This window comes from Trachinotus anak, unplaced genomic scaffold, assembly GCF_046630095.1.
Source record: "Trachinotus anak isolate AG129_WGS33_773 ecotype Australia unplaced genomic scaffold, CSIRO_AGI_Tana_v1 ptg000014l, whole genome shotgun sequence".
Taxonomy (NCBI): domain Eukaryota; kingdom Metazoa; phylum Chordata; class Actinopteri; order Carangiformes; family Carangidae; genus Trachinotus; species Trachinotus anak.
The window spans coordinates 22,050,245-22,194,423 of NW_027273865.1; the positions used below are offsets into that span (position 1 = coordinate 22,050,245).

At 41.8% G+C, this 144,179-nt stretch overlaps 3 long non-coding RNA genes across 5 annotated transcripts; 1 reads left to right on the top strand and 2 right to left on the bottom strand.

Annotated features, from left to right (window-relative positions):
- Positions 1 to 267: 267 nt before the first annotated feature.
- On the top strand, positions 268 to 78,909 carry LOC139631869 (uncharacterized). Of its 2 annotated transcripts, none has more exons than XR_011693458.1 (3): positions 268 to 849; positions 34,494 to 34,609; positions 77,474 to 78,909. It is a non-coding gene; the product is annotated as an uncharacterized lncRNA (long non-coding RNA). The 2 variants fall into 2 exon arrangements; XR_011693457.1 differs by lacking the exon at positions 268 to 849 and adding an exon at positions 33,019 to 33,159.
- Positions 25,636 to 32,805, bottom strand: LOC139631872 (uncharacterized). The gene is made up of 4 exons (XR_011693461.1): positions 32,678 to 32,805; positions 27,758 to 27,871; positions 27,375 to 27,441; positions 25,636 to 26,499 (listed from the first exon to the last, which is right to left on the bottom strand). It is a non-coding gene; the product is annotated as an uncharacterized lncRNA (long non-coding RNA).
- On the bottom strand, positions 61,965 to 77,488 carry LOC139631871 (uncharacterized). 2 transcript variants are annotated; one of them, XR_011693460.1, is made up of 5 exons: positions 75,690 to 77,488; positions 75,453 to 75,513; positions 69,523 to 74,675; positions 63,336 to 69,398; positions 61,965 to 62,931 (listed from the first exon to the last, which is right to left on the bottom strand). It is a non-coding gene; the product is annotated as an uncharacterized lncRNA (long non-coding RNA). The 2 variants fall into 2 exon arrangements; XR_011693459.1 differs by having other exon boundaries at positions 75,453 to 77,488.
- Positions 78,910 to 144,179: the final 65,270 nt, after the last annotated feature.

The window sequence follows — 144,179 nt, forward strand, 5'->3', positions numbered from 1 at the left end:
TTGATTTCCTTACAACTCTGAAACAAGCATAAATGATAAATAACAATATACATAATAAATGACATGAAGAATTTCATCAATATGTCATGTTATGCAATCCTGATATAATAAAGGACGGCATATAACTGTTCTTATTAAAGTAAGTAATCAGGGAATAAGATGCCCATCCATCCATCCATACATCCATCAATTTTCTATTCCGCTTACCCGAAACCAGGTCGCGGGGGGGGGGGGGGGGGGGGGGGGGGGCCTGGAGCCAATCCCAGCTGACGGAATAAGATGCCATTTATCAAATTAAATAAGATTATGATCAACTTCTCGGTTTTTCACTTGATGGTAAGGTCTTAGACTTACAGGGTAACTGCTGTTATCAACTTCATCTACACCTTTAATCAGGATATCTCCATGACAACCTTAATCATCAGACACGCTCTTGAAAGCCCCACTGAGATAATGTATGTGGCTCACCGAGCTCAGCCGAAGGGCAGCTGGAATTGTGCCTCCGTGAACACCCCCCCCCCCTTTCTCTACAGCCACTAGATGGCAGGGCAGGCCAGGCCATGAGCGCACACCGCAGCGTCTCGACACAGTGAGACTCAGTCCGGCGTCTGGTTCCCCAGCACTTCTGCGGTTCCCACCGGCTGTTGCTGCTGAGCTCCTTCACTTTGAAGCGTCATTTCCCGAGGATAGATCTTTATCTTCGAGGTCAAGATTTTACCTGTGGAGGCCCGACCCTCGTCAGGAGACCAGGTTTCGTCTGGAAGAGCGCTGAGCTGTTGGACACCATGCACTACTTCTGGATTTACAGCGTCTGGATCCCCGGCATCGTTTTCCTCTTCGGATTTCAAGGTAAGGATCGGTTGTTTTATATATCAGGACGATTTCAGCAGACATAAGAATGAATGTGTTGCAACGCAGCTTGGAGTCTTTGGGGGATTGTTTGGGGAGAACTGATGTCAGCGGTTCAGGTTCACGCCAGTGTCTGGCTCGCTGAGTTCTGGCTGTTGCGCATCTGTGTTTAATGCGTGTTTGAAATGTCAAAATGTCCTGAGTGCTCAGACAGGTGGAGGTGCACTCATGCGTTTGCAACTTAATATATGTGAGGCGTGGAGGAACGTGGTGCATGCACATCTGCACAGAGTGATGAAGCCTGCCTTTGTTTTGCAGCGGACTACAGGCTAAATTAAAGCACCCATTAAGTGTTAAAAGCAAAGCTGTGATGAGCAGGAAACTCTGACAGCCAGAAAATAATCAGTTGCATTTATTTGTGGGTGCCTAATGTAGAGCAGCAGGCTCTCAGGCTGTGAAGAGGAGAGTTTTGAAGGCTGATGATGGCCCTTCTGGCAACTGGCTGCTTGTCATTAGTGTAGGTGGGTATTTTAAAGTCATATACTCACATCTAGATTTAAAGAAAGCTGCTTAGTCTAATTTGTCAACCAACACAAACCCTTTAGATGCTGGTGAATAGGCCACCTCACCCACGTTGGTCAGGTGCCAGTCATCAGCTGGTCATGCCAGCATCTTAAACTGCTGCTGATGTTTTATGTTGGTGCTTTTGCTTGGAATGGTTAAGACGGTGACAAGCTGCATCAGACAACCCCTGCTCACCATATCCACCAAAATCTCATGAGACCATCGATAGGCCAGTGACCACCTTTTTATGTTTTATAGGTAAGATATAGTGTCAGGATTTACTGTTTAAAATGCTCCAGAGTCACATACCTTTATGCAGCTAAAGGGAAAATCCCAGTTTCTTTGCAAAACTAGAAATCAAGTACTTTCTACATTTTCCCTTGAGTATACCAGTTTGATTTATTCTAGATGCCTTCTTTCATGTCCATGGTCTGACCTCACAGATCTCTCCTCTCTCCAGCCATGACTGTGCTAATCGAGCTGATTTGGCTCATCTCAGGGAGCTGAGAGTTGAATCAATTAGCTTCTTTTGTCTCCCACAGGAACACACTACCTAGACCAGCGTACACTCTGACCAAGCATATTGGATTCACTTTAACACTCGACTGATGCTGGCAGGCTGCCTGCAGGGTGTGAAGTACCAGGGTGGGTGGGTGGGGGGAAGTGTGAGGGGAAAATGATGGGAAGAGAGAGAGAGAGTGACAGGGTGCAGGAAGAGAGAAATTAGGTCCATGTATGAAATATTTATTCTGTTACTTTCACGTTTGTAATTAGACATCAGCAGTAGATGATTCTCTCCAGCCTCCGTCCATTGTTCCACTTTCTGTAAGTTTCTCTGTGTTTCACTGTCTTGTGACAAATGCTCTGTGTTTCAGCTTCGTGTCCTGAATCTAAGTAAGAGCCTCAAGATGAATGAATGTTTCAGTGAAAAATTAGCTGTGATACCACTGGTCTTTCATCAAAGAGCAGATGATGATAAACCGACTGCTTAACCATAGTCTCCACTCACTATGACTTAGTGCTGTAAACTCTTTGTTCTCCTCTCTGATCTTTACTCAACCACTTGTCCTCTTTTTATTCAGCCCATGTCGAGCTTGTGTCTGTCCTGAATTTTAAGGTGCTGCTGGGATATTTCCTCTCACAGAGAGTGATGAGAAGTTTGCTTTTTAACTTACAATAATACTTTGTATTTTTTCACATGGTAGAAATGACTGCCCAGTGTCTGCACACAGCCCTGACTGAGTTCTCTGCCGTCCTGATCCTGGAAACTCCTGAGGTGGGAGATTCTTCCCAGATGCAGAGAGATGACAGCTGTAGATTTTCTGTCTGTCACTCAGAGCTTCATTACATCTGGCATTCAGCAGCTTTTTCTGCTTCCTCCTTCTATCTGTGCCTCAGTCTTCTCCATCTTCCACTGCTCAGCAGCTTGTGTGTCTGTGTGTGCGCATATGTGTGTAACAGTGAGTAACACTTCACTGCGGATCTCCACCAGTTTTCTAGTAATGACCCAGTCAGATGGAGACCGTTGTTATTTATCCGGTTGTTGTATATTTTATAGGCTGAACCCTGGCAGAGCAAAACAACCACATACAGAGAATATAAGTACTATTAGTGTGTCAGAGGTCAGATCCAACATGTATTTCTACCACAGACGTCCTCTGAGGTGAGGAGATCAGTGATTTTTACTGACTGGTTTTAGTTTTTACATCACAAGCTGGAGGATAAAAATGTCTCTGTCTTCCTTCTTCTGGCTGCAGCTGTAAACAGGTGAAGTGTTGTGTAGGTTCAGCCTCAGTGAGTCTGACGTCTTTGAGCTGTCAGAGAATCAGCCTCAGAGCTGGAGAGCCACTGACAACAACAAGATGTTAGTGAGATCAGCCTGTCGTCTTTTCTTAGACCTTTTACAGATAAACTGTGAGTTCGATCAGAATGTGAGGGTGTATCATTTAACACCACCTGTCATGTTGTTCTTACATGATCACCTCCTTTACACTGATGATGTCCTCCTATGATTTACTAGTTTTGTCAACAGAACCTTGTCTGTTCATTAAATAGTGAAGTTGGTTCATCAGAATCATCTTGGTACAAACTCCCAGATTCTTTCTGTCAGTAGGCTGACACTGTTCGCTTCACTAAGAACAGTGACTCTCCTGTTCTCTGTAAAACAGCATCTGCCCAGCACCTGAAACCAAACTAAAGATCTTTTTTATGTTATGTAACTGGAACTATACTCTTCAAAGAGCTGCCTGAATACTTTGATCCTCATATTTGCCTCTTCATCAGGGGACCAGAGACTTCCTCTCCTGATGTTTCATTTGATTAATTAGGACAAATGACAGAATGTAGTTTTCATTAGCAGCTGCTTTGCACTTCACCTTCACAGGGCGTGAGAGAGAAACAGGAACAGTGGAAGATAAAGATTATGGGACAGATGATCTTCAATTAAATCTAAATAACTTATTTCATCTTCCTTTTAGGATCCAAAATCACTAATGTGATGATTTGACTTCTGTGTTGTAGAAAAGAGGATTTGCATAGTTCAACCATTTCACACAATGAGACAATCAAACAACTCCTCCTTACTTCAGGCCTTTCTGCAGATTCCACACAGTGATTTGATCCTTTTCTTTCTCCAGCTCCAACTGTTTTATGCAGCGTAAATAGATATAAATAAACACAGTTCTGTATTGTCTCGGTTGCAGGTCAGTCGAGGCAGAGGAATCTGGAAACTGGCAGAAAATGTATTGAGGTCAGAAACACAGTGTGGTGGTAAATGGCAGCAGAGGCTGAGAAATATGGGAGGTAGAAAGCGTCATGTTCAGAGGCCGTATAGAGACCGGTTAAGAAGCTCAATAGTAGTCGAGGGCAGAGATAAAGATCAGAGGCAAAATGGGAAAATGCTGCTGTGATTTTGAATGTTTGATTCACTGAGATGATCAGAGATCCACATCTGCTCAGTCTGCTTCAGTTTGTCTTATCACACAAAACTCATTTCTTCCTGCTGTCCATATAAATCTGTGTTTTGCTGTGAGCTGACAGATAAGTAGCAGATGAAAATGTTGGTAAAATCAACAGATTTCTTTCATAGAAAAATTTTCCTGCCAGTTGTAATCACCTGATTCAGCCTTGATATCCCAATTGTTCTACAGTGTAGAAGGTTCTGCTCATAATTTAAACAATAAGGTAAAGAATGAAATATTCTTTATTGTAGTTTATCTAGTGACAAGTATTTCAGTGAGTCTTTAAACATCTTTAATACTGATGTCGAAGATCTTATTAACTGAGATTTTTTAACTTGGAATTTTTTTTGTCTGGATCATTCAAAGTTTCTGTTGAAGACACTGATCATTCTTCTTTATTCCGAAGTTGTTTCAGGGTTTTTTGTGGGTCCAGCTCAGATTAGACCTCAGTCTGATCTGAACCACTGTCAGTTATTGAGCCTCTTCTCGTTGCTGCTGATGGTAAATCTCTTCCTGTCACAGTGACTCAGTCAAAATGTTGCATAGGTTTTCAATATCACAGAAAAGCTGAACACACAGAACAATGACACTGATACTGAGACTCTGAAACAGCTGCATCCAAACAAAAGAAGACGGGTCACTTTCAGTTTGGTAGGTCAAGTATTATTAGTGTTATTCGTGTTATTAGTGTGATTAGTGTTATTAACAATATTGTTGAAGCACATTAAATGTTTTTCCTCAAGTCCCGTATCACACAGACAAAGGGCAGGGAGAACAAGCCTCAGTAACAGGAGCCATAGAACAACAACACAACTACACAAGAGATCAACACAGACTGAGAAAAACAATGATGGTAACTTTCATTATACTCACCTCCTGTGCTGATTGTTTTGGATGTCAAGTCATCATCTGAGCAGTGAAAGCCTCCACTCTCCCAGACATGAAAAGAAACAACAATTTCTTCTTTGTTTCTAACACACAAACCATCATCCCAGTGGGAGCTCTGCCCAGGAAATCAACAGAAACTGATTTTCAAACCAAAATGGAAATTAGTGAAAACTGTTTAAACTTTGTGCTGCGTCTAAGAGTGTCCTTCAGTCTCTAGCTCCACAATGTGGATCAACCACAAAACACTGCACTGACTGTTTCTCTGTTGATGGCTGTCACAGTGATGAGACCTCAGAGCAGAAGAGGATGGTGAAACCTGAAACCTGTTTTATTCGTGAGAGTCAGCAGCACAGATAACTCCATGTGTTTATACAACCACTTGAATGTCATCAGGAGACACAGAGGGTCTCACTCTCTGTATCTGGTACACAGCCTCAAACCCACAGGACAGAGTCACATCTGTACAACTGTTGACCAGACTCTCCGAACTGCACCTGAAGGCAACTCTTACTATCTACTGAGAATATTTCAATATTAAACAAAACAACTTGCACTGGCTCCATCTTGAACCATGATATTCAGCTCATGGTAAATGGACTAATGGACTTTAACTTATACAGCACATCTCTAGTCTTACTGACCACTCAAAGCACTTTACAACACTTGCCACATTCACACATTCATTCACACATTCATTCATCACACTCATACACCGACAGTTCAGCCATCAGGGGGAACGTGGGGTTCGGTATCTTGCACAAGGACACTTTGACACGATGCCTGGAGGAGCCAGGGATCGAACCACTGAGCTCATACAGCAGGGTTTTCTCTGGTAGGTCGTGATCAGAGTCTTGGACAGAAGCAGCTTCCTCAGAAACTTAGATAATAAATGTGTGGTGTCTGAGAAGAGGAGCGGCTGTGGCTTTAGTCTCTCAGTGTGTTTGCAGTTGGATCTGACTGAGCTCTCTGACTGAAGGCAGAGATAAACAGCTGTTTGTAGAGGATGTGATGATGCTCATCAGGGTTCGACCATCTTATGCTATCAGGTCAGTTGTGTGAACATGTGAGTGTATCCTGTGTTTAAAAATGTGTTGTGTGTTGTCTGTAAGAACATATTGTTACATCTCATTGTAACTTTTGTTTTTTGTTTTTATTAAAGTGCTGTTTTCATTTAACAGGTTTTTATTCCAATGACATTTTATTCTCAACACATGCAGTTAAATCTTTATCCACGTTTGTGCTTTTGTGCTTTCGCTGCCAAATGACTTAACAATAAGATGCATTTGGATAATGTTCAGTGTGTCTGAGCCAACAGTGTTCTGATGATGAAACCATCAGAAATGAATTCACAGTGAGGTTTTGAAATAGAAAGAGAAAGCTGGAGGAACATAACACAGCTGCTTGAAATTTCAAAGTCAGAAAGTGACTTTGTTTCCAGCTTGAAGGCAACATTGATGTTTGTATTTTATTAAGTTCTGCTGCTGGTGTGAGTTTTTCCTTATTTCCATTTGACAAAAAGGAAACCATCTGAGGAGAGAATAAAACAATGATTATATCTCAGAAAAAGAAAAGAGAAATTGCTTATATTTTGTTTAGATATCGACTTTTATACTAGAAACAAATGCATCAAATCAAATCAAACTGATTTGAAGTATATTTGACACAACAGCATCTCAGCACACAACAACACCGATTATACACATAAAAAATAATAATAGGCATAAAAAAATAACAATAGAAAAAAACTATTCCCTAAAACTTAAGAGAAAATATAGTTTATTTTATTTATTTATTTAATAGGGACAATGCAATTTAACATTGTTCCAATACAAAGCATGAAACTGATGTGAAACTGATCAGCTATTGCTGATTTTCAACTCTTGTTGGTCTTGTAGCTTTAAGGAGATAGAAGAAGAAGTCAGTTGTTGTAGATGCGTGCAGTGCTGAACAACATGTTTGTGGTCACATGAAAAAACTCGCCTTGTTTCTTCTGCTGTGTTTTCTCTCCGTGTCATCTGAACAAAGATATTGTCGAGTCTGAAGAAACCGACGACTGTACAGCAGCTGGTTGTAAATTTCCCCTGGAGACGAGTGTTTCTCTGTGCAGAAGCTGCAGCCGATGATCAGGAGCAGATAGTTCTACAGTGAATGCAGCATAATAGACGTCATTATGAAGTGAAGGCTCAGCGTAATAAGCTGAAACCATTTTTCAGTGCAGAATGTATATGTCTGGTAGAAGTTTACACATCGTGGCAGAACTTTGCAGAGACTCTTTCCCTGACAGACTGAGCTGGGGACAAACTCTCCAAGTGATGTAAAGCTGCAGACGTTCTCCTGAGCTACAGCAGCTGCTTCACTGTTACAGCTTGGATTATATTTCTGGGGAATCAGGCAGGTGTTTGGAATGTTTGTAATGAAGCTGGTTTCAGGTTGAACACGAGCTTCAACCAAATCCACAGTCTCCAACAGGTTGTAATACTCACAGTAAATCATAGACTTTAATGGGATGTTAGAGTGAAATCTCACAGCTTTGCCTCTGCTTTTCAATTTGCATATGTTACAGTATCTTAGTTATTCCTTCATGTCAGAGAGAAACTCAGTGAGACCTTTCAGTTTGTGAGGAGAGAGCAGAGGGAATATGGAGAAACCATCCACTTGTCTTCAGCTCATTTACATTTGTCTTTGTGGCCTCAGAGTTGACGGTTTGAGCTGTGCTTCTATATTATATTCACTGTGTCTCTTATTTATATATAATAAATAGCAGCTTTATTTGCTAATAGCACAGTGGCTGTACTCACACTAATGTGAAGCTGAACCTGTGAAGACAAATCAATGTTGTGTCAGTTCAGTCCATTGAGCCTCCACGGCTCAGTGAGCTTGTGGCTTTTAGTGAACTATTGTTGGACTAATGTGATGAGAAATAATGACGGCCATGGATGAAGTGAATAGATTTTGGTGGTCAAAGGTCAAAGGTCAAGGTCAGTGTGACCTCACAAAACACTTCTTTGCCATTTTTCAAGACTTCACACAGCAATTATGACAAAATTTCACACAAATGGTTAATATATATATGACTGGATGAACAAGGATGTAGTCTGAGTCGTGGAGGCAAACATCCAGAGGAGGTCATTCTAGTTTGTCATTTGAATCATGTTAAAGTCCTTCCAGAGTCGATCAACTGTATCTGCATTATTAAAGAGAGCCACTTGTAGTGAGCAGTGATTTCCACATGAGGCCTGTCCTGTGGACCGAGCACTAGTATGATTATAGAGAGACTCCATAGAGCCCATTCACTAATCCAGTCATCCATGAACGTTCAGTCCTCTTTCCTCTGCTCAAAATCTTTTATTCACACTCTATTTTGAAATGTAAGCCGACCAAATCAATCTCTCTTTATAAATCACATTTCACACATCAAATGCTCTGCAACACACTTCAGAAATATTCAGAGAGCGAAGAGGATGAAGAGGAATATGGAATCTCTTTTTCCCATAAACCACCTTGAGTCGGTGCTGGAGGAAGATGTGTGAGAGCTGCTGGGAGCTGCTCTTCACAATCCTCCACTCCACTGAGCTCCAGATTATACACACCGACACCAGCATCAACCTTTGGTTATTTATTGATACATTTATTTGTCACAAATATTCTGACTTTCATTGAGAATATAAAGTGTTGTCTTCCAATCCAGACAAATGTTGTTTTCATGTTGTAAATATTTTAATCTGCAATTAACGTATCACTGTTTGTAAAACGTGTTGTGTTGTCAGTGTTTGAAAAATGACAGCGAGTTGATATTCTTACTGGAGACGTTTAATATCTCTGGTAAATCTCCAGCCCTCCACCTACAGAGAAGGTCAAACTGCACTGAGGCACATGAAACACATTTCTTGAGTGTGTGTGGACAAGCAGTTTCAGACCTGAGAGATGAAAAAGAAAGACAAGAAATACAGAGAAGAAAGGTAGAAACCTCAGTTACCAGGTGCATGTTCTTCAGAGTGTTTGTGTGGAAGTGGTGACTGAGTTGAGCAGATCTGGAGGTCAGAGGAGATTTATGATTCAACTCGTCGAGGAAATTAATGTTGATCACAGAGAGAAAGGACACTTCTGTCATCAGTTCTTTGTGTTTCTCACCCTGCTCTGCCCCATCCTTCCTGTTTCTCTCTCTCTCTCTCTCTCTCTCTCTCTCTCTCTCTCTCTCTCTCTCTCTCTCTCTCTCTCTCTCTCTCTCTCTCTCTCTCTCTCTCTCTCTCTCTCTCTCTCTCTCTGGTTCATCAAGGTTGTCCAGTGTCTCAGTTTATTTCCAGTTCATGATTTACTGAAGTGACTTTCTCTTGAAATGACGTCATAGACTTGCATTTCAAGAGCAGAGGGAAGTGAGAGAGAAGGACAAAGACACAAGACAGATAAAGAAGGAGAGACTGTCTAATGAGATGGAGAGAAAGATTGTTTTGCTGCCCTCTAACAAGAGTCAGGTATTCTCTCTCTCTCTCTCTCTCTCTCTCTCTCTCTCTCTCTCTCTCTCTCTCTCTCTCTCTCTCTCTCTCTCTCTCCTCTTCTTACCACAGGCTTTTTAAAATGAACCCTGATAACAGTGGCAGTTATTTATATGGTAATTCACCAAAGAAACACAAAACACATTAGACAGCCGCAGTTTAGCAGAGTGGAAACGAGATATCCTATGTGTCTTTGGATGTATGTGTGTGTGAGAGAGAGAGACTCCAGTGTGAACTATGAGCAGAACGGATGCAGAAATCTGACTTTTTAAAGCCTGATTCTAACCAAAGGAAATAAACTGCACTGTTCTGTCGGTGAGATCTCACCTGTTGAAGATGCTGAGGGTAACACCTGCTTTCAGGCAGCTCGGTGTCCAGAGAGAGCGCTGAGAGTGGTACAACTCTCATGACTCTCATATTTTTTAGATCATGACTCTGTCCAGACTCACTTCCCCTTTGTGTCAGGACCTCAGCAGCATATTAGACATTTAGTGGGACGCTTCTGCAAACGGACTCCTTCTCTACCAGCTCGGAGTCAGACTTTTAGTCTGCGTGCAGAGAAGTTTTCTTTACCAGCAGCATATTACAGAAGTAAATAGCAATGAAAAGGTGGATCAGCAGGGATTCACCAAAACCTCTTCATATTGAGGTGAATGATGCCAGTGCTTTTATATATGGTGAACAAGTCTGATGATCTCAGCTCCTAGTTTTGGGCTACAGAGGAGCCAGGAAGAACATCAACTGTTGTTACCTTTAATGCACTCTCCATACTGCCTCTCTGTCCATAGGACTGAGATGGACCCAAAATGTAATGAACTTATCCAGGCTGTCTTCCAGGATGACCCGGACTGCACTGAACCTGCAGGTCTCTGGACTGTGAGGAGACACACACGCTGACAAGGGAGAGAATCTGCAGCTGTTAGATTTCTTTAGTGGCTGTTTGGGTTGGCAGGCTGCTCACGTTTGCAGTGTGTGTCATTACACTGCTTGTCTGCAGCTGCATCATGTACTGCCTCATTGTTCCTGGTTTCAGTGAGGATTGTTGCTCTGATGCTTTTGTGTTTCTTTGCTGCTTCCTGGCGTCTTATCGACCAGATGTTTTATTAAAGTAACCACTGGAAGTTATTTATATGGTCATTCACCACAGAAACACATCACACATTTGGTTAAAATTGTGTGTGTGTGTGTGTGTGTGTGTGTGTCTGTGTTATTATGTGATTCTCATTGTGTGGATTTGCTGCTTCTCTGTGTGTTATGTGAGGAGCTGACCGTGGTGCTGAACCTCAGTCGTTTCATCCTTTGTCCTTGTTGCTGCTCGACTGCAGTTTAGTTCTCAGACGTCTTGCTTTGACACTGACTCATGCTCATGTTATTGCTCATTATAAAAAGGAGACCTGTAACCACGGCCTCCTTATTGTACACAGCAGTACTTCAGGTCTTTGAATTTGGCTTTAAGGTGTTTTTGTTGTTGATCTGTTTTGTGTTTGCTGAGATGTTGATGCGTGTCTCCTTATTGAACAGAGGACTCACCCCCACATTAACCATGATATCAGCCTGATGAAAATAAGCAGTGTGACATAAAGACCAGATGGATTTTTGATGCTTCAGACTGCAGTCACTGACCCACAGGGCTGTTATGTATCATGGTTTTGTAAATTTAAAAGATAAGAATTCAGGGATACAGTTTTACTAAGATCTGAAAATATCCCATCACTTCACAAGTGGCTTCACCTGCACTTTCTAAGATGGTTCCCTCCTCTCTGAATCATAAAATAGATGAGATAGGGAAACCTCCCTTATACCAGTGATTGAAGTGACCAGGTGCGATTAGCTGGTAAAAGTGTAAAAGTGGATCAGAACTGGATCAGTTTTCTTCTTTCCTTCTGGCTCTGGTCCTGGTCTAGAATTGTGCTTTGGCAGCTTTCAAACATCAGTGTGAATCAAAAACACACATTTGTCACCAGTTCCACTCATTATCTCTGTGAAGATGACCATCAAATGGATCTTCCTAACAGAGATAATGTCTGGGGGGGGGGGGGGGGGGGGGGCACGGTCACTCTGTCCCTCTGTTGTCTGATGCTGATCTACAGCAGTGCACTGTGGCCTTCCCATAAGACCCACTAAAGTAATTAGCTCGGAGCTGTTTGATGAACTAAATGATGTGAAGTACAACATCATTTGCTGAGCTGTTCCTGGTTCAGTTATAGTTCCCTGGAGCTTTGTGGGTTTCAGTTGTCTGTGTTATTGTCTTAGCAAAGAGCAATGAAATGTTTCACGATAAAATGTAAAGGAGTTTATTTCTTCTGCCACCACACAAGGAGCTAAAGATTCTTCAACCTCAGCTCTGTCTGTCTGTGTTGATGTTCGATAGGGACTTTGCTCTCACTGCTTGATGCCACATTTTATTTCTTTCTACAATATGTTTCTACATCATGATTGATCCTGGTATGAAAAAGAAAACAGTGCTGTTGTTGGCTGTGTTTTTATGTGGAGGGGCTGAATATTTCCCTCTCAGTCTACTGTCAGTTGTGTTACTGCAGTGAGTTGAGACACAGTGACACAAGGTTCACTCTCCACAGGTTGTGTGACATCAGGGTCTGTTGTGTTAATGTCATGTGTCGTGCTGACAGAGTCAGGAGAAGCTCCAGGAGTGAACGTGACCCACAAAGAGGTTAAGAGAGACACAGCAGGCAGGAGGCCAGGAGAGAGCGACACAACACAATCCACTGCCAAGGTCACACACCCACACTGCTGCACACACACTGCCTCACTGCCAGAGGTTACTGAGCTGGCTGGTAGAAATATTCCCACCGCTGAAGCAGCTGACTGGCATTAACAGCCTGTGGCCATGGCCACGGACCAGGAGCAGCCAGTCACAGCAGGAGAGGGCATGATGGGAACAGGGAGGGAGCGAAGAGCCAGAATCTGTCCCAGAGGTGAGATACAAGACTGGCACAGACACTGATGCAGGTTTAAAATGACAAACTGGCTCTGCTGCCCTGACTCAGTCCCAGAGGAGAGAGACTGGCTAGATGAGGGAAAGAGAGAGAGAGCGGGCCACATGTTCAGGTGACACAGGATGTTTTATTCAGCACTTTGCAGTGGCCTTACAGAAAACTCATTTCTGTGTCCCTTTCTCTTTTGTCGCTACATGCATGAAATATATTTGAAAATGAGAGTGACTGTGAAAACCAACCTCATCATGAGGCAACTGAATGTGTCCTTGATGTTTGAATGAAAACAAAACACCTTCAGTCAGGTCTTCAACCTCTGAAGGCTCCTAAATTCTCACTGTCACTTTAGACTGGCAGCAGTCTTATGAATATTTAACAAGGTGTAAATCCCTGCAGAGTTCAGCATCTTTGTCATGTTATTTGATTCACTGTTAGTTTCTCGTGTCCTACTGTGAGACACAGACACTAACACAGGTTCATTTCTACACAGGCACATGATGTGATGGAACGAGCACAGTCTCTCTTTCTCCCTGATCCAACTGTAGAGCAAGACAAGCAGGGCTGCACACACTAAGACTGTGTGGTGAGGTGGAGGAGAACCAAGAAGCCTCCAGCAGGAGGGAGGAAGCAACAGAAAACCTGAGCAGTGTGTAAAGCCATAAATGGCACTGCAAGATCCCTGAGTCCTACAGTGGAGGTGATGAGGCTTGATACGTATCTTCAGGAGTTCCCCGTCCTCCCCTTCCATCCTCTCCTCAAAATAAAATCTGATCTGTGGAGAGATTTACAGTCTGCCATGTTGATGCTGTTCTCATTCTGAAATCACTGGTATCTTCCAGTCGTGCAGCAGCTACAACAGCAGCATCTCTCATGTTAGAGACTCATCCTGTCGTCTCAGAGTTTGTAACTTGTGAAAAGTGCTGGATCTACTTTCCTCATCGCCCAGAGCAGGAAATAAAAAGTCCAGGGGGAAGAAAACAAAACAGGAAGCAAAAACAAACAGAGCAGAGTTGGAGTGATGGATTTGAATAGATGATGAGAGACATGAAGAGAGAGGGAGAGACTGACAATAGATGCAGCTTTATTGAATTTACTGTAAACAAGTTATATATGGCCCCTCACAGCAGAATTAGTTTCCATGGGAACAAAAGTCTTGAGTAACTGGTCTGTTCATTTTGTTCAATGTTTGCTTTCCAAACTGTTTTAATGATATTAACCAGGCTGAGCTGGAGGAAAATACATTAGAGTCACATCTATTAACAGAAATCTGTGCTTAGAGGAGTTTAAACAGCTTATTATTAAAAACCTCTTAAAATATCTTCAATCAAAAATATTTTAGAACAAACGAAGCAGGAGAAGTTTTCCTCACCACGAGACTCTGCATGAGTTACATCTGTATAAAATGTGACCTTTGACCTTCAGTCTATTGCAGGTTAACACTGAACAGCCCAGCATGTTCTTATTGAACAAAGTGATGTATTTTACATTTCTCATCAAACTCACACAGAAGCAGTGTTTGCTCGACTGGGACAAAAACCTCCAGATAAACTGAACTGTTTCCTGTTCACTGCTGTAGTGAATTCAGTTTTATAGAGTTTTCTTCACACTGATCGTGCAGCAATGACACAAACCAACAAAACCTGCTGAAGAGAAAAGGACTGAACAAAGTGTTTGCTCAGGGTTTTGGTTTCATGGACACTGTGAATTCATTTCTTCTGAGTTTTATTCTCATGCAGATTCCTTGAAGGTCTCCGGCTGCCAGTTGCTCCTGTTCTGCAGACCTTGCACTTTTTGTTGACATATACAGTTTGCATAATTTCTAAAATAAAGAGAGCAGTTTGGCAGATAGTGTTATCATGGGAGAAGCCCAGATAGTGAATCATTTGAATTAGTAATGACTGGATAACGCTCAGACACACTTATCCATTAGATCCAGAGAGAGGATGGACCGTTGTGATGTGTGTATTATATAATATATATATATATATATATATATATATATATATATATATATATATATATATATATATATATATATATATATATATATATATATATATATATATATATATGGAGAAAGCTGCATGTGTGTGGTGAATTTCAGAGTCAGTATTAATATGACATGAATGAATCCCCCCAATGGCAGAAGCTTGTCCTCTCTCTGACTTCCTGTCTGTGTGTGTCAGTGACATGAGTCCAGCAGCTCTGTTTGTCCCTGATCAGCTTCATGCTGAGCTGCTGGATGTTTGAACGTGTCTGTGCAGACAACTCTCATCTTTGCTCATCAGTCGAATCCTTTCTACTGTGACTGGTGATAATTTGTAGCTTCCAGCTGTGGTTGCTGTCAGTGGGACAGATCTGCTGGTGTGACTGTGATCAGGACCCATCAGGTTGGACAATGTAGGAGTTTAGTTAGTTTCATTATAATCAAACCTCAGAGAAAATGTGAAAGGGATGAACCCTGAGCGAGAGGCACAGAAAGACAAAGATCCTGCATCTTTCTCCTTTAATGGAGGATGTTTGTTTTCAGTGGAGATTATTCTGAGTGGAAGCTCAGCTTCTCTCCTCCGTTCTGCACGGTGGCACACAGATGATCACATCGTGCTGTTTGCCAGAGTGAGAGGCTGGAAGTGACGAGATCAGCCTCTCAGAGGAAATGATGAACGGGAGCAACATTGTGTTGATTTTGTTCTGCTTCAGTGACTCACTGACTTTCAGTGAACCTTTAAACCAGCTGGGCCCAGAATCACATCATCTCCAGGTTTATGTGTCTTCTACTTTATCATGAAAATCGGATCATGACAGAGAGGCTCCTGTGTTTGCATCAAATACAAACAAGAAGAGATGAATTCAGGAGACAGGAGTTATTTGATGAAACCAGTTGAATGAGTGAAAAGAAAATATCACAAATTGATCAGTACGCTGATATTTGTCACTTTCATCATTCTTTGCTTTTTATGAACGTCAACAATTACATGTGTTGCATTTGCATCCTCCTCCTCATGAACAGTTTCTAATCTGTTCAGTGTTGGATCATTTTATATTCAACTATTTCTACACTGATGCTTTATTCACTTTGGTCTGAGATGATTTGTCTCCTCACACTCACAGCAGCAGCAGCAGCTGCTGTCAGTCAGATGAGACAGAAGCTAACTGTGTGTTTGAGCTTTCACACACACACACACACACACACACACACGCACACATACTCACTCACACACAACTCTGAGACTGACTCAGTGGTACTGAAGTCAACAGAAACAGCAGGATGCTGTGTGTGTGTGTGTCTGACAGCCAGAGGAGGAGCTCGGGCTGAAAAAGAGAAGCTGCTGGCTGAATGATTTCTATTCTGCTTTTCTAATGATTTCTAGCATCAGAGCCCAAATAATACTTCACACCCACTCACTAATTCTCAGTGGCTTGTTGAGCAGGACGCTGCACTGTGGAGTCCAGCTGTCTGAAAGGAGAGGAGCTGCAGCACCAGCAGGCTGAGGTGAACTAAACCCAGCAGAGCTCAGGGATGAAGGCGCCAGACTGTGATCAGTGTCATTTTAATGTAAATTTCACTTGATAAAGTTGCCTCAGTTCAGCAGGGAGAATATCGACCTGTCTTCTTCCTCCTCTTCCTCTGTGCTGTTGTATCTGGAACATCAAGAGATGTGTAGGTGTGAGATTGTGTTTGTAAAGATGTTACACAGACAACAGAGGAACAGAAGAAGGAAGGTTACAGATCTGCAGGTCAGCTCTTTCTCCTCTCTTCTTTTCTGTTGAGGCTTCAGTGACTCCGAGCTGACAGATCCACATTCACATCGTACAGGACGTGTGTCAGTGACTCTGTGCAGCTCACACACAGATGCATTTAATAACCAACACCAGGATGGTGTCAAATGTCAGATCTTCTCAGCACAAGTTGGCTCTTTGAATTGATCCAGTGTCAGAAGTTATTTTGAGACTCAGGCACCTGTGTGTGTGTGTGTGTGTGTTTGTGTGTGTGTGTGTGTAGCTCAGGGATGTTGTTCTCTGTGGCATTAAGAAACCTTGTCAAAGGATCACACTGATGTCATTCTCTGTCACTCATCAGGTCCATCAGGTCTTTCTGAATCACTGCTCTTCCTCTCTGTCTGTGAGTTCGTGTCGTCACCTTGCAGACGTGGTGCGGAGTTAGAAAATGTCCAAACAGAGACAATTTGAATCTTTCATGATGATATTCAAAAGTTTGACCTTTGAAGTCTGATGTGTGTTTGACAATCACTGTACAGCTCAAACTATCTGCACTGTTCTCACTTTCAGGATGCTCATTACTTCAGCAGCACTTTCTTCTTCTCAGTGCAATAAAAGTGTTTCTACTGAAGTCAGATATGTTTCAGTCATAAACCATGTGATTGTGTTCATGGAGTGACAGGATGCTGAAGTGCTGCACACGGTGACAGTTTCTGAAGATTTATTAGACTCTGACTTTATCTCTTGGCTCCATGTGTGTGGTCGAACAGATGAGATGAGTCTGTGATGATCCTCCAGGGGAAAGCAAATCAAAAGGTCATGTGTCATGAGTGGTAGAGTTTCACAGAGCAGCTGCTGAGCTGTAGGACTGGCTCCATCATGTGTTTCTGTCCTCTCTCTGCTCCTGTCTATTGTCGTCCAGAACAGACTGTGAGCAGGTGAAGCCAGACTGTCTGATCGGGGACAAAATAATTGGCCTCTGAATAACACGGCTGCTGTCTTGCTTCTTGCAGTTTATTGTTAGCTTCAGCTGCTTTGCTTTGTTGCACACTGAGGTTTCCTCTCTATACCTAAAGCTGCTGCAGAAGTTTTGGTTGTTTTTTGCAACAAACCCTGTTTTATTCCTGTCACTCTCACATTCTTCTTTATTTCTTGTTGGCCTGCTGTGGCGTTCACATTCCTTTAGGCTGAAAAACAAGTTATTTGTTGCTGGGATGTAGAAGCAGAGTTTATGTCTCCAGACAAAGTGTTGTTAGCTTCCCTGACGTTAGCTGATTATTGGACCATTGGAAAAGTGGTTTTTACATTACATACACATTTTTACATTGTGTTCACAGTTTTCCATCTTAAAATGTCCCTGTTGACATAAATGCATTTTTAAGGTGGTTGTTAATATCACGCTAAGACACAGCTCATTACTTTAAACTGCCGAACCTGCTGCTCTTCTTCGCCTGTTGTTGTTCCAGACGCCTGAACACCGAGTCCCAATAAATCCATCTGTTCTGCTTCATCCACCTGTTGCTCATCTTCTCACCTCCTCCTCTTCCTCACTTATGAATAGACACTGTTAATGGTGGCTCTCTGGTTACAGCAGTGAGATGAAGATCATTGTCTCATTTCCTGTTAAGTCATGACTCTCATGTTTTTGCAGATACAGACTTGTTCTCAGCTCATTAAGTCTGATTTGTTTAAAGCTAGTGATCAGAGGCCCAGAGAGCCCAGTGACAATAACACCACCATTTAAACTGGATCTGAACCAGAGACCATCAGGCAGTCTTGACTCTCTCTCTCTGCATCTATCCTCTGTCTTTTTATCCATCCATGAAACATCTCTTTATACTGACTGGGACAGATGTAGCCCTCCAGAGAAATGATTCATTAACAGAACATGTGACCTGGAGAAAATCAGACTGAAACAAACCAATGTTTGTTGGTTTGTTGAGCAGAGTTTATAAAAAGTGCAAAGCAGTCATCAATCAAAATCTCTGTAGAGTCACATATATTCAGTCAGGATCTGCTGTGATGGAAACCACAGGGATGAAGTCACTAGACACAGACAGAGCTGCTCTTTATCCAGGACAGAGCCCAACAGCAGAGGAAACTAGAGCTCCAAGAGTCATTAGCACCAGAGAGGAAGTATCTGTAACTCTACTGTAAATGATCCACTTCTGGAGATCAAAGCGCAGAGTGGACAGAGAGCTGTGTGATGTGGTGTCATCATTTCAGGATGTTAGATCAATGCGCTGTCGATCCACCCGATGAAGTGCTCTGATTCTTGATATATGGAAGGTCAAGTGGCTGTAATGTCAGTGAACCTCATCACAGCTTACAGGCTGTGGTATTATGCAGCGTGTACTAAAGGCTCGTCTGCATGAACCTCCAGACATGTCTTTGTGTCACCAAGTGAGGATGAGGTTGTGAACCTGTTGACTTGTTCTTCACTGGGAGGACAGAGGTCAGTGCATCAGTGCATGAGAGAGGGAGAGGGAGAGAGAGATGAAGGAAGCTGCCTCATGAAAAACTGTCTTCACACTTCAACACTAAAAAACAAAACAGAACATGGTGAAGTGATGTAGGTTTGTTTTGAAACAGTTTTCCAATATGAAGTAAAACAGATCTCCACTGTCGGCAGTGTCTCTACATACAGTCAAGACAATTTCATCCTGCTAATGAATCATCATCCAGTTTATTTTCATCTCATTAAGAACAACCAGGAGAGTCAGGACAGCCTCTCCATGCTCTCTGCAAATGACACAATGCAGACACAGTATTGACTCCAGTCTGATCAAGCTCTGTACCTCCAGTCACATGCTGCAGCTTCAATGAATCCAGAAAACATTTTCTGTCCAGCAGTCATTTTACCTTTTTTTTTTTTTTTTTTTTTAACTTTAGCCAGCTTTATAAACCAGCTGAGAGAAGCCAAATGGCTCTTGGAATTACAAACCATCTGGAACAGCATCGAGCCAAATTCATTCAGTTTTGTGACTCAGCAGAGACAGAAGCACCAAATCCACTTTTTAAAAGATTTTTAAAGATGGTGGATGAATGAGGAACGAGGTATATTTGACTTGTAGAATGTTCACACTTTTCCTTTATTTTAACAGTTGTATTAGAAACTGTATTTGTGATGTTTTTCATACAGGGAGGTCAAAGGTCGCCATAAACACTCAATGATGTTCAGTGCTCTCTGTATGAGATGATGGGATGTAGAGGTTCAACACTTCCCTCTGTCCCTGTCGTGATCACGCAGACATGTACACATGAGCTGCTTTAAGAAAAGGGAGCAGGAAGAAAAGCAAAGTGCACATTGATGCTGACAGGAGCAGCAGCATGAACTCTTCTCCACTTTGTGTTAGTCTTTCTCTGTCTTAAAAGTTTGCTGAGGAACATGTATGAGGCTCCAGGTTGTGGACATGTTAGTTCACAGCCACAATAATTGGTCCCACAGAAGCAGAGAATTATGATCCAGTAATAAATCAAAACCTGTCACGCTATGAATTTGCTGAGTTCTTCATCTCATACAGAAGAGTCCCTTACTGCACCAGACCCAGTGAAACAGCAGCACATAGGAGAATTGTGTTATACTTATCCTGACACCTAACACAACAGTGACACAACCTGACAATAGCTCACACACTGGCATCCAGTGTAAGTCCAGAGCTGTTAAATCACAAACTGTATTGAGACGTTCCACTAACTTATATATTTACAGAGATTTGATCGATTTCAAACTGCATCTGTGCAACATTTTATCACCGACTGATGTCAGTGTAGCACATAAAGACAAAGCAATGCAGCTGAAGTGAGTTTAACATGAAGTTATGGATCATTTCAGTCCGGAGCATCTGTCCAGAACATATTTAACTTTGAGGTCTATATTCATGTGTCAGAGGTCGCTCTCTGGTCTGTTTGTTACAAGTGGAAACTTTCACTGCACTTTGTCTTACAACAGTGGCCGGTATGATGCAGCTGCACCTTCAGTTTATCACCAGTCTGCACTGGACAGAGAGAGAACACAGTGGTGATTAAATCAAGATTTAAAGCAATGATGAAACAGGACAGAATAAATGGCAGCGTAATCTACAGCAGTGAAAAAAGCAGCTCTGTCTCCAGCTGATGAACTGTCTCTGTCCATGGTGCTGACTGGGAGCAACCATCCACTCACTGTATGTTGCTTCTCCAATGATTGATGTGTGGATGAGGGCTGGTTCTTATCTTCCTCTTCAAGCTGCCGTCTGCCCACAATCAAATCGATCATCACAAACAGTTGTATGTGGGGAACATTATTAATGTTTGTGCATTTTGTTCCACTGAGTTGATAGTTTGATATGTTTCCATGCTGTGAACATATATGTCCTGTAAAGGGTAAGAGGTTCAGAGCAGCGGGTCTGGGATGTTTTTTTTTTTGTTTGTTTGCTTCACTGCCTGAGATAAACACGGTGTCCACACTCACTTGAACAGATCTGATGTCATGTGGTCGTGTCATGAATAATGTATGAAAAAAAGATGCAGTGAGGCTGTCAAAGCAGAAAAGATTTACATTGCATCTGCCTGACCGATGGCCTTTGCAGATTTGACTCCAACATGAAACAAGACTTGACTTGTCTCTGAGAATCAGCGTCTCATCTTCTCTGACTCTGCCACAAAACTGGAGTTTTCATTGTGTTGCTTCATAAGCTTCCATATGACGCTGTTTGTGCCTCTGTGATGTCACTGCCATGTTTAAATAAAAACAGTTTTAATTTAATATCCATACAAGTCTAAACACAAATGAGCAGTGTGATTGAAACACAGTATATAAATAAACATTCGCAATCTACAATAAGGTCACACATAACATGTAATGAAATTCACATTAATGAATTAATGACATGGAAAATACAGTGGAGATATCATGAACTGGCACTACACTATATTTTAGGGTAAATATACAAAGAAACAAAGAGTAAACTTACATCTACCGTCATTATCACCATGACAACAAACTGTTGTTCTGCACACTGTCTTTCTCTAACAAGGTTGTTTGCTAATTTATCATCACTGATGTTTGTCAGAGAGGCTTTAATGAGAGTGAGCTGGGTAGAAGAATGAAATCACATGTTCTCTACAACAAATAGATAAATACAGAATATTATACAAGTGTTTGTTGTTGTTTAATGGATCTTCACTGACATTTGTGATCTTGACACATTCATCACATAGTTTTACAGAATCACCAAGTGTCAGGTGAGAAACAAACTGGTCCACACCTCCAGATATAAAAACATAGATATAAATATATCAATGATCAGATTGTACATTTCTGTGGAAAGAACAGCAGGACTGTGATGAGGCTGACAAGTGAAACCTGAAACCTGCAGGTGAAAGAAAAGCAGAGAGGAGACGACAGACTGCACAGAGCTGAGGAGCTTCTTCCTGCAGAGTCATGTGTACAGTTTGAATCATGTCTCTTCAATGATGCCAGTTACAGAGTGTGTGAATACGACAGTGAGGCGACATGATCCAGTTCTGTTCATCTCTCATCTGACAACACATCTCTGCTTTATTTTAAATGGTGCAACGTTTCAATAACCTGCACAGAATGAAGTGGTTTATTAATCACTGTGATGGAGTGGCTGTGCTGCTCTATGGCAAGTGTGTGTGTGTGTGTGTGTGTGTGTGTGTGTGTGTGTGTGTGTGTGTGTGTGTGTGTGTGTGTGTGTGTGTGTGTGTGTGTCAAAACCCAATGAATCACTTTCAGCAAATCTTGACATAAACAAATCTGAACCGGACAAAAAAAAATATTGCAAATGACTCCATCTGCCATGAAGACATTTGATGTCAAGCTGATGACTTGTTTTCACTCTTTCAGATGAAAGTCTGTCAAATACTTTCATATGCAATACTTGCATTAGTTTTCTGCATTGTCCCTTAAACAGAAAAACTTTCTCTTTGACTTTAAATTGTTTTTATTGACAATTTGTGTTGTTGACCTTTGTATGGTCATTTAAACTGTTGTTTTTCTCCTCTGTTTCCTGTTATATCTCCTGTAGACCCACCACAGAGGCTCTTACCTGAGGCTACTCACCACAGGTTGAATTTAAATAAAGTTCTTCATTTGTTCAAGCTGGATGTTTACTGAAGCCATCAGGCTGAGAATATCGCCTGCGGACACAACAGCAGGAACCTCGATAACAAATCAGTCAAATTAAAAAAAAATAAAATAAATTTAAAAAAAAACTTGGCCAGTCATCCACCTGAATTTATATACATATATATACACACACACACACACACACACACATATATATATATATGATGCTAAAGAATCTAAAAGTAGAAAAAATGAAGAGTCCAACACTGGAGATCCAATGAATTCATCTGAGTATAGATCAGTCAGAGTTTGGTTTCTACACCGTGAGAGCAGGTGAAAACAAAAACATGTTGTTGTGCCATTGTGTGTTCTCTTGATGAGCAGGAAGTATTCACACACAGCTTTACATGGATTATTATCAATATTCTGTGTGTGTCTGAGTCTATAGAATAGAGTACATAATATAAAAATGAGGGTTTATTTAAGTCATTCTAATTATTTATCAAACTAAATGTTCAGTGTCGTCTGCTGATAGAAATGTATTTGTGTGCAGGGCTTGGAGCTGTTGGGACTGGTTTGCCACCTGGTTCAGCATCACACATGTTCCAGAGTCAACATGAACCTTAAGTATGAATGTCCAGTGCAGTGTGGATTTACACAAAGTGATAGAAACCAGTGGCTGCAGGGACAGTTAGAGAGAAGATGTTTTACTTCAGCACCAAATCACTTCCGTTGTGTGTCTGCTGTTTGTTGCTGGGCAGGTGGTGTGCAGTGGGTTTCTGGGATATTTTATTTGCTGTAAACAGCTGCTTCCTGCTGCTGGAAACAGGGTTAACGAGAGCACAGAGACTGAAACACACAGTTCATTTGTTGGCCTTAAATCAAAAGCTAGAAATTAATTTTTTACTTCATTCTGTTTCTCTCTTTTTGTTTTGTGTCTGTCCTGAGGGGAGACCTCAGGTTTTTCTCCGCAGCTCATTGCTCAGAGTCAGAGTGTGAACGACTTCCTCTCTGCTGGTCCCTGCAGTGACTGGACCCTCAGAGTGGACACCGGCTTAGAAAGAAGCAATCACTCCTTATACACTGTGAGCCACTTCCTCCTGTCACATGCAGCTGCTTTGATTTGACGCTCCACTCAAGACAGACAGAGACATTTTAATGAGGCTAACAGGGAAACCTCCCTCTCCACTTGGCATCAGTGAACTAGTCTGTCAGAATCAGCCAGCTCTGTGTGTGTGTCGGCTGGCTCCGCTCCCTGAATCACTCCTACAAATTCTGCTTACTCAGGAGTCATTCTGTGATTCAGGAGCTGAATAATGAAGCTGCAAACTAAATGACCATCCAGTCTAAATATCAGGCTCGTAGAGGTGGAGCAAACCTCTTCAGCTGCTTTTCCACTGTTCAGTTAAAGACAGAGCTTGTAGCACTCAGCCTTGTCTCTTTTCTCTCTCCATCTTCCTCATTCCTCCTCTCACCTGCTGTGTTCAGGTCACACCTGCTGATGCAGAATAATCCTTTGTGAAATGTTTTGGTATCAGTTTGCTATTTGTGTCTTTTTTAACAGATGAATAAGCTCAAACATTTTAGAATCATGCTCCTGAAGCAGCAGTCTGATCCAAACAGAAAAATATTTACTCAGGCTTTTAGTCACACAGTGCACAGTCAGGCAGTGAACAGGATACATCATCTTTTTTATTCATTTACATTTTGTTCCCTGATTGTTATTAACGCCAGACTATAGAAAGAAAAGTGTTATATAATCATGAGAATCACTTAACTGACTTGTTAAAGGTTCCCCTGGTGAAAATGTAAATTTAATGTGATTTCATTAAGGGACAATTAACCTGAAAGAATAAAAGTCCACCGTGTAATTGAGCTTTGTTAACTTTAATTAGATCTGTCTAATCTGTCAGTGTTATCATGTCTTACATTTGAATGGAGTTACCTTTTATCCATAGAGACAGAGCAAACAGCCAGAAGCAGCTAAGCATCCCTCCCTCCCCTCCATGCAGGACGCTGTGTCATGACTGACTGGGACTTACACACAAAGATCGTGTTGTACACAGAAAGTTAAGAGTGGTATCAGGTATATAAAATATCAAAGTGCATCAAATATCAAAGGAAGTGTGTGTATATCACAGTGAAGGATAAATAAGTTAGTTCAACACATTCAGCATGACGCAAGGTTTTCATTCTGGAACATTATTAGGATTAATTTATAATATTTATGATTGATATTTATGAAATCTGCAGAGGTCTTTGTTCAGATCAAACACATCATCTATCAGCCAGGAAGCAGCTCAGTGTTTCTGAAATTGTGCTGAGCAAGTTTGGGATTCATCAAACTGAAGAAACATTGGTCCTTTTGTTTTACAGGTCTGTGTGTGATGATGAAAAAAAACTGATGGTGTGTAAAACGGAGGAGAAAGGAACTGATGTGATTTGTTGTTTGATGTTGATGTTTCTCTTTTCCCACTTGGACAATCAGCGACATGGTGGATGAGACTGAGCAGGTTGGTGTGATGAGTCAGATGGAGCTGTCCATGGAAATGATTTCCTGCATCAGACTGTGATATTTCTTCAGGAATGTTGTAGTTCCTGGTTATAATGGCGTCAGCAGGTCTGACAGTGTGGCCTTGGTTTTCTGCTTTTCAGCATCACTGATGTAGAAGAAGGAGGAGACTGGTGGAGGCTGGAAGCTGCTTCCTGCTTCAACCATGAGTCACTTTGTCACTCTGACAGTGGAAATGCTGTGTTGAGAGCTGAATGCTGCTCCCCACCATGTTGAATCATGTCCTGTCACACAACCTTTTTATTTTTGAATCACACACATCACACATCACTCTCCTAAAATATCACAGTCTGTTCAGTGTTGTTGGGGTAAAAGTTTACAATTCAAAAATATTTCCTATGTTTTATTAGATGAGATGATTTATTGCTTTTTCAATTGATCTGTTGTGGAGAAATGTTGTATCTTTAAATGTCTTTTATTGTGGTTAAGAGTAGGTGATTATATGTCATCATCATATATATCATATATGTCACCCAGCAGTTTCTAAATGATCAACTCTTTCTCAAGATTTCTAAATATTCAGAGCAGAAAACAAACTGACCAAAGCCTCAGAGGCCTCTGGAGAAAGGAGCAACAAATAACTGAGGAAAAACAAAATGAGACCAGTGAAAATGAGCTTCAGGAGAGGATGTGATGCACAAAGAGGTGAAGAGGCACAGCTGGCAGGAGGCCAGGAGAGAGAAATACAACACCACCCACTATCAACACAACACACACACATACACATTCTGTCTGTGTTTGTACTGTGGATTAGATAATATTTTCACTGCAACTGTTGTGGATCAATGTGTTGTTTTTCACTTTTCTGGTAAAGCTGGTTTTGTTGATGAGACATTTGAACAAAGAGTGACAGAAACACATCGGAGAGAAAAGTGATCATTGTGTAGCAGTTGTGTGATGGGAGGCATCAGCATCACTTTTCACTCACAGACAAAAGCACAACATGCACAGAGGTCAGCGGCCGACAGTAAACCGTCCTCACAGGAGACGCAGTGACTTGTGACAGGAGGAGAAGCTCAGGTGTCGTTAACCAAATGAACTGAGCTGCTTCAGTCTCAGAGTCCTGGTTCAGACAAACTGACTCACTCACAGTGCAACAGCACAGTGGTTGGTGTCATCACTAACACCTGCGATTCTCCTGCTCTGACAGGTCGAGGTGTCTGCTGTGAAAAAGGCCGATTGTCCAACACTGAGCTCTGTGCACGTTGTGTTCTGTGTGTGGTCTTCTTATCTTGTGTCTCCTCTGAGCTTCATTGTTTGCTGTGAGGTCCAGTGATGCAGGTAATGAAGTTGATCAGATTTATTCCAGGCTGCTCTTTCTGTGTGTGCTCGTAACAGAGCAGCTGTGGACCGATCTGGAGCCATTTTTATCTTCTTCATGTTCTATTCAGTTTATTTGTGTTCGAGGAAGCTTGTGTTTGTGTTTCTGTAAGGAGAAACACAAATTGGATTATTCAGAAGGAAACAATGTTTTGAAATGTGTTTGACATTTTCCAATGTTCAGTTTCTGTATAAAACTTTCTGCAACCCAGTTTGTTGGTGTTTTTTAGTTGAAGTCACAGCAAACACGGCAGTCTGTGAGTGTGCTCTCGTCTGCCTGGGTTGAGTTTTGTTGTCTTGTGGGGAAACAGAGGAGGTTTCTTATTTTAAATGAGGGCAGCATAATAACAGGGAAACAGCAGAGGGTTTTTCTGTATGGAGGCAGGTCATAGAAAGAAAATTTTTATCAAGTCTAAAACACAGGAAGACTGTTCCACACTAGCTCACAGGTCAAGCTGCCTGCCTGTTTAACACCATCTAATATCCACTTCATGCATGTGGCTCAATCCTTTTTCGCGCTTGGGTTTTCTCCAGTTTTCTGATTAACCAAAACAACCACTTTGGAAACTGTAATTACAGCCTTTTGTTCAGTAAAGAATGGTCTGACCTGTACAATAACCCAGCAGCTTGTTTGCTGTGTTTTCACAATAATATGCTGATGCAGGAAAAGCCCAACATTCCCATTTAGTTCAAGCTCTAAAACTCAGAGTCTAGTGATTAAAAACAAAAGTCCTCCAGCTGTGATTTTCTGACCATGAGGAATAAAATATGCACATTCAGTTATTCAGTAGCTGCTCTAACACAGACACAGGCATGGTCATTTTTCTGGTGTCATTCAGTCAGTTTCCATGTGTTGAGAGTCTTGGTCATTGTCTCTGTTGGACGCCCTTTAACTCTCATTCATCTTTTATCTCTGACTCTGACCTAAGCCTAAGAACTGTGACTCTGCAACAAGCCACAATAAAGACATTAGCTACACACCTGCTCCCCAACAGAGACACTGGGGCTGGAGGGAGGGACTGTGGGAGACAGAGGTGGTCCACAGTAACTACAGAGGAACGAGAGATGGGAGGATGAGGAAGAGCTCAAATACAAACAAACACTGACAACCAGCTAAGCACTGATGTTGATGATTCAGTTCCAGTTCCCAGTAGCCTGAGGGCTTCAACATGTTATTGTCTCAGCAACAAGCAGTGAAGGAGAAATGATTCAGATTTTCTATCTCTGTTTACAGGAAACTGTGGATCCATAAACGTCAGTTATTTCTGCTGTGTTCACTTTATGTGGAGACCTGAGCTTTCACTGTTTTAAATGCCACATGTCTCAGGTGTCTCTCAAGTTAGATTTAGAACAAAACCTCTCACCTGTTCTGCTCAATATTATGTTTTTAAATCTTGTTGCTTCAAGCCTTTCAGGAAGTTCATTCTGACACACGGTCTGATTCAGTGGCTCCACTCCGATACTTTGATGCTGAATTTCTGTTTGGGAACAAACATGCAGAGAAAATGTGTAAATAGCTGCTAATCAGCAGATAGTCTGTGAGTGTTTGATGGTACAAAGTGGGTGTAGGAGGAAAGCAGTGATCCACTTCAAACAGCCAGACACATCCTCTCTACTCATTAACATAGTGACAGTGCTGATTGAAAATCTGCTTGTGTTTCAGCTGAACATGATTAATATAATTATTCAGTCAGTTCAGACTAAACATAAATGAACCAGTTATTGAATAGCCACAGTCCATTAGATTCTAATGTTAAATTTGTCTCTCATAACCCACAGCTGCTCTCTCAGTCACTCACTCTGGAGTGAGAACTTTACTTCAACCACAGATTTCAAAGACACAAACATGATGTCATGATGTTGGGCAGTGTGTTTGTCCTGTGATCCAACACTTTGGTCCAGAACAAGTGGATGGATTTTACTGTTGCTCCTTCACTGGACTGTGACATGTAGGAAATGTCTGAGTGACAGTGTTTGGCTGCAGAGTCAGAGCCAGATGAGCTGCTGAGGGAGACACATACTGGGAGAGTGAGAGGGTCATGTGTTAGGATGGCTGCTCCGGTGCTGTTGGATGAGCTCACATCATGTCACAACTATTGATCAAAATTATCTATAAAAATAATATAACAGCACAGACACATTTGTACTTTAGTACGATCCTACCTGCCTCAAGTGAGAAGTGCAGAGAGATTTTTCATGTGAATAAATGTGGCAGTAAGTCTGCGAGTCTCCTCTGTAGCTGTGTGGGTGACAGGTCTCAGTGTCTCCCACAGGGAGAAGCAGCTCATGGTCCAGGAAGAAGAATTACAGTCTTTCAGCTGTGCTAACGGTTCCACACTCTTATGATGTGCTTGACCCTTTCATTCCTCTTCCTCCAGTGCCTCTGTCATCCTAAAAGTGTCACTGTTTTTGTCATTTAAAGTGTAAAGATGGTCGTTGTTCTGGTCCAGCAGGAAGTCATTTTTAAATCACCAATACTAACCACTGACTGACATGGAAGATGAAACTCAGTGAGACTGGGCTGTGTTGTCCTGGACTTGGCAGGAGTTTAAGTCATTGAACCATGTAATAAGAAAATTGAGGAAAACATGAAATATGTTGTGAAGACTTTTCACTCTGTCAGTTTATCCAGTTTTTCTGTGTGTGGTTCTTTAGCGGTGAACATAATCTAAAACAGCTCTTTGTACAAATAACAGCCACATGTTTAGATGAGGACAGAACACAGCAGACTGAGGATGAAATGTTGGAGGATGATGTCGGATGATCTTTCTCTCTCTCACTTTTCATCTCCCTCTCTCCCTCTTTCTCTGTTTTGTAGGGTAGGGGATTATTGCTGAGGTGTTCTTGGTGGTCTCGGTACACTGTTAGACCATTCCACTGTTCGAGCATGTGCTCAGAGATAAAAATGAAATGTTATATTAAAGGTGTAGAGTGATGTAGAGAGTCAGCTCCATGTTATTGTCTTTTCCAGGCAGACTGTAGCTCTCAGGCCACATTAAAGACCTTGTTACCCAGAACTCTTCTGCTTTAGTCGTCATCCTCCATGGGGCTCTCAACTTGGACGACTGCCAACTTCTTCAGGGTGATGAGAAATTCTCTAAACATGCTCAGGGAATAGGCTGCTCTTCCTCTGGACGCTTCTCTCTTATTTTCTAATATAATATTAGCTGTTGTCCATTATTGCATCATATTAAACCTGCTGTAAAACTAAAGGCTGTGTGTGTTTCTCTGGTTCAGTAGATTAGTTCCACACCAAAGATCACCAAGCACAGATTATCATTGTGTGTGTGTTTGTGTCCTTTAAAGGTCACACACACCCACAGTCACTTGTCACCCATGAACAGATCATGCTAATTGTTGTGTAGCTTTTTAGCTGGAGTGGCAGACGACACTGCTGTGGAGGAAGGTGTTTGGGTTCTGGTTTCATGAACTCTGTGAATTTGATTAAAGCTCTTAGTTTAGTGATTCCCAGGTCTGGCTGCCTTTACTTCTGCAAGCCTGGCACATTCTGTTCAAATATGCATGTATATGCAATTTCTATGCTAAAGAAAAGATTTTTAATTGTTTCTAATGGAAAAAGGAAATTTTCATCATCTAAATCAAGTTCGTTGGCAGGATTGGTTGTTGTTGTTTTAAAACCTGCTGCTGTATATTATGTGTCATTTCTTTTGTGTGTGTGAGCTGAAGCTGGTTCGTCCATGTTGAATTTGAATCACTGGCTGACCACATGTTATAAGTGACTCTCTCTGCCTGTGACCCTCAGTGACTCAGTTTTCAGTGCTCAGTTCAGGAGTATCCACTCTCCAATGAAAATAATATATTGTTCTCTAAAGGCAAATGAGAAAACAGCCTTTTGTGTGTTTCACTGACCAAACATCCACCAGTGAAGTCACATCAAGAGAGTGTGAGTGTGTGAAGTATTGCAGAGTTTGTTCTTTAATCAGCTTTGACACTAATATTGCTCTTGTTCAACGTATGAAAGTGCAGCCATTATCCCTGAATTAACATTCACTGTATGATGATAATCAGTATCCAGAACTGATTATATTCATTTGAAATGTAATTGTGTCACTTTTGATGAGTATCATCACATTCTTTTCTTTGTATTAGAAATTCAGTTTAAAGTGCTTCTGTCTACAGCAGGTCTGGGTGACTGCTATATAGCTGTAATAACCTGCAGACACAGGAGAGGAAGGTTATGTATGGCTCCAATACCTTTTGATGAAATGCCTCTATCAGTCTAATGGCTCTGTCTGTGTCTGATGTCTCCGTGTTTCTGGCTGTGTCCTTTGCCTCAGAGAGAGGAAAATGATATTTGGCGTCTGAACTGTGAAATGAATACATTGTGTGTCATTTTCTCTGTGCACTGGGCTAAAAAAATAGTCTGTAATAACTCAACTAGCAGCCTGAGTTCAGATCACTGAGATTCAGCCATTTTCTCACTCCAGCAGTCGTTTTATAAACACTCTTGAAAATAAACTGTGTTCTCATCCATTACTAAAGTCTCCCTGACTCAGAGAAAAAGATCAGGATCTGATGAGAATTTATTCTCCCTCTCACAAAGGTTTTCGTGCTTTTGAAAATCAGTTTAAATTTTTAAAATTGTACTATTCCATTTCTTATTGGAAAACACTTTGAGCTACATCTCTTGCATGAAAAGTCCTTTATTAATAAAGTTGTTTATTATTATTATCATTATTATTATTTTCCAACACCTTGAAGTGTAACAGGAGGTCAGTGTGAATTCTGAACACCTACAGGGCTGGAGACTACAAGGTTTCTTTTAAACACTTAAGCTCTTCTAGCAGACTAATATGCACTGGTGACTGTCACAGATGGATGAGAGCCACTGTCCAGGTCATCATGTGCATTCTGTGACTGATGTGGAGATTTGAAAGTGCAGTGGGAAGTTTACAGGGTCTGAAGCAGTTATCTCATTTAAATGTCGCAGTGCAGGAGATGAGGACCACAAACCACAGATGAACCACAAACAACAAAGATGAATAGTGTATGAGAGCTGATGATAAATGTTTTGATGTTGCAGTAAAATACAAATCAATGAAACATTTGATTTCTGTCCTGCTTTCTTTCAGGTAAGTGCTGCCAATGACCTTCAAAAGAAAAGAGAAAAATAACAAGCGAGACAGATTGCGCCAAGATCCTCTGCTATCTACAGCAGCATTTAGTGGGTTTGTTACTCTTTGTTTCTATAATGAAGAGAGAACTGTATCCAGAGGGCTGCTGCTCAGATGATAATGGTTGGACACAGACTTTATTTGAGATAAATTTCCTCTCTTGTTCCATGCAAACATGGAGGAGAATCCTAATAGGAAGAAACAGCAGCTCTGCCTGTGTCTTAGTGTCAGTGAGTCTTTGAGTCTGATGTTTAAGTCTTTGAAAAAAAACAAGTGTAATGTGCTTTTGAGTGTGTTGCTCTTTTTGTGTGGATTATATTCAGAGCTTTCCCACTTCTTCTACACCAGTATTGACCTTGTATTGTAGCTGGCAGCTGAGGCTCTGTGTTATCAGCCTGCAGTGGGTACTGGACAGTCATATTTTATACAGAAACCCTCAGGCTGAAACACTGGAGCAGGTTGGACTTGGAGAGAGCTACATGTTTATTCAGAGCCAGCAGCAATATGTCTTAGATCACAGCTGTTCTCTGTAAGTGTGTGTGTGGGTGTTGTTGTGTTTTGATGCACTGATTGTATAGTGGGGTAGAATAAATCATGACTGAGTAATAAAAATCAGCCACCGGACTTTTCTCCACCCCGATGATCCTTTTCATCTTCTGCTTTAAACTCTCGGTTTGTTCTCTTCATTTGCCATCACGTCCTCCTCCATCTCTCTTCATCATAACACTAAACCACAGCCCCCACATTTCACTCAGAAGATGTAGGCAGTCTGTGTTATAGATCGTTTTCATTTCAGAGATGAGTAACAGAATTCAGGAAAGAAAAGAAATGTTCTAAATAAGCTCCAAATACATAAAATGCAACAGTGAGGTTTTGAAGTACAGGATGTTTGTACTGCAACAACGAAACGACTGAACAAAAAAAGGTCAAAATGTAAAATATGAAATGTGTTTGCAGAGCCCAGTAAGACGAGTAAGAAGATCAATGGGTGAGGATGTTTCAACTCTTCACTGATCCAGCAGCCGCACACACAGCTGCAATAAATTTACTCTACAGAGCCACTGACTCTGTTCACAACTGCAACAGCAAAACAAAGAGTCAGAGCTGTTTACATGTGCCTCCTTAAAAACCAACAAACTTGCTTCTCACCTCATTTGCAGAACCTTTTCCTAAATCTTCTGAAACCTGTGTTGTTGAGATTCCTTCTTCTTCTTCTCCTTACTTGTTGGTGACAGTGTTGTGTGATTTAGTAGCTCTGTGAATCATCAACAGGCCTTTCCAACCACAGACATCTTGACAGGTAACAGCACAAAAAGCACAGGGGTAATTAATGACATGAACGACGGTGGCTTCAAGTCGGGCGTCCCAGCTGCAGGCTGGCTCCTCGTGAGTGTGATTAGTGACACCTGCGTCAGTTTCTTCTGTTACTCTGCAGTCTGTCTCCATGCTCTGCTCTGCTCTGCTCTGCGTTATGCAGGATTATCATGTCAGCATCAGTTACACATTAGAATAACTGAAGGCTGTTTGAAGGTTTCCATACAGGCTGTTTCTCTTTCACGCTGATGATGGAGCTCTGACTTTCCTCTGCTGACTCTGCTCTGGTCTGACCAGACATTCAACATCCTGAGACAGTAATGGACTCATCTTATTTTCTCAGCTCTCAGACAGAAATCCATTAGTATGAGCAGTTTTCTCAGAGATGTGCTGTTGACATTGGTGTAAAATGGGCAAATCACGCTGATATTGAAATTATCACTCAAAATGATGTTTGGTTATGATATTAGCGGAGTGTTAAATCAGATTAGGTTTAAGTATGAAGGTAAACTTCAGCTCTCCACAGAAGGACAGGCCTCAGACAGACCTGTGTTCATTCCACTTGTTCACACCGACATGAAGCATTCACATATTGAATTCGAAGGAACTCGAATTATGTTCAACTTGGAAGGTGGCTGCTGCAGGCTGGTAGTTTTGATCTTCACAGAGAGCAGAGGCTGTGGTCAGCTCTAATTCATGGCAGTTAAAAAGTAATGGATTCAAATGGTGACAAGTTTTTGAATGTCTAATATTGATACAGTATATAAGTTAAGAAACTTGTATTTATTTACATACTTACTATTCATTTTTTAATCTCATGGATCTTTCTTTAACAGAACTATGTTTAGTTCCTGCTACTTAAAATGACTTTACATTATATTGTAGAAGGAGTTTACATATAGTTTAGATTTAATGTTGTTCAAACCACAATCTTCTTTGAGAGACTCTCATTTTCTCACTCAGCCACTCACTCACTTTGTCTCTCTCTCTGAAGATATGACCCTTTGCTTTTCTTCAATTTCTTCCAGTCAAAGCTGATAGCAGGAATAAAAATAAAAGAAGCCACTTTTCCATCTGTCTCTGTTCTAAAGAAATAGGATGAGCTAAGATGGATGAACTCTGACATTGCCAGGACACAGTTAAAGTGACACACACAAATACACTTGCACACCAACAACCAATCCAATTTACAGTTGGTTTGCTACCATGACATCTGTGACTCCATCTATACAAGGCTCCTGCACAGCTGAACACACTGACAACAGTTTCTGCACCACTGAGACAGCAGATGGAGACAGTTTGAGGGAGTGAAGGCACTTTGATAGTTTTCTAGCCATGCGAGTATGTGTGTGTGTGTGTGTGTGTGTGTTGTAAACAGACAAGACGAAGGAACATTTGTTTGTTGTGTTGTGTTGTATTATATGATATTGATTTATTTGTGTATAATTACAAGGATAATCTTTCAAAACTCTGCTATAGATATTGCTGATACTTACTACTACTGACACACACTCGTAAAGTATTTTCCATAACAGTTCACTAATAAGGCTGAGTGTTCCAGACTGTCTCTCTTTGTGTGTGTGTGTGTGTGTGTGTGTGTGTCACAGAATTCTGTAGGACCTTTAATGTCTTTGATGTGTGAACATTCTAGAACCTGATGTCACAGGCTGCAGTTAGTGAACACAGCAACTTCAGAAGGGAAACAATAGGAGACACAGTCAGACTGGACACAACAGAATCATCATTCAGGAGGAAACAATGATTCAGGTATTTCTGCATAAGGATTTACAAGGAAGGGAGGAACATCTGATGTAAAAACAGACAGGAGGAAACAACAAGGAATTCCAAATCACAAGATTTTAAGTAAGTCATTTTGTGGGTAATTTTTTTATATCGTGGGTAATGTTTGTTAAATTGGCAAGAGGTAGTACACACTGGTATTTAAGCCTGAAGGTTTGCATGTTCTGAAAAAGTGTTGTCTGATTTGATATATTGTGGTTTATATGGTTTGTTTATTGCATAGCAGTGTAAAATACTCTGACAGAAATTTATTTGTGCATAACTGCGCATTACCTCATTCTGGAAGTTGGAGTAGATGTCAAGATGCTGCTAGTGGCACCAAATGGCTCCAAGAATCAGTACATTCATTGAGATTCATCTTCTGAGGAAAATTAATATCTGCATCAAATTTCATGTCAATCCATCCAATAGTTGACAAAACCACTCAAAACCACAAACATCAAGCTGATGGTGGCAGTAGAGGAAAGGCCAGGGGATCACCAGTCAGTCAGAGTCATCATGTGGGCATCGTGGATGTCTGTGCAAAATTTCATGGCAGTCCAATAGTTGTGAACACTCCACTGTTGGTTATTACAAATGTTCAATGGCCCATGAGAAAGCTATAATGTAGTGAGGAAACTGAAGACAGAATTGACTTCTCAATATAATATTTTCCACAAGCTATTTCTCCTCCCTCCTAATATCACTATTTGTGAAATGTGTATCCAGTATGAAAGTTGTATTAAATAGCAGCATGTGAAGCCTCAGATGGGAGCTGACAGTTGTTTCTACTTTATGTCCAGCGAGCAGAGCTGTTTTTATCCTGCATGTCTCCACACCTGTCTGGTTCCATTAGATCACAACACATTTGCTGAGCTGATCAACACTGTGGCCCAGCAGACGTTGAACTGATGACCGGTCATAATGGAGGAAAAATGTTTAATATAAATGATGATAGAAATCAGAGCCACTTCTTCCATTAGGGGAACTTACAAAGTCTGTGTTTAGGTTGTTAAAATCAACTTTTGGCACACAACACATTTGTGTAGGACGGAGGTCTGCTGCTCTGAGGGCCCCTTCAGTGAGATGACGGCCCTGATGCTTCACATCTTCATGGTACTGTTGCACCAACAGCAGAGAGACATGACTGTTCTTGGGCAAGATAACGGGGTTCTTTTCCAACAAGCTCAAGTCTGCGTGTTTCAATCTGCCGCCAACACAGATCATATCACCTTCAAGAACGGGTCTGAGATTCTGAAGGGAACTGTCTTTGGTTCCGGCATGCCCATGTTCAAGAGCTGCGAACTCTTTTGTGTAGATGTTGGTCTGAGCCGTTCTGATAATAATGTGTCTGGCTTGAGACAACTCACCCACAGTACGTGGGAGCTTGCAGGAGTGCCATCTTTTACACTCACAGGACTTGTTGTTGTGTCTGTAAGCTCTGGCTATGTGCATGAGTAGAGCAATAGCCCTGGTGAGTGAGCGCATAGATGAAAAGCGCTGGAAACGTATGGCAATAAGGCCTTTGTTTTGAGTCTGTGTCAGGAAGCTACTCACTTCAGGGCGTATTTCCTGGTCTGATTCTGGGTTCACAAGTTCGAACGTTCGGCTTGTTTCTCTCTCTTTTGGACTCGGTTTGCGCAAAAAGGCTGGACCAGTGAACCACGTCTGTGTCAGTTGAGATGCAGGAACTGACCTGGATGCGTGGTCAGCCGGGTTGTCTTCCGTGTTGACGTAAAACCATTGGTCAGGTCTTGTGGACTGACAAATTCGTCTAACTCGATTGTGAACATACACATAGAAGCGTTTGCTTTGATTGTGAATGTATCCAAGCACTACTTTGCTATCACAGAAGAACTTGGTGGCAGCTTCGTGTCCAGTTCGTCTTGGATGATTTCCGCAACTTCCATGGCTAGTACTGCGGCACATAATTCCAGCCAAGGGACGGTGGGTTCGGACTGTGGTGCCAGCTTAGCTTTCCCAAAGATGAATCCCACTTCAATCTGTCCCTTGCTTTGAATTGTCCTGAGATATGCCACGACTCCAATGGCTTTTGTGGATGCATCTGAGAACACACATAACTCTGTGTGCTTTGGAAAGTGATGTTGCGGTATATGCCCGCGGGATGTGCAGCTTGCTCAAGTTGTGTCGCAACTCTTGCCAGACCTCCCATTTCTTCAGCTTTTGTTCTGGAAGAGGTGTATACCAGTCACACGCATCAACGTGGAGTTCTCTTAGGAGACTTTTGCCTTCAATGGTCACTGGTGCAACTATGCCCAAAGGATCAAAGATGCTGTTCACTGTAGACAGAACTCCCCTGCAAGTGAAAGCCTTCTTGTGGTCTGAGACTGTGAATGTGAAGGTGTCTATCGTTGTCTCCCACAGCAGTCCCAGGCTGCGTAGCACTGGTGTAGCTTCACCACTGAAGTCGAGGTCTCTCAGAACTGCTCTGTGTTCTGGTGCAAATGCCTGTATTACGGCTTCACTATTTAAGGCAAACTTGAGCAGCCTCAGATTTGATTCACTGAGAGATGCCTGCGTTCTCTGTAGTAGGCTGATAGCTTTGGCTTCGTTAGGCACCGATATAAGTCCATCATCTATGTAAAAATTACAGGTTTGTTGTCAGAATCTGTCTCCTCAAAAACCTTGTGTCCAGGGTTTGTTCTTCTGCTCCCTGCCACAGGACACACCCTCAGTGAGCTTCACGAAACCTTCGCAGGGTTTGAGGATGGAGGGACGGCCGTTCTGTAATACGTTTGTCTTAAATGTGCTCGCCGTTGGCTTATATGCATTCCCTAAGCACACATCTCCAACTAGAACCCATCCTAAACCCATCCTCGCGCAAAAGGGGTGTTATGAGGTCCACTGATTTGCTGTCTGACTTTATGGACCCTAACAATGTCTCTGCCTAGCAAGATGAGGATTTCCGCCTAGGGGTCAAGTTCTGGTATGTGAGGAGCAACACAAGTTGGATGGTGGCGGGCCGCATCAGATGTAGCGTCAGGCTAGCCCGCACATCAAGAGATTCAACTTGAATTCCCTCTGCTTTCCTGCCCGATGTCTCAACCAGCCCGGCGCAGGTCCTGAGTGAGTAGGGGAATGGTTGGCCTTTGATGTCGAACAGCTCAAAGAAGTCAGATCAAACCAATGATTGGTTACTTTGATCGTCCAAAATCACATATCACATCAAATCACATCAATCCATGAACAAGAATGTCGTCCAGATACACAACACATTCTTGGCGGAGGACGCCAGCCAGCACCCTATCCATCAGTCTCTCAAATGTGGCGGGGCATTACAGAGGCCAAAAGGGAGGACCTTGAACTGCCACAAGCCCCTGCTGGTGATGAAGGCAGTCTTGGATCTGGCTTCTGGGGCAAGGGGAACCTGTCAGTATCTGCTACGTAGGTCCAGGGAAGAGAACCAGGAAGACCCCGCCACTGTGTCCAGGGCCTCATCAATGCGCGGGAGAGGGTATGGGTCCTTTTTGGTCACCTTGTTGAGGGGCCTGAAGTCCACACAGAACCACAAGTTGTCTTTTAACTTTTTGGGGACCATGACGACTGGGGAGGCCCAGGAGCTGGTGGAAGGCTCAATGAGTCCAGCCCGTTGCATCTCCCGTAGGGCTTTGTCTGCCGCTGCCTGCCTGGCCAGTGGGAGACGTCGAGGTCTCATCCTGCTGGGTGTTGCATTCCCAGTTTCGATGTTGTGTTGGATGAGATCTGTCCGGCCAATGTCATCTTCTGACAGTGAAAAACAGTCCTTGAACTCCAGTAGGAGCTGCCAGAGCAGGCCCTGTTCACTGGGAGTCAGACCATCACAGTTTCTCTGCCAGACCTCCCTCACGGCCACAACTCTCTTTTCCAGGTCAGGCAGCACAGCGTACACGGGGTGGGGTTATAGGTCCTCAGTGGACAGCGTGGAGGGTGGAGCAGGTAGTTCGTTGGCAGGGGTGCAGCAGGTAGCTGGAAGAGTTGGATGTGGCTGTGGACCAGCAGCAGTTGGGGTGGAGGGCGGTGCAGGTGGTTCATTGGGGGGGGGTGTATTGGGCGGCCATGTCGGTTGTTGTCTCGGCTGCTGGCACTGTAATGGTGAGGGCCACGGTGCAGCCCGGCTGGGGCAGCCTCTTAGACATCTGGACGACGTGCCCCCCTGGAAAAGTGAGTGTTCCTCTCCTGGTGTTAATGACACAGTCCAATGCCCCAAGAACATCCAGTCCCAGTATACAGTCCTCCAGATTTGCGACCCACACCGGGCAGCGAATTGTCTTTTTCCCTACCCCCAGGGTCACCAATGCCTCTCCCACCATGGCGGCCTGCTCTCCAGTAACTGTCTGAAGTCTCACTATGGTGGGGAAAACTGTCATCTCTTTGTTCACCACATCGGGTTTCACCAGGGTTGCTGAAGAGCCTGTGTCCACCAGTGCAAAGCAGCGTGTCCCCCTGATAGTCACTGGGGCGTACCAGCAGTCCCCTATCCAGGTTTGGCCTAGTATCACAAGTCGCTGAAGCTGGCCATCTACCTTTTCTGCTGGTTGCGCCGCCCTCACCTGCTTGTGTTGTGCTGCATCCCCGCCTGTGCAGAGTCAGGACACCACCCCAGGGATCTGCATCGTCTCGATTATGCGGTCCCCGTTCCTTTTCCCTGTTCCGCGGGGGCATTGGGGCACTGCCGTACCAGGTGGTCAGGCTGTCCACATCCCCAGCAGGTCCTTGAGCACGGCCTGGCCGCTCCTCCCAAAGTGAGGCAGCGTGCACAAGCTGTGTCAGTTCCTCCGCCCAGGCAGGTGCTGCTGCATCCAGATCAGTCCCACTTGCAGCGCTCACCTTTGGTGAATTGTCCAACGGGGGCCCCCGGAGACCAGCACACAGCATCTCTCTCTCTCGCCAACTCCAAAGCTTCCAGGAGAGACCTGGGATGGGCCAGCAGCGTCTGGATACGCAGGTTGGCCGATAGCAACGCCTGGAGGAAATGGTCCCGGGCTAATTCACTCTGAATGGTGGGGGGCATGTGAGCATATGAGCGGTGAACCAGCCCCTCAATGTCATTAGCCAGATCCCTCAGCGGCTCACCCGCTCGTCGCTGTCGGCTGCACAACTCGGACCTGAGCAGGCTAGCCACTGAGCATTGTCCAAACCGCCTGTTTAGCGCCCCCACTAAAGCATCATAGTCACTCCTATTGTCAGGGCTTAGTAACAGCAGGCTTGACAGAGCATCACCAGTAACTCACATTGCTAGCTGGAGAGCTTTCACTTCAGTAGGCCACTTGCTGGCCTGGGCTAACAGCTCAAACTGGGCATAAAATGCCTCCCAGTCAGCCTTGCCATCGTACCTGGGAGTCTTTTTTGAGGGCGGTCCCATTTCAGCGTGGGGCTTGATAACTTTAATCCTGGCCACCGCGGTTTCCTTACAGGCGACACGTTCGTTGTCAGAACGGTTAGAGCATCCAAAACCGGCCCCGGCGGCCAGGAGCCTGTGCTCCGCCGCTCTCCAAGCCTCAGCAGCGCCATAACGATCTCGTTTGTCAGCTCCCTCCTCCCGCTTGATTTTCGGACAATCCCCCAGCAGCATGTTTTGCCCCACAGAGCAGACACAGCGGTCCTCCATTAGCTTGTTGTGGACGAGATGGCGGGAACTTCGTAGGCGATGTTTTTACTTCTGACACCAATGTAACATCCCTCGTTAAGCAGATGATGAGACGTTAGTCGGTTTCAGCTGCAACTTTATTGCGCCCAATAACACAGGCTACTGTGGGCCGTAGCCAACACCAAAATAACAAACAGAGTTGCTGTAAACTCTATACTAGCCTCTCACTTAGCCTCTTGTAACATCGACTAACTGCTGAGCGCCAAAGCAGGAAGACAAGGACAACCCCCCCTAACTCCTAGCCAATTAAAGGTGTGTTATCTCCCGCTGATCACTGTTACAGGAAGCTCACATGATGGACAGGCTTCACAGTGTCTAAGCTGACAACAACATGTTCACTGACAGTCTGTAAATATCAGTACTGAAACTCAGCAGACCTAATATCTGAATTAAACTAACATTTCTCACAGTAACAATCATAACAGTTAAACACTAACATGAACCCAGTCCGTTACAGTATCTATAGCCTTTTAACTTTGCTTTTTACAGCATAAAATCAACATGAATTATTCAATTACAACAGATATGTTATACATACAAGCGATGCCTCTTCTGGGGAATCAACAAGTGAGAAGCCTTTACTTTAAATGAATGAACGTCCGAATGAAACGTAAATGCCTGAAGGGCAGAACAGGAACTTACAAAGTCTGTGTTGAGGTTGTTAAAATACTGAAAAAAAGTTTGTCATAGTTGGTGAGTTTGGTAACAGCAGAGTTATTTTATCAAATCTATTTGTGTGGCCATACATGACTGTTGTCAGTTTCATCCTCACATGATGCAACAGGACTTCAAACTCTGAAGTGCATCTTTAAATTTACACCCATCTATTTTCTTTTCTTTTTTTTTTTTTTTAATCTGTTTTTGTTCCAGAGAGCTGAACACTGAGACCAAAAGCCTGAACAAAACCTTCTTTAACTGGCTATTGGTTTTTCTTTTTCCTCCTCCTCACTCATATTTGAATAGAGATTACAGCTGCTAGCTCCGTTCACAAAGAAACGTGATGCTGTGTTGGAAAGGAAGAAAACTGGAAACAAAAGTTTCATAATTCAGGCTTAATTGATTTTCTCTTTTGGAGGAATATAGTAGAAAAGCACTCATTTTCTGTTTAGATGGAGATTTGGCAGCTGTCTCTCTGCTTCTTCAACCAGCTATTATTTTAGTCCATGAAGACAAGACAATATTCACAGCAAGACTTTTGTATTCATGAAGTCACATATAATCCATATTAAATACAGATTCCAAACCTCACTGTGTAACTAAATAATAACATAAAGACAAACTTTGGACATCGTGTGAAGGTGAAGCTGTGACCTCATTGAGTTTTAATTAAAGCCGCAGAGAGGAGAGGCATCACGTCAGTGAGAAAGTAAGGAGCAGAATACAGATAAGACACAGAAAGATGCTCCTCTTCTCCACCAGCTTCAACAGTGTGTGACTCTTACACTCAGCACAAACACATCTCAGTTCATTTAGACACAGAATCAGCAGCGGGTAAACTGTATTTTTAGCTTGAGAGCTGGCAGAGACTTGTTTTCCAGGGTCAGTCTCAGTCTCTGGAGGTTTGTGTGTGTCTGTGTGTGTGAGTCGGTTTAACTTTCTCTGGACTTCACCAAACTTGAAAAAACAACATTGAAATGTTCAGCTTCTCTCCATGTGCGAGTCTGGTTCTTTTACATGTTTGAAGTTATTACATTTGATTTAGCAGCCCCTGCAGCCCATGCTGTTTCCTATTAACCAGCCTGGCTGCTGATTCCTCATCACTGCTGTTTGGCAGAGAAGCTTTATGAAGGCTGGCTAAGTGGAGGAAATCACTGAGAAAATGTCTTTTCCATCAACACTGAATAAACAGTGTGGATTGAGTGGCTCTTTAAAAAGATTTATGGTTGCTGAACTAAGATGAAGTCATCCATCGGGATTTTCTCTCTGTTAAATCAGCATCTGTCAACATCAACACATAAACACAAAGTAAAGAGTAATGAAAGTTATTATCAGTCCACATCAGAAGTTATGAACTGTATATTTCTACTACAGGATTCCTCTGTGAGACACTAAGTGATATTTAGTCAAATATTATAGTTTTTTCACCTCATGACAGAGCGTTGATGTTTTCTGGTCTCCTCTGACTGCAGCTCCAAACAGATACACTGATGTTAAAGTTTTGCTTCAGTGAGTCTGAGATCTTGTAGCTGTGCAGGATTCAGCCTCAGTCAGTGCGAGAGGAGGAAGATAAAAGCCTTTCAAGTTTGTATTTTATTTGTCAGTATATTTAAAGGCTGATAGACTGAAAAGCTTCTAGGACGTTCTCTAGAAAACTGTTTCCTGCGAAGTGTAACTCTAATAAATTACACAGTCGTGAAGCACTAATGAAATTATAGTAAAGTGGGACACACACACACGTATCTTGTTTAGATGCTGCAGAGTCCACGGCCATCCTGAAGAATGAGACAATCAGAAAATACATTTGGCCTTTGATGAATGTAATTATGTGTCTGCTCCAAATGCCTCCAGGTCTGTGTGGAGCAGCTTGGATGTGATGCATTATGTTTACGACTGTTTACTATGAAACTGTGAATATTTTTAGCTGACTGGATGAATAGGACACAAGAGGTTTGTCTGTGCAGATAGATGAGACCCTAATGTGTCGACTAACAACCATATTTTAAGATGCCCACACACACTTTGCTCGACAAGTAATTGTAATCAATGCAGTGCCTGTTCAAAATGTGCCTGTCTGCAGCCTGATGAGAGTAATGAGCCAACATCATTATTCATGGTGTTCATCTGTGTTCATTTTTTATTCATGTCAAGGAACATGTAGGAAAGGGATATTTGAAGCTTTCTCGAGAACCGCTCATCCAGAACACTTCACAGTCCACACTGCACTTCCTGTGGTCCTCGGAAATACACCTGTGAAGTCTGACGTTGATCAGATGAGCAGAGGATCGTTAGATGTGACCCAACATTAAAACAGGTCAAAGTTCAAGTTCTACTTTGTTACAGTTCAAATGTTCCAGGGCTGTAACTGAACATTCTACAGGTGGAAGTTTGACGGCCTCGTTTCACTTCACATTTTAAAACTGTACCTTTATATTCTAGAACTGAATCTTCCAAAGTTCTGTCACTAAAGTCTACAACTGTAACACTTAACTTTCTACAACTGTAACCCAACATTCTAGAAGTGTAACAGGCCACTGTTATAGTTGTAGAATATTACAAGTGCAGTGGATTGATCATGTTCTCATTATCTTCCCTCTGTGGTTGTGATCGTCTTTACCCGCTGATTCTGTTGTGAAATTTGTTCAGTCTGTTTAATTCTCACACCAAATGTCTGAGCATTTGATTGGCTCCAGTGTCAGAATGAGAAGTGCTCACGTGCTCATTAATCTCTGATTGCTTGGACGGTCTCAGTCATGAGCACAGGACAGAAATGTCAGAGCAGCTGTGATCACTGTGATCCACGTGAGAAAAATCACATTTATCCTTCACACTTATGTCACATTCTCATCTTCATTTTCACACCTAAGTTGTTCTGCAGCATTTAGACACTTTCTGTTGATCTGAGCTTGAACTCTAAGCTGTCTGTCATCTGAGATCAGAATGAGAAGCGCATGCAGTCATTCATACATTTTCGTTTTCCTTTAATTTCCACTCGAAGTGAGTTCTGCATAAATTGTGGTTGTGTGCAGTGGTCTTTAGGACCAGCCCATAAAATGTCTTTAAATTACTGATTAATTAGTTGATCAGTTGATAAATGATAAATGATCTGTTGATAAATGTCTTGTGTCTGATCCGTTTAGTCTTGAAGCACATTCGGTTTTGCCTTTTCAGAATCTACAATAGAGAGCTGACACCACTGACTTCATGTCTGCAGTGATTTGGTTAAAGACTGAAACTCACTGCTTGTTGTGGAGGCAGAGGCTGCTGTCTGATGGGAGGTGGATTTCCAGTTGAGAAACCAGCTGGAGAGAATCAGGTGGAGGAGATGGTGTCTGTAGAGTCAGAACAGCTGAGTTTATAATGAACAGATAGTGGATAACAAGCATGTCTGAACACATCTGCAGCGGCTGTCAATCAAACCACACACACACACACACACACACACACACACACACACACACACATCCTCAGGCTGATGGGCAAACAGAGTAAAAGAACACAGTCTAAGTCTTGGAGCATTTACTTTATATACATACATTTAAGAAATGTATGAAAAAAAGACGATCACCAGGAGTTCAGATGTCTCAGGCAGAAGTATTTATTGTAAGCAAGGAGAAAATGATGAGCTGTATGAAGCCAACATGTGAATCAGAGTAATACCTCACCTATTCATGGGTTTATATATTCTTAGGTATCACATGGTTACAACACTCCTGATGGTGAAAGTGAAGGGAACAGCAGAATGACTGGGACAGCTCTTACTGAGCTCCATACTTGTTTTTCATCTGTTAATTCACTCAACAACAGATTGTGACAAACACTTCTACATCTCAAACTCATGTATAGTTCTTCACCCTCTTGATATTTCAGTATATAATCTCTTCTACATGTTTGACATCAGGGATCCTGTCCTCCGTATGTCGGAGCTGAACTTTTAGCTGAGTCTTCTTGAGACAAATAGCTGCACATTAAATCTGTGTTCTGTTGTGTAATTCATGAATCAACCCATCGTTGCAGTTGAAGTGGCATCATCTGTGTCCTGCAGCTCATTTCACAGCTCATTTCATACAGAACCTCCTGCACTTGTTGGAAACTAAAAGCCGTCACATTAGATGAGTGAGGTGCTGCAGCTCCTCCCTGACTTTGTGTCGAGAGCAGCAGCTCTCATCCAGAGCAGGAGAGCTTCACTATAGTCTGGTGCTTTCTTCAGTTAGGGCCCTTTGTGGAGGAGGAGTGATGAGTCTGTGCTATAAATGACAGCTGGGATAGTCGCCAAGGTCATTAAAGAAAATGTGGCAGACACATCACTCAACCACCCTCTCTGTCCTAAAAGCCTCTTTATCTAAAAATACTGAACGTTCATCCTGCTTCTTGCCCACACATGTGCCCCTGGCAGACTTGAGAATGAGCTCAGAAGAAATCTAACTCAGGGTCTCACTGTTCTGCCAGTTTACTTCTGCAGATGAGACCAAACCTTCGACTTCAAACTGGAGCTCTGAGCACAGACATGTTGAAATAGAAGCTCTGCATATGAAGTTCAATGAGGAAAACCTTTACAGTGACACTGAGGCATAAATTTGACAGGATCCAGTCACACATCAAGTTGATGGACAGTCGGCTGCTTAACTGTTGAAATGATGAAGAGACACACACACAAACTGACTGTTTAATGTTCCTGTGTGTGTAATGCTCAGGTGGAGGTGTAGATGGAGATGTAGGAGAAATCAGAAATTCATGAAAACGAATGTGATATTGGAACATGTGCAGATGTGGTTGCTGTTGCTGTTTGTCTTCATCTCTCACTGGTGGTGTGTTTCTTTTTTTAAGATCATCTTCATCAGAGCAGGCTGATTCTCAACCTCTGTCACTTTGGTTGAAATATCTCTTGTAGCACTTGCAGCTTCTGTGGAGAACCTGCTCTAAGCTCAGATGATATGATTCTCATTCAAAGCAGCTGAACTGATCATCCCATTCGACTATAGGAGAGTAAAACTGTGCCTCCTCAGCAGGGCGTCCTCTCAGCTCACTGCAGGGTTATCTCTGTCTCTAAAGACGACTGCTGAGCTCCAGCTGTGCGGCTCTTGACTTCAGAGTAAAGTCAGAGTTGTGATAATCACTCTGCCCGCACCTTCTTCAAGACTTTTATATCACCACAGGACCTGTGATTTAAAGCTGTTTCTATGGGAAGTTTGTCAGCTCAGTTTAACTGAGAAATCCTTTCAGAGGTTTCAGCTGCAGTTCTGAACTGAACTGAGTTAAACCTCAGCTGCTCATAAAAAATGTCTCAGTTTAAAGTCACATGTAAGAACATTTTATTATCCCTCCATGCCAGTGACAGCCAGGGCCAGAGGCACATTGTTTTCAGATTGTCTGTCTATCTGTCCCATCCTCATGGATACGATACATCAATAATGCCTTGACTCAAGGATGAACTAATTAGATTTCAGGGTCAAAGGTCAAGGTCAGTGTGACCTCACAAAACACTTTTTAGCCTTTACTCAAGACTTCACACAGCAATTATGACAAAATTTCACATAGATGGTTAATATTTCATATGACTCTGGATCAACAGGGATTTAATCTGAAACTAGTCTGAGTTTTGGAGGCATACAGCCCCGAGGCAGTAATTCTAGTTTCACTGATGTTTTCATATTGTTCCTGGAAGGCAGCTGTATCTTCAGCACTGAAATAAAGTATGAGCTGCAAGCTTCTCTTGTCTTATGCAGGCTCCTGCACAGCCCCACAACCCCTGAAACAGTCTGGTGTTAATATCATTCCTGCAGCCTCCCACAAGGTGAGATAACGTCTCATCCATTTGCTGGGACGTGAACACACTGCTGTCATTTAAAGGATTACAGTATAGTGAGATTCTTGGATGTACCCTCTTTCAAACACATTCCTGCTAAATGTCAAGCCATTCAGCCTCAGAGACAGATTTCAATCTCAGCATCGAGCCTCATCACATCCTTTTGTTGACTTTCTGTGGACAAGCAGCATCAGATCTGAGAGATTTGCTGTGACTCCTGCTGCAGGGATGAGACTGAGAAGAAGCAATGAAATACACCAGCAGCTGCTCTGTAACTGTAAACCTGTAAAGAGAGAAGAGTGGGTTTGACTGGAGTCCAGTCACATGACAGAGCAGTGCAGGGAGACAGCAGCAGGACCACTGCAGCCACATGTGTCTGCTTGAGAAAGGACCTGTTTATATGGGAAAGATGTTGAGGCCTTTAAAATGAACAAGTACAACAACCCACACACACACACACACACACACCAGTCTCCATAACAAAGCGAATAAATGTACCCTGCTATTGTGAATATTGTAGAGCCACAATGTTTCTGCTTGAACAGCATGAAACCTGAAGTCAGGTCAACAAATACCAAGTGTGTGTTTATTCCTCTCTGTTCAAAGTGGCTTCCAGAGAACTGCATGTGGTTTAATGCGTGTTGGAAGAAGAAATTCAGAGAGATGATGAGTGCAGTCGTAGCAGCCTGTGGCGTGGCTGCAGCTCCTGTGATGCTGTTTTGACTGAAGATTTTATCACAAATGAGTTTCCATCCACATTAGTATAAGACCAGAAGCTGTTGAAGAGGCTCCTCATCCAGCACACACACACTCGTCATCAGCTGTTTAATTGTAAATCAGTGTTTGACATTTCAGTCCTTTCACCATTTTCCTTCATGTCTGTTGACAGAAATGTGTTTTCCTCAGTTGCTGCAGCTGTGGACAAAAACTTGTTTGTGTCTCTTGATGAAAACACACAGTCGTTCTATTGAATGAAGGTTTTCCTCCAACAGAGTGGATTTATTGTAGAGGACAAAGAGGAGGGTCAGGTCAGTTCTCTGTCACACTTCAGCAGGTTTAACAGCTCCCTCCTCGCTGTGACCTCTCAGCTGGAACACTTTCTATTTGTCTGCTGGAGAAAGCGCTGTAGTGGGTCAGGCTGTGTGGAGCAGCAGGGTGTGTTACTGTGACACACTGCTGTAGTTAAGGCTGAGTTCTTTGGAAAAAGGCAGATGTAGCTCTCCATGAATCTTGTTTTCTACATCAACTTGAAGTGTTTCTTCAGGATGTTGTAATCCCTGGTTATTAGTCAGTCTGTTAGTTTTATAGTCAGTTTATCACTGTACAGTATAAATGCTCCTTTTATTGGCAACTGGGGTCATTTTGTTCAATGTCAATAACCTTAAACATAATTTTCAATTTTCTTTTTTTTTTCCAAAGAGAAACTCTCAGTAAATGAACACAGATTTATTCAGTGCTGGTCACCTTTGGAAATGAACTCCACACAGATTTGAGCTCACAGAGTGTGAGGCACAGCCGTGGTTTTTAAAGAGACTGAGGATTGATTTTGTTGTGGAGTGAAATAGATATTTGCACTTTGATAGATAGAATCACTGTGAGGCCTTTTATGAGAGGCCTCTTTGTGCTGATAGTGAATATTTAGATCTGGATTTTTAACAATCACTTTGCAAACTGAAAACAATTTGTGAGGAATGAGATGATGAAGATTCAACAGTCTGCAGTCCTTTTCCAGTATTTTTGAAGAGCTCCTAAAGAAGGAAGCTCTTTAAAGCGCAGCTGGTGTTTTCAGGTCATTGATGAAGGAAAATAAATCACAGTGATTATGTTCAGCTTCTTCTTATATTTTTGACTGTTGGTTGTTAGGAAGATTTAATGGGTTTATTGTCGACCTCAGTGATGTGACTTGTCACTGTAAATTGCAAAGACACAATTGAAACCCCAAAAGGAGCCATTCAGCTGAACAGCAGCTGTTGTCTTTCTGAGCAGTGGTGACAGAAATGATGGTCTGATCTCTTTTGCTGAACTGTTCTGCAGCACATTCCTCAGCACAGAAACCAAACTCCAAACTCTGCTTGTGAACAGTTGGAATATTTGTCAAGTCTCATCTATAAGGAAGCTGTCAAACAGCCTGCAGCCTGTGCAAACTGAGGCGATATAAACGCTGTGGCTCAAAAACATGTTGCACATTTTATTACACAACTACTGAGCTTCTTTTTTGCTTTTTTCATTTTTTGATGAAATTCTATTGGCATGAATTTTCCCTATTCACTGTCGTGTAATTTTCTGGCCTCATTTGTTTCAGATTTGTTCAAATTCAATTTGTTCACTGTCTCCTGATCCCAGATCTGCAGATGTTATTGTCTCATATCAAGTCCTCCAGTGTTCAGTAACTCTTTGAAAGAGTCACATGGATTCCCTCCAGTTGTCATCCTTTGTTATAATCATTTGATCAAGTTTTAAATTTGACATATTGTAAATGAATCATCATATCACAGTTCTCTGTTCTGGTCTCATCCAGATCATTCTCTGTTTCTCTTGGCCTGTCAGGCATCTGGCTGCTGCTCAACACCAGCCACTATATAAACACATCAAACAAATAAAAATAAAATCTTCTGTTACAGTTTCTACATTGTTCATCATGAGTTAACTCATTTAATCCTCATGGACCTGAAACTGTGACTGTGATGACCTGCTGACACATGTCAACATAAACCCAGTGGTATCGATGCATGATAAACATTTAACTATTGAAATGATCAGTATCAGTATTGGAGTATTTCATGATAAATTGTTTGTAAATTGGCTGAAACTAAATTCTCGTCTTAATGAGTTTCCCTGTGTGAAGCTGGACTCACCAAACAACATCAAACCTCATCCAGATATATTTTACTCTCCACTCTACCTTCATCTGTTTCACTTTGTCATCATGTCCAGTGCATCATCGGCTTTGAATCTCTGATTTTTTAGACTCTCTGATATCAGCTGATATTTTTGAATAAAGATGAAGAGAGAGATAAATACAAAGTCTGAGGTGAGTGTTTATGTGCTGATAATATCTCCACACCGAAGAAGTCTCTATATCTGAGTTTCTTCCTGCAGCAGCTTCACTATCAGTGAGTGTGAGGAGAGGACCACTGCTTGATGTGTGATCTTGGTTTCTCATCTTCCTCCTCCTGCTCGTCTGCACATCAAAGCTCCCGACTGGAGCCCTGCCTGCTCTCCCACACCTCACACACTCTGCCACCCCGCTGATGGTAGAGGGGATAGTAGAGCTTCAATCAGATCTCATGTTTTTAAGTGGTGTGAAAACTGACTTTAAATTCATTTCAGTTTTGACTTCTTTTTTAATTAGATGCAAAGACCACATTAATAATTCCTCACTCCACTACTAAAGCGTGCGTTGGTGCTAAATTCATACACCCCAGAGTCTGGATCAACGAAAAACACTGTTAATTCATTTAATATTGTAGCCGGTAAACTAGCAGGCAAAGTAATTACAGACTTAGTGACACACACACACACACACACACACACACACACACACACAACCCACAGAGAATAAATTACATTAATTCAACTCTCACAAAGGAAAACAAAATATCCTATTAGCACTAAAACATTACATTTTTTAATGGATTAACATGACCTGACTTTCAACACCTCAGCGTCTGCTCCTCAGGCTGCAGGCCAGGAACAAACAACAGCCAGTGGAACTGATTCGATCACTGCTGAATATAAATGACATGAGATGTGAAAACATGAATGCTTTGACCATTTGGGTTTGTCCTGTTCGGAGATTTTTCGAGTGTGAAACAGATGCAGTTTAAAAGCTGTCACATCATTGCATTAGCATTTGGATCTAATCACTGGGTCAGAAACATCAGCATTTAGGTAGTTTGGTATCTTTCATTTGAATGGATATTTCACCCTCTGCAGGAATCATTGAAAATTAAATCATTTTATCAGTCCACCTTCTGGTGATATTTCTGGTCGATTTCATGTTGACAAGAAAACAGAAACGTTTTGTTGTTCACAGTTTTCATGATGCCCTCATGTTTCAAGTTTAAACAAGTCGACACTCTTTGCTTATGTTTTGTCCTTTGTCAAGCTGCAGCTACAAAACCTGAAGTCGTTGAGTTTAAAGTTGTGTTAGTGATGTTGTCATTGGTTGTAAATATGAGTTACAGTTTGTCGCCTCTGAAACACAGTCACAGTGTTTTTCCTTCAGAGCTGAACTGGGCTGTGTCTCTCTGTCACAGTGAGGTGTAAAGCTGCTCTCATCAGTGTGTGTCTGCCGGCCGCTGGTCGAAATGACTGTAAAGCGTCTTCCTGTTTCCTGTCAGGCCATAATAATCCTCTCACCTTCACTAAACCTCCACATGAAACTGTGTCACTGACACAAAGTCTGCTGCTTCGTCACTCAGCCTTCTGACTTGTTTCCAGAGAGTAGAAGGGCTGATACACACAACTCACTGCTGTTCAGACTGTTGTCACACAATATACCTTAGCCTTTAAAACTCCTCTTCTTCTCTTTTATTGACCTTTGTGTCTTTTTCACTTCCTTCCATCGTCCACTTTAAGCTTAATCTAATGAATTGAAACCTCTCTATCGTCTCCTGTTTCACAGTCAGTGTGCTTCTTCACTGAATTACTACTTTACCACTTTCTCTACCTAAAGCATGAAGACCCTGTTTGAATTTGTAAACCACATTTCTTGAATCTTCCTGTCACTGTGGGATCAAGGATGAAAAGAGAGAAAAGTTAAACCTTCAGTAAAGATGAGTTTCTTTAACTCACTTTCTCTGTCTCTGTGGACACGTTTCAAAGAGGTTCTGACTCTTCATGCTGAGTCTCTGTGGGTTTGTAGAGTTGTACTTTTAACATCCTTTGTTCTCTCCCTCCATATTCTCACACTCTGCTTCTTCTGTCGTCCTGATGAGTTTCACATCTCTCTCTGTAAAGTCTGTTACCTTTGGATTTTTGCTCTTTCCTGTAAATCAGATGGAGAGAGATCCCCTGCATCCCCAAACAGCTTCACACTTACACACCTTCACAACACATGTGCATGTATCGTGTGAAGAAAAATTATTTCCGATACGTCCCACTGAGCATTTAGCTTTAAGCTGTTCACACTCCATCTGCCAATTTCTTCACTTCATCTCAGGCCTGATCTCAGGCCAGCCTCTCTACTGCTGCTGTACCAGGCAGACTTGGCACACACACTGTCTCAGCCTGGCATGGATCAGATCCGGTCAGCCTCTGTTCGTACAGGAGACTTCAGCTCATTAGAACATAACAAAAGAAACTTGGGCAGATGAGTTTTCAGCAGCTGGACTGAAGCAGAAACCTGCTAATTTAATAGATTTCTAGTTTGCAGCTAAAAGATCATTCTACAGTAGCTCTCTGTTGGGAGAGGTTTCCATGGAGAAGCTTGATCTGCTTTCTAAGTTCTTATCTCTGATCACTTCTGTATCCAGGCTAATTCTTCTACCATCAGCACTAAAACTGGAGAGAAACCACTTTCCATTTTTATACAGTGCATGAAGTTAATAAAATTTTTTAGTCTGTTAATACTGTTGCACCTTTGACAGTTAAAATATGAGCTGCCAAAACACCTTGAGATAACAGTTAAAGCTGTCATCTGAAAAGATGGAGCAGGAAGCTGATGGTGAAAGTTAAAGCTGACACTATATCACCATATTCTGAGAGTAGAAGTTGTAAAATATTACCAGACAGGGTGGAAGCACAAATAACATTTCAACACTATTTTCAGCTATTGACATTTTCTTAGTCTGAGTCCAGACATAAAAATGTCTTTGTTTGACTTGAAGCTGATTCTTTATCTTTGTGTAAGTTTGTGTTTTGATTGTGTTTTTTTCTGTCTCCTGCTTCTGTTTTGGGGCTCCTGTCTCTTGATCTCCTTCATCCTGGATCTTCTTCTTCTGACACTAAAATGCAGGTAAAACATGACTTGTTCTTATCTCGTGAGGTGTGAGAGTTGACAGGGAAGTGTGTGTGTGTGTGTTTGGTGTGTGTCACAGTCTGTGGTTAAGTTAGTGGTGTGAGTGTGTTTGGGGGGTTTTCCTCCATCTGTGTGAGGATACAGATGGAGGGTCTCAGGTCGTCACATTATTTGATGATCTCTTAAGGTCAACACCTGTTCTCAGAGCCAAAGCAGCTCTGAAGTGTTTCCATCTGTTTGCATGTTGAAGCTGTGAAGTGTCATGAATCCATGAAGTGTGACTGCACCTCACTGCAGATGGTTACTACACACAGGCTGTGAGTCTGACACTGATGAAACTACACTACAGCCTTGGTGCTCCAACAACCTGCCTGTTGAACACATGAAGTAACTCACTCTGAAGCTCATCACACGGAGGCACAGGAATGATTGATTGTGGGAGAACAACTGATGTGTGTGTTGACGGAGACACAGTTCACAGCCGTCGCTGATTCTTCCTCTGCTGCTGTTTGTTCAATGGAAACAAGTTTGCTGCTGAACTCTGCTGAGATGTTCGTGTTGAGTGTGAGTGGATGAGTCTGTGATCTATGTTTTATTGATAGAAATTAATTGTTGAGTGGTGGAAGAGGAGGCTCTGATTGTTGTCTTTTATCACATCTGTCACAGAGACCAGCGCTGGAAGGAGAATTTGGTGTGTGTGTGTGTGTGTGTGTGTGTGTGTGTGTGTGTGTGTGTGTGAGTTGACTTCAGCTCATCAAGCTCAGCTCTGTCAGTAAACCCTGAAGCTCAGAGGAGCCACATGTTGTGTTTGGATCCAGAAACATTGAAGAACTCTGAGCATCATGAGATGAACCCAAACTAATGAAGAGCCAGTCATTAGACTGAGCACATTATTTTCTCACCACATGCAGCCAGAGGCCTCACCTTCATGTTTCCCTTGTCTTTTTTATTCTTCTTATCATGATGTTGTCGTTCTGTCCTCTTTAAAGGTTCAGACCACCACACTTTAATCTCACATAATTATCTCACTGCATGAATGTGTGTGTTCATCACTGTGATAACTATGATAAACACACACATTACTTTTCCCGCCTGCGTAGTTCACTGTCAACTCTTTGAACTCGTTCACACACAGATTCCCTGTTGTTCTCGGTGAAGCTTCAGACCCACACAAATGAAAGAGGTGTGAATGTGTGAGGATCAGGTGCTACTGACAAATGTTCTGTTACTAAAATAATGAGTCTGTCTTTGTCAGTCACAGCGCTGAAACAGACCCCTGCCTGGCTGCTCACACTGTTCAAAAGAGACTTTATACAGACCACTGGCAGAGCTTCTGTCATTAGAATCTGCTGGTTGAGCTGGTTGTGGAGTCAAACACAAGTTCATTCAGTGAGTGTAAATATAGGTGAACCACAAACTTGTGACACGTGGTTCTCACAGCTCCTCTTCAGAAAGGAAAAGAGTTTCTGAGCTTTTAGAGACAAACATGACAGGAACCTTTCACACTGACATCCAAAGTTTCGCTGGAGGACAGAAACACTGCGGTCTGGACATTAATTATAAATCAAGTCACCTGGAGGTCGGGAGCTTTCAACTTAGTGTTCAGTATGAGACATGAGTGGATGCGCTCTGTTTAATTAATGTGAACTTTCTCTCTAATGAGGGGCAGTAATGAGGAGGACTTGTTTTCCCTCCAGTGATGAGACTCTGAAAGTAGAACTATAAAACCACAGGACCGGTCTGTGATCAGACGTTTCACTGGACTGGTTGATCTGTTGCTAATTTTTTTACAGTGTCTAAAACATGTTTTTGCAGCAGTCCATGACTCAGCCTCTGTACCGGTTCTCCTGCTGCTTCTGGCACCGATCTGAATCTACTGCAGCTAATATCCGCTGACTATGTATAAGTAGCTCACACAACCCCACGTCAAATAACCTGAACTATCACTTTCACCTCCTGTAAAAATCATTTTCTCTACATTCCATTTAAAACTTTTACATTGTAAAACTAATACTGTTGAATCAGTGTCTAAGTAATAAGGTGGTACAGGTTCAGTGGAGAACAGGTTCAGTAACTTCAGATTTCTTAAGGGAAAAACTCACATATAAGTGACTTTCTCCAAAGAAATCAACTGGACTCTCTCTGAACTGCAGCAGATCCTCCAGACACAGAGACTCTATAAATCCTGTATCAGCTCTGTGGTACTGAGGGGAGATCACTCTGGCACACAAACGTTCATTCATCATCATTTCATGCTGTGTCATGTAGCACACAATGGCTGCAGAGACGTGTCACTTATCATATTCAGTGCTGTTGGTCAAACATGACAGAGATGAAGGACTTCGCTATATAATATATATGTATAATGTATATAATGTGCCAATATCAGACATGATCTGTCTTCAGTAACAAAGTCTGAGGCTTGAGAACAAACAGTCTTATGTGTTTTTTAATCTCCATCATCAGATCACGTCGTTAATATAAAAGCAGATTTTACTGATTCCTCCTTATTCTGGAGTGAAAGGAAGTCATGGTTCATCAACAAATACACAGATGCTGATGAGAAGTTGTTTCTCCTCTTTGTAGTTTGTTCACTGTTCATTTAGTATCATTAGTGTTTGTTAAACATGAAGTAGCAGTTCTCTCCAGTGGACCATAAAACCACCAGACCTCTGTGACTTCATCTCACTCTCACATCAGTGTCCACAGTTTCTACAGTTTAGCTGCAGATGCTCGGTGTCTTGTTAGAGCTGAATGTATGGAGTATAACCCAGAGGTCACTTGCTGGTTGTAATTGTTGCCTCTCTGCTCTGCTCTCTTCCTGTCTGGCTGCTGTGGTGTGAGGATCAGAGGTGATTTGTGCTGCTTCACAGATTCTTGTCATCATGTGTGAGCAGAGTAAGAGGCTGTTCAAGTCTCACTGGTTATCTGAATGTCCTCTGTGTAAAGTAGCTTCACCTGCTCGCCTCTCCTGTACCAGGACAGGATGGTCACATGCTGTTGGTTGTTTTTGATGACTCTGTTCACCTGTTTGATTTTTGTCCATCTGCTTGTTTGTTTATTTATTTAGATCCCCATTAGCTTTTGCACTGCAGCAGCTATTCTAACCTGTGAGCAGTGACGCTGCCGCTCTGCTGCCTGTGAGTGTAGATGGAGAATAGTCTGATATCTGTCTGAGTAACAGGTCAACAGGGAAGAGAAACCTGATACTAGATGCAGAGGATGGAGGAGAGAAGAGGAGGAGGAGATGGCGAGCCAGTGGAGAGGAAGGAATCAGTTTTTAGTCCAGAGAGGAATGAGGTGTGTTCATGTGTGTGTGTGGGAGAACAGCTTCTCTCAGTGTCAGTGATGGGATTACAGCCACACTACGCTGAGCTGCCTGTGTTGGTCACTGGATCCTTTGCTTTTACTGAGAGGCATTTAAAATGGCCTCAGGGAAAACAAATCAGTGTAAGTTCTCAGACACACACACACAAACACACACACACAGACGAATAAATGATGAGTGTCTGACCTCAGTTTCAAGGTTTTTCTCTTCAAGCTACTGCAGAATAAACATGGTCACAAAGAGAAGAGAAAGGAGATTAAAACATCTTTAATCCTCATTGAATGACAGTCACTGATGGACACGAGAACATCAGCTTTGGCAGTGACATTTCCAAATATAAAAACATTTCTCTGTATATTCAACATAGTTTTTTCTGAAATAGCTGCGTTTGAAGTGAACTTTTCTCTATAATTCTCAAACTGTTGTTTTGTTCGTTACTTCAGTCGCTGCATCTGTGTCTCCCACTGTGAGTTCAGCAGGAGATCACAGGCGAGTTTCACTTTGATATTTAACTGTCGACATCAACACAGACACAAAACAAGAGCAGTGAAAACCAGTGTGGGAGGAGGAAAAGGACACTGGTCAGTTCATAAGGACAGAATATGATCCCAGCCTTGATCCTGTGCTGATGTGAGCAGTGACGTTTTCCTGTGAATGTGGAGTCATCGTGTGAGCAGGGAAACCTTCACATTTCTGCAGATAAAGAGAAACTGTCAACAGACTGCTGAAGGTGTTTGTTCTTTCCTGCAGTCAAACACTCACTCTCAATCCCAGTGGGAGCTCTGCTCTGGAGATCGAAAGGAGAGACTGATGCTGACTCCAAAGATGAGAAACAGTGAATTCAGTTTCACTTCTGCTCTGTTCTCACTGTTCTGGGATCAGATCCACTGCATATTTCAGCAGTGATGACAGCAGGGCCAAAAGATTCAAGCTGAAACCTGTTGGATGAATGAACTGCTGGTGAGGTTGTGGATCCTCCTGAAGTGAGCAGCTCTTTAACATTTAGTGTCTCAGTTTCATTCAGTTATTCAGTGGATTCAGAAAAAAACTGATGACTTTAAAATTATTTATCACATGACTCAATGGATAAAACCACACACACACACACACACACACACACACACACACACACGTTCACAGCTAATTGCTTTCATGGGGATTGCTCCTCTAATTAACAAGATCAAAAGGCTGACCACCCAGTTGCATGCTGGGTTATCACTGTGTTATTGTCAATTAACAGAGAAAAGAAAATGTCTTGAATGAAAAAGAAAGCAGAGTACCGACGGATCTAAGTGAAATACAGCTGCGTTTGTTTCAGTCCAGATGAGGATCCTCATCTATACTGAATCTAACTTCACAAACATGGTGATTTAAAGTGATGTTTTACCAGTTCACTGGGGTTTTAGTGTATTTTTAACAAACGCAGCAACATGAAGAGACCTGGAACCTGTGAGTGATGTTGTGGAGTGAGCAGTGGATAAAGAGTCTGTGTGGGAGTGACAGTGTATGAGGAGGTACCTGCATGTTCACATGTTTCCAAGGATGACAAGAAAACTATACAGATCGGTGTGGACACAGTTAAGTAGACACCAAACCACCAAAGAATAAACCATTAGAAAGTAGAATTCTGTTGTCACAATTATCAGTCTTTTGTTGTTTGTTTGTGAATTCATGAGGCTGTTTTGTTGGTTATTGTTGGTTTCTCTCAGCTTTCCTCTCAAGTCTCCAGTGTTCCCACCACAGATGCTCCTACCTGAGGCTGCTCACCACAGTCTAGTCTGAATTTAAATAAACTTATTAATCTTCTCAGCTGGATGTTTACTAAATATATTAGGTTTGGTGCCTTGCCTGAGGGCTCAGTAGAAGGCCTCTCCACAGTAAATCAACAGTAAAATGAAGCAGTATGAAAGCAGAGAGACAATGTGAGCTCCACTTGTCCTTGTGTCCCCTGTAATGACCGCTGGCTTTGCTTCGGGGCCGAATTAAGAAACAAATAGAGGAACACATCAGAGCCAACTGAACACTACTGATTCTTTTTATCTTTAAATTGGGGCCAACATAAACAGCTCGTCATTCAGCATGTCATTAAGTGATCTGTTCATCACAGGTTGACTCAAAGTTCTCATTTGTCTTTGCCAGATAATGCTCCACAGGAGTCCTCCAGCTCAGAGACGAGCGATGACAACAGGGTTTGTTTTATGTGCCAACGTCCTCTATTTCAGTTTGGCTGTAAAGTCAGACCAGCAAATAAATACATACATAAATAATGCAGTTGTGCATCTGAACCTCCTGCAGAGAGCACATCACATTTTAGTTGAATAAACAGCTGGTTGAATGAATGTGAGTGGGAGGACTCCCTGGTCTCCAGTGAAAGACTGGCTGCTGAAGAAGGAGTCCAGTAAAGAGAGAAACGGCTGCTGTAAAAGAGGAATGAAGACTGGATGTTGTACAGTATATGATGCTGTGGGACCTCAGACCAGTTTCTTTCTTTCTTTTGTTCGTTCGCTGTGTAACCTTGAGTGTATTTCAAGAAGCAGAGGCTTCCTTTGTATTCAGAGTGTGTGCGCTGCAGTAATGTCTGCCACAGCCCAATCCCCCCAGGAAAAGAAAATGCCAGATGACACACATCAGGATCAACCTGTGCGCAGTGTGTATTGCATGTTTGCAGTGTGTCTTTGTCCACATGTCCCGAGCTGGATGTGTTGAACTCAAAGCCTCTGTCTTTCTTTCTCCTCATGGTCATTTCATCGTGACGTCTTCACAGTGGCATCAAGTGCTTTTCTTGATATGAACATATTATCTGTACTTTTTCATTCTCAGTCTGAGTATTTGTAGCATAATAAAGGAATCAATCATCTTCTGTTGAGCCTTCATCTTGATCTATTGACATACAACAAAGAGGTGTAAAATACCATTTCAAAGGTCCAATGTGCTACATTATGTTTATAAATCCTGTCCATGAAGAAAAGTTCCTGAGAGAAGAATATCTGAAATCTCCCGACAGCTTCACATCTGAATCTCTCTTTAATCACACTGTCTGCTGCCTTCCTGTTGTATTCTCAATCGATGCTGATCAATAATCAATATTAATCTTTGTCCATGACATTGAGAAACAATGAAATGCCATCTCTACAACAGACACTACTCAGTAACAGTTGAAATGCAGCAGAGAAGCTTGGAGACACAGAGACTGAAGTGACGCTGCCTCAGGGAGAATTTCCTGAAAACTAAAGAATCCATGAGTCGACCTCTGCTTCGCTGCTGCGTCGACATTAAAATGAGATCAAGGGAAAATTTCCTTTAAATCGGCAGAATTAATAATTAGTGGTTTTAAATGTGTACAGACCAACCAGGATCAGGTCATTTAAAATCTCGTGGGGGTGTTGATTGTTCCGACCACAGTAACACAACTCTGTGGTGTCTCTGACAGGTGATTGTCACTGACGATATCTACAGTCCAGACCTCTGACTGTGGGATAAGCTGCTTTATTCTCTCGTCCTGTTCAGATTAGCATCAGAGGATTTGGGGACATCATATTGTGATACACACTGTGTGAGTAGGTAGAGCTTGGGTCCTGCCACAGTTTAAATTCCTCAATGTGCTGATTTGTGTCAGAAAGACAAAAGAGAATCTGTTGAATCCAAAGCCCTGCTCTTCACTCTTCAGCCAAATGCTTCACATTTCTATCACTGACACAGTGGCTGTCTTTCCTGAGGCGATCACACACCATGGAGACACAGAGATGGAGCCCCGGGGTTTGAAAATATCTTCCTCAGTTTCTCTTCCTCTTTTATTCTGTCTCATTTCTACGACACAGTAAATGTTCCCTGGTCAGCTGATCTTTCTCACCAGCCACTGTCACATCTACTTCCTGATGCCGTCGAATAAGGAGGAGGCTTTAGATGAGATTAGGGCTCCACTGATTGCTGTGTAATTAGACAGTGATGAGAGGCTGATGTCATTGTACAGACCCCCTCTCCTCTTCTTGGCTCTGAGTTTGACAGAGGAAACCTGACTGGGCGGAATACTTATTTAAACTGTGGCGTCCCATGTGTCTTGATGTGTTGTTTCTAAATATAGACCAACTGTGCTGCAGTTTGGAGACACTTGATGCAGCTTTCCAGATGGCTGAAAGTGTGTTAATGGAATTGAAGCTGCAGTAATAAAATGTGATGGAGTTGAAGATGTCATTTTCTGAAAGTCCGGTCTATTTTTATCTGCAGGCAGCTGCAGATGTGATTCACAGGTGAATTTCTCCAACCTTGAGCGTCCGTTCTGTGGTTGTCAGCTTCCTCATCTGCTGGTAAATGGACTGATTTCCAGACACTTCCAGCTGTCTGTTCCTGTGACATCCTATAAGATCTAAATCCTTACAGTTCAATTTGAAAATCATCCAACTCCTGTCAGGAAGGACAGGACAGGAAGTGCTGTCACAGCCCAATCCACCTGTGTGTTGGACTCATTTTACCATCAGTTACTGTTGTGACAGTGATCTGATTCCTTCCTGATATTTCTTGTCACTTCATAAACAGATTGTAGGATGCATGATTGTGGAGCTGCTCCTCTGCCATTTCCTCCTCTGTGGAGTTGGTATGAATGAAACAAGAGGCAGAGGGAGTGGAGTGATGACCCTCCCAAAACTCCTCTGCTACAGTCACAGCTTTCCTGACACCTGCAGGTGATTTGGTGCTGCTTAGCTTAGATGTATCAGCATGTTTGTGTTTCACAATGATGCAACCTTATTTTGTAAGTCAGGACTGACAGTGAGATACATTTAGTGTTTCACTCTCTGCAGTTCAACACAGCATGTGAATTTACTGAATAGCAACATCAGTTCAACTAATTTTTTCACATAATTTGCTTTATAGGCAGGAAACTTGGTTTAAGGTCAGAAAAGTTAATTGCTCTGCACTCTTAGCAAAGAACATTTCACTTCATAGTCTTGTCTTTTGGCTGGATCACTGTATTACCCTCGTTCATTCAAAAAGAGAAGCTAAATCAGCTGGCTGCATATCTGTCCCCAACCTACACATTTTATTTAACCAATAAAACCTGGGGGAGCAGTGAACAACTCATATAAAAGAGTGTGTGTAGGATCAGTTCCTGTTCAACTGTTACATTTTAAACTGTCCACATTTAATCCAGTTAAACAGAAGGAATAAAACCTCCCTCAGTAATAGACTGGATCTTAAACGCTGCTGATTTAACTGGAAGTAAATAAGTTGGAAGTTAATGAGGTTTTATCAGCAGCTCAGCTTCAGAGAGATTCACTGACACAGAGAGGAGATGATGAACGGAAAGAAAGACGGAGAGAGTGTGAAAAAGAAGAGCGAGGACAGAAAGAAGAGGTTACACACCTTTAATCGTTCCCCTGGTTGTCTGACAGACGTCTCTCTCTCTCTCTCAGAGACTCACACTTGTCTGCTCTCTGTATAAAACACAGACCTCCTGGAGCTTCTTTACATAATGCAGACCTCTCCAGTGGCAGTGAAGCTTTGGAGCAGAACAGCTGTATATTATTATTCTCTCACAAAGGGAAAATTGTTTCAGTGATTTACTCGAGCAGGATCATGTCTTCATTCACATTTGTAAGTCAGGAACAGCAGCTAATGTTCTTTCCATGGTTCTACTTGAAAATCTAATTAGTGCTTATTATTGTCCTCTTGAAATCATTGTCCTCACAAGAAAGAGCTTATGTGATTAAAGTCTGGGGGCTCGGCCGGTCCTGGACTGGGTTTGGTTCGGTTTCTAAATCCCATTACTTTATTCCTCCAGGCTCTGAGGCTCATGTTTGTGTGTCTCTTTGTTCGTGGTCAGACTTCTCCATCACAGCTGGAAGTTTTCCAGTAAAATAATGTTTCTGATTTGAATTAAGAAAACATGTGTGACTGTTCCTCAAATTTATATTGTCAAATAATCACAGTTTGTGCCTTTAAAGTTACAGTTAATTCTATAAATATAAGGTTGTGTGTTTGTAATTAATAAATGAACAAAGCAACATGAAATCCACTGTAACCTCAGGACTAAGATGACCTAATGAATTATGGGATGCCCTGCATGCTTCTCTGGGGCCTCTGTAGTTGCCCACACAGCCCACAGCCCCTGAAATCCTCCATTATTAATATCACTGTTGCAGAAACTCCCACCAGGTGAGACCATGTCTCACCTATGATACCAGGACCCACTGCTCACAACCATGTGAGACTAAAGTGTTTCTCTGTGGGAAAACCTCATTTAACCTTAGTCCGTTTCTCATTTTCACTAGAAATTGTATCAAATAATAACCATTCATTGAAACATCATGTTTTTTTTAAGTTATGCTGCACTCATATGATCAGATTTCTTTAAGAAGTAAAATGGAAAATCAGTTCCATCTGAAGCAAATAAAGTTAATATCAGTGACACTGGAACACACTGATCTCTGAATCAGTACCTCCGTGTTTGTTTTTATACATTAGTGTAGACCTCTTATGTAGAGTGTTTCCCCCCTCAAGCCTGTCAGGGGGTTAATTCTGACTAATGGTCTGATTCAGTGGCTCCACTTCTGCTAATTTCATGCTGCATTTCTTCAAAGGTAAACAGTGGTAGAGCAGCAGCAGCAGCAGCAGCAGCAGCTCTACACACTGAGTGTGTTTGTGTGATGGAATGAAGCAGTGATCCAGTAAGATCACAGCAACACACCCTCTCCTCTTATTAAACATGCTGACAGTTGTGCCTGCTAATCTGTATGGAGAGACTGAGGGTCTGATGCAAACATGATCATTATGATCATTCAGTCCACTCACATCACTGCCAGAGAAAATAAAACAATGATTTTAATGTTTAATTCTGCTCTCAATCCGTTCACAGTTCTGACCCCAAAGGACTGAACTGAACTGAATACAATTGATGCTCTGACTCATCAGTAGCCTGTAAAAAAACAAAAAAGCAATGTCACTGTTACTGAGTGGATGTGATTTTGCATGGCAATAGTTTTGAAGAACAAACTCCACCTTAACAAGTCAACACGACAACAAGTTCCAGCTTTTATCAAGCATTTCTAACTTTTCTGCAACATGAATGGATCAGAGGTGTTGTGGTATTTGTGTAACACCTGGAGCAGACTCAACCTGTGATATGGAAGCTTCATATGTTTTCTGTCACTGTGTGATGTTACAACAAATGTGTGAACACTTCAGACAAAGGTGACATTCCTGTATATGTTCTCCATTGTAGAGAAATTGTTTGTTTTGAGCGCAAAACACAAAGATGCGACAAAACAAAGAGAAAGCAAGAGAGGCACAATAAATACAGTTAATTGAGACTTTACTTACCGGTTATAGATGTGTGCCCTCATCCGCAGGTGAAGACAGTGAGGCAGCTTAAAAAGAGAGAGGCAGCAGAGAAACACATGGTCGGATGGAAAAGGCTGGTAAACAGGCAAAGTAGAGGAACGACAGAAAAGTGAAAGTGTGACAAAGTGCTGATGGACAGGCTGAGCACTGGGAGACTGATGAGCCAGCGAGCTGCAGCTGAGGAGGCGGGTCCTGCGGCAGCTGGCGAGATGGTTGAGAACAGGTGTGATGGACAGGTGAGCCTTGGCTGAGCGTCTCTTGTCTTTGGGCTATAGTCTGGGCTCTGACTCCAACAGCTGATTTCCTGCATTTGAAGTCGTTCTGTGGTAGATTTACTCTGATGTTTAGGGTCATGGTCCTGCTGCAAAGTGCATGTGAGGAGGAGCTCAGGGAGGATGGATGGGTCGACAAAACAATGGACTTAAACACAGAAGACCACTTTTCATTTCCTGTCTCATTTCCTGTCTTCTTTTATCCCTGATCCACAACCTTAAGCTCGTTTATTTTTGTAAACATGACGACAAAGGTGCTGTAACCTGAATGAAACACTGATTTTATCCCAAACCACGATCTTTCCCTGAACCAAATAGTTTTTGTGTGTGTTTAAACCTAACCAAACTGACTTTGCTCTAACCTTAACTGTGTGTGTATTATTGTAACCATGACAACAAAGGTCTGGGACATCTATTTGGCTGATTCATGTGGATGCAAAGAAATCATTCAGTGTTATCTCTCTCACTTCCTCTCTCTGTTTCTCTCATATCCATCTGTCATTCAGTTGTATAATTACAACAAACAGAAAGGTGGAGGCAGAAAACCTCCACTGGCCTCGCTCATACCTCACTATACATATTTATGAAGGCATTTGAATAAAATGATTTTGTAACAACAAAATATCATTTGGAGAAAGGAAGAGTGGAGAGAAGGAAGGTGAAGAATGTCAACAAGCAGAGGAGGAGGAAGTCAGAGTGGGATCTTCTGAGGCTGATGAAGGAGACACAGTTTGAATGTGTATGTGAGTATGTGGAGATGAATGATATGAAATAGCTGATTTGTTTCATAATGATTTTAGTTTCCATGGTAACAGACTTGAGGTTTTAAAACTTTTCCCTGTCTGATTTGCTGTTGACAGTCTTGTGTGTACTCACCACAGCTCTCACACTGTTGAATGAGCTGCTGGTCAGAGCAGATGAGAGCAGAACAAACAGACAGTCTGAATGGTAATCATCCACAGTCTCTCCCATTTGTTGGAATATCGTTTTTTTTTTTTTTTTTTTAATCTGTGGCTTTTTCAAATCAATAAAGACGACAGCAAGATTAAAACTGAGACCTTGGTCCCAACTAAAACTAAATCAATGTTTATTAGAATTGGTCAAAGTCAGAGGACTGGCCACAGACAGAATGTAAAAGAGATGATGGAGAGAAAAAAGTGAGGGTCGACTTTTATCACTGTGACTTATACAAAGAGAAAAAAAGACAGATAGTAACACTGGACCAGGGAATATTATATTCAAAAAAGACCTGAAAGCATTTGGCTTCCTGTGAATATTTAGCTTCACATTAGCTGCTTGTTTCATCTCTCTCTCTCTCATGTAGCCACTCCAGGGCTCAATGAGCATTTATACATCAGTTCACCAGGGAGGACGAGTCCTCCACACTTCATCACGTCTTTGATATTAAAACATGCAGAATTAAATGTTGTTATTATTTATTATTCTATCATAAGGTTTTTACAGGAGGGTAGATCGTAATGTCAGTCACTATTCACTCCAATGAGTCTGATGTCTGGCAGCAAGTTAAATATTCAGTTTTGTGTTGGTATTTTACACACATCTGCTTCACATCTGGAAATCAGTGAGATACAATATTCCAAAGCCTTAATTAAAACAAATGACCATAAATCCAAACATCTATTCTCAGATTAAACAGTTGGAAACAGAATTTTTTTGACTGGATTTCCTTCCCTGTCTTATTGAAACTCCTACATTTATTGTAGAATGATGTGAGGTTTGTGAGGTTTTGTGGCTTTTCTTCTGTCTTTCTGCTCATTTATATCCATCTGAGGTCTCAGGCTGCAGGTTGTTTCTGTTCTGCAAGCTCTGCACAATTTGTGGACAAATATGCATAATTGTGTATTAAAGAGAACGTTTGGGATGGAAATCTCATCATGGGAATAGCAAAGATACTAATTTCAGTGATTTGAATAAATGTAATTATTGAAGCTACTGGATAATACTCAGAAGCAGTCATCCATTAAGCACAGTGAAATTCCCACAGAAACAAAATGTGGTTGAGGCCAAAGCACAGAGCAAATCTGCTCATTTATTTTTCATTTATTACTGTGCAGCTTTTAACAGTATTTAGTTTGAGTCTGTTACACAAGACAATCTGAGTGAAGCAGTTCAATTTTGATTTCAGCAGTAGATTCACACAACAGACAAAAAATAGAGTGCCTCACTCACTGAGCTGATATTCTATGTAGATATACTAAAGGCCATATAAGTGGTTGAAATGTTAATTATAAAAGTCAAAATTTGTTGAAAGACTGAGAGAGTCAGAAGTGATGGAAGCACACAACATGATGGCTTTTTCCTTTTTTTCCCCTCTGCTGCTATTTTTAGATTTTAGGTTTAATTACCGTTTTATATTCGGGCAAAACAAAAACAAAACGACATTTGAATGAAGGATGATGGGATATTGAGGAGGTACAGGTTAAACATGAAGAGTCAGTGCAGCAGGCCTGAGTGTGTCCACACACCACTGAGACACACACAGCTTTTAGTGCAGGCTCTGTGGAGGACAGTTAGCTCTCAGCCAACATGTCAACAGCTGGCAGAGAAGGCTGGTAATAGACTTGGTTGATGGAGAGGAGAGAGGAGGAGAGAAAACAATGGAAGAAATGGTCAAATCCACTCCAGTCCAGCTCCTTTGGAAGAAGAAATAGCAGGTGACACAGAGCTCATAGTTAGATCTATAATAATCTATAATCATCTTCAGCTTTAAACTTCAGACAGAAACATTTCCTTCCTGTCCAATATGTTCTTTCTGTGTCTGACTGGAACCTGTATTTAGTTTTGCTTCTGTCATGTTTCATATTTTAAAATTCACTTCCCACATATCAGCATGTTTCCTCCTCAGCGGCCATGGTTTCCCTCCAGCTGCCATCACAGCCACTTCACAGAGCAGTTCAATGAGATAGAGAAATCCATAAAACTGGATTAAACAGTTCTCAGCATGTCAGCATCCCATGCTCCACTCTCTGCAACACAAAAGAGGATGTTTGTATCTGTTCTATCATTTTATACAAGCTTTTACTTTGTGCAGTCAACTGGGCATCTTTATAACTAATATAGTTGATTACAAAACACAATCTTCTCTAAAGCTTCACTGCATTAGGACAAACCTCTCCAGTCAGCGTGAAAGCTGATTGGCTGAACATCTGTTTATCACATCCTCACAAAGAGAAAATAGTTTTTAATCAACTCAGGCAGGATTATATTTTTCTCTTCTGCTCTGCATTTGTAAATCATGAAGTGAAGCTTCAGCTAATGCTCTCCCTATGGTCTCTGTTAGAAAATCTCATTAGAGCTTAATATTGTCCTCTTGAAATGATCGTCCTAATAACAATGAGCTCATGTGCCTAAAGTGCTGGGGGCTCAGCAGGGCCTGGACTGGGTTTGGTTTCTCATTATATTGTTTTTCTTCAGTTAAAGCTCAGATATTATTGGGTCATTTTATTTAGTTGTTCAATTCTGCACCAGCTGATATTTGTTTTGATGAAAATGTATGAAAAACATCATTCAGGTTTCAGTTCTCATAGAATAATATCCAGTATGAGACAGAGGTGATGGCACTGTTTTTGTCAGTATCATGATGGTCTGTTTAACCTGTCTCACTCAATATCTGCTGATGATGATGATGATGATGATGGTGGTGATGTATCTGACTGCCCACCAACAAGCAGCTGTCACATCTCTCACAGCTGTTTACAGCTCATCTCTTTGTGATGTCACTTCCTTTAAAAGATAGTTTGTAGTTGACATTCAACAAAACAAAACCGCCGCGTACTTCCACTGTCAGACATGGCTGTGTTAAGCTCTGGCTGCAGTAATCCCTGTATTTACAAAGTCTTTCTCATGTTGAGAGCTTTGCCCAGTTCAAGGCCACTGAATCTACCGTGTCATGTAAAGCAAAGGGAAACACTTTCAGATCCACATGTCAAAACCAAACTATGAGTTAGATTTCTACAAAAGTTGATCAGTTATCATGGATGTATGTTATTTAATAAATATTGTAAATAATATACTTTATTTTTGAACAATTTGATCTGAGACAGTTGTGAGGGGACACAAAGCTGAAGGTCACTATGTTAAATTCGGACCATGTCCATTGAAAGGAATCATGCAGACCGAGAACAATAATTGACCCCTGCAATGAAAGATAAGATTCCTCATTTCAAAAGGTGAAATTCAGATATCCACAGGGAGAAATCTGAAGAACTGAAACAGTTTCCTCAAGCGCACAAAAACATGAACAAACTGAAACCTCCCTCCTGAAAAGTTTGGTCAACACATTTAACTGCAGGTGCTTGTGATGCACTTTTCATGAAATCTCCTCTCCAGATTTCTTTCTGTCTTTTAAAGGACTACTGAGCAGACTCTGAATAACCAGCTGGATGACTCAGGTAGTGTATTTGTATTATTCTGTTTTGTACAACAGCAAGGTAAACGGTCTCTTGTTGTAGTGACATAAATCAGAAGAGCATCTGTGAGGCCCATCTGGAGCAGAAAGTCTGCATCAGCACCACTGAGGTTAGTTTTGTAACAGTGAACGTGAACCTCAGTGAACTTGTTTCACTCACAACCTGCTTCTGTCTGAAGGGTAACGAACAAAATATTGGTGATATGAAGCCGACTGCTGCTCCTCATTACAGAGGCTCCGCTGCTCTCTGCTGTTTGTGTGGAAAAAACCTCTGAGTTGTAGATCTGTAAGTACAGAAAACTGAAGAGTCAATTCTGATTGAAAGTGTTGCTTTAGAGCCTCAGTTATCACACTGTGTGAATCAGTAATCTGTTCATGCTCCTGGTAAGTAAATGTGTCTTCAGAATGACGAAGCTCTTAATGAATGTGGATGCATGGTTCCTCATGTCTTATGCAGTCTCCTGCACAACCTGAGCTCCTGCTGTAAACCACACGTTGCTGAAACTCATGCAGGTGATATCATTGTTATTCTATTTTCCATTATGTAAGAACCTGCTGCTCTCAGCCATGTGGGACTAAGCTGTGCTGCTGAACCTCATTCACCCTCTGATATTTTCCCTTCGTCTTCCTACAACCCACCCATTACATCCATTATCACTGTTGAAGTAAAACGTCACATGGTCAGATTCTCCTGTTAAATCTCATCCCTGCAGCTACAGAGAAGCTTCTTATTCTCAGCTCTGAGTCACATTACATTTATTTTTTGGGTTTCTGCAGACATGTAGCAGCAGATCTGAGAAATGTGATTTCACTCCTGCTGCGGGGGGTAAGCAAAATAAGACCCAATAGAAAGCTCTGCCAGCTGTTGAGCAGCTGTAAACCTCTGCAGAGAGAAGAATGAGTGTGAGTGGAGAGTCCAGTCACAGGGAGCAGCAGCACCACCACTGTAGGCCAACAAGAGGAAAGCTTTGAATATTGTGGAACATTTTCTTCATTTCACAATCTTGAAATTGTACAAATTAATTAATATATCTTCCAAATATGATCAACATTGGATGGAACATCTCTCAAGTTTCTGAACAAGTCTCCTTCCTCTTCTTGTTCTACCTGTCCTCCTCATCTGTGTTGTTGTGGCTTGTGCACATGAAACATTGTCATCACCCTCCTCCACAGTCAGAATCATTGTAGTATTTTTATTTCTCTCAATGGAACAAGTGGTCAAACTGCCCCCAACCCCCTGATGCACAGTCTAAAATTGAGTCTAAGTGGGAGCTATTATAGACCACACAGCAGTGGAGAGGTCGGGGTTAGGAAGATGAAGAGAGAAGGAGAGACATCAGCCTGATGAAGAAAATAAATGATGTTATTCTAATGCTCCTTTCAAAGCAGTTTCATTTAATAGATGTGAACAGTTGTGGTGGAGATGAACGAGTCAGTGCAGTTCTCCTGGTTGAACTGCTCTCACCTCGTTGCCTTTAAGCTGGAATAAAGCACCACGGTGGATCAGACTGTATGTTGAAGTAAGTTGGTGTGACGTCTCGGATACAGCTGTCCATGGACATGATTTCCTACATCAGACTGGAATATTTCTTCAGGATGTTGGAACTGTTGTAGCAGCTCTCACAGTGTTAACCTGGTTTGCTGCTTCTAAACATGACTGTTGTTGAGGCAGAAGGAGGAGGAGGCCGGTGGAGTCTGGATCCTGGTTCTCTGTGCAGATTCAACAGGGTCAGACTGTTTATTTCTGACAATGTTAAAGCGTCTCCTGAATTTCTTGTGAGACAGAGGTTTTCTACATCAGCAGTTGTCACAGTTTCTGTGTGAAAGACAGAGACGTGCTCACATGTATAGTCTCAGTGGAAACAGAGTCTGAATCAGTTCTGCTCTGAATAGAAATGGTGAGAGTTTGGGGATCAGCTCCAGGTCATTCTTTTTCTGCTTCTTGAGCGATGGTGAAAAGGTGGTAATTTTCCTTGTTGCTGAGGAAAATAAGTGAAATTTGAACTCCACAGGTTTTGTTTGACACCAGGTAATGAAGGATTATTTTCTTTCTTAAGTGGAACACAATGAATATTTATTCAGTGATTGACACCACAGGCGCTCACGAGAGTGGTGTGATTATACTGTGGAATAATTGTTCAATGTGATGGAAGAATCACAACAGATTAAATGCAATTCAGAGCCAAGTGTTTGGGTTCAGGGCAGTGCAGACAGGAAAACCTTAGACTGAAATACAACATTGAATTCTAACCTTTAAGATCTCATAAAGAGTCAAGTGTAGTGTGAAGGATCCACAGCCATTGAAATTACTAACAGTAATATGCTTTTTTTCAATAAATGATCATTGAATTCCAAATGTGATCTCTATAGTTGCATCAGTCTTTCGTGCCAGGGGAATGACCTTTGACCTTAGAGAAACAAAATGGAGTCTCTGCAGCAAAAAGCTGAACTCCACCAGGTGCCTTCTTTTCTTTCCAGCAGCTCAGCCTTCACTTCATTTTCTCTGCATTGTGTAGGGAGTGATTCATCAGCGTGAATGTAGAGGGAAATACAGTGAGCAGTGTTATGAGAAGGAACAGGACTGAACCACTGGGTTCAGTGTTTTAATCAGTTTCATTACTATCCTCATAGAAAGTACCTTTACAAACCATTAATTTAAAATGGTAAGAATATAGTGTTTCATTTTCCAGTGGAGCTGCTCCACATGCAGGAGGTACCTGAACATTTCCATAATGTTAGGTTTCACTCACATCTCCCACTGAATCCTCGCAGCTCTGACTGACAGCTGAATGAGTAATAACCCAGTCTTTAAAACAGGAAGCTGGGAGAACAGCTCTACCTCTCTGCTAGAGTTTAAAACTGAGAGGGAAGAGGAAATGATCCACAGTGTCAAGAAGGACAGGATCACAGGTACAAGAAGAAAACATAAGAGTGGGTGTTGATGGAAAGGTGAGAGTTTCTCCTCAGGAGGACGAAGCAGAAAAAGAAAGACAAACACTGAGAGAGAGAGAGATGAGGATGACGTTTCTTAAGAGACAAGTTGTTAGAGGGAGAAGTCAGTGAGTGGTGTTGGCACTGCTTTCCTATGTGTGAACAAACTCTGTAGATGTGTGGTTGGCAGAGCTGTCTTTACCAGTGTGACCAAAACTCAATGAAACTTGATGTGTTCACAGGAGAAATGACTTGAAAACAACACAAAGCAGCACATGTGACTTCAGTCCTGGCAGTTGTCCCCAGCAGACCAGTCAAAAGCTGATAAATGCTGATGTGTACTTTATATTCCAACTATGATTCACACTTTTTCTTTGTTTATTTACATGTAAAATATTGATGAACAAAGTAATTACTGGCTCTGTCTCAGCAGTTAGATTCAGTCACCATGACGAGACAGCACTGCTTCAGTTTGAAGCCGGTCCATCAGAGCAGCCACATTGAACCTGTTGGTCTGCATCAGATGCAGCAGCAAACAGACAGAGGAGCACGGCCTCTTGTAAAATCACTGCAGTGTGAAATTCTGCTCTACTCTCCATCTCTTCAGCTCTGATGGAGCTGAACAGCAGCTCCTCAGCTGCCTTTTCTACCAGTCTGATGATGGTAACCACCATCTGTGCAGTGAAGAGAATCTCCATATACATGTGCACAAACTGTTATTATACCAGGAGTTCATTGTTGTATTATTATGCATGTTGATGTGTTGATTGTGCAGTAATGAGACGGAATGATGCATTAGCTGTACAATTGCTAAATCAGCTTTATGCTAATTGTTTTTCATATTTTTATTTCATTATTTTTACTGGTTATAATCATTTGTCATTAATTTCAAGCCCTATCCAGTTGAAACACATATATAACAGCTGTCAGATCTCTGAGTGAGTTTGTACAAAGATACCATCTTCTACTAGCCTCAACAGTGACTGTTCTCCAGGAGAGAAAATTACTTTTGGAAGATGGAAGGACAGAAAAAGACATGAAGCCACAACTTCTTTCTAGCTGTAAGTTATCAGCTTAAACAAAAGAAAAGAGATTCTTAGCTCCATCAGCCACACACTGGTTTGATTTCAATTTGCTGGTATGTACAGTGGAACTGAGTGATGCAGAAAGCCTTTGGTGTCTGATGCTGAGGAGGAACACACTGACTCGCTGTCGTTACAGTGAGTAAGAAGAACTGTGATGTAGGTGATGATAAAAGCTGCATATTGTCATCTGAACCTGATTCATTTCCTGTGAACAGTATCAGCACCTCAGTATTTCCAGCAAACCCTTCAGCAAAATACATTTTGGAAGAAGCTGCTCTATCGTCTCTACCTCCCCTCAGAACAAGCGAGCCGCCCCCTCAGCTGGATCAAGGTGTGTCACCCCTGTGAGTGAACTCCCCACTGTGTTTCTCTGTGGGAGGTTCACAGAGTGAAGACCAGTGAGAGCAAGAGACAACAGACGAGGGAAAGACAGAGAGAGACGGAGTGAGAGACGTGTGACTGGGCAGACGTGGTGAATGAGTCCTTCAGGGAAAATGATAAATGGGATCAGCAGCAGTGTGGTGATGTTGTTCTGCCTCAGTGACACAGGGAGTCAACAGCTGCTTGTCTCGCTAAAAGCCTCTTATCAGGCTGACTGACCCCACATTTTCACACGGGTGCACACAAACACTCACACAGCTGCACTGGCAGGAGTCTGAGCTCCTCACCCTCTCCCTATGGGTGAGTCCAGACTCCCTGCAGAGGAAGCCTTTGCTGCTTGTATCTACAGTCTCATTCTTTGTGTTGTTACCCAGAGCTCATGACCACAGATCCACAGTGGAGCTGTATTCAGTTGATCCACTCACTTAAGTCTCATCACTGTTTAATATTTATCATCAAATATTCATTTAAAGTTCAGAAGGTAGGACTGCTGGAGAGCTTCTCTGTACGCCTGATCATGACAGTGAGTGTCACAGTAACACTGAAGAGGCTCCACAGAACTAATCTCTTATATTAACCTGACAATCCACCGACTGACCCAGAAAACTTCTGTGTCATTCACAGACCACCATAAAATGACCAGTGATAACAACAGTCTCTCTTCATTCTCTGTCCAAGCAGCAGGATGCAGCTGTGAGAGCTGCACAACCAGCAAACTGCTGGAGTCACTTGACAGTTAGTCGAGTGTTAGTGGACAAATAAAGGGAGACCCAGCAAAGTACAGTTGCTCCAGTATGCTCCACAGTGTCCCTCCTCCTCTGCAGAATAGTAGTAGTAGGGTGTGTGAAGGGTGTGTATGTGGCTGATAAGCAGCTGAGCAGAGTTTTGACACTCGGGCTGCTGTTTATTTGACAAATTAACAGGCTGTTAAATCCAGTTATCAGATAAAGTGTGAAAGTACATGTTATCTTTCTCACTGAAGACAGAGGAGATAAGATGTTTTTAACTTTAGGCAGAATTTATTTTCAAAACAAACAAGTTCATATTTTTATCACGTACCTTTGCAAATGTCTGTCAAATTTCTCGTCCCTTCATCAGTGATGATTTACACCAGGTGTTTACAGCAAACTGTGATTAACTGTCAGGATATTAAAGCGACAGAGTCCTGGACTGTGAGGACGAGGACGATGAACCAGTGTGTTACAGATCATCAGAAAAACCTGCTCATCAGTGACAGACTGATACTACACACATTTCTTCATCTTTTAACGAGCTGCAGAGTTTTAGTTGAATTCACTGGTTGTGTCCCACATCACTGCTGCTCTTTACCCACAGGGATTATTTTCTTTCTTTTCATCAGATACAAAAAGAAGCAACAGTTGTTTTGGCTCCTCTCTTCTCTCATTATTTTGGATATAAATCACACACAGTAATTATCCTTATTATAGTCATATACATGTCCTGGTTTATAACATTTGTCTTTAAATTAATGTAAAGTTCTTACTGTTGTTGCCTCAAGATTTTTTATTTGCCTTGTTTACATGAGTGTGTGACACATCTAAAAAATGTACAGTGTAAAATAAAATACACTAAAAAAGTAGAAACATAACAGAAACCCACCTCGACATGTAACTATCGTATCTCACACATTAACACACACACCCTGATAACTTGTGAAACCATTTGAAACTTTTCTTCATGAAACAACAACAATGTCAGAAATGTCTGTGCAAAGGCAAAAAAAAAAGTTTAACAAGGAATGACATGCATGTGTCTGTCTGCTTGACTCTGACCTTTACTTAAAAATAAAATCTACATGTGAATGTATCTTCTCAGCTGTGAGTGTAATTTACAAAATGAAACACATATTTTTTCCACACTGATGCAAATCAGTTAGACACTCAGCGGTTTCAGCTTTAAAATATTCATGCTGCAATTTGCAAACCTCCCAGATGTGTTCATGACGGCTCTGTCATTTCTATTAAGTGAACAAGTTCTTCTGTGTTGCCGTCCAACCCACCTCAGTCCCTGCAGGGTTGGAGTTATTTGTTCTTGCACTGAGGCTGAACTGGGCTGCATCTCTGTGTCACAGCGAGGTGAGGAGGCCGTACGATGAGTGTTTGTCTCCTGGCTGCTGGTTGAAATGTCTGTGAAGTGTCTTTGCAACCCATTCAGTCCACAATGAGCCCTCTCACATTCACTGAGATCTCCAAAGGGAACTCTGTGGAGGACGCACATTTGCATGAAATAAGCTTTAATCAACAAGAAATCCTGAAAATGAAATGTTTCAAACAAACAGACACAGTTCTTCACTGAGCTCTTTCATTCATGTGAGTGGGATTTTTAAAACTGACCGTGTCTCAGGTTCATGTACAACAATGATTCTAAATGCAAACAACTGCTCTCCATTGCCTTGAACAGTGTTTTCTGTCTGATGACTAATGATGAGCAGCCTCCATCAGCACTGAATATTAATACCCACCTGACGTCACACAGCTGGATGATCACTGACAGCAGCCTCTCATATAATGTGTGTGTGTGTGTGTGTGTGTGTGTGTGTGTGTGTGTGTGTCACTCATCAATCACAGCAAAAGGAAAACTAGTCAAATGTGTCATCAGATAGTTAAATGTTTATCAACAGGGGAGAAGGTGTTTGGGGAAACCTCTGCATCTGTTCTCTCTGACTTTTCCTCTCATTTCTCTTTGGTCTCACAGTCGTGCTGTTTTGTTTTTGTTTGAACACATCAGATGTAAAATACTCTTTTCCACACTTTGTGATTTCACCTTCTGCAAACAGTTACCATCACACATTACACTGCAGTTTAAATGTAAACAACAATTTTACACACAGTCTTATGTTGCTTTCAAAGCCTGTGTTTGAGTATCTGGATTTTACAGTGCCATAAAGATCAAAAGGGAGAGGAAGACAAAATGTGTGTGGTGTTATTACAGTTTGAATGAACATAAATAGACAGACTTCTTTGTGGATGTGGAGCACCTGGAGAATATTTGATGTTTGGATATCGTCACGGCTCAATGACCCATGGAGAAGCTATCATCTAGTGAGGAAGTGGAGGGAAATGAGCTGTCAGTCGGCTCACAATTCTTCAAATTATGTCTAAAATACTTTTCACCCATTAAATAGTAAAAAGAAAAGGACTGTTACTGTTCTTTATTTTTAAGAGTAAATATTACTGAGTGTATGCATCAGACAGAAACACAACAAATCACTTACTGCAACAAACGGTGAGTCAGTTCTTTTCAGCGTCTCTGTGCTGAAACTGCATCTTGATGATCCATGATGCTGAAGATATAACTGTGAGAACAGCACAAATCCCCTGTGGGTTTACACTTAGCTGAGCCAGAGCAGCAACACTGATGTGTTACTGCTTTAAAAGCTGCCACAGACTCGACAGAGTAAAACTAGCAGGAGGCAGGAGGCCGGTGCAGAAGCCTGTGCAGGAGGCACCAGTCTAACAGGTCATTTCAATAGACCGCCTTGTTATGAGGGTGGATTTTATTTGATGTGTGTAGTGATCGGTGTGTAATCTGGTTGTGTGTGACCCCTCAGTCCTGCCTGAGCTAACACTCCTGTTCAGTCAAACACACTCAAGTTAAACCACTGGTACAGAGACTGAAAGCAGAAACAACCCTGTGTTAAATAGGACACTATGGCAGCAGCAGCACTATAGAGGGGAGATAAGAGGAAGTCATTCATCATTTCCTGTTGGGTTTTTCTCTTTTATTGCTCTGAGAAGAGAGAACAAGTGATTCCTGAGCTGTTATAAAGGAGGGAAGCGTTTGTTTGGTTTCTGACATTGAAAAGCACACACCATGAGATGTTAACAGCTAACACAGCAGAACAGCTGCATGAGCTGAATGAACACTAAAGCCGTCTCTCTCCTCTTTATTTTGTATATAAAATACATTCGTATTTGTTTCTGTGTATATCAACCTCCTATGATGAAGAAGAAGAGAGATGTCCCTGAGAGAAAAGAGTTTAACTTGTGATTGAGAGTCGTTTCTTTCTGACAGTTTCCAGAGGAGATGTTTGCTGTTGATGCTGAATTGCCACTGGCTGTTGAGAGCTTCTCTGCTCTCAACTGTCTTTGCCTCTCACAGTATTCACTATTTCATTTATTTTGTTAACATCCATGAAAGCAGAGTCCCTCTCACCTTTCTGTCTCTGTCCTCCTCCCACATTCTCTCTTTTCCACCTCCTGAGCACAAAGTCATTCAGTCTCTGGCGTCAGTATTCAGCTCTTCTTTGAAAGAAGTGCAGTCAAATGTGTGTATTTTTGAGTCGAATTATGCTCTGTAACAAAAGCCTCTGTCAGTGTTTCACTACAGTCTGACTTTCATTTGTATTCGACATAATCATAGTTAGCCACTCTGCCCATCGCACAGTCATCACACAGTCTCTCTGAGCTCTCTGAGCAGAGAGGCTGAGGACAGGAGTTTGACAGTAGACTTCCTTCAGATGACAGTGATTTCTTCACAGAGCATCTGAAGCAAATTATTTCTCAACACAAACAGCAGAAAGTATTGCTCAGTAACATGACAGTGTCGACCATCAGCAGACAGGTCAGAGATACTTCAGACTTGAGAGAGTATTAACGATTCAAATAACTGTGTTACATGCCCTCGGGTTTTTGCCTAAAAGGATACAGAGGTTTACTGGAGGTTTACTGCTTCTCCCTACTGAGGGTGATACATGACAGATCTGGTGTTAGATACGAGAAGAAAACAGGAGACAGACTTCAGTGTTGTGAAGCTCCCTTGATTAAACAGCTAACTGTGTGGTACTGTGGTAACTGCTCTGCTCAGTTTCTGTTTGCAGCAAAGAGACATGAGTGAAAGAATGAAGACAGCAGAGTGAGGGTCACAGGTTTTAACTCCATATGTTGATGTCAACAACCACTGGGTTCAGAATCATGAGCATTGACCAGGTAGCTGAGAGTCACAGACCTCACAGAATTCTGTAGGAGCTTTAATGTCTTTGATGTGTGAACATTCTAGAACCTGATGTCACAGGCTGCAGTCAGTGAACGCAGCAGAGACAACTTCAGAAGGGAAACAGTAGGAGACACAGTCAGACTGGACACAACAAACTTCATTCAGGAGGAAACAATGACTCAGGTATTTATTTCAGTCTGTGGTTTTGCAGTTGATTTTGTGGGGTGTTTTTTTCAGATCAATTGATCATTAACTTGGCAGGAGGAGTAATCACAATGGTACTTTACTTTGAAGGTTTGAGTGATTGAGAGTATTTCTTATCATTGTGTTTATTTATGCTGACCAGGTTTATTAGATATTCTTACTGTTTCTCACATTGTCTGCTCAGGTTTCCTCTCCTTGATTTGAAACAATACTGACGTGGCTTTATGTACATTGAAAGTGTTTCTGGTTGTTTTAGTGGATCCTCTTGTCTATACTGTCCACACAGAGATCTCTTTCTAAAGAAATTCCAATGTGAGTGACGGGGAACACAATCCAGTCACTGTTCTGTGTAAAAGTAATTTCTTAAGTTCAGAAGAAGCTAATATGACATTTCAGCAGTCTGAGTTAGAAACATCAAATGTATATCTCAAAACTCTGTTTCGTCCACAATTCCCTCACATTTCCACACCTAATGTTTCCTTATGGAGCTGTGGAGGAGAGATTTTTTCAGTTTTACTGTTTAATTACTGTTTAATTTTAGCATTGATATTTGCACAGGAATCAGACTGTGATTTTGTCTCCTCAATAGTTTTCAGAGGGGATCTCTTGGCAGTCAGTGTGGACAGCAGGGATATGAAAGCCACCTTTGATTATATATATGGGAATGTTTGAGCAGGAGAGTCACAGGTGTAATTAATAACAGTCACGAGACACTGCAGAGGAACAGAACCATCGTCATGCTCAGTGATTACACCTGTGCTTTTCCTGCTGTGACAAGTTAAAATGTTTCCATGGTAACATCTTGAGAGCTGGTAAAGAAGTCCCAAACAGGACTAGCTTTTTCACTAAAGCTGTTATTAGCTGAAACTTCAACAACCACTGGGTTCAAGGACTAAATCATGAGCACTGCCCCAGGAGATGAGAGTCACAGACCTCCAGAGGTGGGACCAAGTCACTGTTCTGCAAGTCACAACTCAACTCAGCTCTGACGAGGTGCGATTTGGACATGAGGAGGTGGAGCTCAGCTCTGGTGGGCTCCAGCCCAAGTTAACCCTGATTACATCACCTTTCTACAAGCTTGTTGAACAGGTGATTTGCTAAATTACTTCCTGACCTTTTACTTTTTACTGCTCTTACAGTAACAAGTGTAGTTCTTGTCTACTTGAATAATCTTCACTTTACCTGGTTCATTGTGTCCAGACACTGCAGCCTCTCTGCTGTGTGTGTGTGTGTGTGTGTGTGTGTGTGTGTGTGTGTGTGTGTGTGTGTGTGTGTGTGTGTGTGTGTGTGTGTGTGTGTGTGTGTGTGTGTTACAGAAGGGAGGGGAACAGTTGGAGACAGTCAGACTGGACACAACAAACTTCATTCAGGAGGAAACAATGACTGAGGTATTTATGCACAATTATTTATGTTCATAATTCATATCAGTCTGTGGTTCAGTAGTTCGTTTTGTGGTGCTGATTTTTTCAGATTATATGTTTGTTAAATTGGCAAGGAGAGGAATCACTCTGGTACTTAAGCCTGGAGGTTTGAGTGATTGAGAGTATTTATCAAATCACTGTGTTTACTTATGCTGACCAGGTTTGTGAGATGTTCTTGCTGTTGCTCACATTGTCAGCTCAGCTTTCCTCTCTTTGGTTTGATACTTTATGGTTTGTGTTAAAGGACAGGTTCTTAAGTGTGTCTTGAAACAACACTGACCTGGCTTTATGTATGTATGATGTACTGGATCCTCTTGTCTATACTGTCTGCACAGGGATAATTAAAGTGAACTTTGATTATATTTATTGGAGTGATAGAGCAGGAGAGTTACAGGTGTAATTAATAACAGTCACGAGACACTGCAGAGGAACAGAACCATCCTCATGCTCGGTGATTACACCTGTGCTTTTCCTGCCATGACGAGTAAAATTGTTTCCATGGTAACATCTTGAGAGCTGGTAAAGAAGTCCCAAACAGGACTAGCTTTTTAACTAAAGCTGTTATTAGCTGAAACTTGTGGAAACCACAGTTTTGTGAGGCCTATTCTCCTTTCCTACTCTGAATGTGAGCAGGCTGTCTGAAGGTTTGGAGTTGGAGTGTTTATGCTGACTGGGTTGTCCAGGGTACTGCTGGCTGTCTACAGAGCATGTTGTTCAAGCCTTCATGTTCAGGAGTGCTGCAGTACAGGACAATTCAGGAGGATTAACAGTGTTTTAGTGTCCTTTTTTATGACATCAGAGATCTGTTCAATGCTGCTATATTGCAACAATACCTGAGGTCATTTGCAGCTTTCAGTGCATGTGTTCTGAGTTACCATTGTTCTCTATATCTCACCTTTATTCTTCACAGTTCTCATTAGTCTGTTGTGGTGTCCACATCCCCACAGAATTAACATTGTACATTTCAGCAGAGATAAAAGCTGTTTGTAGCACCACAGGAAAATGTCCAGAGTTTTTTTTTTTTTTATTTGTCAGTTTAATGGTGATGTTCTGGGTTGTTTCTTTTTCGATGTTATGGAAAAGTAGAAGTGTGTGATTAAAAAAATAAGGCTAGCTCCCCTAACATGACTGGTTGATACTAATAGGTAAAATGTGGTAGCTTGGTTTTTGCGTTGGTTTAAAGGTATCACCGTCTGGGTATAAACAAAGTTTTAGTCCAGTTCTGATTAAATTAGAGACACAGTGGTCATTTCAGGCACAGTGGTACAAGGACAAGTTAGATAAATTATTAGAGCCTCTGAATGCTCTCTCCAAATAGCATACGAGAGACACAGCATTGACTCCAGTCTCACCAAGCTTGTTGCCATCAGCAAACCTTAAAGTTAGATGTTTCATTTGGATCCCAGACAGAAGTAAATATTGCTGGTGATAATGAACCCAGTTTGATTCAGACTACATCAATGACTATAAGGCAAACACCTGTGTTTTCTTGAAGGTGGCAGATAAATGAGTGTTTATTTTCTGCATTTACGCAGTTGGTCAGCTCCAAATTATAAGCTATAATTGGTGTTTCATTTGTGATCAATTGCGTAAGATGTGCAGTTCCTACTTCAATTAATACTCTACTCTACAGTCAGAACTACACTTAATCACCTCAGGATGGACTAAAGTGGGGGATTTCGGGTGTGTTGATATTTTTGTATTATGTTGATGCTGTGGTATCAATTTACCTGGGATTTAAGCAGTGATACTCTTGATGGCAGGGAAGATATTATGTATATAGAGATTTGAAAATGTATATTATAATATTTATAATAATAATTATTCATTTTTTTCATTTTTTGGTTCCCAACTGTCTATTTGAAGAAGCTTGATGTTTTACTGAATGAACCACTGTGCTGTTCGTGCACTGTCTCTGTCCATGGTTCTGAATAAGAGCAGCAGACCAGCCTTTCTCACTGAAGCAGTTCTGCAGTCCATGCTGGTATAAGTATACATATAAAACTAAATATTTCTGCATTTTCTTTCAAAAATGCATGTGATTGCCTGAACTTGCTGCCAGCGACTAAAACTAAAAAAATATATTAATTGTTTTAATTCACACAAAAATTGCAGGACTAGAAGCGAGCCAAAAAACACATGGAAGAAAAATAACAAGACTAAAGATTGTTATAACAATAATTGCTGTGCAGCAATCACACAGTTATCATTGTTTATTTTATTCTATTTATTTATTTTTTGGTTCCTAACTGTCTGTTTGAAGAAGCTTAATGTTTTCCTGAGTGAGCCACTGTGCTGTTCGTGCACTGTCCATGGTGCTGACTGCACTGTCTCTGTCCATGGTTCTGAATAAGAGATTGACTCAGCTGTCTCTTTTACAATTGTTCAGTTCAATGGTTTTGTTTCAATTGAGCAGACCTTTACTCAGCAGTCCACAGTTCATTATCAACTATTTGAATTCCTTTACTAATGAATGCTCAATTGTGTTTTGATTCGATCAACTAACCCTGCTCTCATTAACCAGACAGAAGGCATGAAGGAGGAGGAGGAGGCCTTGGCTGAATCAGTTACTCTTCCTCTGTCAGTCACAGCAGAGAGGATGTGTGTGACAAAGGTGAAAGGTCAGCAATTTGTCAGATAGGACTGAATAAAGGAACGTCAGGTGTCCAGGGTCAGTCCTGTAGTGGAAAGCTTGTTAGCTATAGAAAACTACTATGGACTCTCTCATTCAGTGTGTTTCACCGTCAGCTTGTGTTTGTCCTGACAGTGTGTGGCTACATGTCAGATGTGAAGTCTCTGGTCCCTGAAATTCATAAGTTAAAGCCAACAAGGTGCATACAGTTCTATATAACTATTAAATAGGTTTTTCCTAAATGTAAATGCATCGTTTGTATCTTGTAGTGAAGGTCTCTGTGAATCAATCCATGTGTGTTAAGAACCCACATCTGCTTCAGTCTCTGGTCCTTTTTTATTGTGTGTAAGTGCTCTTCATCTGCTGAGCATCACTGAAATGACAGGTAGCTGTTCCAACTCCTCTGTCTTCCTCTAACAAGGCTGCTGCTTCTTCATCACTGCTGTGTTTGGCAGAGAAGCTTTATGAGAGTCAACTAAGTGGAGGAAATAAATGAGAAAACATCCCTCATTAAACATAAATCACTTTGTCACCATAAACAATGGCTTTCACTAAAATAATGTTTGTACTGGAGTTACTACAGTCATATAAATTAGGAAGCCAGTTCCTCATGTAACATCTGGCTTTTAGCTGTACTATAGATTATAGATTCTGAGTTGTCCTAAGTGAATACCCATGATGTAATGTGGCCATGTGTTGAAATTACCCAGCTGGACTGAAACCTTTGGCTGTTGCATATTTATGAGACCAGACTCTGGCTGGCTGAGTGTCTGCATACAAAGTAGTGTTCATAGAGGAAAAGTAAAGTAGCATCAGTTTCCATCAGAAATCAGCATTAGCTCCTTTGCAGTGAAGAGCTACAGTAAACATTTTGGCTTGTACATCCATGGGTTCAGGATACAGTGTAGTTTTCTGTGTTTTTATTTTTTTTGTTTTGTTTTGTTTTGTTTTACTTATAGTCATGTTAAAATGTAAAGTGCAGTAAAGGCTGCTCTTCATGGACGTCAGGAAATTTCTTTGATGTCTTTTTTTTCAGACATCTGTTGGTCTTGGCAGTGGAAAGCAGCTTTCATGTGGCTTGAACCTGAATTATTATGAAAATGTGGTCATTACTGAGGATGGGGGGGGTCTCTCTGGCTGCCTTGAGGGGAGGTGAAGCCATTAGTCTGGAGTTTCTTTAACATCATCGGCCATCTCTCCTGTGAGAGGCAGCAGAATGAAAAGGTGTCTGGTTCCTTTGGGGATTGATGGTGTTTTTACGTTTGGTACTTTCAGCATCATTGAACATTGTGACCAGTGTTTGAGTGTTAAGCTGTGACTGATCAACAGATTGACTCATGTTTGCAGCTAAATACAACAGTTTTACACTTTCACACTGTAAATAATATAATAGGTAAAACATTTTATCTTCTTTCTTCTCTATTTTCTTTCTCGTAGGTAAGACAACCAGTTGTGTGCGTGTCTGTTTTTGTACGTGTGTGTGTGTGTGTGTGTGTGTGTGTGTGTGTGTGTGTTTTTTGTGTGGGTGTGTGGTCATGTTATCCCAGCGGGACGACAAAGACACAACCTCCTGCTTCATGCTGGTCTGCAGAACTGACAGTAAGAACAACTCTGATATTTCCTGAGTGACAAACATGATTGTTTTGATCAGTTGATGATCAGCTGCTGTGGTGTGTCTGAATCTCTCCCTCACTGTCTCTGTTCTGTCGTCTCTCCTCCTTCAGTCCTATCTCAGAGCACATGTTCCTTCTAGTCGAGTTGTTTTCTCCTTTATGGCCACAATTTTCCTTCAGACACCATCACATCTTCTACCTGATGTGGTCACACTGGAGAGAAGCTGTAGAATTAGATAATGGCTTCACTGATCGCTCCTTAATGAGACAGTTATGGCAGCTTGATGTGATGCTCCTCTTGCTCTGGCTCTGTGTTTAACAGCAGAAACCTGGTTGGGGCAGAGCTGCTGTCTCTTTAGTCTGAGCTGACTTTCATCTTGGTTGGTTTCCTGCTGTGTTGTGTTTTGTTTGTGTCTGTGTCTCTAGTCCACCTCCCTTTCCGTTGCTGCCTCACATTTCTGACACTCAGCAGTGAAACAGGCTCAGTCTGGCTGTTTGGTTTGATTGTAGAGATGATGGTCACGTGGACAGACATTGGTCTTTCTGACTGTTTACTCTTCCAGTGAACAGCAAGATGAAAGGGTCATTGCATTTGGATTTCCCCCAAAATGTGTGAATGGTGGAGCATCTGCTGTGGGTCAGAGGAGACAACATCTGTCTGTGTCTGTCCAGCTGTGTGTCCCTCCAAGCCAATCATAAGAATTGAAATTGAGTTCTCACAGAACGATTCAAACTTCCCTCAGAGAGACTGGCTCTCAGATGTTGCTGATGCACTTTGAGAATAACAGTGAGAATAATGTGAATGTTGTTGTGACAGCAGCTGAACATCGAACAGATTCATTTTGACAGAGAGGAGAGGATCAGAGAAAGTAAAACAGAGGGATGATGACAGAGAGGAGAAGACATGATGTGTTCACAGGTTTCTGTGCAGTTTATTATTTACATGTGATTGTTTTTGTCAGCCTCTGTTTACACTGTGTCATGGAGACACATTTGATACTGCTAATCTGCTAATCTCTACTTTCGGTGCCAGCAAACACTGAATTTTGTTACCTTTGTTTACATGTTATCGTTTGAAGATTAGGTGTGTGTGTGTCTTGGATCACTGCTGTTTTTCTCTTTCAATCTATAAATGCTGACTCGTGCTCCAGGCTCCATCATTAGTAACTGTTTCTCAGAAATATATTCATGTGAACAACTGTTCTCAACCTGTGTGATGAGAGTCTGTGTCTTTATTAGCCTGTTGGTTTGGTTATTTGGATTATGGTTGTACATTCTTGAAACTTAGTATTTAGTAATTTGAAGGAAATCTCAAAGTCTTCCTCAAACTTTCTCAAACCTCTCTTCTCTTCTCCTTTCCTCTCCTCCTCTCTGTGATGAGGATCATCATTGGTGATGATGATGTTAATGTTCCATTCAGTGTGTGTGTGTGTGTGTGTGTGTGTGTGTGTGTGTGTGTGTGTGTGTGTGTGTGTGTGTGTGTGTGTGTGTGTGTGTGTGTGTGTGTGTGTGTGTGTGTGTGTGTTTCCTCTGTGAGACTCTCTGTCTCCTCATTAACCTTCCCTCCATGCAGTGTGGATTCAAAGGGCTCAGGAGCCGAGAGTCTACACACACACACACACAAACACGCACTTCACACACACAGACCACAATGTTGTTGATTCATTTGACTGTACTGTAGCTGCTGTAAAACACAGAAGCCTGACGGATCATTAAAATGCTGCTGAGCATGGTGTCGTTTATTTAAAGTGGTGGTCAGTCCTCGTCGACTGTTTGTCATGTGTCAGGAGACAGTGCATGTTGTGCACAACATGGTGGTTTGTTCATTGAATGTTGTCTTGTGCTCAGTATTCCTGAGGTTTTCACAATCTGTGATCTCTAATTCATCCACAAAGCAGTTTGAATTTTAATGAGATCACTGAGCAGCCACACTTTAATCTGTCATTAATTAGCTCCTAATTGGCCTGATGATAGACTGTGACAAAATATTATGGGGAAGCTTTTTGGTCTCCAGTGACATTGAACACATCTTCAGCACACACTCACACAGAGACTCTGGAAGTCCTGTGGTGTTTCAGGCAAAATGATTGTGTGTGGTGCAGATGGAGTCCAGCTCCTTCACTGTTGCTCTTCCTGCTGCTCTGTGCTCAGCGATGGATGCAGCAATTACTCCATGAAATGGTTCAACATGACACACTCCCCCTGGTCTCTGTGTCAGACTCTTCAGGGACACACACCTTTATGACTGAATGACTCATCAAACACACAAACACATTCACACAATACATGACTACACACAAACTGACTTCATGTGTGGAGGGGTCTAATTATTACTCCTTATAGAGGCACAGGTACTGACATAGGTCTGTGAGAACCAGCTGTCTTGATCTTGCTTTAACTTACACGAAGCAGTGGAGCTGTATATGTGGCAGGTATATATTGTTTTTATATATTTGTGCGGACAGGATTATATTTTAAGAAGAAAACTAAAAGAAAACAGCAAATGCCAGAAGTCAGTATCCTGAGGAAAAAGGGTTGAAAGCTCAGCTAACTCCACTTGACAGAGATTTATCTCTGCACTTCAGAGGGTCAAGTTCAGAATTGATTTTCCTGACTCCATGTTTCCAAAGGAACAACTCTCTGAAACTCTAAATCATTTCCTCAAGTACATGAGACCACAGATGATCTGATGGAGAAGACTTTGAGATCCTGTGGTTAATGCACCTGTGCACATTTTCTTTTCTCGTATTGTTATCACTAGAATCTCCCACTGCCTGAGATCATCTCTCATCCTCATGTCAGACCTGCTGTTGTCAGTCAGGATCCATCCATTGGATAATTATGGCTGTATTTGAAAACCTGTCACATGTTTTATCTTTTCAATGATATTGCACCTTTTTACTCTTGAATGTCGTCACGTTTTATTTCAGTTCATTTAAGTTTCTCAGTTGTGACAAGTGCAGTGTGACTCCTGCTTCAGGAGGTTTAAGTTGACACACAAGTACAACATAAGATCACAGATTATTCACAATCCTCCACACAATGACTGTGTTTGACTGTAAATTGAGATTTTCCTGACTCCTCATTCCAAAACTCCCCAAAGAACCAGATGTATCCCAACTTTCTTTGTAGGCTTTAAGCACTACTGTCTCTGTGTGAACTATTGTGTTGTAAAAATATAAATGTCAGTTCAGTTCTCTGTCACAGTCCAGCAGCTTTAACAGCTCCCTCCTTGCGGTCACCTCTCAGCTGGAATAGGTTACATATATCTGCTGCAGGAAGCACTGCGACTGTGTGTTGGAGCAGGTTGGTGTCTGTGGAAATGATTTCCACATCAGAGTGTGATATTTCTTCAGGATGTTGTCATTCTTAGTCATAATTGTGTGAGCAGCTGTGACAGTGTGACTGATGTAAAAGGCTGTTGGAGGCTAAACGCTGTGTCCTGTTTTTCTCATGTATTTGAACAGTTACATTCAGTCTGTCCCTCTGACAGTGGGAAGACTTGTTTTTTGCAGCAGGAATTTCTTGTGACATAAAGAAATGTGCAGGTAATTTGTGTTTTTACCTGCTTGTCATAATTTAACATAACGGGGCGATGACAGAGTAATTAAACCACTGATCTGAAGAGACACAATAATAACTCACTCTGGACTGCTTCAAATGAAAGCCTGAATCAACTTGCTTGGTTTCATCAGTTCAGTGCTCATTATTTCTCGCTGTTAAAATCCTGCCTGGATGTTTGTTGTGTTAAAAACGGCAGTGGTGATGTTGTGTTGTGTGTTGTTGAGATGTGAGATAGGAGCTACTCAGGCTTGGTTCACATTTGTTTGGGAGGATCATTTTCTTTTTGGAAAGGAAGGATTTCAATGTCACTTGTAAGTCGCTTTGGATAAAAGCATCTGACAAATGAGTAAATGAAAATATGAGTATAACACATGACCAGTCAGGATTGTATCAACATTTTAAATCCAGGGTCTTTTTTTGTCTTGGGTGTGTGGTAAAAAGAGAAAAGTACAGGTTTCACTAACACTTTCTAAAGTAAGTGAGTTGTTCTCTCTCACACTCCTTCTCTCTCTGTGTGACTGTCGCTCTGTTCTCGCCTCTTAAATGAAGCTTGATAAGCAGTAGCAGTTATTTATATGGTAATTCACCAAAGAAACACATCGCATGCAGGATTCAGCAGAGTGGAAATGAGATTGTGTTTGTGTGTGTTTCTCTCTCTGTGTGTGTCCTTCACCTGTATTCACATTACACTGATATCTTGTGGACTCATTGGAGGATTTTCAGAAGTGCGACATCTCTTGGTAACACAGAGTCGTCATGTAGCAAGAAATCAGATTCATGACCATAAAACATAAAAGATGAGGAAGGTGTTGAAATGGATTTGATGAAAGCTCTAAATGTTCATCCTGAATAAACAGTGATGTGGGAATAAGAGAGAGGAGATGATGGGAGGGGGCTGGTGGAGAGATTAAACAGCACCTTGAACTGTGCCGTCAGGATGTTCATGTGAAGATTGTTGCTGCTAATCAGAGGTTTTCATTTCCATACCTGCTGGAATAATCACTGGGTTGTCACTGTAATAAATGGGCCTTTTACTCTTTTTGCAAAGACGCTGTTGAGTGATTTGAATGTAACACACTGGCTTCCAGACTCGTGTCAGTGATGATGTTTGATGTGGGCAGGTGGATAAAGCTCAGTGTTGATGAACAGAAGCAGCTGAACTCTCCCTCCGCCTGCGTCTGTGACACAGAGTCTGACACCTCACATTTATTCTCGTACTGATGACAACAAGCTCTGTGGGTCCCACCGGTGACTGCTGTAAACCTCCATCTCTGTCAGGAGGAAATATGAAGTGGATCCTCTCGTCCTCTGGTCCTTTGCTTTTTTTCCTTCACCTTCATGTAACTAGGACAACAAACAGGACTGGCCACAACATTTCAAATACACTTTGTTTGACACAGTTTACCTCGATGTAAACCACATGTGACTTAACATACAAACACATGATGTAAATGAGTATTTGATGAGTCTTTTTAGTCCACTACTGTCTGTGAACTTCAACACAGCCCATGTGTCACAATAACTCCATGTTCACCAAGATAGATAGATAGATAGATAGATAGATAAGACACTTTATTATTAATCCCTTGGGAAAACTCAAAGTGTCTGTGAGCAGGAGGGAGCTGCTGTGACGCTGTAGTAGTTGTGAAAAGTGGAAGTAAAGAGCAGACAGAAGAAGGTGCTTGTGATTCATATTGTCATCTTTCCAAAGTGGAGCAGATACTCTCAGCAGTCAGACCACATAAGCTTCTTGTCAGACATCCCTCTTCTGCTTTACCATCTTCCATTTGCCTTTTCACTTCAGAGGTCTGAGGTTTCTCCCACAGAGATGAAGCATTCACTGCAGCCTCATTACTGTTTCATAACATCCACCATGAAATATTCACCTTCAGAAGGGAGGGAGGATCTCAAGGTAAAACTGCTGGAAAATCATCATTGTTCATAATCATGACAGGAAAAATCAAAACAATATGAACAGGCTTTTGTCTGATGGTGGATGATCAGAGAATTCATTTCACTGGAAAATCCACTTAGAGACAAGAAAACCTTGAGTTGCCCTGAAGGTTATAGAAAAGTTCATCTGAAAACAAGAACAGTGAGACAGGTCCGGACGTCCTCTGCTCCCACATCCACCTACAGTCAGACTGTGTTGTATGAAGCATCGGTCTGCTTTCACATGTGTGACGTTCAGCATGTGATCCAGCAGAGAGTCTTTCTCTCAGACTCTATGTCTCCATGCAGGCAGTGTTCTCCATGTGCTGTGTGAGTGTGTAGCCTTGGTGTCAGTCACACATCATGGTGAATGGAGGCTGTGGGCTGTTTCTCCCACTCTGCTGGTGGAGCTCTGACTTCCCTCTCCTCAATCTGCTCTCATCTGGTGAATTTAAAAGAGAAGCAAAATCACACATGATGCAAACACAGTCTATAGTTTGATGGCTTCTGTATGAAGAGTCAGAACTCGTCTGTCATGTCTGTGCATTTCTAAAAATCCATTCTCCTTGTTTAACTGCTGCAGTTCAGTAGGTTGTGTTCGTGGAAGCTGTAGATTCGTGCAAACAAGAGAGAGGGGGAGAGCTAGTCAGAGCAGAGTGAGCTGTTTGTGGATATTTCACGCCGCTCAATCACACTTCATTTGAACCTGGTGTTGAACTGTGCTCTTCATCTGCATATTCTCCTTCATTATGACAAATCTGTTCATGCTTTCACTTTAACAGCCATAATTTACACACTTTCCTGTCCTCATATCAGTTCGATCATGTTTTTGTTCAATTTCATCAGTCGGCTGTTTGAAAACAGTGACAGGAGGTTTACAACCTGTTTTGGTCCATATTATTGTGCAGCTCCTCAACAACACAATCATTTTTATGATTCACTGCAGGTTTGACAGATGAGAAACAAGTGAAAAGAAAACATGTTTTATGAACTAAAGATATCCCAGGATGCACTGCAAGAACAAATGAAAAGGCTAAGATGGATGTTAAGAGATATATAGACACATGTTATGTGTTAAAATCCAGTCCACACTGGTCCCTGTGTTTCCTCACACTCACACACACAAATCCAATTTAAATCTGGTTTGTTGACACGTGTGAGTCCGACAACAACAACAGCCTCCTACACAGTTCAACACACTGACAAATGTGTCACTCCACTGAGACACCAGATGAATGCAATTTGATTTCATGGTTCTGCAAATCTCAAGGTTACCGATACAGAGTGTGTTTGTGTGTGTGTGTGTGTGTGTGTGTGTGTGTGTGTGTGTGTGTGTGTGTGTGTGTGTGTCTGCCTCTGTTACTTTGTCTCAAAGTATTTCTGAGTGAAATTCTCTGCTGAGACAGATTTCACTGCCAGAGTTGATGCAAAGTGGACAGAAATAAACAGAGATGAGAAGTTCAGTGGTGATTTCAGCTGCTGTCGTGGTTGAGAGTCTTGGTACTGATGGATTTGTTGTGTTGAGTTGTGGGGACGGAGGACTTTTGACTTTGTGTTTGTTTGCTCGTTGCTGCTAGAAATGATGTGAATGATGTACTTAAAGAAGAGTCTCTAATAATAATAATAATAATCGTAAGATGTCTCCCTATTGGCCACACCTTCATTTGTGATGTCACAGCAGCTGTTTTACCTGTGACAGGTGATGGAAAACACCTAACACTGGTCTGTTTGAATGTTTCCACACAGAACAGCCTCCGTTCTCTGTGATTCTGTGTTGGTGATGATGACAGTAACATCAACATCATCCGGACCTTTGATTTGAACAATCTGCCCCCTCAGTCAGAGTGAGACCAGTTTCACTGAACCAGGTTTCATCATCAGAGCCTCTGTGCTGGTGGTAACTGAGGAGACCACATCCCTCAGAGAAAACCTTATGAGATAGTATTTCCACTGTGTTCTAGGCACATCTGTTGGTTGCTCTGTGTGAATAATTCAAACTTCAAAATCTGCTTCTAAGCTTCTTTCTCTGTGTTTTTGCTCATGACAGCTGAGATTCACATTAGACTTCAAAGTGAACTAGCTGAGCTCTCACTATGAAGTAGACATAAAACTTCAAGAGAGAGAGAACCCACACTCTGAAGATTTGACACCACAGGTACATCGAGACTTAAGAGGATGAGGTTCACAAGCTACCTGTGCATTCACATCTATCTGTGCAGGATGTTCATGGAAGAAAATGAGTTGCATAGAGTTGTTGAAGCAGCCTCAGTTGAAGCAGAGCTGTTTTTAACCTGCATGTGTCCACATCTGTCTGATCCTAAAAGATCACAACCCTGTCACCCAGCAGATGGTGAACTGATGACCCTTCATAATGGAGAAAACAAACAGTGCATCACCTGATAAGAGATGTTTACCTCATACTCTGTCCCTGAGGTACTGTACTTGCTGTATTTACAGAATGGTCCTATTCAAATGAAGTGTCTCAAATGCAGACCAGGACCCTGAAGTTTAAATGAAGACCACATCCTTACATGATGTGATCTGTCGTCTCATATTTTTCTAAAGCTCATCCTGAATAGATTTCTAATCATAAATCCATCATTTATATTCAGCCAAATTAGTTTGGGTGAAGTCTCATTTAAAAATTGAATAATACATTTTCCTCATCTTGATCAAAACCATGCATCATTTATTCTTTGTTTTCTAAACTGTGTGCACAGTTAAAATAATTAGTGTAGTCGTGACTGCATGTCTGATAAAGAAGTGATGGTGTTTTGCACTGGCAGACATCCATTAATTAAAGTTTAGTAATTCTTCATCATCTCCTCTTTACTCTCCTCTTCTAACAGCTGCTTCATTTCATTTCCTCCTCTCTGAGTAAAAAGCGACAGACTTGTTCTGAAATGTAAATCGGTGTGGTGTTGGATCGACATGGAGAAAGTGTAGTAATGAGATGATTAGAGGCTGGAAGCCTCCCAAACATTAGAGCAGGCTGAAGATCACGAGGTCGCTGCAGTCTGCTCCTTTTACCAGAGAAGATGTTAGAGAGGTGAAGTCAAACCATTCATGGCTTCTGATCAAAAACCTCAGCAAAAACATTGAATGTTCTCACATGATCATTTTAAATTCACATGAATTTATTCCTTTGTACTGATGTGGCTCTTTGAGGTAAATCACCACCTTCAGGCAGATGTGGACCAAAAGCTCCTGCAGCTGAGCTGTAATAACAACAGTGTGACAAAACTGGTTTACCCCCAATCTACCTCCGTTGTGTTTTATAATGATTTTTTTTTTTTTTTTTTTTTAAATTTGTTTTAAAGGCTCAACATGATTCAGCTCCAAGTTACATCTCCAACCTTTACAGTCTTTTTTGTCTTGAGATCCCATGGCAGCTCTGTTTTAGCTTTTCTTAGATCATTGTTTAAAAGTGAGGGGATTTCTGCAGTCAGAGGATTTTACTTTGAAATACCTGCCTGAGGAAATCAGGGTAGCTGAGTTTCTTTAGTTCAAACTTTTCCTGATGTAGTTTTGATTATTTTTCATAAACGTTTATTTATTCAGCTGTTTAATATTGTAGTGATGTTTGATTGGCCTGTGTTGAATTGTTCTGCTGCTCTGTTTCCTCTGTGCTGTTTATTCTATTGGCTGCTTCAGTTTTATCTGCATCATTGATTTTATAACTTTCCTGCACAACAAACAAAACCATTAATTCAATATTCATCACTTACTGACACTTTTAAAAAGGAAGTCTTTGATTCGCAGCCATCAGTCAGTCACCTGCTCTGGTTCATGTCATTGACGTTACATCACAGCAGCTGACTCCCTCCCCTCAGTCAGTGTTCACTAGCAGCTCACACTTAAGATGACTTCACACTTGCCAACTTATGCCTGGATGTGACAGGCAGTCAGAGCAGTACAGTCTGTATCACAGCTGCGATGGATGGTGACATATCACTTCAGAACCTGATCTGTGCTTCAGTCCAAACCTTTTCCAGATTGTTGAAAGAGGCTGTTGGTAAAACACAGACTGAGAAGTGCCTGAACTTCAAATATGGAGAGTTTTCAGTCTGATTCTCTTCTCTGTTTTCCAGCTCAGTTTTGATTTATTGTGGTTTTTATTACCACCAGCTCCTTAGAATATTACCAACATATCATCCTGCCTCTGGGAAATATATAAAAGGGTGAGGAGGCCAACGGAGCTTGTTAATAAGATGTGAGTGTGACCAGGTCTGAGACGTGAGAAGTACTAATGATTCCATTTTGTGTCCACATCTAATAGAGACTGCAAACCTCAGAGCGATAATAACCAGTGTAGGTTATTAGAACAGGACTATGATGTGTGTGTCTGCTTTAGCTTTGTCTCTGTGTCCTCAGATCTCAGCAGATGAATTCAAACCAACTGTTTGACTGAAACTGAAGTGACACTAAATGAGGGACTGATGGGTTTCGTCCTGTTCTGACTGAATTGTACAAAAGTATGATGGATACTGTCTGATCCATAGTTCACCCTCAGGAGTCTCTTTGAGTGTCGACTGTCTGCACAGCTGGTGTTTTTCTCATAGTGTTCATCTGACTTGACATCTGACTGTTCTGTCACCACACACAGGAGCTGAGACGTTTCAAGAAAATTATGTCCAAAGGCATTTTGCTCTGATACAAACAGCACCAATCCATCTGTTGTTAAATCAAATTATTCCTCAGCATTCTCTATGCTTCTTGTGTGTGTCGGCTTTGAATCACAATGAGGTGTAAAACATCCAGAATACACAAAATGTACAACTCTACCACACGGCTAAGAGAAATATATGAGTTTTGAGAGAAATCCAACATTTTCCCTCCACACCTTCCACGACACCAGTGTCTCAAAGTCGACACAGTGGAGGCTACATTATGAGAAACAAAATCATAAAACACTAAATCCTTCAACAGCCTCACGTCTGTTGTTGTGGAAGAGAAGATTCCCTCTCAGTGAAGTAACATCTTTTTAATGAAAAACCATTTGGGGATAAAATCAAAGTGCAGTTCTGTCTCTCTCCCACCATCATGTCTCCTCTATTGTTATGTTTTATCCACACGTCACATTAGACAACAGGAGTGGTGATGAAGGAGCAGCAGACTGTTCAGTCGACCTCAGCATGACTGTTTGTCATCTGTCTCTTTACTGGTTTCTACAAAGACTCAGAGTCTCTCAATGTTGTGTTCTCCAGGCGTGTGACATTGTTCACCATTACTTTTCCTCTACTTTGTACTTTTGACAAATTTAGTTTTTACAAGTCTTGAATGTAGAAATGTGGAGGCTGCAGTCAGTTGAACACACACCTCTACACACTTCAGACTGGTCTGTTCTAACTCTGTATTTAGCTGTTTATGCAGAAGATGTCCGATCACCAGGGATCATTATCATCCAAACTGTAGCTGAAGGCCAGAAACACTGTGGGCTTCAAATTAATTATGGATGAAAACACTTAGAGGTCAGAAGCTTTGAACCTGCTCAGAGACGAGTGGACTGGACCGTGTAGGGTGAATTAAAATTCTGCTGCCTCAAAGGGAGAATAATGAGTCAACTTTCTGCTTTTGGTTTGATAAAATTCAAAATTAAGAAAAAAAATCTTGGGATGTTGATGATTTGTTTTCTTCCAATACATTAAAGCTGCCATCTGCCCACAACACAGCTTCTCATTGTAAACACTTTTCTGCAAACTTCTGCAATTTATGACAAGGAGCCATGATTCAAACAGATTTTATAAGCTTTCTGTGTCCTGCTCCATCTGTATCTAAATGAATTACATATGTTTTTGCTTTAAATATTATTCACACATGGCTGAAGGGATGTTGAGTCTTTGGACCAAGTGTGTGACAGTGTTACAGTGTGTCTAATATGATCTCACATATACACATCATGGATAATGTATAGACACATGCAGCACGTTTACTTTCTGACCCACAGTCTCTTGTCTGTGGAAAACAACAGCCTCACTTCTCTGACTGTGGCAGCAAACTTTATTTATTTGATGATTCCACTGAAGCTTGGTGCTGTTTGTGTCTTTGTGTTGCTGCTGGCACATTATAATGAGAACAGCAGCCTCTGCTCTGAGTCTCAAACGCAAATGGAAAGTTTGAAACAAGAGGAGAATGTGATCAACATCCACTCAGTCTACCTGTGCCATCAGGTCTCATGAGTTGAAGCCCCACAGAGGGAAACTGAGAGGAAAACAAATGATCATGAACACACAGTATGATGGAAAATAAACCATGAACACAAGCTGCTGTTTTAAGCTGAAACTGTTTATCTACAGATGGTTTTCAGTATGTTTTAGTGATCAACTTCCCATTTCCTGTTTCCCACTTCCAAGTAAACATTCACCTCTGCTTCAACATAAACACTGCGCTGCTTTCTCTTCACATGAGCAGCTTCTCTGCTAATGAGCTGCTGCTCCAGTTGGCGGCCATACGGGAGGAGAGTGAAGTTAGAGCTGATTAGTCAGTGTCACGTCTACAGTCGAGTCTCTGCAACAAAATCAGACTGACGCAAACATGATGATGTCATCTGCAGGTGGTGACACTGAGGAAATTACACGACTCATACAAACTGTCATCACTGCACATTTCAAGATGCTAACGAGAGCAGAAATATTTACACACACACACACACACACACACAGAACAGCATTAATCAATAACCTTTCAAAAGAAACACTCAGCATATACTCTTGTGTATCTCTAATATATCTTATATGACACATATGATGGATGCATGTTTGAATCCAGGCTGTTGTTTCTCACTTTGCATTTCATGTCAAGGGAAAGTTTCATTCTAATGTCCTGATGTTTCCACTTGGAAACACCACAGCTGAGATGAGTTGCAGTGACTGTGTGTTTATTGTACGTGTCTTCATGCACAGCAGCAGAGTGTGACACAGAGCAGAGAGGGACTGAGAGCAGTTTCCATCACCTCTCTCCTGCCTGCTTTCATAATGAAATGGTAGCAGTTGGTCATGATTGTCTCCAGACTGTAAGTCCATCAGCTGTGAAAGTAGTTGTGAATGTTTGGTGATGGAGTGGTGACAGAAGCAGAGCAGTGATGGATTTGATGAGGAAATGAGTTTGAGAAAACACCATCAGGTCTTCAGGTTCAGTGCTGTCGTCAGTTCTGACCAGTTAGTGAGTTTGAGGAGGTCGAGCGTTTTTATTTTCTGTCTCTAACTTTCAAAATGCTTTTTATGGATAATGGAGGTTTGGTCCATGTTTATTTTAATGACATGCTGTTGTCATGGAAACCTTTTTTTTCCGGTGGGACACAGATGTCTCTCTGGTTGCAGAGAGAGAACCAAATAAACTGTGCATGGTCATGTCTTTGCTCAGTGAATTGTTCAAATGTTTTTGCTCCTCACTAACTTTCCACTCATGAGTCCACGGTCTGCACCCCCTCCCCTCTCTCTCTGCACTCTCATTCTTTCTATGCCTCCTTTCCTTTTGTATTTCACCGCTCATCCTTACTGTTTATGTTTGATGGCTACATGTTCAGCTTTGTCTGCTCATTCTTTATCATATCCTCTCACCTTTGAATGATTTCTCTACAAAGCAACATAATAAAATGCTGAACAGTGATTTCATGAGAAGCAGTGAGGTCAACTCAGATCAGCTGCGAGCAGACAGGAAGAAGAAGCTTCAGTGTTTATGTGAGTTTGACCAATGACCTGACTTTAGATTTGATCTGACCCCTCACACTACATGGTGTCATTGTTAAGACCTGTGAACAGCAGCTGATCCCAGGTTGAGGCTCCTCTATGCTGAGCTGCTGCTCCCCGAGCTGACTGAAGCTTGTAGTCTGGTATTTCACTGTTCATCAGGGGATCATGGATTCCCTTTTCTAGAGGATTCATCCAATTAATTGAGGCAAATTAAACTTTGTACTTTTAATGAGTGATTTGTTTGCTTCTTGGGTTCAGAGTGAGAGACACAGAGACAGGGAGAAGCGAGGGGAAGACTGATTGTCAGTGAGCTCTGTTTACGATTAATCTCATCACGTCTCCCTTAATGAATCTCACAGTCCCAAAGCACTAATGAGATGTTTTCACTTCTGTGTTGAGTGAAATAAGACCCACGCACATTGTTCTTGTTTAGATATGATTTAGCCATAAGCTATTCAAAACAATGGGCCATCACCTACATTTCCCCTTCAGTGAATGTAATTCTGCATCTGCTCCTGGTGCATCCAAATATGTCTCAGCTAATAATGAGCCAACACAGTAATTTACAGTCTGTGTTTGATCACACAAGCGTGAACAGTTCAGGCTGAAACTGTCTTTCACTTGGAGTGTTAATGATACATGATACACACATGACAACCAACTTTTGTTGTTGTTCTTGTTGTAGTTTTATAACCAGACCTCTGTTCTTGACGTCTGTGTGAGCTGCAGTCGTACAGTGGGAGTTAGTGGACATATGCAGCGTAGTTTCTTTTCACTTTTGTATTCAGCTAAACACGTAGGGACTTTCTTAAACGTTCAGCAGAGCTAATACATGCTCACTTTGCTGCCTGTGGGCTTCAAATGCTACATTATGCTACAGTGTGGCCTGTGTATCTGAAGGTATTCAGTGGCCGAGAGTTGGTTAATGGAGCTGTTTGTAAGTTTTACTGTTGCTACATACCTAGCATTAGCATTAGCATTAACAGCTGTTTACTCAGAAATGTTTCGAGTTCAACATCAAACTTCCTTCTTTACTTGCCAAGAGTTGTCTCCAGTGATGGAAAGCAACACCAGTGTTGACGTTTGTCTCTTTTCCTTGACTGTAGTTATCATGCCAACCAGCTAGCATCTCTTCACTTTCCAATAGCGACTCACTGCAGCCTCCAATCTGCCCTGAAGACGTAGCGCTGCTCAGAGGGCGTATTATAACCTCTTGTAAACGCAATGATGGCTGAAGCTCCTGTCAAGCGACAATCACCACCAACTGCTCCCGGCAAGAAACTATGTTCGGCAGAAGAGAGAACTTACAAGAAAAACCCTTTAAACTGTCTTTTTCTTTTCCTCCTTTTGTCACTGAAATATTCAACAGGCTGTTTTTTTTTTTTTTTTCTTTTCTTTTCTTTTTGAGACCATTACACACACATACACGGAGAAGGCACTGAAAAACATCTGTATCACTGTCTCCTAAATAACCGCCATCTTTCTGAATCGTAGAATAATCAGCTTTTCTTGTGACTGTGTGGAGACGTGTAAAAGGAGTTCACTGCAGTTTGTGTTGTGTTGTTCTTCACTGTAGAGAACAGTAGCTGTGAAATACTCAGCCTCATTCTCATGTAAATACCAGTCATGTTGTGTTAGTGCTGAACAGTGTCACACCATGAGACAAACATCAGACTCAGATATCAACATACATCATGATGTGAAAACACACACAGACACACACACACATTCAATTATTTCATTACAGATGTTATTAATTGTGTCTGATGACACCAGGAGATTGGAAGTAATCAGTCAATAATCAGTCGTCTAATCAAGAGGCTTTAAAAGGCTGGTCACCAAATTGCATGCTGGGACATTACTGTGTTATCACAAATTACCTTGTAGGACGTGTATTGAATAACAAATGTCTGGTGCATAGAGCCAGGAGGGATCCAGCTGAGGCTCAGAGGAATATGTTTCAATACTGCCCCACTAATGCATCAGCGGAATAACTAACAGCAGCTCACATATTGATAATATACCTCATGGATGTTTTTCTTTGGAGGTGGTCGAGGCACAGCTGACTGGTTGGAGACATTGAGGTGGAGCCAAGAGACGTCATCTCCCAGCTTACCTTGGAGAGTTTTACCCAACGTCAGCTTTTAATTCCTCCTCATGTAAAACACTAAACTCAGCCCTGCTGTTATACCAGTGGATTTTAATGTCATTCAACAGGCAGATTTTTCTCAGCTTCACCTCCATAATTTACCTGCTCCCAGTTTAGATACCATGCACATTTGCATTGAGGTGTTCACCTTTTCATGTTTTTCATGATAGAAAATGTCTCATGCTGCTGCCCTGCATGTGCAGTGCAGATCTGTTTGGTCTGTTGACCATTTAAAAGGAAGAGTGGGAACTTCAGGGTTAATTATCAGTGAAGAAACAACACTGAAGGTATAAATGTGAATATTATGTTCATGTGAATCCACAGATAATACTTAATGATTTCATCTGCAGCAGGTATTCAACACTTAATTGAAGGTTGTCAGTATTTATTCAGAGCTTATTCCACAGATGAACATTACAGAAGTCAGTACTTAATTTCAGCTTCACTTCAAACATATCACTTTCATCTCTTTTCCATTCAACAACTGCTCATATTTTACTTTGTGAAATGTATTTAAACTTTCTTAAGTTTGAAAAATTAATTAAAACTGAAACAGGGAGCTTCAAACAATAACTTAAAGTTACACCGAATAAAACCTAAGGAGAACCCAAGAGAATGAAGTGGAATGAATGACCAGTCCTCTCATTCTTTATCTGAAGTATATTGTGCTTGAATCACTTTGAGGTGATGCAGGGTAAAGGTTCTGATCCCTGTAAATTATAACCATAAATAAACTGTTAACTGTCTGGACTCATTGTTAATGTGTGGAGAAGATTAAGGAGAGTTTATGTTTTGCTGTTCAAACCTGTTCCTGCACAGTGTAGCCCTGCCAGCTCTGCCATAGCTGACTTTTTGTTGAATAATGTTCTTCAGCCATTGTTTACCCAACAACAGCACAGCAGCATCACTGTCAGGAGCTAATTATTTTCAGCAGTAATGATTTTTTATCGTTTGTCTCTCAGGGCTCAATAGAGTCATTTTCATCCTGACAGGACTATTGTGAAGCCCTTTCTCCTGTTTGAAAAGCACCTGAAACAATGGCAGACATTTATGTGTCAGATATAGAGGAACAGAAAGAGATGTTACACTGTCTCACTGCTGTTCACCGCAGTGACTAATTACCCAGAGAGGCAGCCTGATGTCTCATGTTTTCTTTTACCTTTGCTCACAATAGAAACTGTGAATGCAGCAGAATGACTGTGACACATGAAGCTCACCATTTCAGGACGGCTGGAGGAATCACTGGTAACACAGCCCTCTGCACTGCAGTCCCTGTCACTGCTCACTTTGAGCTGCAGACAGTCATGTGACACCTTTGTGACTCCAGGGTCAGCGGCCTCTTCTTTTCACCTGCCAGAGATGAACATGCACAAGACTGGTGCAGAGTTAGTTTAACTTTAAGACCTTAATATTCTGGAGTTTATATTGAGCATCTTACTCAGTTTAATTCTGTCTTTACTGACAGTCAGTGATCCCTGCTCTAATGCCAGCTGTGAAGCAGATGTAATTTCTTTACCCCACACATTTAATACGGTGACTGAACAGCCTCACTTCAATCTGACAGTAATTAGCTCCTAATTGTCTCGATGACAGACTGTTTGAAAACATAATGTTGGGACTCCAGTAGCATCAGGCAGCTCACACCTCGTGCACACATAGACGTCGGAGTAGAGCTCCTCAGAAAAGGGTGAAAGGCCTGTTTGGTGTTTCAAACTTTATTAAAACCTTCATCATGAGCAGACAGAGGTGTCAGGACACAACAGTGAGTCAGTCAGTGGGAGATAACGTGGACTGTGTAGGGGTGGAGTGTGTGGAGCGTTTGAAAGGTCAACAGCTGACCTTTGATTCGTCTTTAATATTGATACAACAGCACAGCTGACATTAACTGAGACCAAATGACGCTCCCTCTGTGATCTGACACAGAAAGGTCCACTATTACATAATCAGCTGGAGATTAAAGTTCACAACAAGTGTTTTGCTGAATGATGCATGGCAGGACGAGGATGTGGGAGTCAAAAATGCAGGTGTCCTGTCTATTGAATCATTAGATAGAAAATGAACAGCACTGCGGCAAAACCAGTAACACTTTACAACAACATACACAAAGGAACAAATAAGGAGCGAATCAGAAATTGCCTGATAATGAATCAGTTGTTAAGAAGTCGTTCCTGAATGACTCTATAAAGTAGATAATGATGAGAGACTGAGAACAGACTGGGAGATACTATATTAATGAATCAGTAGGTAATGATTAGATTGTCATTGAATCCACTTACTGAAGATCATGAGTTGTTTCTAGTGAACTCCGACTTGTAACGACTCATTAATTACTAATTACTTAAACATTACTTACTCTTCTCATGCACCTTCAAGTAAAGTGATGCATCAGACTGTGTATTTACAAAGTAGTCGCTCATATCTCACTGATACCTACGTTGTTTTTTTTGTCTCCTCTAGTAAAACAAATGTAGACGAGATAAGAAGAAACAGGGAAGAGCAGAAAGACAGAGTGAGAGAAGACAAAGTGAAAGTGATGAAGCAGAGGGAAACGTGGTTCAGCTGATTCCCTCTCTCCTGTCCATGTGTGTAATTGAATGTCAGCATTAACGATGCTCTACAAACTGTAAGCAGCTCGTCCCTGAGAGCTGCTGGTGATGGAGTGGTAACAAAGGAACCTCAGAGATCGATCAGCAGCTCAGTCGGCTGTGATCAGGAATCAGTCTCTCTTATCCAGTTTGAGCCAAACAATAAACAACTAATACGATGCTCATATACAAGAAAGAGTAGTAGTCTGTAGTAGTCTGTACAGGCGTACCTATAAACTGGTCACTCAGGGAGAATGTTTAAGGGAGTTTGTGTCCGTTAATGTAGGAGTTTAAAATTCTAAATAACAAGAAGAGGATTTGGATGAAGTTTGAAAGTGGCTTCGTGGTCTTCATCTGCTTCTCAGTAAACACATGGAAAGACTGTTGCTGTGTTGCTCATATTGACATGTGAGTTTACACTGTTTGATCGGGTCATTGCTCCAGTAGCTGAGTGCCAGGTGGACGTGGAGAGCTTCATGCTGTGGAGGCTGATCTTTGTGAGCAACAGCTGGTGTCATGTCAACAGTGATTCAACTGAAGACGATCTGTTCCCCTCATGTTCAACAGCAGAGGAGTGCACACACGACTCTTATCTGAGGGAGTTGGTAATAGTCTTTGTGATCGTTGTTTCTACTTTTGAAGATACATGAGCCTACATGTGACATGTAGTGGTCATGGCTGGTCAGCAGGACTGTGTTCTGGAGGTAGAGTGGTCAGGAGGGATGACATTAATGAGTATGAGACACATGATCAGTGCAGATGTTTTGTGGAGGATGAATTCCTCTGCGACTGACTGTTACTGGGATTAAACAGACTGATGCTGAGACAGTTAGAGAACCATCTCAAGCAGCATGAGTCCACTAAACAGGTCCTATCATTCACCACATGTTCTGCCACATCTGTCCCTGTATTTTCATACTATTCACTCCTGAAACAAGGAGGTCAGCACTGAATGACTGACTGTGAGTTGTGTTGTGACTCGCATTAATACCACAGCCCTGCAGGTACATGTTTTATCTCCTGTTTCCCTGTGAGCTGTACAATAAGGATTTCCACCAGTGCAGGGACTCACATGCAGATATTGTCTGATGACACAGAGATTGTGAGCTACATCATGTAGAGGAGATGATGCAGTTCACAGAGCATTCACTGAGTGATTTGTTAAATGGTGTGTGAATAATTATCTTCACTTTATAGGAGCTATTAGTAAGTTTTGCTAGTGCTACATAGCCAACATTAGCATTGACAGCTGTTTACTCGACAGTCTAGAAGAAACGTTGGAAGTTCAGCATCAAACTTCATTTCTCTACTTGCCAAGAGCTGTTTCCAATGGTGGAAAGCAACGCCAATGTTAAGTTTATCTTTCCTTCAACTGAAGTTAGCATGCTGACCAGCTAACCCTGGCTGGTCTTGATACTTTCCAATAGTGACTCACTTTAGCCTCCAATCTGCCCTGAAGACCTAGTGTTGCTCAGAAGGTGTATTATAACCTCTTGTGTTGAGACAAGAGCCAAAGCTCTTGTCAAGGAACAGTCACCACCACTGCTCCTTCTAGAAACCACGATCAGCAGCAGAGAAAACTTACAAATCATCCCTTTAATACACAGGCGTAACTATGGAAACACAGTTTGATTGTAGAGGGACAAGACAATAATTGTATTTTGTCAGTTATGGTGAGAAAATAAATGTCTAGTTCAGAAACACTCAGTTAGTGATATGTCTGTGCAGATTTACTGAAGTCAGCCAGGAAGTAAAATATCTCAAAAAATACAAATACAAAGTCAGCTGGACTGAAGCCAGTGAGCTTTACGGCTCTTTATACTACGTCACCTGACTTCCTCCTGTGCTCAGCCGCTAACAATAACATAACTCTGGGTCTTAATGATCTGCTTTCACAGACGACCCATGGTCTTGTTTTTTTACAGTCTCTCATATTGGCAGAGAGTTTAGCAGCCGATCACATGTGTCTCCTCCAGGACATTCACTTGTATTTATCTATACAGTTTGTTAAGTCACAGACTGGGCAAACAGCACAGCACTACCACATGACTCACAGAACCAGAGATTTACCTGTGAGGTATTAAATGCCATGGCAAAGTTCATGTAGTGATTATCCTTGAGTCGAGAGCCAGCATTTGCCTCTGAGGCCTTAACTGAGTCTCTTTTGTGTGGATAATTCACCTGCTACTTATTTCACTCTGTGAGTCTTCATCATCTGCCGAGTGTCGTCGTAATCACACAGGTACGGTCGTTCACTTCTCCACCCACTCTGTCACCCTCTAACAAGGCCGGCTGAGAGGCTTTATGAAAGTCACCTCAGGGCAAATAAAAAGAAAATATTCTCTCTCCAGGCGGCAAACGTTGTGGAGGATTCAGCTTCTCCACATTTCCAAGTTAATTGAAAAAAGATAAATGAAGAACTCCTCCATTATTCTGCCGTGTACTTGTGAATATCTGAGTTTTCTTCTCTATTTTTAAATCAGACTGAGTTTATCTGCAGATGCTTTAATGGAGCTGTAATGAGGTTTGGGAAAAGGACACATCATCAGTCAGTTTTACCTGTTTACTCAGTGTTGAGGTGAGGAGACTGAAAAGTGAACAGAAGGTACCTTCAGATTAATCAGCCTCATTTTATGTTTTAATGACTTTATCTTTACCTGTTCGTTTGTGTAATTGAACTAATCTACATACAGCCCAGGTGTTAAAGCCTCCACCATGTTTCTGGATTTCATGCTTCCAGGCTTCTTCCTCTCTTTACATTCACCTTGGAATGCAGCCAGACAGACATCTGCTCAGCTTTCTAGGAAGAACCCAGCTGGGTTCAAACCTCTGACCCTGTGATATGTTTCTGACTGTTGCATATTTCATAGGCCAGACTCTGATTGACTGGAAGTCGGCACACACGTCCCAACACTGGAGGAAAGTGAAGTACCCTCAGTGTCTCAGAGATCAGTGGATTTCAGCTGCTGAGATGAGGAGCACAGAGATATTTATCCAGGATAAACGTGTCCACATCTTCTTCTCCTGGCTACAGCTTTAAACAGGAGAAGAGCTGTGAAGGCTGAGCTTCAGTGTGTTTGACATATTTTAGCTGTCAGGGATCAGCCTCACACAAACTGCTCCATACTGTCCACGGAGAAATAAACAGCTCCAGGTAAAGACAACATCAGTCTCCTTGATGTCATGTTGGATTTTACTCTGAAGGGATTCAAGTGTTTTAGCTTCTTACTTCTTAAATCACAGAGGGACACAAAGACTCCCTTGTCTGGAGGACTCATCCAGTTATTTAATGTAAATGACACTTTGTACGTTTAATAAATTAGAGGATACAGGACAAATGGTCTTTGTGTTCCGGCGTCCTATCGTGACTCAGACAGTCTCAGAGTCATACAGGTTTGACTTTTGTCTTTCAGAAACGTGGCTCAGATTTGTTTGGATCTCCAGCCGTTCTGAAGACTGACACTCTCACAAAGTTCATCTGGTCTTTGATACATGTTACTATGAGTCTCCTTCAAAGATCTTTAGGTCTGTGTGAAGCAACAAATGTGACATTTTTTAAGTGATTTTTTTTTGTGTGTGATAACTGTGTGGAGGTAAATCGCTGAGGTGAAGTGTGACAGATGGTTTACTCAGTCAGAAGACTTGACCTGACTTTGGGGCTGACTTCTTGGTTTCTGACAGTGAAAATGAGAATCCTGCTCATACACAGTCTGACAGCCGACACATGTTGTTGGGATTTCTGATTTTAAATCAACCTTTATGAACATCTGTGTCAGTGTGAGTTCAGCATTAACCCCGTGGCCGACGTCCTCTGGACTTCCAAGCTCTCTTTCTCCCATCCCGACTTTTTACTGCTTCCACTTGAAGTTCTCAGATGTTTCACTTTATGTCTGTGTTGTCTGTGTTTCTCTGAAGTCGTCAGTGTTGGTGGCTCTCAGACTCTGTGTAACTGTGAGACTCCAAATACACAACAGATTGGATTACAGCCGAACAAACTGTGCTGACTGTAGCAGTCACTGGATACTTTCTACTGAGACACATTTAAAATTGTCTGTGGGAAAACAAATGATGCCAACATACCCCCCTCCCCCCTCCTCTGTGTAGTTCTTTAGATTGTATTTCTTTCTTTCTCTTAATGAGGTAAAGATCAAAGATGAGATGCAAATTTCCATCACTGATCACAACTGGAACAGTTAAAATCTTCACACAAAGAACAAACATCTAACACCATCATCTGATCTCTGATGTGTCTAATGAGACTGGGTGTGTTTGTTTTGTGTGTTGATCAGGTTCAGGTTCAAGGTTGATGCAAATGCTACTGGTTGTAGTCGAGTATTATTCAAGTCTTACTTTTTACTGACAATAAGGGAAATTATTTTCCTTTTATCAGATTTTGGTCATTTAACCTGCTCAATATGCACATTAAACATAATGTTTCTAAACTTTCTATTCCACATATATTTCAGAAATCTGCTGTGAAATTATGCAGAAAAAAAAAAAGTTTCTAATTTTCCACAAGCATTACTTTGACTTTTTATGAACTTCCCAAAACAACAGTTAAACCAGACACTTGTGATGCAGGTGAAGAAACTGTAATGAAATGAACTGAAAAAAACCTGACAAACAGTTAAGAAGGTAGACTCTCAGGTACAGACAACAGCAGGTAGCAGGTACTGGGCTAAATACAGAGAGAGAGAAGCAGACAATCCTACAAGGAGCTGGTGGCGATGGCAGGTGATGAGGAAACTGTGAACAGGTGTGTGAGTGGGCAGGGACGCTCAGGTGATCGAAAATAGAAAACAGCTGAGCAGGTGGATATGGAGAGAGGAAGAAAGTCCGGGGACATCTGGTGGGCAGAAGGAGCGTGGCAGGAGACGGAGGCTAAAATAAACAGAGCAGAGAGAGAAACAAGAAGAGGAGGGGAGACCAACAGAGCCCAATCATGACATTATCAGAAATGATCAATACAGGAATGTTTCTTTCTTTTTCCTTGATGCTTCTCGAGTTCCTCCTCAAAGCCATTTGCAGTTTGTATGAAGCTGAAAATCAAATGAGCACTGGCACTTTAAATCTCACAGAAAGAGAAAGGAGTTGTTTTCTTTTTCTCTTTCCCAGCCTTTTCAGCTCAGACCAGAAATTGGTTGTCAGCTGCTCTCCAGGGAATTGGTTTCCTCCATCTGCAGGTGTTATTTGTCTGTGACCAGCAACAGGCTCCATCCTAATCACTTAATTTGCTTCCACATTTAATGAGATCTTTGGAGACAATCAATGAGCGTGCACAGTGAAAGAGAGAGAAACAACAGAGAGGTACTGAAAGAGAGAAAAGAGTAGAGCTCAACTTTTTCTGCCTGAAGGTAAAAGCACAAACCTCCCTTCTTTATTCTCTGCTTTATGTTTACAAAGTGTTTCAGGGCATTTCTGTAACAAAGCCTTGTCTCAGCCACAAATAATTTACATTTAAATATGTCTGCATTGCTGTGAAGACAAATTGTCTGAGGCTGCAGGGATAAAGTTGAAGTCTGTCGTCACATCCACCTGATTTATGAATCAATAAAAGAAACTTATTAGAGGAATGAAAGCATATAAGTCACTGTATGGATCCATGAGGTGCTTCATATCTACCTCACTCAGCCTCTCAGTTGTCCTACAGTCGGTCAGTGTCTTCATGAACAGTTCAATGTCCACAGGATGAACTGTGTTATTATTATTCCTGATGTTTTCCCTGTCAGCTGCAGGAGTTTTCTGGCTGCAGATGGATGCAAATCCTGTCCCTGCAGCAAATACTGGGGATTACATCAACATAGTATTGTTTACATATCATCATATGCTAATCCGCTGTCTTCACACACACACACACACACACACACACACACACACACACACACACACACACACACACACACACACACACACACACACACACACACACACACACTCACTCACTCACTCTCTCAGAGACACATAGAATCTGAATGAGAGACATTTTCTGGACATGTGTCAGACCTGTTGTACAGAATGAGAAGGAGAAACTGAATTCTTTAAATAAATAGAAATGCTGAAGGCTGGAAATATTTCTGACCAATTACTGATGTCAACATCACACTGAACACCAGTCACATATTTCACAGTGTGAGCAGTCAGACATTTCATTACAACTAGAGCTGGATTTACATCATTGAAACCCAGAGCAGTGAAAAACCATCTTTCTGTTTTATTTTGAAGGTGTCAGAGTTTAGAGAGGAGAGTCGTGTGTGAGGGCTGCAGCAGCTGTCACGTGTTTGACATGAATGAATTAGGACTCTGGAGTTAAACTGTTCATTTGGACACCGCAACGAGCTGAGGAACATCAAGGGGTATAGTAGGGCTATAGTAGGAATAGTAGGGCTTGATCAAATTCACATGACAGAGGCCAGAGGATTTTCTCTGCTTTGGAGTGGCAATGACATAATTTTGCTCCTATACTTGCCGCTCCACAGTGTATGGGCCTGTGAATTTTGCTTGGAGCGGGGACCCAACTACTGGAGTAAAGCCCTTTCCACAGCTGTGTACAAACGATGTTGGAAACCATTTATATATTCAATCTGATTTTTAGAAGAATCAGCCTCTACCAAATCATCCCGAAGAACAGCCAGAAGACTGTATGACCGAATACAAGTTCATTAGGGCTAAACCCAGTGCTCTCTTGCACGACCTCCCTGGCTGACAGCATCATCCACGGCAGTTCTTCCCAATCTCCACCATCTCCATGCAATAAGCACGCAGGAGCGACTTTAAAGTTTGATGGAAGTGTTCTAATGATCCCTGGCTTTGAGCGCACAGGCTCACCAACAAAATCACCGTCACAGGACACCCATTTTCTCAGAAGCAACTCGTTCTGCAAAAAAATACCCGTGAGTCACATGTTTTATCTCATCCTCTGAAATAATACTGTCTCATAAACTGGACAGAGATCGGTACCTGGGATCTTAACCCACTCCTCTCTTGGCAGCGGACTGAAACTGGGAGGAAGACCATGCAAGGAAACCATGCAAATTCCACATTGGTCTGCTTATCGCCTTTCTCCCTGTTCCTGAATTTATGGCGATATGCTTCGGGGACCAGCTCATACGCTTTCAAAACAGCAGACATTACCTTAGAAGAATTCAAACTATCTGTGGCACTTAATGCTGAGTAGGTCTCCTGAGCCCTACAGTCAGGATGCCTTCATACAAAGTAAAGAACGTGGCGGGATCCCTTTCGTTAAATTTAGGCACCAAACGCTTGCTGATTTTTTTCCACTTGAAGTTCCCGTTCCATCTCAGCCTTCATTCGCACTTTTTCCTGCCCATATTGTAAAACCAACAATTCCTTACACTGCTCAAATGTCAACTGACCCTGGCACATACACTGGCACGGACACCGGCACCCCTGGCACTGGGGCATCTGAAAGGACCTCTCCTTTCTGCAAAATACCCCTCTCCACTAAAGTCGACAAAATAACATCTTTTATCTCACCTTTACGTTTCTTCTCTGCAACATTAATTCCATAGTGCTAGCTATTTGTAGGAACGGATCCTTTGCACAGCCACAAACAAACACCTCTGACGGCGCATCAAAAAACTCCATAACCACTCGTCAGCTGGGTCCAACAGACCGCAGTGTTAGCCCTCCCCCAATGCACACCTGAGGCCAGACCTAACCCCTGGAGTTTTCCCCCTCTAACTGTCTGGCACGGATCTAACTAAAACTCAACCCTCGGCTCCATGCAGCATGTTGATGATGATGCATCTCCCAGGATCCATGCACCAACCAAATAAAACAAAGTAACAGTTTCAACGATCAAACAAACTTATCAGAAAGTAAATTTACTTAAATATAGACGAGCCCCCACTTTGTCACAGCCTGGCTCTTACAGCCATGACAAGGAGGGAGACACCCTGTTAACCTTCAACACAAGTATTTATTTAACAGCAAGAAACAATGAAAATATAATTGTAAACAAAAAATCCTAAAGCATGGGGTGTGACAGTCAGTAGGTCAGTGTGAAGTGCATGACGTGCGCGTGAAAAATGTGGATGTGGGTAAGTGTTGTAAGGTGCATAAAATAAACAAAAGCACCTCTACATGATGAACATCAGCTGCCTGGCCCTCACTTCTCCATCCTCCACCTGACCACACATCAGTCCACTGTGTCACTGAGTGGGTGGAAAGTGGCGTCTGTCTGATGTAGCGCCTCAGCACTGGACAGACCACGCCCACTTTAACCTCTGTTCACTCCTTAACTAGAGCGACGTCTGGCATGACTGTAGATTATTTCAATCAGGTTTTAGTTGACAGGGCAACACAGAGTGAATAAAGTTAAACAAACACTGGTCTGAACCATAGACCGTATATAAAAAGATCTGAACTGCCCAGATAACTTCTCGACCTCGTCATAACAGACACACACACAAACACACAGCTATGATTTGAGAGGAATGCTCTCTCCTCCAAACACTGACAGATAAAGAGACTTTCTGCTGTTGAAGCAACAAATGTGTTGAACATGAACAGAGGGAGACTTCATCACTGTCATGTTGATTACAAGCACGACAGACGCTGCTGAATGACACATGTAATGTGAAGGAAATATAGAGGAGAAAATGAGCAGCTTGTTCCAGTCAGGACATCATGGTAGTTTCACATATGTGATGGAAAAACAAAAGAGTGGCAGCTCAGAGACGACCAATAAATGAGGTTTCTATCATTATTCCTTGTGTCTGCAGCTTTTTCAAGGTTGTTTGCATCTTTGAGAGCAGAATGATAAATGAATGACTTCTACTTTGCATGTATGTTGCTGAGGCAAAAAGATCAATTTGAGATTTGAGCTCCAGTTTTTTTTTATTAAAGAATAATGAAAGATTATTTTCCTTCTGGAGTGGAATAGATTGAATACGGAGGCACCATTGGACATAATAGCTGTTTATCAAAGTGCTGCTGGTGTCAATATTCAGTTTAGATTTTTCAAAACACTGGTTTAATAAGAACCAAATTGCAAAGCGAAAACAATTTAGTGGAAAGGCTGAGTTACCTTGAAGCATTTTAACACTTGACTGCAGCAGAGCTGCAGCCTTTCCCAGCTTCTTTTCATGTGTTTGATTTGACAAACAGCCAATCACAGTCTGGTTATGGAATGTGATGCATCTAATGCACTAGTGCAGTAATACGACTATTACTACTACTATAATAATAACAACAATTATACTCGACTCTCTCTCTCTCTCTCTCTCTCTCTCTCTCTCTCTCTCTCTCTCTCTCTCTCCTCCCAGCTAGAGTAATGATCTCTCTAGTGAGCATTCCCAGGTCTATAATGGTTTCACAAGTCTCTCATATTGAAGGGTCACTGCCCTCCAGAATGACCTTTGACCTTCAACAAAGAGCTGACCTCCTCCAGCCACTCTTATTCCTCCTCGCCAGTCCTGCCTCACTTTATTTCCTCTGAGCTGCTCAGGCTGCTGCTGTAGGACTCTTCAGACGAGCTGCGACTGACGCTCGACTGTGGCTCTGAGGTGTCTGCTAAATGCAGCTGTCTGACAGTTGATTTAAACACCATGTACAGTTGAGCAGCTCTGAGGAGAGGAAGTGAATCAGTGTCCTGGTGTTCAGGTAAATAGGAGCTTCTGCGTTTTGTCTATGTCTTCTGAGAGCCAGTGGAGAAGTTTCTGTGGATGAAGACACTAAATGTTAATTGTAACATCTGCACAGAAGTGACCCACAAAGAAATAAATGAGATCAATCATATATCATACAGTAATAACTGTCATTAGTATCAATATTTCAGTCTTTGCAGCAGCAAAAAAAATGTGTCTGGTTGATCTTGTCTCACCTTAACAAACACAAAAACAAACAGATTCAGATCCACTCAGTAGAGTCATCATCTCAAAGCTTTATTGAAACACTATTTAGAAAATAAACAACAGTAAAACTGATGTGGGGAAAATAAAACTCAGAACAAAAGTAGCTTTGAGATTTTTCACAGAAGCTTTTTTCCTGCAGCACTGATGAAGCTGCCTGTTTTCAATGTTGTTTCTCTCCTGTCAGAGGTTGTGAATAATGCTCAGCATTCAGTACTTGAATTGTACTGTAGTACTCTACACTGAATGAAACTTTAATTAGACTCACAGGAGTAGTACTCACAGGATGATACACATATAGCAGCATGAGGCTGTTTGTAGGAGATGAAGGAAGCAATGAACTGAAATAGTTGTTGTCTTTGCGCAGTAACACACAACAGCTGTAATGAATTTATTTATTACTCCACTATCCTCATCAGCTTCATGTGCTGCTGGAAGGACAAAACTTTATTGTTTTTATTTTCATGCAGATGTTGACCTTTATAACAAAATGAAATGAAATGCTGAAGACGGTTCAGGTTTCTGTCCTCACAGAGACTCCATCAGAATCAGTGTCTGAGGAGCTGGAAGCTCTTTTCTGAGGTGCTGTTGGAGGGAGCGCTGTCCGTGGTGCTGGAGCTTTGTGAGCTGAGCAGCAGCACACAAACTTTATTCAAAAAACAACAAATACAGTTATGGTAACTGAGGGAAACAAACCAGACCCTGAAAAAGAAAAAACAATCTGTACATGGATGAGACTTTTACTTTTACCCTTTGTGTTAAAATGTGGATTACAGCAAAAATATTCTGACACCTTTGTTTGTTTGTGTGTGTGTGTGTGTGTGTGTGTGTGCGCATTATACAGTAATTTCGCAACAGCATAATATTGGCTCTTTGTTCGACTGCTGAAGGTCACAGTCATCTGTGAAAAAGAGAAAGGTGGAAAACAGCAGAGAGTGAAAATATGGTGTGTGTGTGTGTGTGTGTGTGTGTGTGTATGTGTGTGTGTGCTACATACAAAAAAAGTATTTTACTAACAGAGTGAGGACATTTTGGGAGAGTGAGGACATTTTGGCTGGTCCTCACTTTTTGAGACACCTTCAAATCACATTTTGAGGGTTAAGACTTGGTTTTAGAGTTATGGTTAGAACTAGGTTTAGGTCAGGGTTCGGGTTCGGGTTCAGGTCAGCTGCGAGGCATTTTTCAAATATATCAAAAACAAGTAACAAGTCATTGGTTCTAAATTCTGTCTCCAGGTTGACACACTCTTCCTGATTTCAGTCAAAACTCAAACCTTTCATCTTTAACTTCAGAGTCTAAAGGAGGAAAGATCAGATGTGTCAGTGCAGGTTGTGTCATTTTGCTGTGTGGAGACCTCAGGTTCTTCACTGTATCGCCTCTATTTTCTCAGTCTGTTGCTGCTGTATCCATGATTGGATGTCATCTTGGTATCACTTTTGTTGACACTGATTTAGGTTTGATGCAGGTTTTCTCCTTTATTTTCATATTGTTTGGCAATGATCTGTTTAGTGAGACACTGCCAAGGTTAGACACCTACACAGCTCCACACACACTGTCACATTGCCAAAGGTCACTCAGCTGGCTGGCATCAAGATTCCCACCACTGAGGCAACTGACGAGCATGAGCCATGGCAAAGGACAAGGAGCAGCCTGTCACAGGTCAGGATGGAGGCAGTGGGGGAGCAAAGAGCCAGAATCTGCCCCAGAGGTGAGATACAAGACTGAGAGAGAGAGAGAGAGAGAGAGCTGGGCTGATGTGCAGTGATCTTATACATAACCTTGTGCATTGCTACAACATTCATTTTGACATATTGTTTTGATATCCCTCTGGTATCCTGCCTGGTGTTGGATCACACACAGCTCAACCTGTTGTGGAGCTTTTCACCACACACGCAGATGTTTGTGGATGAAACACTGCAAACTGCACATAAATCCTTCATTCATCAAAGACTTCCACTGCATTTTCTAAACCTTTTATTACTTTTCACATCAAGCAGTGTTTGGTCTCTCAGTGGAAACAGTCTTTCCCTCTTCAGCCTTTCAGGCAGTAATTCTGACAAACAGTGGCTCCACTTGAATAATTACATGCTGCATTTCTGTTTAGAAGTAAACATCATAGGATAAAGGCTAAATGACAAAGAGCAGCAGATACTCTGGGTGAGTCTGGGAGCAAGAAACTGGGCACAGGAAGAAAGTGTGATCCAGTCAGATCACAGCCACACAGCCCACTCCACTCATTACCATGGAGGCAGCTGTGAAGGGAAATGTACAGGGGGACATCAATGAGGATTTGATCCACTTCAGCAATTCCCCCCTCATGTGATTATTATCATTATTCAATCCACTTTGATTGTGTGAGAGAATGATGACATAATATCTAATCAAATACTCCATCAAATCACAGTGTGAAGTTTCTCCTATTATCAGCAGGAAAACCGTGTCAGACAACATAAAAGAAGATTTTACAGAAGTCATGAGGACAACATCTCTACACACTGCAGCAAACTCATGGTTTACCCACAATCCCGCTGGTATCTGCACACTGGACAGTCTCTCAGACTTTGTCGTTTTAGTTATTCAGGATTATAACAACATCCTCTGATCTGAGGTGTGGGGATTTGCAATTCACTGCACAGTGACACACCCACATCCCAGAAGACTGACAGCCTCAGCATGTTTCAGTCAAGGGTCAGATGCAACAGCAACATTTTCCTTTTCAGATCCTCATCAGCTTCACCACAGTGTTAGTCTCAGAGACTCTGTTCTCTCTCTCCAGCCCTCTGACAGCAGCTGACTCCACCTTCCTTACTGCCCAGAGCAGAGAAGAGAAACAGGGAGGAAGGTAGACAGGGAACAGACATTTTCATTTTCATCTTGTCATGATAATTCATCTGTCGCCTCCTGCAGCAAAATCAGTTTTTCTGTTCAAACCTCAGGCGCAGTCAGACATTTTCAACTCCTATATATTAAAGTAATATATTCACAGGAAATAACCTGTTACCAGTTTCCCCTTTTTGCATGGAGATGTATTTGTATTGATGTGAAGACATTTAGTGCAAAGCATCCGGTGTTTTGATGTGCACCTCCAGTTTTACTCTGGGAGGAAGTTTGATATTTGTCACTTTCCTGTGTTTTAATGTCTGTTTGTAGGAAATGATGAGGTCACAGCAAAAATCCCAAATATTAACACTGTACATGCTGTAAATGTGAATCTAAATCTATTCAGCATTCAAGGAATCACAAGACATAATGGAAATGAACTGAATTATGAGACACTGAGAACTCAGAGACACAAATGTAAATGAGATGGAGAGAATAGAAACGTGTTTAATATAATTTACTGCTAATGTGTCTTCAGTCGTCTCGACCTGCCTGAGATCACAGTAATAGTGACTCTGCTCTGTACAAATGTCCCACAGTCATCTTCCTTCCTCACTGTTTTTCCTAATGAATGCATTTTCTATTCAGACATCAGCGTTTCATGAAGTGAAGTCAGTTTCGTGTAGACTCTTCATTCAGGGTGTGTTTTATCTCTAATGCTGCCAACCCAGGGCTCTGTAGGATTACATGTATTTACAGCTGCTCAATGAGCATTTACACTTCAGTTACACCAGGGAGGACGAGGCCTGCAGACTTCATCTCACATCCAATATTTAGACACAGACACTGAGAGAATCCCTGCATATTCATGTAGTGGTGTATTAGTAGCAGTTTGCAGAGATTATTGATGTTAATGAGAGAAAGGGAGGGTTATGACTCTCAGCTATTTTACCTTGTGGCCGTGTGTGTGTGTGTGTGTGTGTGTGTGTGTGTGTGTGTGTGTGTGTGTGTGTGTGTGTGTGTGTGTGTGTAAAAATCTGTATAACAGTACAACTAACTGGAAGGGAAGAGGGATTCATGTATCAGGTTATTGTCTTTCCTAAGCACAGAGGAGACTCTCAGTTGTCTCTCAACATAATAATTATCACCACTTCTTCTTCTGCAGTAAAACTGCTCTTCTACTGGTTTTATTGAACATATTTTATTTGCAATCTGTGGAGGTTTGTTGACAGCGAAGAAGCTGTAAAGAGGAGATGTGTGTTTTCCTGGAGGCAGGAAGGCTCCCTGTTGCCTCCCAGAAAACAGACTCTTGGATTGTTGGTCCATCACTAAGCAGCAGGCAGCTCGTCTGGCAACTACTGAACACTGTCTGCACGGGGAATTGAACCTGCAACCATCTGAAGTCAGGATCCACGTGAACCAACTTGACAAGCTGCTGATCTCCACCCCCCATAACAGTAACATACACTGCAGTAAGTTCAATAATACATGTGGCTTGTTCAGACTGTGAACGTGTTGTGGTCCTCTTGGTCCTGGTCTGTCATGTTACTGAACCTTTGCAGAGTAAAGAAATCTGCTGAAAGCAAGTGTGTCACAGGTTGTATCACTGCAGTGTCTGTTCACAGAAGGTCTCATGTTCAGGTTTGAGGGTAACACCAGCTCTCAGATCACCTCATCAGCCTCTATATGACTTTAGAACTGACTTCAGTGATTTGCTTGTTGTTTATGAAGCTCTAAATGCTCTCGCTCTACATCACCTCTCACACCTGCTCAGAGCTTATGAGCCCAACAGGTCTCTCAGGTCGTCTCACACTGGTGTGTTTCAGGGATTAAAGTGGAGTGTGGTGAAACTTCTTCTTGGTTTAATGCTCCAGTCTGTGGAACAGCTTGCCAGATGACCTCAGCTGTGCTCCAGTGTGTACCTCATTTAACAGAAAGCTCTCAGTGCTGCTTTTCTCCTCAGCTTTTGAGCAGCTTCCTGTTCTGTTTCATGTGTGTGTTGTGTTAGAAAGATGATATCTGTGTGTGCATGTGTGAGTGTTGGTGGGTGAGTCAGGGATTGATGAACATTTAATGCAGGCTCAGTTTAATCCTTTTTGTTGTCTGTTGTTTTCATGTAAACCACACTGAGTTTGCCTGTGTGTAAAATGTGAAAACAATTTGAAGACATTCCTCATCTTCCTCGTCTTCCTCCCTCCATCATGTAAGGATGCTCTTGTCCAGACAGCAGTGTTGTGCAGCATAATTACCACAGTGATGACTGCACAGCAGAGAAGCGTAGGCCACCACTGGACTTCTTCATGCATGCAGACATTATTTCCACCTCCCTGCTGTGAGCTCCACAGTGCTGCTGGACACCTGGCGTGCTTCGCTGAATGCCAGCTCACTCCCCGTTGTGGGATTTGTTGTCAGTCTTGTATGCTTTCTAATTAGCAGTGTGTGTCCTGTTATGTAGATGAGGCTGCTGATGTGAACCATAGGCTGCACATTTCTGCTCTAATTTTCTAGTCAATGATTTTGCATAAAGTTTCTGGATTTAAAGCTTGTTAGAATAGATCACAGTAGATGTTTAGTACAGTTTGGCTGTAAATTAGCCTCAAGCAACCTCATTCCTCTTTTCTTACTGTACATGGACATGAAGAACCAGTCATGTGTGTAACGCTGCTGCTCTTACTGTATGGAGCAAATATCTAAAGCTCTTCATTTGAAACATGTTGTTGCTTCATGTGCAGCAAAACACAACAGATAATTCAAATCTGGTATATATAAATATATATATATATATATATATATATATATATATATATATATATATATATATATACTGTACTAGTGTTGTACGACTGTTTGCATGCAGCTGTTCGGATGTAAATGCACCTGAGAAAGAGATGAAACAGATACAATCAGACACTCCTTTTTTATTTGTAGCTGCAGGGTGAATGGAAGAGTATATAACATGCTGTGAAACTCAGTTAGACAAATATTTCAACAAGGATTTCTCAGAATTATAATCTTTCTTTCCGTCATTTCTGCTCTTCCTCATGTGAATCTTTATTCACTGTGATTTCTTGCTTTTCCTCACTGCTCGTGTTGAAAACCTCCTTTTTGAAAAACTGAGTAGTCAACATATTCAACCAATCAGCTTTCATCCTGTATTGTGCCTCTGTGATGCACAGTGTGTACAGTGGGTTCTGCCTTCACATGTTATTGACTCACCAGTCATTTTGTTGCTTCTGCCGTCTGCTACTCATCTTTCTCTCAGTAATAATGAAGCAGCAGTTGTGTTCGTCTCTAATAAGTGCTGATGCTGAGCTGGTGAGTATTTCTAGTGGTGGAGGTTGAGCTAATTTGTAGCTTCCAGCTCTGGTTGCTGTCAGCAGGGCAGATCTGCTGGTCTCAGTGTGAACTGGGTCCAGTCTGCTGCACAGTGACATCCTGTAGTGCTGGGAGCTGTGTGAGGTTACAAGGCAAGTTCACAGCACTGTGTGACCCAGCATGCAGCAGGCCAGAGCTGCAGGGACTGGTCGGAGTGAAGGAGTGCAAAGAGAGACAGACAGAGAGAAGAAGAGTCAGTGAAGACTTGAAGTGTTGTTATTTGGGAGTTGGTGCTGAAGGGAGCAGTGTTGTCTGTGCTGTTATTAGTGAATGTTCAGAGTGTCTCATCTATAATTTCCAGAGTGTAGCTGTGCTCCTCTACACCTTTTATCACAGGACACATGTTGACTGGTCAGAGCAGGAAAATCACAGGTGGAACTAAAAACACTAACAGCAGCCATCATGACCAGCTGCTGTGACCTCTCCCATTTCAGAGGTTCCTCAATATGCAGCTAAAATGCAGCTCTCTTTAACTGAGCTGAGAGAACAAAACAACATCTGCTGCAGCCGCCACTATCCCAGAATCCACTGTGCTGATATATGCTTGTGCTGATGTGCTGCCTTCATGTCATATGTGATCTGTCACTGATAGAGATGGGAAAGATTCTCATGTTCATTATCAGACAACTCAACAGCCTCAGTCACAGTCACACAGATTTGTGAGTAAAAATCATAGATTAAGTTAATGTATTTATGTATTTAATTGCATTATCTGTCAGCTAATTATAAATCATCTAAGAAAGTCTAAGTTATTAAAATTAGCTCATTTTATGAGCTTGACAGGGCAGCGTCAGATGCTTCCACATTAAATACTGTATACATTACTATTTCACACAGGCTTTGCTCTGTGAACAGACTTTATTGGCTCAGCCACTCATCCTGTCAGCTCAGCTCACTGCGATCTGCATAATGCTCAGCCACGACGAGTCATACAGGGCTTTTCCCCTGTACGGTGTCAGGAGTAACACAGACTGCTCAGACACTTCTCCTCTGTGTGTAAGATGACTATGTAGCTGTGGATGGCTTTATCACAGCCTGTGTTAGCAGGATGCTAACTGGCACGCTCTCAGGACCAACAGAGTGAATTACTTCAACATTTCTTCAGGTTTGATTGGAATAAAGTGACAACAGGCAGCTTGAAGAGATTTCCACCTCCTGTTTAAAGCACTTTACAAAACCAGGTGTGATGCAGGAACATGAATTATCAGTGTATTCACAGTCCCCCAACACTAGCACACACACACACACACCTATCCCAGTCTGATTTTTGTTTGTTACTGTAACATCTGTGACTCCACCAACAACAGCTGCCTCCTACACATTTCAACACTTGATGTTCCACTGAGACGTCAGAGGGAATTTCACAGTTTGATTTGTCACAGTGGTGTTCAGACGAGATCATTTCATGGTTTAGGTAGCTGTGTGTGTGTGTGTGTGTGTGTGTGTGTGTGTGTGTGTGTGTGTGTGTGTTTGTGTGTGAGGTTTTGTTCTCTGGCTGTCTATGCTAACAGTAATGTGTGTGTATTCACCATTATCGTGCTGCTGCAAACTGGGTAATAATCTCACTGTGACTCAGATTCACCTTGAAAAAAAAAAATCAATGATCAAATATTTACAAGTTTCTAACATGAGTTTACAGAGGCTGAACTGGGCTGCATGTTTCTGTCAGAGTGAGGTGAAGAGGCCTGATGATGATGAAGATGTCTGGCTGCTGTTGCTGAAATGACTGGGGTGTGTCTTTGTGTTTCCATTAGTTCATAACAATTTATTAAACTAAAAACTTGTTAAAGGACAGAATTAGTAGAGAATAAGTGGAACAAGCTTCATCCCTCAGCCTGATGATGTGATTGGCTCAGAGGTTTGAAGAATCAGGCTGATAACGCACTGCTTTCTCACATCGTTGACACTCTTCCTCACATGTTGCACACTTCACACTGTTTGTCACATTGTTGACTGTTCAAAGCTCCAGCTTCAGTCAATAGATCTCTAACCTCCAACACTGTGTGATGAAGAGTCAGTGACAGGCAGCTGAGAGGAACCAATCAGAGAGGAGAAGTCAGTCACTGCCTCCACACTTCACACAGTCCTGACACAACCACACAACAGGTGGAGAGTGTGTAACAGTGTGTGTATGTGTGTCTTCTCACAGACAAACAATTTCATAAAAATATTCGCACTGTGATATGTGTTGGAACAAAGTGGCGACGAGTGATGTGACAGACACAGAGAGCAGCAGTGTGGACAGCCTGTAGGAGGCTGTGAGTGTGTTTGTCTGCAGAACAAGAGTGCTTCTGTGTAGGAGCATGTTTTTGACGTCAGGAGCACGGAGAGATTTTGTGTTTTATCTTTAATATGTGCAACTTTGCTGCATGATGCATTTGCATCTGTAGTCTGTGGGTGAAGATGGTGCTGAAGGTGAAATGAAGGAGGTGGAGTGAAACACAGTAGATGAAGCTGCAGGTTGGTGAGGAAGGAGTGAGTCGACACAGGGACAGATGAAAGGAGGAGACAAACAGGTGGAGGAAGGAGAAGCTCGAAGTGGTTCCACCATGTGAGTTTTTAATATAGTGAATAAGAGGCAGTGTTTTCCATCACACTTCATCTGCATAAATGCACATCAGGAAACATGAATACTGATTTTTAAATAACATCATTAACACTAAAATTCATGATTGACACCAAACCGCTCCCAACTCAAGGTCCACTTACTAGCTTTTTCAACCATATCACATGCTCTTCATCAGTGGGTCGACTTCACTCAGTCGTCATAGAGATGGATTTGTTTACACGTGAGTTCAGTATCTGTTTTGACTTGATGACTTCTCATGAGTGTTCACATGTTGTTTTATTTGGTCTAGAATGAACTTTTAAATTTAAGACCTTTGAACTTTTGAACTTTCAGCCAAGATGCATGAGAGCAAACATAACTACATCTGTGTGTTTGTCTGTTGGTGTTCATGGAATCACAAGAGCAGGTGTGTGTATGAACCTGTTTCCAGTTCAGCTACCTTCACTGGAGCTGAGCTGTTTTTATCCTGCATGTGTCCACACCTGTCTGACCCTGTTAGATCACAACACTTCTGCTGAGCCGATCAACACAGTCTGCCAGCAGATGGTGAACTGACGACCGTTCATAATGGATAAAATTAACGTTTAATCACCTGATAATACAAATGAAATTTCTTTCATCAAGAGAGCCGACAGAATCAAACTTAAAATACAAACTGCTTCTCAACAAATGTAGCTTATAGCTGCTCTGTAGTCCTCGGTGTAAATGAAGACCACATCCTCACATGATGTGAACTTTGTGACACTGTGAAGTCAGTGTTTGTTCTCCTGGTCAGCCGGAGAGATGATGTGTGTCCCCTCAGTGTCCAGTCCTTGGTCCTGTCCTCTCATATGTCTCCATGTTTTCCAAAAGCTTCATGTCTCCTTCAGTCATGTCGTTGTTATTGTCCTGCTGCAGCTGTGTAAGATGAATACACAGAGTTTTAAATAAGATCTATCACAGCAGTTTGTGAAATTTTACTGAAAACTTTCTGAACCTTCACAGATTTATTACATTTATTTAAAGCCTCCAGGTCATGTGGTAATTTTTCTCCATCTTGAGTGGATCATGCATTTTTCATTTTGATCTGACTTTTCAAAAACTGTGTGAGCAGATGGGGTTTGAAGATGAGGCAAGCTGCTTTGGTTGGTGCATTTCTTGATAAGGATCATTTGTTTGGCACTGACAGGCTTCCGTAGCAGGTAGAATAATTATTCATCTTTTTCTCACCTTCCTCCGTTTCCTCCTTATTGTTGTTTTTTTCTTTCTTCTACCACCTGTTTCTTCTTTACTCTTCCTAACTGAACAGTGACAGACATTATGCAAACAAGTGTTAGCTAATCTGCAGCTGCTTGTGCAGGGAGTAATGTAGTAATGAGTCTGATTATGCAGCAGGTACAAGTTCATTGATTTTTACATTGGGACATTTCTAAAACTTGATTGTTTGATTATGTGAAAGAAGATATCACCTCATTTTCTACAGCTGGAATTTGTTTGTAGTCATCAGAGTCACACACTCAATTTTATCTGTGAAAAAAATCTTAAACTTCTTCAGTCATCAGTGCTGCTGCAGCTGTTTGATCATCATCATGTGTGGAGGATGTAAAGAAGTGTTTTCATTCTGCCACACAAACTTCACATTTCCTTCATCATATGAAACGTTTTCAGCCCATTTCTGAAGCTTCTATTTTAGACTGTGCTCAGTGCCTGTTCATTTCTATGACTTATGAGTGAAAGCTCAGGAAGTATAGTTGTCTTAAAGAAATTTCAACAACTGTGCAACTAAAAGAACTTGCTTTTTTCAGATTGATTATCAGGTGCTCCAAAAACCCTCATTTAGTCATCCAAATGTGATAAATGTAGAATGTCAGCTTTGCTTTCATGGTTTCTAAAACAGAAAGAAATGTCTTTCATTCACTGGCTGAACACTCAAGACTCAAGTATCAGGTAGTTTTCATTAATCGTGATGAATCACTGTTGGATTGTAAAGTTTCTCTCCTTCATTTCTCTCTCTCAGCTCCTCACTGTTTTTCTTTGTCAGCACTGAGTCACCAGTGAGATCAGATTTGTAGAGAATGTGCTCTTTTCTCTCCGTCCTCCCACTTTCTCTTCCTCTCGTTCTTCTCTATGTCGTTCTGAGATACTTTTATTTTCTGTGTGAAGTGTTCAGCTTCTCTCTGTTTGAAGTGTCAGGTGATATTCAGCATTTTTCCACCCACACTGTTCACTTGTGTTGTTTCTCTTGCTGTAGTGGATTGGGAATAGATCTGCAGCGTAAAGAGTCTTCAGCTGCTGGATTGGCTGGACTGAGGCAGAACCACCACTTTGGAGTGAAGGCACAGAGGGATCATCATTTATGATGGTGGGATTATTGACGAGCAGAAAGTCTCACAGGATGTGGATGAGACAGACAGGCTGGATCAGGGAAGACGACTCCACAGAGTCAGTCCTGTTACATGACTGGATAATGTGACTCTGTACTGGAGTGATTGCTATTTGGAAATAAATGCTCTGTTAGTTACTGAGAGTCAGCAACAGTAATTAAAATCAAACAAGTGTGAGAACAATTAGCCTGTAATTAGCATGGAGTCAATCTGTGGCTGCTGCGCCTCCTTTACCTCCTTCTCTGCTGCCATAGTGTGGTGAGAAGGACTCTGAGGCTGCTGCATTTCACACTGTAACAGCTAAACTATGATGCTCTGCTGTGCTTCTCACATTTTTCCTTCTCCTCACTGCTACTACACTGAATGTTTACTTTCTTTGTTTCCAATCTGAGCTTCTCCTCCAGCCTTTTCCTGCTCTGTCTAACAGTCTCCTGTTTCAGGGACTGTGAGTTTAAGCAGCTACAGCTCATGTGTTTTATTTCAGCCGATGCAGTGTCAGCTTTATTATTCATGATTCGTGCTTCAGTGAGAGAAGAGAGAGATCACAATGATGACTGCGCACAAACACTTCATTTCAGAACAACAGAAGGGTCACATATCCCCTCATCGTTCTCTCTTTGTTAATGTTTGCAGTGTGACACATGGATGCCACTGAGGCTACACGTTTCTATAGTAACAGTTCTGCCACATGGAGCCCAGTGATGTTAATGATACACATGTCTATGACTAAAGTCCAGCAGCTTGTCAGTAACTTTAGCTTGTAACAATGTCGTCAAGGAGCTTTTTATAGCGTGATGACAGAAATGCTTCTGACTGACAGGTGAACATTAGAACTGTAGGTCATTACATCTCAAACACAGTTATCAATGTCAGCGGAATGCAAGGGAGATAAAAAGACAGGTCACCATTCAAAACAAGAAGAAGAAAATATGACGTAATTGCTGTGTGGTTTGAATTGAGGTGCTTGACAGAATGAAATAAAGTGTAAAACTGTCAAAGTTACACATAAAATAGAAACATAGTCAGACATGGTTGGTGATGTTGATGTGATTGACAGGAGATGTTAAAATGAAGGAGCTAACAAGTCTGCAGAGACTCAACAGGAGAATCGTCAGGAGAACAGCTGAGCTCTCTGCTTTTCTCCTCAGTCAGTTCAGAAATACAGCTGATCCAAACCTCCACATCCTGTATATCCACAGCCTCCATCAAGGATTATATGTGTGTTCTACCCAAACACACACAAACTGAACACACACTGATGTTCACACCGCAGACTCAGTGTCAGATTCATGATGTCTTTTTGTTGCAAGAGCAGAGAACTGGATTAAAGACATTGTGGCGACTTCTCTTCCTCTGTATGAAGATAAACCACAGTGTCAGTTTTTGATTGAAGTGGAGAGAAAAACCCCTGGATACATTGACAGTGCAGTGACATTCATATTGTCTTTTCAGAGCAATGACACATTTTTTTTAATTGTAGCTACATTTATTCCTAATTACAGTTGTGAATTGATGATCCATCACCGAAGTGGATGTTTTTCTTCATCTGTTGCTGTTGTTGTTCCAGATGGTTGAGCACTGACACCAAGAGTCCCAACACAAATCCCATTATTCAGTCTGAACTGGCTGTCGATCGTCTTTCTTCTCCTCTAACACTTCAATGACCAGACGCTGCAGCTGGTGGAGCTGCTCTAACGGAGAGGAAGTCAGGTGGAGAGAAAATCCTCTTCATTGCTGTTTTTCTCTGAATTCATTAATTTCATTTTTGTAGACATAGACCCAGTTGTCCTCTGTCTGCCTGGATGTTTAGGACTGTTTCTGTTAATGATGAGACCCAGTTCTCTCTGTGCAGTAAAGGCCCAGTGACAGAGACCAACACACTTTCAACTGCATCTGAACCAGAAAGTGATGCTCTGTGCTCCAGTCATTTGCCTCTGTCAGAGGCAACGTGTTGTTAAAACCAGGTCTTCAGAGAAGCTTTCACAGGTTTTGCATGTCAGCTGAGAGCTGCAGTGCTGCAGCACAGAGCTGAAGAATAATAAGAGCAAAACAGTCATAAATCAATGCTCTCAGCAGAGTCACAGGTAATCAGCTGGGGGTCTGCTGTGATGGAAACCACTGGGATGGAGTCACTAGAAATAGACAGAGGAGCTCTTTATTCAGGGCAGAGACCAACAGCAGAGGAAACTAGAGCTCCAAGAGTCATTAGCATCAGAGAACAAGTATCACAGAGAGACTGCAACTTTACTGTAAATGATCCACTGCTGGAGGTCACAGCTCAGAGTGGAGAAAGAGAGCCGTGTGATGTGGTGTCAAATTTAGACGTGAGATCAATACACATCTTTTCTGAACTGTATCCTGAGACTTGATGGATGGAGAGTCAAGGCTGCACTTTGAGACTTTCTGCTCGTCATAGCAACTGACAGAGTCGGAATCATCATGATGCAAAGAGGAGGAGTCATGACGACTTTGGTACCACACTGACCTTGGTGAAGAAAGTGCAGTGTGAACCATGTGTGAATGCATTACACCTTCACACTGAAACTCCTCTCTGGCAGCTGGAGAGAAGCAGCTGTTCTACAGCATCTGGATCAAACACATCTGTCCGCACACTGCAACACTAGAGTCAGTGAGGAGGACTGAAGTGCAGGGGAGCTGGACTGAGAACAAGTGCAACTTTAAAAGATCAGTATTCACCATGAGCAGCTTAACATCAGTCCATGCAGATCATAGCTATGAGGAGCAGTTAGATGATGATGATGAGCAGTTTTGTTCATGGACTGTCTATCAAATCAGTCCTGACTGACTCCTCAGAGTCTAAAAGTTCTCCCATCTTGTCCTCACAGTCAGTACAGCCCCAGATTCACCAACATCAGCCTGACACACTGACATCCAGAGGTTTGCTTGAGGACACAAACACTGTGGGCTGGAAATTAATTATGAATCAAGACTCTTAGAGGTCAGGAGCTTTGAACTTAGTGTTCAGTAGAAGACATGAGTGGACTGCACTCTGTAACATGAGTGCAGAAGTTTCTCTCTAATGAGGAAGACGTGCTTTTAAAGTGGTGATTTCTCTGATTGCAGAAGTGTAAAACCTGGAGAAAGTGTAGAAAATTATAGGCTGAAGACACACACACATACGCGCACACACACACACGCAGTGTGTATGCAGAAATCATTTACATATCATCCATCTGACCAATGGCTTTTGCAGTTTGACTCCAGCATGAAACAGACTTGACTTGTCTCTGAGAATCAGCGTCTCACTTCTCTGACTCTGACTCAAACTATATTTTCCATCAGATTGTTTTGATGGGATTCATTTGTTTTGTTTCTCTTGCTGCTGGCGTGTTACAATGAAAACAGTTTTCTTCTCCTCTGAGTCTAAAATACAAATGAGCAGTGTGATGGAAACAGGTGGAGAATGTGAATAAACTCTGCAAACACAGTCCACCTGTGCCATGAGGCCTCGTGGGTGGAAGCTTCACAGATGGAAACTAAAAGGAAACAAAACTGACACCACAAACACACAAAAACACAAATACAATAATAGAATCTCCATCTCCGAGCAGCAGCGTCTTCTCTGTGTGAGGGCGAAGATCCAAAAACCAAGTTAAACCCACAACATGCAGTGACATTATGGAAACACCTGGTGGACAAACGTGCACTTTTGTTTCTGTCAAGTCGTTTGTACTTTCTAACCTGTGTTGAAATGAAAAGCTGGTCTTGTGTTGATGGTCTCACTACAGATAGAGTGAATAATACAAACTCAAGCAGCAGCTTCAGCGGCTCTGAGAGAACTCAGTGTAATAAATCTGTTGTCAGGGTTTCCTGGGTAGAACACCACACTTGTATGCACATAGATAACTGGCTTTCTCCAATGAGACCAACTAGACCGTCTTCACTTTGCACTCTGAGATATATTGGTACACTACTGTGCATATGGGACTAAGCAGCTCCTACAGATACACTAGAAGGACTGTATACTCAGAAGACTTCCATCTTTTATTGTTTAATTAGACGTCAAAAGTATAAAACATGGGAACTCATATTATTCACACCAAAAACAGAAACTTTTCTTTTCTTGCAAAATTTCCATGTCCTCAGTTCATGTTGTTATAATTATAAAGGCAGATACTTGAGTGTGGTTCATGTTGTTTCCTGCATGAATCGACTTGAAACCATGTATTTAAACTACACATGGTTGTTGCCACAGTGACATCCCAGCAGTGAGCAGCAAACACTTTTGTTTTGCCTCCTTCTCCCCTTCCCCTCCTCTTCACTGGCTTCACTGTGCAGCAGTAAATATGCTGAGAGGAGAGAGAGTCAGAGCCTCCATGTGACAAATTATGGTTGTGGTGCTGAATGAAATGAGTTGGACTTGTCCAGATTAGTCCTGCTGTCAGTCCTGGACCGTGAACAGAGAGAGAGAGAGAGAGAGAGAGAGAGAGAGAGAGAGAGAGAGAGAGAGAGAGAGAGAGAGAGAGAGAGAGAGAGAGAGAGCTCCCACAGACTCAGTCTCTGGATGAAAGTGTCGGTAGAGGTCGCTGATGTCCGTGTGAAAGCAGCACAGGAAGCAGCGACAGAGTCTCCAGCTCTTGTGTTCATCAGCACCGCTCAGACTGGGATCTGTTCCTCCGCTCGGCTTCATCTGCAGCTTTCTCTTCTGGAAATTAACCGCTGGACGCGCAGCTTCGTCGGGAGGAGCGCGGAGCCTTGTTGACGGACACCATGCTTTACTTCTGGATACACACCGTGTGGATCCCCGGCGTCGCTTTCCTCTTTGGATTTCAAGGCAAGGGGTCGTTTTCATTCTTTTCCATTTCATGTGCTGGCGGTTTCCACTAGGAAACACCGGAGTTGAGAGGGAAATTACAGCTCCCGGGGATATTGATTGTGCGTCTGTCCGTCTGATGCTGACTCGAGGTGTGAAGGTATGTGAAGGGACGTCCCTTCCTGGAAACACCTGACAGGACGGAGAGAGCTGCGCTGCTCATGGAGAAGCCTCTGACTCTGAGCAGGTTCCTGCTCCAGCAGAGCTGTGTTTGCTCTCAGTGAAGTTAGTGATGAGTGTGTCTGAGCTGAGCTGGCAGCAGTCTTCATGCACAGAGCAGCCGCAGAGGCTGATGGTCCTGCTGACAGCTTCAGGAGAGTCTCCTCTCAGCAGAGTCGTAGAGGAGAGCAGAAACATGTGGAGGCTGCTGGACTGTCAGCTCCTCTGTAGGAGTCATTTCATCATGCTGGCCTCTCTGATGAAATGTGTGTGTGTTTTAGGGCATATGCCATTTAACTTGTGTAGATTGTCAAACAGCTGAGTTTATATCTGAGTTTACTTGAAAGACCTTCATATCTTCACACACGTCCCTTCTCACTTTCACCATGACGATTGTAGTTTGGATCAGTCAGTCGTGACCTATTGGATTCTCTTTGACACTGCTCTTATGCGGCTGAGGAGCCTTATTCGTGTGGAGTGTGTGTGATGCAGGTGGATGAGTGAAGAAGCAGTGTGTTGTGGGAAACTAACTTTTGTGAGCAGCAGTGGGACGAAGATAAGGAGGGATGGATAGAGGATGAGAAAGGATCAGTTTCCTTTACTTTGGTAATTAAATGTCAGCAGTAAGTAATGGTGCTCTCCACACTGGAAGTGCATCAGCTCTGAAAGGAAGTGTGGATGTCTGGTAACGGTGACAGAAGCAACACAGTGATGGATCAGCTGCTCACTTTGACCTTGAAGTGAGAAAACACAATCAGGTCTTCAGGGTCAGTGCTGGAACCACAAGTCACCAGGGTTTGAAGCCTTCGTCCGACAAAGTTGTGACACACACTCAAACACAAAGCTGAAATCTGTCCAAACTCACAGACACAACAAAAAGTGATCAGAAACATCTCTGTTGATGTTTTTCAACCTTTTCTCCTGTGAAATCTTGTGATTGCTGGACTCAGTTGTAACTGACATGAATTCAAGTTGATTCACAGCTGGTTTTACCTGTGAAAAGAGGAACTATCAACTTTTGACAGACACCATTGAAACTACAGCAGGTTCACATAATACATGTTTGATATGAACATTCACTGATGAGCCAAACATCCCGACCACTCGCAGGTGAAGCGAATCACGTTGATTATCTGTAACAGCGGTGCTCCTTAAGCTCTGGATATATTAGACAGTGAGGGAACAGCTGGTTCTTGTTGTCAACGTGTTGGATGCAGGAGAAACGAGCAGCTCTGAAGACCTGAGCCACATTGACCAGGGTCAAACCGGCACCGGCAGACGACTGGGTCGGAGCGTCTCTGAAACATTAAGACTCCCAGTCAACGGTGGTGAGTACCTACTGACAGTGGAGGGGGACAAATCACAGACTGGTGACGGGGTGTTTGGGGACTTGTAGGACAAGTCCAACCCTGCAGCGCCACCTCTCACCTCACAGGACTTAAAGCATCTGCTGCTCACGTCTTGGTGTCAGATACCACAGGACACCTGCTCAGGTCTTGTGGAGTCCATGTGTTGGCAGGGTGGAGCTGTTTGGCAGTGTGTGGAGGACCAGCAGCAGGTTGGTCATTGTTCTGGCTGCTCAGTGTATCTACATATTTGATTCTCAAAAGTTGTTTATGAGGAGTATCCCTTTAAAAACCCAGAGAGCCTCCCATGCCTGTCACAGATTCTTCATTTTCTCTCACAACAACTGCACAAAATTCCACCTCCACATTGTCATGAGTTGAATCAACGTCTCAGAATCAGAATCAGAATCAGTTTTATTGCCAAGTATGTTTTCACATACAAGGAATTTTTTCTGGTGATTGGTGCAATTGAGGATCAGGGGGATCAGCAACAGTGGGGCTCTCTAGCCTTGTTGATAAGGCTAATAGCAGATGGGAAGAAGCTATTTTTGTGGCGAGAGGTTTTGGTCCTGAAGGACCGCAGCCTCCTGCCAGAGGGGAGTGTCACAAAAAGTTTGTGTCCAGGGTGGGAGGAGTCAGCTACAATCTTCCTTGCACGCCTCAAAGTCTCATTTTGTATTTGGAGAAACTAAAGGTTAGGAGTGACAGTTTGGTCTGATTCTTCTTCTTGTTCATTCTTTCATCAGGTGTCGGCTCATTTATGTGAGAACAATGTTGATGTTAAACAGGACCTTTGTAGAATCATTGGTTTAACTCAGGTTGGAAAGCCACATATTGTTTAAGCAGTTACATGAAAAAAACCCGGTCCTACACATGGTGCCTTCTGTATGTGAGCTCTGTTTGCTGATGAGGACTTTCCTCTGCTTTTGTGTCTTTAAAAACACTCTTCAAGAATCACTGTTGTGTTTTAGAGGTGTTGCGTTTGTGCTGTGCAACTCATACGCTGGAGGAACATCCAACTTGTGGGATATGTGGAGTCAGCTGCTGAGCAGGATCCTTTTTCTTGGGAGAAGATCTCACTTTTTCCTTTTGATGATGACGTCCTTGTTTGTTTTCCAGGAAGGTTTTTGCAGCAGCAAACTGAACGCTGTTTAGCAGCTGACAGTTTTCACAGGAACCACACAGAGACACAGCAGTGAGAGTGGACAGGGTGTAGATATGAATCAGGGCTTAAAGAGGAAATCATTTTTAATTGATGGCGCAGAGACACCAGCACTTGAGCAGAACTGACTTCCAGGTTCTGACTGAACTCCCTCGGCTTCTCTTTGTGTATTTATTTTTTTTCTCACTCTGTACAAAATAAAGTCTTTTCTTCTTATCTGCTGGAAAACTGAGCTGTTAGGGAGACAGGGAACACAATATAGTTGAATAAACGATCTATAGTTGAGACACTAAATCTTTAGTGTTTGAGTCTTCAGCTCCTCTAACTTTCCTCTCATTAGTTCACACATAAACCTCCCTCTCCATCTCACACTGCTCCTCTCTCGCTCTTTTACGAACAAACTCCAGACATTTTTTTTCTTGAATCATTTTACTTTCTTTACTTTGCCTCGTATATATATTTTTTTTAATCAACTGGACCAATGTTCTCCACACTGCCTGCTCATGACTGACAGTAAAATCTTTAATCTGTGGCTGAGCCATTGTTTCCTCTGAGGGGAGCGCTGATGCTCATCTCACTGCAGAGCTGCTTTAAACTTGTCGTCTGCTCAGACCTGAGTTGATTTGAATATCTGCTGCTGGCTTTTCAAACTGCAGCCAATGAACAGCAGAGGGAGAGGAACAAAGGCCATGAATATACTTGGGCAGGCCGACCACATCCAGCCTTTTTTTGGGAAACACTGATTGGAGATTTGATGTGAATATTTGCCTTCTTCTTAAAGTAGGAAATCAGCTCAGCTGCTTCTCTGAGTTCATGTCACAGGTCGATCACTGTTCCAGCTTCTGTCTCTCTAACAAGGCCAGCTGCTAAACTCTGAATCATGACTTATCGTCACTGCTGTGTTTGAAATCCAGTTTATTTTTTCCACCAAGTTGAGCAAGAAAATGAAAAATAAACTTTCCTCGTGAAAACTCCAAAACATTTTGTGTCTTCACAAACAATAAACTAATGGTGGGTGTTAAAACAAATATACTCCATGTATCGTGGCTTGTTCCACATGGGGTGTAGTGAATGAAAATATTGCAAATATCACTGTGGCATTTGGCTTCTCTCGCTCCCTCCTATGTCTGTCTCCCTCTCCCAGACAACACACCCCCCCACCCACCCAAACAGTAAACCAGAAACTTTTTTCAGGTTTTATGAGTTTTAATGAAGCTTGGAAACACATCATTTATCAAACACTCTTTGTATTTAAATGAACAGGGTTTCTTCTGCTTTGTTGCGATTTATGCACATTCTGACATGTAGTTGCTCCTGGAACTAGTGTCAATTTCTGATTGTCCGTGAGATCAGCACTGTTTACACTGCTACTGTGAGTGATGTTTAGTTGTGTGTTTTTTCATTACAAACTGAAGGAGTTTCCTCAGCTTCTTCCCCTGGCTGCAGGTTTAAACACATCATTTGCTGTCAAAGTTTTGCTTCAGTGATTCTGATGCTTCAGTGATTCAACCATGGTGAGTTGGAAATCCCTGATACCATAAACATGCAAAAAAAAAGAAAAGAGAAAGTATGTGTGAGTCGGGGTAAAGAAATTCATCCTCCATCTGAGCTGAAGAGTCTGTTTTCAGAGACATACACATAGTAAGTGCTTATTCAGTTGTGGTGCAGAGCTCAGCCACTCCAAAGAATGAGGCCTCTGAGAGGGCATTGAGGCTTTGATGAATGTAATCACGTGTCTTTCCTGAATGCCTCCAGGTCTGTGTGGAGCAGCTTTTATGATGCATCTTCTGTCAAACTGGAGGTGTTTGTTGATTGAATGATGGAGCTACATGTAGTTGTACAAGATAGTTTGTGCATGTATATAGAAATTTCATTTAGTTTCTTTCCTGACTCTCATAGTTTGATGCATGAGTGCTCCCACACATGCAGAGAGAAAAATATAAACTGTAAATTGTGTTATTACAAAGCTAACCAGCTCCTTAGGTATTTTATTCTTCTTGTCATTTAAAGGTGAATCTAAAGGGAGACAGTCACCCAGATCTCCATAACAGAGTCCTGGCGTCAGACAGAGAAGCTGACGGACAGACAGTGAGATGCAAACAGTTGATGTCAGGCTGCTACTTGATTTGATTTTAGTATTCTGACATCTTGATACGAAGGACGCCTAAAGTTATTGTAGCTCTGCTTTTTAACCTGTGTGAAGGAGAGAGGACAGCTGAAAGGCTCCAGCTGCTGAAGATTTGTTTAGTGTAAGGATTTCTCACTCGGGGTGAAAAGGAGGTGAAATCCAGTGGTTCTGTGTCTTTGTGTTTCAAATCAATGATAACAACGCTCAGGTGAAAAAAACATGAGAACTCTGTTCTCTCTGACACTGTGTGAACATGGTGTGACTGGGGTTGAACAAAATACAAAATGGACACACTTATCCTTGACTAGTGTTGCTGCAGAGTGATGAATGTTTGTGATGATCGTTGCTTCCAAACAGAGGAGCGGTACTGAATGTCTGAGGCCGAATATTTTATACTGAGTTCACTGGAACAGCGGGAGTGAGTTACATCTGGATGTGGTTGGGATTTTATTGACACCTGCTTGTCAGTACAATCTGTGCTCTTATTAATACTCCTTTATAATATTGTAAATGAAAGTTGAGGATGTTGTGAAATGAATGAATCTTATTAATTTAATTATTTATTTATCTAATTTCATGACTGAAGCCTGGCTCAGTGACAACCCATCCAATGGCCGACATGTGTTATTCCTTCACCATGTGCAGGTGTAAAGTGTTTGAGTTCCCTCACATGACACAGAAACAGGTTTGAGATCCATAATAACTGAGGGTGTGAACAGACTGAGCTGCAGTAAATGAATCCTGCCTCTGTGCCAGGCTGTTGGTCTGAGAGCAGGAGTTACATCCTCCCTTCAGACGTGATTGTTGTTAGGTGCTTCTAACAAGCACCTGCTGCCTGTAACTGACTCATGAAAAGCTCAAGTAAATAATAAATTCACCACCGAAGGAAAAACAAACATTTGATCTATTGATTATAACATCATCAGAGTCTTTGTGAGCAAACAGTAAAGAGTTTGAGCTTCCTGTAACACTGAGTCAATAAATGACTGGATGTTTGTTTCTGTGTTTAAGAGTCAATACAAATCAGAGCTGAGGTTGTATTATAGGATTACAGGATTAAACCTATTTGCTTGGCTTAAGTGTTCACCCATTAAATACATTCACATATCCAGTTTCTATTAATCCTTCATTCAAACAGGTAATCCTGTTGAGGAGAACACCCCTGATGCTGTGTCATGTTGGTGGATTCCCACCTCAATTCTTTCTTTCTTTATTTTTTTACTGAGTGGATATAGACCAGAAGACTTAGAACAATAGAATTAAACTTGGCATAGTCACAAAGTCTTAACAGCTGTTGAATATATGGTTCTATAATAACTAGAGCTCTGCTCTCGTCAACATTTCCAGCAGCAGATGAATCAGCTCAGGAGTTGTGGTGGGAGGAATTGACAGAGCTGAGCCTCGTTCTTCGCACATGAAAAAAGAAGAAGGAAAAAAAAAATATTGAATCTAAACACAAAATCATTTGTTTGCAGATGTGTTTGTCTGCTGCTGCTCTACAACTGATCTGATTGTATAAACAGTGAATCTCTCAAAACAGCTCTGCAGTGCCAGAAAAACTCTGAAGGTCAGTTAACAGTTAAATAAATGAAGGTGTCCACACTGTGCCAGCTGTGTGTAATATTACAGAGTAAGTGGAAATAATTCACTGAAAACCTGTAGGGTGCTTCTGCCTGTATAATCTGCATGTTGTGTTTTTATTCTTACTTTTTTACATTTATTGAGTTCCTCGTGAAATCCCTACAATTCCCCTAGAGAACAGCCTTCACTCGTTTTATCAAATGAATAGAAATGAGGTTTGGAGATGCTGGAAACATTGTGATGCAAAATGTAGAACAGAACGACGCCCAAAACAATGCACCAACACATACATTACACTCATGTCCATTAATCTATTGTCCCAGTGCATGCTGGGAGAGCTCCCAACACACTGACCTCATGCAACTGCAATCACATGATCAGTACTCAGCCAGTCATTAGAATACAGTTCATAATTTAACTGTCTACTCATTGTTCTTGAAGATGTCTTCACATAGGATTAACGAATCAATCCTCTAACTGAATCCAAAGCATTCAAACCAAATGAGCTGGATGAGAATGAACAGGATTATTTTAGCCTGATAACAACATGTTTGCCTGAATTAGGTAAGATATGTTTGAAGATCAGGGCCATAGACATAAAATAGTCACATGATTGTGAACAAGTCTGTGTGGAAATAGCTACAGATTCATCTGGACAGTCTGTGCTGACTGTGGTGAAGCCAAATGCAGTGATTAAGTTCAGGAGCAGTGCTGCCAGTTTGCTCCTGCAGATGTGCCAGATTTGATCTTGTTTGGAGTTTACTGCCGGCTGTACGTGATGGGCAGACAGAGATGTTCCCACAGCTCAGCCTGGATCTTGAGGGCCAGAGTCAGAGCAGAGTTATAGACATGCACACATTTGATGGGTCTCTGGAGACCAGAGTCAGGTCTCAACAGATACATCAACACAACTACCAGAGACAGCTCATACTGTACTTTATGGACGAGAGGACCAAAAAAAACAAGGTCAAGTCAGGCTGTCTGTCAGTGGAGAGGAGGACAGGATGATAGACTGTGTCACAGAGGAGTGTTTGTGTCCTTTCCGTGGTGTGTGCGTGAGATAAAAGATGTATATTTTTAGCCTTCCTACATCCAGTATGGGAGTCCCATCAACTGGATTGATGCTGTCAAGCAGCTTCATGTCTTTTAGGATCAACATCCCACACACACACTCTGCTGTAGATTTATTACAGTGTGGGCATTTGATGTCATTTGTTCCAAATGTTGCTTTTCTATTTCAACCATTCTCCATTATGGATAAGTATTAGCTTCTTGTTTTAGCTCACTCATAGTGTCACAGTTTACGTGTCATTGTAGGCTATGAGCCTCTTATGTGACCTTGTAATGTCACCAGTTCAGATGTTGCAGGTTACGAATAAACCTCAGGTTGACCAGGCTCCTTTAGACAGAAAACCCAATTTAGAGATTGAGCAGTTTTTACTTGATGTCAGTTCAGTAATTCTCTCTGACTCATTCACACTAAGCAAAGTGTGTTTTGTGACAGTTCTGCTCTGATCTTCATCACAGTCTCTGACCAACCTCAGATTTATTCTGTTTTTCATTCAGTTTGTACCAGATGGGGAATCACTGATGTTAAACATCTTCACAGCCTTTTCACACAGCAGCTCAGCTGGAGCACACAGCTTTATGAGATGCTTTCTCTACCCACAGTGAGTGGGAACAACGATATGTCTCAGGGCTTGTTGTCTCTTGGACTGGTCGGCTGGAGGGTTTAACATCCCCCATGTTCTTGAACCAGAGGGATGAAATAATGGAGATTAAGTGGAGATGGACAGAGTTAGACAGCAGACAGATACTCAGTCATCTCTTCTCTAATTTCATCCAAAAAACCTGCAGCTGTAATGAAACAGAGGAGCCTGGAGGCATCAACAAGCCTGTGTAGCCACACAGCCACAGGGAGGAAGACCTCCTCCTCTTACACCTGTGCAGCTGTGTAGTGTCACAGGTTTAGATCTGTTCTTCCTTTGCAATCCACACATTTCCCAAACATTTAGTTTTAGTTTGCATCAGCTGTATAGTAAAGCTGCCAATGATAACTGCCTGACTGCTGTTCAAACTACAGTATAACATTTCCTGGTGTTGGTTAAAATATAAAGACTACCATTGTTCTTTTTCTGGATTATTTCTTGTTTCCAGGATTCAGTGGAATGTTTCTTATTTGAAGACAATTACTAATGAGTCACATCGCCATGGTGATTCTTAATTTGTCTGTCATGAGATCACAATGACTGTGTTATTTGACCTGATGAGGTGAAGAGATGTGATGAACTCCATTTGGCCAAACGCTGATTATTTCCCATCATCCTGTCCTTTCTCATCAGAGCTTTTCTTGATTATCAAAAATGACCTCAATGACCTCAATAAACCTCAAAAAACCTCTGTCCTCTAATGAGACATGGCTGGAGAATAAACTGCTGTGTCCTAAAACACTGACAATAATACATTTTGATGACCATCAATCATCATAATTGTAAAAATGACAGATGTTGGTTTGTTGTTGGTCAAAAACCTCATCAACAGTCTCCGATGTCTGTTTTGCACATTATAGTCTTACACACATACTGATAGATCCATAATAAGTAATCCACCAGTAGAGTGTCTGTTTGAGCTCAGGTTTCTTGCTTCCTCTTCTCCCATCGTCTTTAGATTTCCCCTGTGACATTAAGGATGTACAGAGCCCCTCTAGGGTCAGCTGAGAAAAAAAAAGAACGATGTGTGAATCTGTGCTCTTGGTTTGACCCTAGAGGGACTCTGTAAGAATGTGATAATGAGACCCAAAGTGAGTAGTGGGAAGCAGCTACCAAGAGAACTGTACGTTTCAGTGAGGAAGAGTAACACTTGGCTGATTTTGCCTTCACGGTCTCATTTTTTGAGGAAGATGTGAGCACAGGATCATTTCCTACTTTTAACTCAAAATGAGTTTGTATCATTTTCATTTCTCCTGTATTGTTCACACCAGTAGCTGCTGTTCACAAGGACTCCTCTCACAGTTCAGACACCTCTCACTGTGCTTGTAGCAGTAAATACATGTTGTCTTACTTTGCTCAGTCAGTGGCACAGTAGATTCAGACGGAGTCAAAAATACACAGCAGTGTGGGTTAAATCACCTTCATACAAACCGGCAAATTTCAAACTGTTTGCTTCCTGTGTTCTGTCTCAAACCTTCAAAGATGCAGTTCAGTAAAATGTAAAGTGGTAACACTGAATGCATTATATGCTTGATGAGTTGCACAGTAAAATATCACAAATCCTCCTTTTACACTCTGCTCTCCTCTTTCTCTGTGTTTCAGGTAAGAATGGCCTGCTGTGAATCTCTGTGTGTGTGTGGGGGAGAGAGAGAGTGCTGTGAGTGCAGTGATCTGACACCATCTCCTGACCTCTTCACTGGACTTCAAAAGAGACAGTAAGACTTTACATCCACCCAGTCACAGAACAGCTCCATCATGTCTCAGTGTGTACAGCAGCATCGCCGTGTTCAAGACTATTTTGTGAGTCAGATCACTGAGAACTGACCTCCAGCTTTTAAACCTACAGTCCAGAGCTGAGTGAGAGGAGTGTGCCATCTACAGCTGCATCATCTCGTAGTAGTAGTCAGAGTGCTTTGACTTGCTTTGTGCTGCAGTGATATAATATACGCTGTGTTAAGAGGCAGACGTTGGCACCTTGCTTTAATTTGAGTTCCTGAACGAGCTGCTGTGTGTAAAGATGATACAACCCTAATCACACACACACACACATACACACACACACACGAAGATGGAGCCCTGAGGTTTATAGAACCTCTCTCTCTCACTGCATTTTCCCTCTCTGTCTCTTTGGTCATGGGTTTCCATCAGCCACCATCACATCTACCTCTGAGTGCAGTCCAATGACAGAGAGGCTTCAGAATTAGATTAGGGCTCCACTGATTGCTCTCTAATTAGAAAGTGATGTGAGGCTGTTGTTCAGAGCTCCCGTGCTCCTCTTTTCTGTTTGAGATGGATTTCATCATGTTTCCTGATGTGCTGTTGTGTCTGTGTCTGCTGTCCAGCTCTCTGCATGTTGCTGCTTCACAGAGTGTAGCCTGGTGTTTACTGTAGAGCTGAATGGTCACGTGGTCAGACATTTGTGTTAGCGGCTGAGAGAGAACAGTCAGCTCCTAAATGTGATTTTTTTCTGGTGACTCATGCCTTGAGTTAAATAAGATCTGCTGACATCACAAAGGTTCAGGAAGTGCAGAGCAGGTGAAGCTCTTCACCTCAGAGTGCATCCTTTTGTCAGTTTTCTCATCTGTTGGTAAAGTGAGTGGTGTCATAGCTGTCTGTCATTGTGACAACATAAAGAGTTCATCCAGCTGACGTGAAGGAGGATAGAGCGATTGAAGCTGTGATGTCGCCATGGTGATGAAGTCATACTGTATGTCACTTTGGCCCAGTGTGTTTGTCATTTGGATGGTTATGGTTTGGTCGGCAAGTGTAAGTGTGAAGCCTTTTATTGTTGGTGAGCCTGTGGTCTGAAGTTATTCAGCACATTACATAACATAAACATATTTTCTTCAGTGGTGTGCTGTCAGGGCAAGCTGCTAAAGCTACAGATAGACCTCAGTGTCATCTGTGTAGACATCATGTTGCTTGAAACTATGGGTATATGATATGGGAAAAAAAATGGCAGACATAGTTTCACTTTGAATGGTCTTTTGTGCATTTCACTTTCACTGAAAAAAATATAAAAATGATGGCGATGTGATTTTTGTTGGGACTTGTACCAAAGAAACATGTGACCTTCTGTCTGGAGAGTATGATTTGCAGGCCATGGGATCTCTCTCTCTCAGGATTTGAGCCACATGTTAAAGTCAGAATTCTGAGATCAAGACAAAATTCTTTGATTTAAAAAAAAAAAAAAAAAATGAATGTGGCCCTCATCCTCTTCTGTACTGTAGCACTGCGATGCTTCAATTATGATACGTTGTGACACATTTTATCTTTATCAAAAACAGCGTTCTGTCTGATACAGGATCTGACGTTACCTGTTTCATTCATCGTGTAATTTACTGCCCTCTTGTGGCCACAGTGGGGTATTGTCTCTGGAAGCTAGCTTGACTACCGGCCCCTGTATTTGTAGTTTCTGTCATTTTGGTGAGTGTGACTGTGTTCTGTTGACAAAGGCCGGGGGTTGTCAAGCTGAGAGGGGGGCAGCATTTTTTGGAGGTTTGTGAATTCTCATGATTTAAATTCACAGCTCTCATACTCCAACGTGAAAAGTCTTTCAGAGTGAACCTTGATGAAAATAGATGTTTGTGTCTCTGATCTGACAAAGTAGTGCTCTTTCCCAGTCATTTTAAAATCAGATCAGTGATTTAATCTATGTATTTCCTCTTGAAACATCAAATAAATCAAATTAAAAAGGTAAATTAAAGTAAAACAGTGAGTGCGCTGTATGACACTATTGTGTGTGTGTGTGTGTGTGTGTGTGTGTGTGTGTGTGTGTGTGTGTGTGTGTGTGTGACAGACCAGTGCACATTGGCAGAGGCCTCATGTCACCACTGTTGCTGTTTATTGCTTTCTGCCACATACTGCAGTTTGTGGTTATGATTTCTCTTTACCACACAAAACACCTTAAATGAATGTTCATTATTGATCACACTTGCAGTGGCGTCTCTTGCTGTGTGCATTATGTTTATGTCACAGCTCAGTGATGTATGAGTGGTCTGTTATGTTCTGTGCTCCTGTTGCGGAGACGTGCTGCTCCCAGCAGAATCTGTCACGTGTTGCTTGGTTTAATTGAGAAACATTTCAGAGAGCAGAGCATCATCAGTCAAACACAACTGTGTAACCTTTTGTTGCTTTTAGTTATTGTCTTCACACAAAGTGGAACATAATTTAGAACAAATAACTGAACACTTTAATGAACAACAAAGTGTTCTGTCTGAATGCTGAAGAGCTGAATGACCAACAGAAATGACATTAATTAGACATTGTTTAGATTGACAACATAATGAATGTGTCCTTCACTGAGTGAGAGGCTCCATTTCCAGACTTTTCTCTCACATGAGGACAATGAGAAAACAAACTGATCGAGGTCAGACAGTGGAGACTGTGGTGGGTTTGTTCTCTGAACCAAAGCACCACACCGACGCTGTTGTTCGCGACGACACATTCATCAGGGTTTATCTAATGTGTTGTGAAAGTCATCAGTGTAATATTAGAGCAGTGTCAGTGGCGGTCAGAGCAGCTATTTGCTAACATGATGTATCACTGCTAACTCCAGTGATGCTGTTGTTTCACACTAATGGATTTACTGCGCCACATAACGAACAGAGCAACTTTTCAATATCAGCTGAATGACGACCACGTTTCTACTGGTCACTGTGACTGTGGATCATTAGCTGGTTTGGTTCATGGGAGGTGGCATGTACAAGTAGAGCTCAGTGGGCTGATGGTCTCTGTAGTTCCTTGTTGAACAGAGTCTCATCTGTCCATTTCTGCAGCCTCTGTGCTGTCAGTCTCTCCTACACACTCACCCATGAGGGCATTCAGCTGTCTGATACTTAGAGACTGAGTGACAGTTAGGAAATATACTGTAATAATAATATTAGCTGTCAGTCCACTGACAAACTCACTATGCAGCTTCTACACTCCACAACTGCTCTGTCCCTCTTTTCATCCATGAAAAGATTCAGCTGCCTCATTTACAGTAGTGACAGATTAGAAAAGTACAGTCATTATAATTTCTCCCACAGAGATCTGCTTTCATTGAAAATAAATAAGAAATAAACACAACAGCAGCAGCAGCAGCTCTTACTACTACAGATCAGGGAAATCAGCTCTTACAGTCAATCTTACATTCTTCACTTCCATAATGATATGTTTTGTCCTCGAAAACTATTAAGGCTGAGTCCACTGACACACATACCTGCAGTCTGCTCCTACACACACCTCACACATCACACCCCCTCACTTGGGCTTTAGCTTTGGGAATACAGCAGCTAAATTAGTGCTATAAATTAATACCAAACACAGCTTCATCCAGGCTGCACAGCCTCACAGCTCCAAAGCTCTAACCAACTCCTCATTGTGAAAATGTCCCCTGCTAACAGCATTAGCATGGCGGACCACTCTGAGCACAACATGATTCATCTCAACATTGTTTTCAACCCTGATAAAATGGGCTGTAGAGTAAAAAATATACACTAGCAAATAGCAGGTGTTTGCCACATCATTTAAAAGAACAAACATCAGTCCTATCATGTTGTGATAAACTTGTTTCATTCATTTCTTGTCATGATTTCCTTCTGACTGGTATTCAGTTGTAACAGATGGTTAACACACAGTGGGTGGATGGAAAAGCCTCTGGAGGTTCAGCTCAGCTCCTCCACCCACATAAAGCCACCCAACTTTAGACCAATAGCTGGTGAAGGTTCTTCAAAGTAAAGATTGATTGCTGTTGTTTTAACTACAGTTGTCTGATGGATCTAAAGTCTGATTTTCCACACTGGCTGATGATATTGACATATATTTTATTATTCACAGTGAGAGCTGCATCTCCTGTCTATATGGATAAATATTAGTATTGTCGAGTAATTTGAAATCACAACAGAGATTCAGTGTAAACGATACAGGAAGTCGAGTCTTGAATATTGGCAGAACAAAAGATCCATGCTTCTATCATTCCCTGGTGATAGCAGCATTGCATGATCAGCAGTTGTATAACATCTCAGTATTCACTTGATCGCTGTATTTTTTTTTGCTTTTGGCTGTGAGATAATATTTAAAACTTGTACATACAATCCAAGTCCTGAGGTGTGGCTCTAAACCCTCAGGACTAATGACCATAAACTACAACATACATAGAAACATATACAAATGACAAAGTAAAATATGATGATTTTGTGACAAATGTATGAAGGTACAACCCTGTTTCCAAAAAAAAGTTGGAAATAAAAACAGAATGTGATGAGCACAGATCATGTAAACCCATATTTAATTGAAAACAGAACAAAGACAACATATCAAATGTTGAAACTGAGAAATTGCATTGTTTCATAAAAAATACATGCTCAATTTGAATTTGATGCCAGCAGCACATTTCAAAAAAGTGGGGACAGGGGCAAGTTTACCACTGTGTTGCATCACCTCTTCTTTTAACAACTCTCTGTAAACGTTTGGGAACTGAGGAGATCAGTTGCTGGAGTTTTGATGAATTTCATGATGCACCAAATGTATTCAATGGGTGACAGGTCTGGACTGCAGGCAGGCCAGTTTAGTGTCCAGACTCTTCTACTATGGAGCCATGCTTTTGTAATCTGTGCAGAATGTGGTTTGGCATTGTCTTGCTGAAATATACAAGGCCTGTCTGGATGACAGCATATGTTGCTCCAAAACCTGTATCTATCATACAGCATAATGGTGCTTTCCCAGATGTGCAAGCTACCCGAGCCATGGGCACTAATGCACCCACATACTATCACAGTTGCTGGCTTTTGGACTGTGCACTGATAACAAGCTGGATGGTTCCTCTCCTCTTTAGCCTGGAGGACGCAGTGTCCATGATGATTCTTTGCAATTTTACATTGAGGAATATTATTCTTAAGCTTTGCCAACGCAGTCGTTCACAGAGTGGTGAACCTCTCCCCATGTTTACTGCACAGAGACTCTGCCTATCTGGGAGCCTCTCTTTATACCCAATCATCTGCCATACTGTTGCCAATTCACCTAAATAGTTGTGAGATATTCAGCCAGGTTTTTTTTTAGTATAACACAACTTTTCCAGTCTTTTGTCCACTCATGTCCCAAATTTTTTGAAATGTGTTGCTGGCATCAAATACAAATTGAGCATATATTTTTCATTAAACAATAAAATTTCAGCATTTCAACATTTGATATGTTGTCTTTGTTCTATCCTCTATTTAATATGGGTTTACATGATTTGCACAAAATCGCATTCTGTTTTTATTTACATTTTACAGAGTGTCCCAACTTTTTTGGAAACAGGGTTGTAAATGATTATTGCTACTTTGAAGTTACAACGTTACAACAGAATCAATGAACATCTCAATGATCTTTCTTCATGCAGCTGATAGCTGTGGTAAAGTTTGTGTTATCTGAGCACTCAACACACACAAATCTCAGCCTAACAAAGTTCACTGTAAAAGAAGCCTGTTGTTAGTTTGTGAGTTTCCTCAGAAAGGTTGCCGAACAATAAAAGAGCAGATCTCAGGTCTGTTTATTTTTTTCAAGATCGAAACACAGAATATTGCTTCTGTTACTTGAAGTATCTTGACAGCTCTGCTTGCATGGCCTTTGCTGACCCTTCAGCTTTATGGAGAATAGCTGACGTGGCCATTAGGTCTCAGGTTATTTGTACAATTCTGTATTTCAGCAGCAGAGAAGACACTGAGTCTTTACACCGAGACTGATGTCCACACATTCAGCAGTGAATTGATGTCCTTGGACTCTGTGGATCATTTACTACGAACCTCTCTGTTTCTATGGGATAAACCCAGTCTCAAGGACCACAGAATAATGATAAATAGTCAACAAAGTCTGTACGCCATAGTTGGGGATCAAAAAGTGATTCAGAATTCAGAAAGATGTTGGACTCTCACATTGGACAGATGTTAAATATTAGTTGGAAATGAAAGTTGGGTTTAGTCAAAATCCAACTTTGGCTAATTGACCATGTGATGTTTAGCAGACGTTTGGTTTTGATGAAGACCAGAGTGTTGATATTTTAAGTGTGAAGACGGTGTTGGCACGAGACATTTGGGAGAGGATGGATTTTGGTTCTGGTAACAACACAACTTAAAACCAAGAAAATGTCAACATCAGCCGTCAGTAGGATTCTATGTCAAGTTGACATTGTCGTTAGACGTTGCTATCTTACATCACAACCTACAGTCATACAAATATCCTTGTTTAACAGTGTTGGTATTGAGCTGTGAGCCTGCAGGGACTGTTCAGTGTCTGGGTTGTGGTTAATTTCAGATCAGTGTCAGGCAAAGACGACTGTTGGGCTTTCACAGAGGGTGAAGAGGGTGTCTGATAACTTCTGTCACTGTTACCTGAACGTTGACATACTGTACAGTAGGTGAACATGTTGGTGCTGTATAGACAGGGAGGTTTAAGAGGTCATTAAATACACACATACATTTAATGCAGTTGGTTCTTTGAGTGCTGCCGACCAGCAACACCCAGACTTTGGTCTGAAGGTATTTTCCACTTCAGTCACAGCTCAGGTGTTGATGTAAATGTCTGTAATAAAGAGAATCTGGAGTAAATGTGTCTTACATAACCTGGTTGGTCTGACATTTCTGGCCTGCTCATAACTGAGACCCTCCAAGCAGTCAGAGATTAATGAGCACATTAGCTGCATTTATTTTGAGACGAGTCCCAGTAACCCACTCTGACATTTTAGATGTCAGTAAAGACTAAATCTTTCTCAGTTTTCACACAAGAGCTTCTGCTTGTAATAAAGACTGAAAACATGGAAGAGATTTAATGGGAACATATTAGAGTTGTATGATGTCCTGCATTCTCTGCTCTCCTTCCCCCTGTGTGGAGTTGGACAGTGAAATGTTTCCCTGTAGGTGTGACAGGAAGGAGCTCTGTCACTGGGAAAGTGATTATCAAAGACAGACTGAAAACGCAGGGAAATGATGCAAACCTGGAGAGACTGAGAGACAGAGGCAGAGGGGGAACTGGGTAATTATCAGTCTGGTCATCCATGTGGCAACTCTGCCGTCATCTTCCTTCTGGTTCTTCCACAGGGTT